The 113,850-nt window shown below is 38.4% G+C and overlaps 4 protein-coding genes across 8 annotated transcripts; 2 read left to right on the top strand and 2 right to left on the bottom strand.

Moving 5' to 3' along the window:
- Positions 1 to 6,419: 6,419 nt before the first annotated feature.
- necab1 (N-terminal EF-hand calcium binding protein 1) lies at positions 6,420 to 44,384 on the bottom strand. Its single transcript, XM_053490118.1, has 13 exons — positions 44,226 to 44,384; positions 41,846 to 41,870; positions 40,110 to 40,218; positions 36,575 to 36,600; positions 36,371 to 36,468; positions 27,043 to 27,183; positions 18,699 to 18,816; positions 16,486 to 16,562; positions 15,145 to 15,198; positions 10,476 to 10,588; positions 7,671 to 7,748; positions 7,471 to 7,562; positions 6,420 to 7,367 (listed from the first exon to the last, which is right to left on the bottom strand). The coding sequence occupies exons 1-13, from the start codon at positions 44,310 to 44,312 to the stop codon at positions 7,339 to 7,341; spliced, it is 1,047 nt and encodes a 348-aa protein (XP_053346093.1). The 5' UTR covers positions 44,313 to 44,384; the 3' UTR covers positions 6,420 to 7,338.
- A 7,764-nt stretch (positions 44,385 to 52,148) lies between these two features.
- tmem64 (transmembrane protein 64) lies at positions 52,149 to 74,641 on the top strand. Its single transcript, XM_053489637.1, has 3 exons — positions 52,149 to 53,365; positions 70,968 to 71,123; positions 72,636 to 74,641. The coding sequence occupies exons 1-3, from the start codon at positions 52,655 to 52,657 to the stop codon at positions 72,819 to 72,821; spliced, it is 1,053 nt and encodes a 350-aa protein (XP_053345612.1). The 5' UTR covers positions 52,149 to 52,654; the 3' UTR covers positions 72,822 to 74,641.
- Positions 74,642 to 83,289: 8,648 nt separating this feature from the next.
- On the bottom strand, positions 83,290 to 88,214 carry tdp2b (tyrosyl-DNA phosphodiesterase 2b). Its single transcript, XM_053490047.1, has 7 exons — positions 87,987 to 88,214; positions 87,444 to 87,598; positions 87,039 to 87,194; positions 86,158 to 86,249; positions 85,960 to 86,078; positions 85,710 to 85,880; positions 83,290 to 84,052 (listed from the first exon to the last, which is right to left on the bottom strand). Exons 1-7 carry the CDS (start codon positions 88,098 to 88,100, stop codon positions 83,777 to 83,779), a joined length of 1,083 nt encoding a protein of 360 aa, XP_053346022.1. The 5' UTR covers positions 88,101 to 88,214; the 3' UTR covers positions 83,290 to 83,776.
- A 1,402-nt stretch (positions 88,215 to 89,616) lies between these two features.
- bag6l (BCL2 associated athanogene 6, like) lies at positions 89,617 to 112,202 on the top strand. Of its 5 annotated transcripts, none has more exons than XM_053489789.1 (25): positions 89,617 to 89,636; positions 90,382 to 90,465; positions 92,467 to 92,584; positions 92,684 to 92,922; positions 93,915 to 93,986; positions 95,013 to 95,135; positions 95,259 to 95,407; positions 96,147 to 96,276; positions 96,384 to 96,587; positions 96,686 to 96,914; positions 97,138 to 97,197; positions 97,384 to 97,679; positions 103,429 to 103,504; positions 103,710 to 104,017; positions 104,999 to 105,281; positions 105,400 to 105,569; positions 106,694 to 106,747; positions 106,840 to 106,942; positions 107,318 to 107,442; positions 107,562 to 107,696; positions 107,784 to 107,846; positions 107,937 to 108,131; positions 108,214 to 108,321; positions 109,822 to 109,968; positions 111,100 to 112,202. In XM_053489789.1, the coding sequence occupies exons 2-25, from the start codon at positions 90,388 to 90,390 to the stop codon at positions 111,193 to 111,195; spliced, it is 3,561 nt and encodes a 1,186-aa protein (XP_053345764.1). In that variant the 5' UTR covers positions 89,617 to 89,636; positions 90,382 to 90,387; the 3' UTR covers positions 111,196 to 112,202. The 5 variants fall into 5 exon arrangements, with proteins under 5 accessions (XP_053345764.1, XP_053345761.1, XP_053345762.1 ...); XM_053489786.1 differs by having other exon boundaries at positions 97,135 to 97,197; XM_053489787.1 differs by lacking the exon at positions 89,617 to 89,636 and adding an exon at positions 90,013 to 90,130.
- The last annotated feature ends 1,648 nt before the right edge of the window (positions 112,203 to 113,850 follow it).

Raw genomic sequence — 113,850 nt, 5'->3', positions numbered from 1 at the left:
TAGTCCCAGCATCTATCCCAGCATTTCACTAGTGCTTGGATACCATCGAAATACAACCTTTTTTCAGGCATGATGTGAATGCCTGCTTGAGGTCTGAAACGCCGGCCTCCCAGGAACTCCTTTAATGGCCCAAACATTTGAAAATGGCTTGCAGCAAGGTCAGGTCTGTATGGGGGATGTGGGAACAATTCCCAGATAAGTTCCTCTAATATGGTGTTGGTGAATGACTGTGTGTACAGTTCTGACAGATAGATGCAGCTTTTATTTCGAAGTTAAAGCTACTGTATCTGTTGATTTCATGGATTAGGTGTTCCACTCACTGAACGTTCACGGGAATGACTGCAGTGTGCTCAGAGTCACCTCGGCCGGGATGGTCATTCACGAACAGATGGATTCCTTTAAAACATTTAAATGTTTTACTGCAGCTAAGAGTCTCATCACCATACTGTGCTTGAAGTCTTCTCACAATTCCCAGTTTAAACTGAAGGCCCTTCATAAATAAATAAAAGCAAGATGCTATTTTTTACATTTTCTTTTAGCCCTGCCCCATTTTTATTTATATTAATAAACTTCTTGTAAAAAAAAAAAAAGTAAAATAGAATGTGTCAAAAAAACTAAACATTAAATACATAACCCAATATTCTTACAGGTATGCATAAGTGAAGTAAAGTATACTTTACAAAATGCATATATAAGCAGTTCCAAATAAGAAAAAGTTTGATTAGGGCCATAGAATAGAATTTGCAAGGAATTGACCCCATGGGGAAAAGGGGGCCAAAATATGCATGTAAAAATTTTTGAACTTAGCTGATTCTTGTGATTGTCAGCTTTCATAATCAACTGTTAAATGTAACTTCTGGGAGTGTTGCATGAAGGATATCCTTCCTGAAATAAAAATGCAGCTGGTATTTTTAATGACTTCACACGGCAAATCCAGGACAAGCCAAGACTGAGGGTTAAAAGGTTTCAAGGCCACATCAAGCTTTAGATCAGTTAGAACGGAGACTAAGTTACGATTTACACTGAACACTTGATACATTTCTAAAATAAATAATTATTTTAATAATAATAATAAACTTGTTTCTTTACACTAGTCATAAATTAAGACCATAGTTAAAAACACAGTAGCAGTTAACATAGTTACACAGTTAGACATATTCAGAGATGGCAAGTAACAAAGTACAACTACTCATGTTTTTGTGATAAGTATTTTTTGTCCTTCTGTACTTGACTTTTTCCGTATTTTTCATGTTATGTTTTACGTCAGTACATTTTTACTAGAATTTTACTTTTACACCTACAGATTGTTTAGTCTTCACTTTCAAACCTCTCGAATGGGCGCACTTGTTAAGGTAAAAAGCGATCTTGCTAGCTAGCTAAGACCTTAGCAAAACAGTTTTGATTGTTTTTTTTACGCGTTTTTGGTTGTTTCGTGCCAATAATTATGTTGATTTAATATTATAATGTTTTGGTGCATCTTTTAAGGAGTATTCTGTATGTTTGCAGTACGCCCGTGTTTAATTGAGTAGAATCCTTGCATTTTACAGTTGAGCAATTGTAGCAATAGCTAGCTAAGCTAATAAAGTAGGCTTACAATGCTGCTCACCGTTTATTAGTTAAGGTCAATTTCTTTTTGCTATTAATCTCTACTAGAGTTGCACGTTCATGCTATGAACATCTTTAACTTCATTTCAATATTTTGAAATATTGTTTTAAATCAGTAACTCAGATGAATAGATACCCAGAAAAAAAAGTTTCTTTGTAGAGTACTTGTACTTTTCTACTTAAAGTACATTTTCAAGCACGTACTTAGTACTTTAACTTGAGTATAAAATTGAAGTAGTATATTTACTTGAGTACTTTGTGTTCGTCTGAGTAAGATGTGTCCTTTTAATTTGTATTATTAACAACAACAACATTTTTTCTGATGTGCTGATATAAGAGATCCAGCTGCTTTATTGTGGCAGCTAACATATCACAGCAAAGGGCTTAGTGGAAAAGTTGAGGAAGAAATGATTTACTGTAACACCACATCCATTGCATTAGGTTGTGTTACATGTAAATTACACATGAGGGTAAATAATGGCATGCCACTAGTCCAGATAGTGGATATGCTGTTACTGTACATCATGGATGCTGTGCTGTGCCTCACACCTTCACATGGTGGCAGTGTTGCCTCATCAAAGATCTCAAATAACTCCTTCTATAGAAGAATAAACTACTACTGAACAGATCTGAAGAGCTCTAAACATTGTGCGGCTTGATTTAACGGGTGCTTGCTAGGAATGACCCCCTTTCCATCTCTTTTGGTGTAAAGATTTTAAAGGCTAACCTGCACTGGATCTACAGTGGCTTGCAAAAGTATTCGGCCTTCTTGAACTTTTCCACATTTTGTCACATTACAGCCACAAACATGAATTAATTTTATTGGAATTCCACGTGAAAGACCAATACAAAGTGGTGTACACGTGTGAAGTGGAACAAAAATCATACATGATTCCAAACATTTTTTACAAATAAATAACTGAAAAGAGGGTGTGCGTAATTATTCAGCCCCCTGAGTCAATACTTTGTAGAACCAAGTTTTGCTGCAATTACAGCTGCCAGTCTTTTTGGGTATGTCTCTACCAGCTTTGCACATCTAGAGACTGAAATCCTTGCCCATTCTTCTTTGCAAAACAGCTCCAGCTCAGTCAGATTAGATGGACAGCGTTTGTGAACAGCAGTTCTCAGATCTTGCCACAGATTCTCAATTGGATTTAGATCTGGACTTTGACTGGCCATTCTAACACATGGATATGTTTTGTTTTAAACCATTCCATTGTTGCCCTGGCATTGTGTTTAGGGTCGTTGACCTGCTGGAAGGTGAACCTTCGCCCCAGTCTCAAGTCTTTTGCAGACTCCAAAAGGTTTCCTTCCAAAATTGCCCTGTATTTAGCTCCATCCATCTTTCTATCAACTCTGACCAGCTTCCCTGTCCCTGCTGAAGAGAAGCACCCCCAGAGCATGATGTTGCCACCACCATATTTGACAGTGGGGATGGTGTGTTCAGAGTGATGTGCAGTGTTAGTTTTTCGCCATACATAGCGTTTTGCATTTTGGCCAAAAAGTTCCATTTTGGTCTCATCTGACCAAAGCACCTTCTTCCACATGTTTGCTGTGTCCCCCACATGGCTTGTGGCAAACTGCAAACGGGACTTCTTATGGTTTTCTGTTAACAATGGCTTTCTTCTTGCCACTCTTCCATAAAGGCCAACTTTGTGCAGTGCACGACTAATAGTTGTCCCACCCCCCAGATTCCCCCACCTGAGCTGTAGATCGCTGCAGCTCGTCCAGACTCACCATGGGCCTCTTGGCTGCATTTCTGATCAGCGCTCTCCTTGTTCGGCCAGTGAGTTTGGGTGCACGGCCTTGTCTTGGTAGGTTTCCAGTTGTGCCATACTCCTTCCATTTCTGAATGATCGCTTGAACAGTGCTCCGTGGGATTTTTAAGATTTTCATGATTTTCTCATCATCAACATGAGCCCAGTGGAGAGAGTGGACAGCTTCCGATACCTCGGTGTTCACATCACGCAGGACCTGTCATGGTCCTGTCACATCAACACTGTGGTGAAATAGGCCCGACAGCGTCTCTACCACCTCAGACGCTTGAGAGACTTCAGACTGCCTTCTAAGGTGCTCAGGAATTTCTACTCCTGTACCACAGAGAGCATCCTGACAGGAAACATTACGACCTGGCTTGGAAACAGCACCATGCAGGACAGACGAGCTCTACAGAGGGTGGTGCGATCAGCTGTGCGCACCATTCACACAGAGCTCCCTGACCTGCATTCGATGTACAGCAAGCAGTGCTGGACCAAAGCCAGGAAGATCGTGAAGGAACTCAGCCATCCCAACAATGGACTGTTTTCTCTGTTGCAGTCTGGGAAGCGATTCCACTCCCTGAAGGCCAACACAGAGAGACTGAGGAGGAGCTTCTTCCCGCATGCGATACGGTCTCTCAATCACACCACCATACAGGACTAATAACATCTTTTAAACTCTCAACATTGACTGGACAATCATGGACACATTCATACACACTTGCACTACATATTTATACATCTGGACCATTGCACAAGACACTTTAATAAGTCACTTTTCATGCATATTTGCACAACCACTGTCATTTAAAAAAAATTATATATATATATATATATATATATATATATATATACTTTTTTCTTCTATATTTTATGATATATTTATTATGCTCTTATTTGCACAGTTTATTTTACTAGTTCAATTAATTTTTCTTCAGTATTTCTTTTTATATTTATATTTATTCCTTACGTATTTTAAGTTTTTGTTTTTTTAAGGTCGTATAAGCATTTCACTGCATATCGTACTGTGTATGACTGTGTACGTGACAAATAAAATTTGAATTTGAATCAGGCAATGTCTATGGGCAACTGACTGCACTCAGACCAAAGGGGGGCTGAATAATTACGCACACCCCACTTCGCAGTTATTTATTTGTAAAAAATGTTTGGAATCATGTATGATTTTCGTTCCCCTTCTCAAGTGTACTTTTGCAAGCCACTGTATTTCATTGGTTCTTATTTCAAGAACAGTTCTGGATCTTTTTTGTCCATACAAAGTTTTCATGTTCGATGCCAGTGTAAGATTCAATGAAGTCGAGGTGTGCCCTGGGTCTGAAAATTAAAAAGGGTCTTGGCAGAGTTCGGTAGGATTGGTCAAAATGGCTGCATGAGCAATTGTTCAAGTTTCTGTTTGGTCAAGGGGGTCTGGTGGAACAGTCACGATCAGTCAAACTGTTGGTGTGAGTCGGTGGGATTTCTCAAGCTTTTTGAAACAGAAGGTGAGGTGGTCTGCAGGAGTGGGTGGAATTGATTAAACTCTTTGTAGGATTGGCCAGGATTAGTCAAACTATCGGCATGACTGGTTAATGCTTATACCAAAGTACAGCGGATTGATCAAGTTTTTAGCAGGAAGTGGGATTAATTTAGACTTTAAAATATTGTTTAGATATTTCATCTATTATATTTTATAATAAAGTTATAACACAAGGTTCTTCTAGAGCAAGAGTTTACACATTTGTATTTTGTATGTATTTATACTGTACAATTTTAAAAGATTGATCAATGCTGATGAATTGGTATACAGCAGTATTTGACACAATTATGATACAACAAACATCATGACTGTATCTGTATCTTTATTCACAATGGACAAACTACATGAAATACAGCAACTGTAGAGAATCTTTATACAGAAAGTGCAGAGGGAAGAACTTGTGGTCGTCAGGGTTCGATCAGGTCACAAGTACTGCTACATAAGGAAGCACTTATGTAATAGTGCTGACACTTACACAGCCTAGCTACAACCGTACAGCACATTGCAGATCACTCTCACTGTAGCACTGAGTCACAGATTAATGAGGTGCTGATCAGTAAACGCCGGCACTCTGATCATTATACACAGATTAGCATGTTGACAGGCATGCTCTGTTTGAGAAATACCGCAAGTTTTAAAGCCCCTGGAGTTTCATTTTAGCTTAATCACGTTTTATTGCACAGATGAAACGGAATGATATAGAATAGCAACTAAATACAGAAAGTTAAATCTTTATAAAACTAGTGAACTGCTTACTTTATGATCCTAATGGAAGTGCTTTATTCAAATATGCTTATGGAAAAAAGAACTCATGGTATTTAACTGTAAAAGATAAATCAGAGGTGTGCTACTTATACCTAAAGTATTTAGACAAATTTGAATTTTGGTCTTTTCAGTTACACTAGGCCTAACATAGTTTTCCAATATTACTACTCACTCACTCAGTCATCGTCATTACCGCTTAATCCTGTATTCAGGGTCGCGGTTTTCATTTTAATAATAAATGTACATTGTTTCATTTATAGTTATTCCTTGTCTAGATACTTTACCCATCCACCCTTCTGTATGTCTATACCGTTTAGAGTCACAAGGGCCTGGAGCCTATCTCAGGGAGCTTAGTGCACGAGGCGGGGCACACCCTGGATGAAGTGCACACTCATCACAGGGCAAAATGCACACACTCACTCATTTATTCATACATTATGGGCAAATTGGAAAACCAGTCAGCCTACACCACATGTCTCCATGGTGCCTGGTTGGACTACAGAGTTTCCTAGGGTTCCTGTGGAGGCCTTTGGTGACCACTGTATTTATTTCCAATTTTTACAACTGTGGTAGGACCTCCAGTCAACATTCAAGCACACATAACTTTACATCGGGCAATTTGGAAACGCCAATTAGCCTAATCAACATGTCTTTGGACAACTGTGGGAGGAAACCAGAGTACCCAGAAAAAAACCACCAAGTACAGGGAGAACATGCAAACTTCATGCATGTAAAAAAAAAAAAAAAAAAAAGCCACAAGATAAAACAAACCTGTATATGAGATCACGACCGTGATTGACTTACTCTGTGATTGAGAGATAAGGGTGACGCCATTCCGCCCATTCAGGCAGCATAGGCACTTATTTTGTGCACTAATTGGGCTACGTATAATGATCTGCAGAAAAGGTCAGTGAAGACATACTTATGATTCCTTTTTATTTAGCAGCCCTTATCGTTTTTAATCACATTTCATTAGCTTCCAACTGCTATGGGGAGAAACAGTAGAAAACTGGATTAACCAATTGGGATCACGTGTTTTTCCAGTTCCTCTTTGAAAGCCATCAAGCTGATGAAGTACTGAAGGTGAACCACAGGGGAAGAAAAACAAGTATAGATCTGGTTTCTGTAAGGAAAGATCTTACCCTATTAAATGTCAGGTTAATTATTTTAGGTGAAGCTGTCATAAAGGTATTTTATTTAACAGTATTAACATGGCAGGATTAGTTTTGTGCCTTAAATACGTAAATGACATGTTCAAAATAGCACCACATCTACTGCTGTCTGACATCCACTCATAACACATAAGCGAATCGAATCACGTCTATCAATTTAATTGTATAAAAACTGCAGTGATTTAATTTCCACATTCATCTCTGTAATTAATTCCTGACTGCAGCAAGTAATGAATCGAACATAAATCTCGCACACACTTTTCCCACGTGTAAAAATACAGTGGATGGAGTACCATCGATTTTGGTGACTGGGCCTACGCTTGCCTTAGAAATCTACAGTAGGAACATACATAGTTTAATGCACTAAAGATGAGGGAGTATGAATATCCAATGATTTTTCACCACAGTTTTACAGGAAGTGTTAACACAACACTGCTCCATCAGAGGACAGAGACATAGTAATACAAACTCTGTTGCTGTTTGATGGTTGTTAATTATTGCGGTTTTAATTGTTGTTCAGGACCCACCACGATGCTGCGGAAGGATAGAACAGAAATAATCAGAACGATCAGACTTGTCAATTATACTGATATCATCTTGTTGTGTCGCAGCACAGTGCCAAGTGCGCTCACTATACCTGGTACCAGCATCGTCGTCGTTATCTCTGGCGTCTCCAAGAAATCCACATTGGACCTCTGGAACGTTTTGCTGTAGTTTGTCTGCAGATGACTAAACACAGAATAAGCGACACTAAAGCTCTGGAAAGTGATCACGTCTGTTTTCTGCTTAAACACTAAAAGTTCAATAAGGAGCTGGTTGGAGTAAATTAAGACTTACTTCTTCCACAAACTGGTGTGCTCCCAAAACTCATAGATTATGAAGCGAGACTCGTTAGCAATCCGCTGCACTGCAACACTGTCGACAAATAAACAATCATTAACTGTTTGTGTTGTGAATGATTATAGATTCCAGCCTTTTATTTGAAGCTCATGTAGATAATATTACCAGGATAGCATTCTTTCACCTCAGAAATATTGCCAAGATAAGAAATATATTGTCGCTAAACGATGCAGAAAAACTAGTTCATGCTTTTATCACCTCTAGGTTGGACTATTGTAATGCCTTACTGTCTGGTTGTTCAGCTAGATGCATAAACAAGCTTCAATTAGTCCAGAATGCAGCAGCAAGAGTCCTCACCAGAACCAGAAGATATGAGCACATCACCCCTATCTTACAATATCTTCACTGCATTGGCTCCCTGTGAAATTTCGCATTGATTTTAAAATGTTACTCTTGACATATAAAGCATTAAATGGTCTCGCGCCGCAGTACAGTACCTGAGCGAACTGCTAGTGTCTTACGATCCGCCACGCCTACTTCGATCAAAGGATGCAGGCTGCTTGTCAGTACCGCGTATTATGAAAACTACAGCTGGGGGCAGAGCTTTTTCTTACAAAACCCCCAAATTATGGAATAGTTTTCCAATTAGTGTTCGCGTGTCAAACACAGTCTCAGTGTTTAAGTCCAGGCTAAAAACCTATTTATTTAGCCAAGCATTTTTATAAATAGATTTGCCATAGGTAAAGGAGCAGATCTGGGGGACTCATGGACGTAGAGTATTATGGTGAACTGGTATGTTTGGATGCTGTCTTCCTCACTCTCATTGATCACTCAGGTTTGCTGACGGTGAGGTGATTGTTTGCTTTACATGTCAGGGAGCCCTCATGTTTGTGTTTCCATCTGGCTCTCCCTTTTAGTTATGCTGTCATAGTTAGTCCTGCCGTAGTCTCTGCTTGCACTCTACAGTTAATATACATTCACATTATACATTGTGTGACTGTGACCATACCTAACTGCCATCTCTCCTCTTCTTCTCTTTCTCCCCCTCTTTCTCTTTCCTCTCTCCTCCTGTCTCTCCCTTTCACTCTTTCTCTCTCTCTGTCGAGCTACACATGTCGTTCCTGAGCTGCCAGTGATCCAGACTCCCTCTGCCCTCCGGACCTGTCTGACCCATTCTGGTGCCCCGCTTCTGGCTGAAGATCTCGACACATGGATGCCCCGTGTGTCTCTCTGGGATGCTTCTGGTGTCTGGGGATGATTCTCTCTACCTAGAAGATGGTTCTGGCCTTGACTGGTGTTGGCAACTGTTTCTCTGGGGACTTGACAGTTCGATAGTTCAGGACTGGAACTTCCTACAAGTCTACCTGGGTCTTCAATAACTACCTGGACTCCATATTAACATCAATTAACATCAGCTGTTATAGCTGAACTGCCTGCCACCCTACACACTGTATAAATGCAGATCATTTACTGCTTTCTGTTTCACCCAAATGAGGATGGGTTCCCTGTTGAGTCTGGTTCCTCTCAAGGTTTCTTCCTATTACCATCTCAGGGTGTTTTTCCTTGCCACTGTCGCCCTCGGCTTGCTCACCAGGGACAAACTGACCATTTTGATTCATACACATTCACATTTCATACACAATTCTTTTGATTGTGTAAAGCTGCTTTGCGGCAATGATGGCTCTCATGCAGACCATCCCAGGAGATTAAGACTAAAATGTACCTCTGCTGCAAAGAGGTTCATTTAGAGTCACCAGCCTCAAAAATCACCAATTAACAAACAGCACTTAGATTAGAGCTGTAAGCAGACACATCTCAATATCAACTGTTCAAAAGAGATTATTTTGGACACCTTCAGAATTATTTTACAATGGAGAAAGAAATAAAAATCAGAAATAAAGACCATGAAATTAGAAAGTGTGACCGAACGTTTGACTGGAAGTATACCTTTATATAACTTTATTAAGGGGCAAACACCAAGCAGCCATAGCATTAGCACTGACTATCAATTATATACCACTGAAGTGGAGACAGGATCATAGGTACCCAAGGCTCACCCATGCCCGTGGGGACAAATTCAATCCTTCTGGTCTGATCTCACAGAAAATCCATCAGAACTCTCAGTGCACCACAGTCTGCGATACATTAGGCCCAGCTAGAAAAGAGTCCAAGGCTGCTGAACCGGCCCTCAAACTCCCAATCTAATTGCACACCAATGGGACAAACAAGTCTGACACACGTAGGTCCCACCCAATATCTTATAGCACCCAAAGGATCCACTGCCAACGTCCTGGTGCCAGGCAGCACAGCACACCCCCAGTGGTCTTATGGAGTCATGGCCCGAGGAACCCAACCTGCCCCAATGACAAAACCCAAGCCAATCCAAGTGGTTATAATGTTTTTAATGTTAAAGCTGATTAGTGTAAGACACAGTACATTTTAAAATGTATATTAAATTTTAATTGAGTAATTCTGAATTCTTTTGAGGTCACTGTATGTGGTAGGAAAACATCTCTATACTATCTATAAAATTCATTTTAAGCTTTGGAGCCCGATCTGGGACAAAAATAACAAGAAGAAACATACTTCTCTGTATTACTCTTAAATTATGTCAAAACATGGTAAAACTTTCAGATAAGAATACCTACAAAGCCCCATGAGGACAGGCAAACCACGTTTTAGAGTGCTGCACGTCTCTTTTATCTTGTCCCAGTTTTCTCACTATGCTGTAACTGCCACGTGAACTTTCATATTTTAAGCATTAAAATACGACACAGGGCGGAGATGGAGGTGTGTACTCACTGGAGGCTGCCTGTCTGGATGCTGGCACAATCAACGTACTGCCGCAGAGCCAAGCGGAACTCCTCCAGCTCATCGGGCATCACGGACAGCTGCCTCTGCACTATCAGAATGTGCTAAAAAGAGAACACACACATCTGTATACAAGAGCTGACATGTAATAAATGCAGTTCAGCACTGTATAACATGTTTAAATAGATTTTAAAGAATTAGGCATAACAAGGGCGGTACAGTGGTGTAGTGGTTAGCACTGTTGCATTGCACCTCCAAGGTCCAGGTTTGATTCCTGGCCAGGTTCGATTCCCGACTCTGTTTGTATGTTCTCCCCGTGCTAAAAATTATTCATTACAGTACATATATTATTTGCAATTTATTATGTGAAAAGTACTTAAACATATATTTTTCAGTCAATCCATCCAGGAATTATAAGTATATGTAGTCTTATTTGTTATAACATTTATTGAATACACTACATTGCCAAATGTATTTGCTCGCCTGCCTTCACATACATATGAACTTGAGTAACATCCCATTCTTAATCCATAGGGTTTAATATGATGTTGGGTCACCCATTGCAGCTATAACAGCTTATACTCATCTGGGAAGGCTTTCCACAAGGTTTAGGATTGTGTTTTTGTGAATCTTTGACCATTCTTCTAGAAGCGCATTTGTAAGGTCAGACATTGATGTTGGACAAGAAGGCCTGGCTCGCCGTCTCCGCTCTGATTCATCACAAAGGTTTTCTATCGCATTAAGGTGCAGGCCAGTCAAGTTCAAACACATCAAACTCACTAATCCATGTCTTTATGGACCTTGCTTTGTGCACTGGTGCGCAGTCGTGTTGGAACAAGAAGAAGCCGTCCCCAAACTGTTCTCACAAAGGTGGGAGCATAAAATTGTCCAAAATGTCTTGTTGTGCTGAAGCATTAAGTGTTCCTTTCACTGGAAGTAAGGGGCACTTCCTGAAAAACAACCCCACACCAGCATGACTGCGCACCAGTGCACAGGTTATATTGTTATTCTCTGTTATCATAATTTTGAAGCATGAATAAACCACTCATTGTAGTGTGTACGGTAACTGGAAACGTGTTATACAGTGCAAGAAGTAAGTGGAAGAAGTTTAAAACCACCAGGGCTCTTCCTAGAGCTGGCCAGCTATCCAAACTGAGCGATCGGGGGGAAAGGGCCTTAGTCAGGGAGGTGACCAAGAACCTTTTGGCAAACTCCAGGCGGGCTTCAATGTGCCTTTTACTAAGGAGTGGCTTCCGTCTGGCCACTCTACTTTGAAATTTGCAAAAATCTCAAGTAAACTTTTTTCATGTTGTCATTATGGAGTGTTGTGTGTAGAATTCTGAGAGAAAAATAATAATTTAATCCATTTTAGAATAAGGCTGTGACATAACAAAATGTGGAAAAAGTGATGCACTGTGAATACTCTCCGGATGCACTATATATATATAGACTCAGGAATGAAAAAGAAAACCATAAATGTCATGTTTAAATTGAACTGAAACAGTATCATTTTGTTTAATCCTAAGAGAATGACTTGTCAATAATACGCGTAGAGCTAAATAGTGAAGACGGCTAGACGTTTGGAAACAAAATGCGACTTGGACAAGTGTTGCCAGATCAATATTCATTTTCTGAGTTGATTTGATGGGAATAGATGACATCCATTGATGGATATTGAACTTACAGGACCTGGAGGGATGAAACAGACATACAGTGTAGTGACAGCAGACAGGATAAAGAATGAGCACAACCAGCAAGAAGGATGAAGGTCACATATCATCCTTACATACTCAAATTAAAAATAAAAGATTCTTTCATACCGTGCGACATCTAATACCATAACATTCTATGGGAAAAAAAGGGGGGTCATATATGCCGAAGTATGGTATGGTATTAGATGTTGCAAAATAGAAGGAGAAATAAGGCAGGTTTTATTAGACAAACACGTTAATCAATACTCTAGTTATGAACCTAGACCTATGGAGTTACACTCCTCTTAATTGCACTCATTAGAATATAAAAGCAGGTAGTCCGTAAAGGCAAAAAAAAAAAAAAAAAAAACAAGGTCTTTGATATATCTAATGTGTTTTGTCCTTTAATCATCATCATTTGTGTTGTGTGTACCACTAATACTAATTAACCTATAATCAAAATACACTACTCAGGTCTTCAAAAACACATCAATGTTTAAAACATCATGACTGCTGATCTTATATACGATTTTCTTTCTCTTACAGTGTGGAATGCACTCTGCATACTGTTAATAAGGCACCTGTGAGCTTCAGATAGCCAATTAAAGGGAGAAAGGCAGAAAAAGCAACAGTGATGTGCACAGTGCTCAGCAGTGTGTATATATAGCACACATTTACAGAAGGGTGACAAATTAAATGGGAAAACGTGTGGCTCTTTTGATGTCGGGTGTCATTTTGCTGCCAGGTTTGGCTCCTTTGGTCCCCGTCTTCTGACTGATCACCTTTATCCCATGATGAAACCTTTCTCTTCTGTTGGAAGTGATCTCTTTTTCTATGATCACATCCCTATCCAGAGAGTATAGAGTCTTAGTAATGGCTGGTGTTGCATAGAGAGTTCTGTCACTTTCTGATAGGCAGATCAGAACTTGAATAACCCAAACAGAAAATGATAGTCGTCTCCCAGGGGTCTCACCTCACCGTGAGCTCTGGAGTGGTGCCATCTTTCATAAAATCTCCTCTAGTTGCAACCCTGACCATATGCACTGCCCTTTACTAAAGCCATTTCGCAATCCTTGTCAGGTTCTATAATCATTATATGTTCACCTATGGCAGCTCTTACACCATAATAAATAAAAATGTTTGGTTTTTTTTTTTACATGAAATCACTCCTGACATTTTTAAAGAATAAAATACAAACATGTCAAACAGTTCTCATACACCCACAGGTATGTAGATCAATAAGACATTCCGTGCACTTGTAACACCAAAATACACACTATTCTGTCTTACAGATGGAAATCTTAAAAAATAAACAAGATCTCGTAGATTTTTTTTTATTATTCATTACCCGCGGATGCTTCGTCATACGGAGACATTTTAGTCATCCTGATGTTTATTCAATAGCCAGAAGGCATTGCTATTTTTCTGGGTGCTGAAACACCCACACAAACACAATATGAGGTGTGTGATTTCTAAAAAAAAAATTCCATCAGACATACTGTGTATGCACGTAGACGCACAGAGAGGGAAAACATTCACAGGTTACAACACAGTCTGTTTTAATCACTGACGATTTATGACACGAGGCAATTAAGCCTTGCTTGGAGAATAGCATTTTATGAAGCATAAAGGATTGATCTGTTTATCCTCACGTAAGCACACACACTTACACACAATTATTTATTTGGTGAGTTTTCTTCCTCTTAATGGGTTTGCTAAATATACAATGTCATCAATGTCTAAACATGAAAGTAATTTGGTTGTAAAAAATAAAAAAGATACTCATATAAATCTTAATTTCTCCTGCGAGAAAAAAAAACTTTTAAAATAGATGTGATGGCATATTAAATGGGCTTGTGTTATTTTTATTTTATATTTTTATAATCCAAGCCTGAAACATTTAGTTAGCATTTAGTATATACAGAGTCAGGCAAAAAAATGTATAGACACTTCAGAAAAAGAAAAATAGTATTATGTAAATTATGAATAGAATATTAATAATATCATATTATTGTCATAATATTATCAGATATATTAATTTACTGTATAATGATTAGCAGTAAATACGTGTATAAGGCTGACTCTCTATATATAAATTATGTGGAAAACTCAGAATGTTTTGAAAGATGAGCAAAATTTAAAAAAATAAATTTTAACTTAATAAACGAGCTAGGTCTCGATATACAAGTACTGTAGTACGCATTTTACTGCCTAGCGTCACGTAATCACAACTGAGCCAAAGTTTTTCTCTCTGGCACACGCGTCTCTCATGCTCAGTCTCAGTGCGTGTGCTTAACTCGTATAGTCAACATCCGTGTGTTTGTGTACTGTTTGTTATAATTTTTATATTGTGACCACGTGTGCTTGCACATAAAGTAAAAGCAAGTGTCTTTAGAGAGGTGTGCATGCACATACTGTACACACGTGCATGCAAACACACACAAACTAACAGAAACACTGCTCTGTGCAGGTTAATTTGTTTTATTTTTACTTTACATTTTGTATAAATTACTTATTGACAGCAAAGCTATAGCTACAGGCTGCTGCCGTGCTTCCTTACACCTCTACATGCCTGGCTAACTGTTTCTGTGTATACGTGCCAGAGCAAAAGCATATTTAGTGTGATGTTTGTAGATAAACACCATGATCACATTCTCACACATTCTGCTGCTCAGCACATATCTTCACAGGGGGGCCAAGTACTGCTCAGGCCTATTTTTATTGCTCTCTCTTATACACACATACAGACAGAGAGAGATATAATAGTCTCTCAATGCTGCCATATGAGACTGGGACAAAATAGTTTCTGAACAGTAGAAATGACAAATGAAAGCGGAAAAGCAACAGAGAAAGAGAGATGAAAAACAGAAAAACTTGAGAGCTGCTCAGTTTCCTAGACAACAGCATGGAGAGACTGTAGTAGTGGTTGTGATTACTGAGGGAGCAGAGAGAAGCTGTAAATGAGGTACCGATTTGGTGGAGCTTTCTGAGACCTCCTCTTCTACCGGCTCCAGACGAAGCTCCTAACCCGAGAAAAAAATAGATAAGTGCAATTACCGCAACCATCAAACCTTCACTCAGTGATTTACAGTGATCTGCCTGGTGGGAAAAAAATGAAAAGGGTCAAATTAAAAAGCAAATTGGTGAGAGGATGAAGATGAAGAGGAAGACAGTGGAGAAAGAAGACAAGGAGAAAGAGGATATAGGAAACGAAGAGAGACTAGGGACAAAGACAGACAATGAAAAAGAATTAGAGTGAGGAAAAGCATGAAAGAGACATAGGGGGACAACAACAGAGTGAAGGAGAAAAAGGATGAAAGAAAACCAAAGAAAAAGCATGAAAAGTTGACCAAAGAAAGGAAAAAAGAGGATGGGAAAGATAAAGAGAGATAATTAAGTATGATGGACAGAGAGATTAGAAAGAAAGAAAGAAAGAAAGAAAGAAAGAAAGAAAGAAAGAAAGAAAGAAAGAAAGAAAGAAAGAAAGAAAGAAAGAAAGAAAGAAAGAAAGAAAGAAAGAAAGAAAGAAAGAAAGAAAGAAAGAAAGAAAGAAAGAAAGAAAGAAAGAAAGAAAGAAAGAAAGAAAGAAAGAAAGAAAGAAAGAAAGAAAGAAAGAAAGAAAGAAAGAAAGAAAGAAAGAAAGAAAGAAAGAAGTGAGGGGATAAAATAAGTGAAAAAATAAATAATCAACCATAAAATGAAAGAAAGAGAGTGACAGAGAAAGAGACAGAGGAAAGGGAAGACAATAATGGAGGATGGAAAAAGAACAGACTAAGAAAAATACGGACAATGAAAGGGAAATGGAGAATAGAGAAGTACAAGAAAGAAAAAATATATATATAAATAAAAGGGGAGAATTAGAGATTAGGAACAGAAAGAAAGAAAGAAAATAATGAAGGAAATCATAGAAGAGAGGATGAAGGAAGAAGGAAAGTAAGGGGACATACGGTAGTAAGAAAGAGCAAACGCAACAAGTGAGAAGGAGGAAGAAATGGAAAGGTGGAAGGATGGAGAGAGATGATGAAGTAACGGAGGGAAAAAGCCATAGACAACCAAAATGAAACAGCAGGGAACAAAAGGTGTGAAAAAGAGTCTGAGGGAAAAGACTCAATAAAAGTGGGAGAGAGGGGGAAAAAAGGCAGAAAGACAATGAGGCAACAGGAGGAAAAACTATTAAAAGAAAAAAATGAATGAAGAAGAAGAGACCTTAATTATGTTGTTTATGGAATGAAGCATCAGCCAGTGCGTAATTACGCAGCCAATAAATCGACTCAAACTGCAGCCAGATTAGCTCACGCCTAAACTGTTACCTTCTTCTCGAGCCGATCGATCAGCTTCTGCAGTCTGTTTATCTGGGTCATCCACTGACTGTCCTCCTCATACAAACCTGGACAAAAAAGATTCACAAACAAACTTAAAAAAAAAAACCTGTACTTGCAATACAGAACAGATTTTAAGTGTCAGGGCATATCTTGTCTAGGACTTAGTGTTCTCTAAAACTTTTCATGATCTCATAAAAAATTAAAGACATGAACCAATACAGCACCCCGTCTGGTGTGAGGGATACTAACTTAAATAAGAATTAAAACACTACACGGATTCTTTTCAGCACATCTCAATTTGCTTTATTCAACTCATAACACAATTTGCCAATGCTAACACATTTTAGTTAATGAATTACATTACATTTAATTACATTTTATTTTTGTGCAGCAGAGACTGTGTTTGTCTTTTTGTCCCTTCTGACTTGCCGTAGTTTTGCCTTTATTTCTAGAAGTTTCTTCAGGTCAGTTCAGAAGAAATCAGTTTAGCTGTCGTTTTCTTTCTCTTACCTTTTGTGAGTGCCTAAATAACATATCTGTGAATAAAAGTGATATTTGTTATATTTATTCATGATGTATGTTCATGTTGAAGCTGTTTTTTTTTTTGTTGTTGTTGTTTTTTTGTGAAATGTAAAATCAGTACAATGTTAGTTATGTTTGCACATTGCTAATTGCTAGTGAAAATGCATTCAGTTTATATTTTAGTCTCAACTGTTTAATTTTATGTAATTTGTGAATGTATTCATTTTGACTTAAAGAGGTACAGTTTTGTGTTTCAGTTTTACAGCATATTTCTTCAGTAAAAAAAAAAGTTGGAGAGAAAAAAAGGCATAAAGACAATGAGGCAACAGGAGGAAAAAATTTTTTTAAAAATAAAAAAATGAATGAAGATAGAGAGAAATGAGGAATTTATATTTTATATTAAGAGGAAGATAACGCTAAAAATGACAAAAAGAAAGAAAAAGTGTAAAGTGAAGTGCAAAGGGAAGAGATGCACATAGTTCACAGACCTTAATTATGTTGTTTATGGAGTGAAGCATCAGCCAGTGTGTTTTAGTAACAAATCTGTACAATGCAAATTGCTAGTGAAAATGCATTCAGTTTATATTTTTAGTTTCAACTATTTTATTTTATGTATTTTCCAAATGTATTTCTTTTGATAAATAAGGGTACAATTTTGTGTTTCAGTTTTACAGCATATTTCTTCAGTAAAGATTCTAATCTGAGAGACTTGATTGCCGGGTATTTATTGAAGGGACTTGTGAGCCAACTGTCAAGCTAAGATCTGCCTACTTCACTCCCTAGCGAGGACAGATTAATTTTATTGTAGAAAACCAGCACCAAATACAATTAATATCTTTGTTTTAGTTTATTGTGTATTTATTTATTTCAATTTATCTGCATAAAAACAGTAGGAATGTTGAATCACTAGAAACTACCCAATAACAAAAAACTACCCAATCCTGTCAACAGATCATAAGAAATAATTTATGGCTGATTGGGAAATAGTGATACCATAATATACCATAGCATTAATGAGGTACCTAAGACATTATTGTGGGACACCCGAGACCTTTACAGAGTACTGGAGTAGGCACTATGACACTTGTGCATATACTATGATAAAATGTCTTAAAGACTCCAAGGGTGCCATAAAAAAAGCATGACCTTAAAGCAGTCCTGCGGTGATATTTTTCCTATAGTCGAAAACTTATATCCCTCTTATTGTTACCATCACAGAAATCTTGAACAAATGATAAATAAATGTTTCCAGTGTTTTTTGTCTGGTTTGTGTGGCAAAAATAATCCATGTGTAAGATGCTATTATAAAAATAATAACATAAAACAACAGCAGAGCTTCAATACAAATATGTAACTTAGTTGCAGCCAAAACTACCATCAAAGTTGCAGTTGTAGAAAATTAATCAACACATTCTAACCGTTAATTTAGTGAATTTTATGTACTAGTACAATAAATGAAAGTCATACAATGTATATGCTGGGTTGCTGGGTTTTATTCAGCCTTAGTCACTTTTTATTAAAGCATCTGCCTAGTAAATATCTTTTTCACAGGTATTATATCAGTCAGCTTGTAAAAAGGTGCAACGGTCTATTAGATTAAAAAAAGAGTCTCCATATGAATTCCCGCTCGCTCCGAGCAGTGCATCTCTGCTGCGAGCGCAAGCTAAGAATACACACACCTGAATTGACGAGGCTAAGAAGTGGGTTGTTTGGAGACAAGCTGTTATTCCGTTGAAGTCTTCGATTGGATCGCCTTCCTGACCACTGAATCGACAGCACCTCGGGCTTCAGGGGTGCCTGCCTATAAATGACACCGCAAAAGCACACACACAATGTCGAAAGGTCACAGACATCCAGCTTTATCAAATAAAGCCCAGGGATAAAGCTCCTTTAAAAACAATGTTTATGTCAATGAATGATTGATTCTGACCAATAAAAATAAGGATTAAATGAAAAAAAATTCATATAAAGATGTTTAGATCTTGGGGGTATTTGAACATCCATGCATAAATACTGTACTAAATAAAATGCAAGGAATATATGCAAGGAATAAATCAAAACACTGTGTACTGTTATGAGAGAATGATGTAACACAGCAAAATTCACAGCTGCATTTTTTTTATCAAATAATGACATAGCAGACATTTATAGTTGTTAGTCTTTAGTCGAGGGGTCGCCACAGCGGACCATCTGGTTTACACACAACTTGGCACAGGGTTTACACTCCGGATGCCCTTCCTGAAACGCTCCCATTTTATCCAGGCTTGGGACTGGTGGCTGGGAATCTAACCCAGGTCTTCCACATTGCAGGTGAGAAACCACTACCACTGAGCCATCAGTGCCAAAGACGGAAATGCAGCCTTTCATGGCATTACGTCTATGGTATTAAGTAAGATTTATACCTGTTCCTAAGACTTTTTTGTCAGACTTAAGCCTTTTATAAACGATAAATGAAAAATTCCTTTAAAAAAAAACCATATCAAGGATCATCAATTGAAGTTGTTTTTTTTTTTTCACTTTTGTGACAGAACCAGACTCTCTCGCTCTCTCTCTCTCTCTCATTCTCTATACTGCTTATCTTGGGTAGCAGGACGCCTGGAGCCTATCCCAGGGGCACTAGGCAGGATACACTTTTGACAGGGTGCCAGACACACAGTATGTGCAATTTGGAAATGCCAGTTCATTTACTCTGCATGTCTTTAAACTATGGGAGGAAACCAGAGAACCTAGAGGAAACCCACCAAGCACAATAAGAAAATTCAAACTCCACATACACATACCCAATGGAGGTGTGAGGCAATAGTGCTAATCACTACGCCATCGTGCCACCAGATCATAACTCATATATTACTAATATTGTTTATGCACATTCCATTTGCATTAAAGTCAAACCTAATGCAAACACTACATTTATACAGAGCAGTTAGTTCTTGTGTATCTTGTGCTTCACTAAATAATGTATAAGTTGCCTTTTTCTTATACAGACATTATTCTAACACAGATTTCCTTTATTGTCTTATACCTAGCCCATGGCAAAGAATTGACACCAGCAGTTTGTTTTACAGCTAATTAAGCTCATTGTCATTCGCATATCTGTCACTCAGTCATCACATAGCTTTTCACCATCACTGTGCTCTCACGCTGCCACTTCCATGCCATAAGTGTTCCAAATCTCTATTTCTGGTTGGCATCAGACACGTAACAAAAACTGATTTTTAAAAATGTTGATATGAAGATTTTTTCATTGTATTCCAAAAAGCGTTTTGGGACACGTAAACAGTAAAATACAAAAATAAAGCACATTGTTGTTGTCAGTCTTTCAGCTGCTTCCTTCAATGGGTCACCACAGCGGACGTTCCGGTCCAACAGCAACAGCTTGGTACAGGTTTTGCGCCAGATGCCTAATCCTGACACAACCCTCTCATTTTATCCGGACCAACATTGGTCCAGTGGCTAAGATTCAAACCCGGGCCTTCCGTATGGCAGTTGAGAAGCTTACCACTGAGACACCAATGCCAAAAGCAAAGAATGTTAAAACCTGAAAATCCATAATGTCACCCTAAAATCCGACAATAGACAACGTCTTGCAGTTTATATGATATAGACTGTAGATGTGAAAGGACCAGCCTAGAGACCGAGACATTTTCTTGTACCTATTGTACCCAAAGAACCCATGCTAAATAAGACCGCAGGGAGCGAGCAGGAGTGTACCCTACATCTGTAGTAAACCCAAGGGCCCTAATTAAATATTTTGTCCTGAATGAGATAATACACTCTAAGCCAATGCAACTAAGCAAGAGAAGATGTGATGATCATTTAGACCACATAATATAATGTGTATAACTTGAGGCCTTTTTGAAGCTGCCTGATGTTTCCTGACACGTTGTGGGTTCTTATTAACCTCCTGGGTCACTGCGTCCTCATACTGTATGGAGACAATTACTTCATAAGCACTGTTATCATCATTATTTAACACTTTATTGCATCATTTAATGGTAGCAAAAGCGCTGTACATTAATTAGTACAAACATGTGGGTTTCCTGTTCAAAAAAATTGCTTAGATTTTTATACTTATCAGGTCCTAGGGTACTAATCCCAAATACTGTAAAAAAAAAAAAAAAAAGCTCAGGTCTTACGAGGTTAAAATGATATGAACTGTGGCACCTGAACGGTGCAAAAGAAAAGCATTTATACTGTAGTCAGGAGATACCTCTATCATCTGTATCCAAGATGAATCCAAGAAAGCAGAGTTTAGGAAATTTAAAGTTTAAATAAATAAATAAATAAAATTTGTCGGCACAGTGGCTTAGTGGTTAGCACTGTCGCCTTGCACCTTCAGGTCCTGGGTTCAATCCCTGCATCAGGTCTGCGTACATGAAGTTTGCATGTTCTCCCCATGCTTGGTGGGTTTCTTCAGGGTTCTCCGGTTTCCTCCCACAGTCCAAAGATATGCAAATTAGGTTCATTGTTGTTTTCAGATTGCCCATAGTGTGTGTGGAAACAGAAATAAATACAGTGGTTCCCATTGGCCTCAACGGTCCCTAGTTGGACTACAAAGGTTTCTGGATGGATGGATAAATAAATGGAAATAAAATAATTTAATCTAGTTGTATATTAGTTTCCTACAACAGAATGCCCTGTCCTGTTTTATTCCTTACTTATTTGTTCTTCAATTATAATATAAACCCAGCACAAGCGGTTAAGCTCTGTCCCTAGCATCACTTTTCCTTACAGCCATGAAGGTCTATAGTTTATTTTTCAATTAACAAAATAATAAATACACTTCTTGTTAACCATAAAACACATCTAAGAGTCACAGGAAAATGTTTCAACAACACAATATCAAGTTAAAAGCACACACTATTTAATAAAATAAAAAAAAGCTTACATGATGTGAGAATACGGGAATTAGACTGTATAAGAACTGACATAATTAATATGACTTTAATCATTAAAATAAGTCTATCCCAACAAAATACCACCACCAGTGCCAATTTTAAAATCCAGCAGAGCCTGAATAATTTCTCAGTGATGCATAGATAGCATCTATTTCGGTTATTTCTTATTAGTGTGTATTTTAGCACACCGCATTACACAAACCAACAGAGGAGAGCAGGTGTCAGGATTACGGCTCAGCTGTGTCCTCATTATGCTTGAAGAAGACACTGTTACACAATGAGGGGTCCTGAGGGGAGAACATCCCACATGGTTCAACATGTCTCATTTCAGAACCATAATCATCAGCGTGAGTAGTCAGGGTTCATGATGCTGTATAGAGGTGAAGTCGACTCGGTGTGAGCCAAAAATCACCCTAGCAAAAACAGTGAGGTGTTTACAGGGCTGGAAGTTTATGGTTAGAAATAGAAGGACTGTGCCAAGGCGAATGTGTTAAAGGTGCATGTTTACTTAAAGAAGAAGAGAAAGAAGCTGCCATAAAGTTCATATTTATGTTAACATTTTTGGATTGTCTAAAAAATAACTTCAGACTCTATCCAAAACAAATCTGTTGGCATATTTATGAATATTTATACACTCGCATATTTATACACCCATAGAACACGTCTTTATGCTAAAAATTTTATCCAGGGATAAAGCTCCTTTAAAAACAATGTCCACTATTCATGTATATATGTGTGTGTGTTGGTGTGTGTGTTGGTCAGATGAAAGCCGTGGAATGAGCGTACACTAAAAGAGTCTCTGTCCTGCAGCTCCCCTCCCGCGTTTCATCCTGCGGCTTTCAGGCACTGCTCAGAAATCCAGACTGAACACTTCAGACAGAATAGAAAATCAGTAAAGCTTTTTTTTTTTCTCTATTTGTAATAGCTATCGACCGTTTGAAACAAACCCGATCATCAAAACACAGGACGTGGTGGATATAACCAGCAGTGTTTTGTTACTGGAGGCGTTTTGGAAGAGTACGAAACACTGTATTAGAAATAAAACAAGACCAATTTTAGTCAAGCCTTTCAAATAAAGTTAAAGCCCCCCATGCTGTCTTGTTTGCCGTAGAGGCTGGAGTGATTTCTTTCTATCCCAGAATAAAGATATACAGATCATGTGGTGGAAAATATGTGTAAAGTGATTTCACTTGGTGAAACCTCATGTCCATTGAGGATCATTAATTTCAGCCTGTTTCACTGACACATCTATAACATATCATCAGGCCTGACTGAAGTGTAATATCACTCTCACTGATCGTCTATACTGTACCACTTAATCCTGTATACAGGGTCATGGGGGCCTGGAGCCTATCCCAGGTGACTGAGAGCACGAGGTGGGGAACATTGGGTGATGGATATATCCGGTTGGTGGGTTTCCTCCAGGTACTCCGGTTTTATTCCACAGTTCAAAGACATGCAGGTTAGCCTAATTGGCAACCTGACCCCTTACGTAACTGCCACAGAAACAACGGATATATTTCCATCACCCAATCTGCTGGATGGCACATGGACGGGCCAAAATTCCAAAAACAAGATGGATTCATTTTTTAATTCGTGATTTTTTTTGCATGCCTTTGGACGAAAGACAAATGCAAGCATTGCCTAGAAAATCAAAGTACAAATGACAAGAAGAGATGAACAGCAGAACCGTGGGCTGTGGTGTGGCTAAGCTGGCTAAACACAAGGACAGCTTTTCAGAATGCTATTCAGAAGAGAGGAATGGCAGGACTGGTGTTGCCTGGATCTGTCTTTATGTGAGTGTGTTTCTGTGTGTGAGTATAATAGTTTCATGCCTATGATGCTAAACTGGTTACTGACAGGTAGTAGTTTTCCTCCCACTTGACCCTAATCATAGCCAGCTGTTAGTGTGTATATGTAAGATTTGTGTAGCAATACGGAGTGATTCGCGGAAGTTTGATTTAAATGCAACATTTGGTCAGCGATGACTGAAGCAATCCTTATGAATCAGATCCACTCATTTAAGTGCATTTATCAGCGCTAAACTCAGAGGATATACGTACAGACATGCTGTATTAGATCATGTGGCAAAAATGGCAGAAGAATCCATTAACTGTCGCTGATTGTGCGCTGAGAAAAATCCATTCAAGAGTAAAGAGGAGAGGCAGATAAGAGAGAAACTGATTAGAGAGTCTGTGAATGTGCTCACAAAAGTGAGAGAAGCACAGCAGTTCAACCTCATTACTGCCCTCTGTGTCCTCTGAATGTTAACATGAGAGGCAATGAACAAAAAAAAAAAAAAAATCTAAACCTATATTTATTCCCAACAACTATCAATGATGAACAGGCAAGTGTGATACTTATTTTGCTGATGAAGTGACTGTTTTGCATGGACGATTTGTACTGAACGTTCATGCTAAGATGAGACAAATAATGACTGAAGGGTATATCAGACGCTATAAAGGTAGTAGAGATGTTCTCTTTTTCTCATTATATTTAAATTCCACCCATATAGACCATCCTTACCCATGTAGTTGTGTAGGTGTTGGAGAAAACTGTCTCGTTTTTTAGCAGTTCTCTCTAAAATTAGCTATTCCCCCAAGCAGCTGCAGCTTCCTCATGACTCACAAGAGATGTGAATTTTACCTCAGCGTCAGAACACATTATAGTAAGCTAATAAAACCTTATAATCAGCCATCCCACTCATCTCACCAGGGGGGATTGCAGTACATGTTCTGTACATATGATATACAGTGTGAAGAGTGGAAAATATCTCTAAATGAATCTAGACGTCTATTATAAGCTATTGAATGGATCGTCAAAATCTGATATGCACTAGAAAATCTTCTTCTTTGTCTTTCGGCTGTTCCCTTTCAGGGGTCGCCACAGCGAATCATCTGCCTCCATCTAACTCTATCCTCTGCATCCTCTTCTCTCACACCAACTAACTTCATGTCCTCTCTCATTACATCCATAAATCTCCTCTTTGGTCTTCCTCTAGACCTCCTGCCTGGCAGTTCCAACCTCAGCATCCTTCTACCGATATATTCACAATCTCTCCTCTGAACATGTCCAAACCACCTCAATCTGGCCTCCTCACATCAAAAGAGGTATCACATCAAGGAGTTTTTCCCTTTTTTTACTCATGGCACAGCCATATTCTGGGACACAAATTGTGAAAAAGTGGTTCTGGAAGCATGAGGAATCGTTTTCACACATTAATTAACCACCACATTGTTAGGTAGGGTAAGTCTTTTCAGACTTGTAATGCCCATGAAATCTATAAAATCACTTTAATGCATTTTGCTTTTGTTGATTTCATGCACACTGACAAAATATTGTTTGACCCAAAGATTTAAAGATTTTTCAATTGTTATTAACAGCTACCGGTAAATTCTGCTACAAGGTAAATGACAAACTTACATGGATACACTCATTGTAATACATTATACTTTGAGTTCAGGGCAGTGGTGGCTTAGTGTGTCAAGGCTCTGAATTACTGATCAGAAGGTCAGCGGTTCGAGCCCCAGCTCCGACGGGTTGGGCCCTTGAGCAAGGCCCTAAACCCTGTCTGCTCCAGGGGCGCCATAAAATGGCTGACCCTGCGCACTGACCCATGCCTACTAAGAAGAAGCTGGGATATGCAAAGAATAAAGAATTTTAAAATAAAATAAAGAATGCATTGCCTTTTAACATGAATAGTTACAAGAATTGAATAATATGTGAATAAGTGTAAATTGTTAGCATACTTATATATTAGTTTGGGTATGTATACATTGCTTGAGGATTACTAAAATAATATATTGTGGGTACTCTTACTTAGGTACAAAAAAATACAATTTTACTCAGTACATTTAAAATTTCATCATTAAAAAAACTCAATGCTCTTTCTCCTTCTCTCATCCAGCCAATGACCTTGGCACCATGCATCAGTATAATGCGCTCACACACATTCTATTAACATAACCAATGTAGAAAAAAAAAAAACTGTCAAAATCATGCAAAGTTATCATCTGTGACCTTCTCATGCTCCACAATGTGGTTAATGCTAGCCATGTGTGTATGAATATGGATTAGCTACCAGGCTGCAGTGTAGAACTTAAGAATGAGTGACTTTGACCCTACAATGAGGCATTTAAAAAAGAAGGTTGATGTATGTTTCGCCAATTTGTTTATTTTACCCGGATATATTCAACCGAGCTACTGTAGCCTTTTCTATTTTACTAATGCCAGCTTAGACGAGTACTGGTTCAAATTGGCAGCACGGGGCTTAGTGTTTAGCACTGTCGCCTTGCACCTCTAGGGTCTGGGGTTGATCCTCGCCTCAGGGTGTGTATGCATGGAGTTTGCATGTTCTCCCCTGTACTTGGTGGGTTTCTCTCCCGGGAACTCCAATTTCCTCCCACACTTCAAAGACATGCAGATTAGACTAATTGGGGTTTCCAAATTGCCCGTAGTGTGTGATTGTTGACTGGAAGTCCCACCACGGTCATAAAATAGATGGATGGATGATTCCAATTATGATAAATTGTCTATGCAGCTAATGGTGAATTCTTCCTGATGGTAAACAGTGTTTATATTATATGTACTGTAAGTCACGCAGATGCACAGCAAATGCTAAGTAACAATAGTTTCAAATAAACATCAAGTTGATCAGTTAAAAAAAATTTTACTTTTTACTGCTTAACATTTGTACATTTTGAGCTGAATACTTCCACTTTTACCTGTGCAAACATTATTTCATTATTTCTTTCTGTTTTTTCTCATATAGGTGTAATTCAATCACAGCCAAATATGTGTTAGAAATGAAGAAATGGTAATAGAAAAATCTTGTCCAATCCTGCTCAAGCTGAAGATGTACAGTATAAGGCTTTATTTGTGCCTTATTTTTTTTTTTAAAAAGTGATAATTGAAACGGTGGCGTGACGCTCAACTTCAAAGTCGATTATTTTTCAGTAGCACTCTAAGGTGTGTTGTCATGTTCTACATCACATCACCAACAACAACCCCCAAAGGTAAATGACTTTTCAACAGCTAGCCATCTGTCATGCGTTGCTTCTTTAACTTCTGTAAATTAGCTTGTTACACCACCCCTAATGCCGTAGTTGCTGTATGAATGTAACACCTGCCTTTCCTGCCGTGTCTGTTCAGCTGTGGTCTCCATGGCACACTCCAGTGAGCTCTGAAGAGACTGCAGCTGGCTCGTTGTCTCCTTCAGCAGAAAGCGAGTCACAAACTGCTCCAGGTGTGTGGCCTCCTGGTAATCCTGCATGTCAGAGGAGGGAAGTTCATATAGTTTGTGACTCCAATGTTCTGTCGATTACAAAATGGAAGGCAAGGGGGTTGAAAAAACCTATACGATGATTTATTACTTATGTCAAATTCATTTTTTTAAGTTTACTTTCTTACGACAATTAGGCACTGTTAACCACTCAACAACTGTGCCATCTATACCAGGTGTGGCTCATTTTCTTTACAGAATTGATAAAATACAAATTCTTTGTCTATTATATAATAAAAAATAAAAAAAACTAAAATTAAATCATATTTTTCAAGAAAATGGAAATGTTTGGAATTATGTCAGCTTTAATTATTATAGCTGTACCTTCATTACCAAGTTCAAAAATTACACCAGAGCTATGGAACAACAACAATAAAATATCCAACCAGACACCACTCTACATACCAGACTCAACTCCGCTCACTTTCTAAAACAGGGATGAAGTGACTTTCTCTATTTTTACTTTAATGCTAAATATATATTTAGAGCATTGAACACTGCTCTGCAGAATAAAACTTCAGAAAATGCATTATAACCAGAATGCATCTAGTCGGAATTAGCACAGACACCACCTGGTGCCAAGGCTCAGAGCCCCATGTGGATATTTTAATCAGGTATCTGATTGTGGAGGGGGAGGCTGTGTGCTCACCAAGGTCAGGCTTCAGGTCTTTCAATTAATAGATATGCCAGATCAAGACTGTGTCAAGAAGTGAACGCTTGAAAAACAATGAGCTGTCTCTTAATCAGTTTTCATTGGGATTTGTCTCATGCTCAATATGCTTCAAAGGCAGGCTCTAAGGCTTTGTGTTATATGCAGGTTGGGTTATCTTGAGAAGCACTTGTGTATTAACATCTGCCAAAAATACATACATTAGAATAAACACGTAAATTGAATGTGAAATTATCGCTATCTTTTCTGGGAAAATTTGAAATCGTATCACATTTTTTGAGAGGAGATGCTGGATTTTCTCTCAGGGGGCCTAATTTGACTGCACCTGACAGCCATGCGAACAGGCTTTTGTTTGGGTTCCATTCATTCGGTGCGAACTAGCTGGACTACAGGTGCTGATTTTGGAACGTTACATTGACATACAAATGTCAATTCAGCAGATTTAGTAAGTGGAATGAAATGTTGCCTTCATTTGAGTGGCAGCCGGTAGTTAAAGAAGAATGCTACTTAAACATGTAATTATTTAACATAATAATTATTGGTTTTAATAATGAAATAAAGTCATTCAGTCACAATATTCTGCTGTATTTCCTAATATAATTTATTTATAATTTGTGTTTGTGTACGCGTGTACACTTATGTACAGTGTAAATTTTTTGAAAAGCGTGTGATTTGAGGCTGAGCTCTAATTAGATTTTTTCAAATTATCCTTGTGGTGCAGCACTGTGCGCAACCAACCCTCCCACTTTTGTTCTTAGCAAATCAATATTGTTTTTTTAAATATTTAGGCTCATGTGATTGGACCATTCTCAACGAGTCTTATTAACGGTCAGCAGATGGTTGAATATATCAACCAGAACCAGGGCAGAATGTATCGAATAGAGATTGACGTGAAAACCAGATAAATATGAGAGAAAACTCTGTAATTTCTTTGCTAAAATATCCCTTCGCAAGACAATCAGATGAAGAGAGAATAAAAGTTAAAGAGCTTGGACCAGATAGACCTGATCTTCTAATTCAGCAGCAGTCAAGTGATCGTGGCCGAGCTTACACTCAGTGCTCTTCCAGCACTTCGTATGGCTATTTACAGGCGATTATTAATTATTGATGATTTTAATTTTGTTTGCACCCCCCCCCCCAAAAGAAATTTGCACCAGCCACCACTGTTTGAGTCAATTAATCAATGAGCAGACTTTGCTAAAGAGTAAAGGAAGTGTTTGTTGCAAACTTTGACTCTGAACAATGTAAAAATATTTTTTGGAGCGGAGATTTAAGAAACAAAATCAGTATACACAAACATAAAAACAGAGTTTGGTCCCAAACAATCACATTCTGTCGGTAATAGAACTCTTGTATAAAAGCAATATTTCACTTGTTTTTGTGGGGTTGTTAAAGGATATCCCCACACTACTGTACATCCCTAATAATTCTAGGTAATATTATTTGGGATTAGTCCTATATGAATATGAAAGACAGTATAAACAGTATGAACTTTATGAAATAATAAATTGTGATAAATTGAAGGTGATGGGGCGAGGCTGCAGGGGGTAATGGCGACCCAACCTTCCAAATCAAACGCACCAAAAAAGTAAAAGTGTGTAACAAAAGCAACATAAAAAGATTTATGACAAATCAAAAGAGAAAAGTTACAACTAAAACATACTGTATCACTGTAAATTTAATATATTCTGCTAGTTTTTACCAATTTAATTCAATTAGAATGATTAAAAAAGTTTGATATCATTGTTTATACCAAAGCCTAAGGGAATAAAAATTATTATAAAATGTTTTCATAAATAACGATAACACAAAAAAGTCACACAGGTAGCGCAGGTGAATTTGAATCATAATTTAGGTATGTTTTTAATTCGTTTGACATCTGTCATTGTTGAAGATTATGTAAAATTGTAAAAGTACAAAACATTTTTGTGTATGTTAAAACATTTTACAATTTGTCCAAAACAAAAGTGTTATTTTTATTATCACTTTCACACATTCCCACCTGACTTATAGAATGAACTTTATACATAATGCTGATGTTACTATGTACATGCTGTATATGATAAACCTAAAACTGAAAGACATATCTAAATTTTCCAAGAAACTATCAGTAAAATGGCACCCAAATGTTTCCTAATATTAATGTTAATGTATGACACTGGCAGCATGTAATCAAATTTTCATTCTACTTTTTTTTTCAAATACCAGAGACAATTGAGACAGTCGTTCGCCCTCCTGCATGTTTTGAGAGGAGAGATCAAAGCAGAATAAATGGGATTTGTAAAGACACAGACAGAGAGATGACCTTTAAGAGGCCAGCTGTGAGTCCCGGCAGCCCAGACCTCTATCACCTGCAGACATTTTTGTCAACAGAACGCATCATTCCTCCCATAGCTCTGGGTTAGACCAGAGTCTTCCACAAAGCAGCTTTGACTCAAAATGCATTGTTGTAAATCATTATGTATGTTATATTTAGCTTTGCTTGGACTTTAAGGTTAGCTCTGGGAATTAATGACACCCTTTGTAAAAATGCAGAATAAATACTACACACAGTAAATTTTGTTAAAAATGGTAATTCTCTTAAAGATATAGCATTTATAATAGATTATTTGGGAGTGAACCCTATTTCACACCAATAGTTCATATGCTCTTGAGAACACTGTTTGGAAATGCAAATAAGCCTAATTTGCATGTTTTTGGACTGTGGGAGGAAACCAGGAGTGCCCAGAGAAAACCCACCAAACCTGGAGATAACATACAAACTCCCTGCACACATACCTGAGGCTGGAATCGAACCCGGACCCTTGAGGTGGAAGAAGACAGTGCTAATCACCAAGCAACCATGCTGCCTTCAAATCAAAACAAATATTGACAGTTGTCTGCAAGATTATCATCGACACCCTACACAGGGAGGAGCTGGCTGTTCACAGAATGCTGTATTGAAGCTGTATTCATAGAAAGTTGACTGGAAGGGAAAAGGGTGTTAGGATAACATCCCCAAGCAAAAGGCATGTCTACAACCTTACTAAGATTATCAAGCAACACCAATTTAAGAACTTGAGAAAGCTTCACAAGGAGTGATGTGAGGCTGGAGTCAGTGCATCAAGAGCCACCACACACACATGTCTTCAAGAAATAGACTACAGATATTGCATTCCTAGTATCAAACCACTCCTCATGTCAGAAGCATCTTATGTAGAATAAGAATGATAAGTAAATGTTTCATTTCATTTGGAAATCAAGACACCAGAGTCTGGAGGAAGAGGCGGGAAGGCACAGAATCCAAGTTGCTTGATGAAATACAGTGTGAAGTTTCCACAGTCTTTTCCAAAGTTAAAATCTTGTCATCATGCTAAACGAGCCAAGTATTGAGTGCATAAATGAACATGATTTTATGAAGTTATACATTTCTGTATTGCAAATCCTTTTCTGATTGATCTTAGGAAAAATTCTGAAAAAACATTTTGATATACTAGCCTTTTTTGTGTTTTTTTTTATCTTCCCCATGATTGTGGTTGCCTGTACCGAACTAGACTAGAAGTGTGCCGAACTTGTACTGTATGAAATGTATTTTTTTCATGAGCTGTAAACTATAATCATTGAATTTAAAGCAAATGGATACTGATGGAGAAGTACAGAGAAGGTAATAGAAAGTTGCATTTTGGTTTTGTAGATCTCAAGAAAGCGTACAACAGGGTGACGAAAGAGGAGCTGTGGTGTTGTATGAGGAAGTCTGGAGTGGCAGAGAAGTATGTTAGACTGGTGCAGGACATGTATGAGAGCTGTAAGATAGCGGTGACATGTGCTGTAGGTGTGACAGAAGAGTTCAAGGTGGAGGTGGGTCTGCATCAAGGATCGGCTCTGAGCCCCTTCTTGTTTGCTCTGGTGATGGACAGGATAACAGATTAGGTTAGACAGGAGTCTCCATGGACTATGATTTTTGCAGATGACAGTGTGCTTTGTAGCGAGAGCAGGGAACAGGTGGAGGAAAATCTAGTAAAGTGAAGGTACACTCTGGAAAGCAGAGGAATAAAGTTTAGCCACAACAAGACAGAATACATGTGTGTGAATGAGAAGTGTGGGAACGGTGAGGCTGCAGGGAGCAGAGGTAAAGAAGTTGCAGGATTTTAAGTACTTAGGGTCAACGGTCCAGAGAAATAAAGATGGGTGAATGGAGAATGGAAAATGGAGGAATGTGTCAGGTGTGTTGTGCGATAAAAGAGTATCAGCGAGAATGAAAGAAAACTTTTTTAAGACAGTGGTGAGACTAGCGATGCTCTATGGCTTAGAGACAGTGGCAGTGAAGAAAAGACAGGAGGCAAAGTTGGAGGTAGCAGAGATGAAGATGTTGAGGTTCTCTTTGGAAGTGATAAGGATGGATAGGATCAAGAATGAGTCCAACCCATGAAGAAGGACAACCTTTGTTAGATGTTAAAGTCAGAGAGGCCAGATTGAGGTGGTTTGGACATGTTCAGAGGAGAGATTGTGAATATATCAGTAGAAGGATGCTAAGGTTGGAACTGCCAGGCAGGAGGTCTAGAGGAAGACCAAAGAGGAGATTTATGGATGCAGTGAGAGAGGACATGAAGGTAGTTGGTGTGAGAGAAGAGGATCCAGAGGATAGGGTTAGATGGAGGCAAATGATTCGCTGTGGCGACCCCTGAAAGGACACAGCCGTAAAACAAACAAAAAAAAGTTGGAAATATTTAAATTTATATTTAATGAATCTACAGTACAACATATAAAAGTTAAAAAATTTTATTTCATAATTAATTGCAAAATGCATTCCTCAAGTATTCTTGATCACTGCTGCTTATTATTTTACACCACTGGAGCAGTACATTTCAGTCAGGGTTTTGTGTACTCTTTCCATCTGTGGTTGTATTTTTATATTGCTCCATGGTGTACACTTCACAGTCAAGCCATTGAAGCAATCCTCATCACAGCTCAAACTGTGATAGTTAGCTCCAGCTAACATTGATTAGCTGAATGTCTGAATCATCTCCTGCAATTTTCCTATTGTATCTCTGCCCAGAGCGCCTCACCTACTGAGTCATGATTCAATCAACACAACATCATAATGATCTCCTGTAATAACTTAAGATTACTGGCAGCAACATTTTCCCATGACCTGCTGATACATTGGCACAAATTGCATAAAAAAACTGTTTCAGCTCATAACGCGCGCTATGACACATTCAACGGACAGTGAAGATTACACCATTGTTCATATTCCTCACAGCTGTGCTTCTTCCTAAGAGGTTTTATCAATTGAGCAATGATCATGCCAGTGTTTCCCAAGTGTTCTCCACCATGCCTAATTTCTGCATCTGTGTAGATAATCTAATTCTAAATATTGCAGTCGTTTAAAATCATTCTTTTCAATAAACTCACCTAGGATAGAAGAAAATGATGAGTGTTTTTTTTTTTCTCCCCCACTCTTTTTTTCTCTCTAAACTAGATTTTCACACTATGACACTAAAATCTATCTCCAGGTTCATTGTGAACAAAACACTTTAATATCTTGCATTTGTCATGAACATTTGCTGTTCACTCACTGCTTTTCCAACTAATCTCTCATGATTAATCTTCACACTTTAGTGTTGAAGTGTTACACTCGGATTCTGAGCCATGTGTCCTTAGCCTTTTCTTGGCTATTACTGTACTTATCATCATTGTCTGTACCGCTTTATCCTGTATACAGGGTCGCAGGGGGCCTGGTCTATTATTACAAGCATATTTTTTGTACATAAAGACTTTTCGACCCATGCTATGACCTTAGTACAGCAGTAAACAGATTATGCATTTATATATTCGATTGCCTAAGAAATGCAATTTATACTGTAGATCATCTTCATACAATATTTCATCATTCAGAAATGTCTTAACCCCTTCAAATCTGGAGACTCGTTAGCAGTTCCAGAATGATACAGTAGTTCTAAATGAGTTACAATGATTTTCCGTTAATAAATGTATAATATTTTAATAATTGATGTAAAACACTTGGGTTTTAACTAAAATGCCAGTTTTACTAATTGGTACGGGGGGGAAAATCTTTCCCTTCGACACTATTTACAGCATTTAGGATCGCTTTCATTTATCCTCTCTGCAAGTTTAAAAAGTTTCAAGTCTAAAAGTTTTTTATTATTGCTTCCTGAAATTCAGATTTTTTTTTTTTGTCTAATTAAATGTGGCCTTAGGAAAGTATTGCAATATAATATTATATGTTTATATGCAGTAATATGTATATTGTTATTTGTCAAAACATTAGCATTACGGAATTAAAAAATGTGTCTAATATAGTGAAAATGAAAAAAATGTTAATTAAACTTCTTAGATGCAGCAGGTTGTAACAGGTAGGGATAAAGCTATAAAGTTAAAGCTGGTAAGCGAAAGCATTTTTTACCATATTATACATACTGTAAATATCAGTGGATAAATAATTATTACATTTCATAACCAGAAATAATCCCTGTGTTTGGTTATTTTGCTTTAACAGAATGCCTTTTGATGTTTCCTTAATTACTTAATATGCTGTCAACATCATACTTCTTCTAATGTACTATTTCATGCACTAACAGTTATTTATCCAACTCTAGTTATTTTGTGTCCACTAAAGAGATTCAGTTTAACTTTAGTTTGACTTCTGAAAAAAAGAAGCCTTAACTATTTAAAGAATGCTTGAGGAAACAATGGTCAAGGCTCTGCCAAACCGAATGTTATAAATACTGCACAACGTCAGGTCTGGAGGGCCTGAGGTAGTGTTTTGCAAATCTCTTTATCTTAACACAGCCATAATTAAACATAGCTAAGTGACATTAAGGTGATTAGAGTGTACACTTCATATCTGAGTGGTGCTGTAACAGCTAGACTGGCCTTTCATCCTGCAGCCTTGGATAAGAACAGTTTCAGTATTGATGATGAATAGAAGAACATCATCAGGCATGCAAATAAGCACATGAATGCATCAAAGGAGATTGTGTTATATAGTATTAAGAAGCAGGTTTACTGATCTCACAGATGTTTGCAATGAACTGCTGACCCAGGTGTCCTATTATGGACGTTCTAATAATGTCTTTGATGTTACAAAAATGCATAACCTGTAATACTAAGCAATTTCAAAGTGAGCTTAAAAAATTAAGACATTGAGAATTTATTTTTACTAAACTGCAAACTGGTCAATTAGGATCACCAATTACTGGCAGGGTGCATTGCATAATTATAGAATTATGTGCCCCGGGTTTTTTATTACTGCATCTCTAAATGTCAATGACTGAATATTACAGAAATATTAAATATGTCAGACTATTAAACGTTTAGCAAATTTCAAGTCAATATCCAGCACTTATTATAATGCACTTATATTTATTATTTGTACTTATTGCAAAATGCACTTTATCATTTTTATTATTTTAATTAGATTTCAAACCATATTAGATTTGTGTGTAAAGTTAGTGTAAAAATCACAGTTTCCACCATCTGAGAGTTTCTGTGTATATATACTGTGTATATATAAGGCTTAATTTTGCTTCATCCACAGTTTTGTATTATATTTAATGTGATAATCTCTCCTGGAGCTATAGCATGAACTGCCATGGGGAAAAAATCCCTCAGCTACATTAGCCGCAGGAAGATAAAACAAATTGAATAAAAAATTTAAAAAAAAACATAAATGTACCATTCATTGAGTCAGTGAAGTTCATTATAAGGATGGAGGGATTGAGAATAGTTGTTTATTTTAGACATGAGGTTGTTTATTCCATTCAATTTTTCAGTTTATATTAACCAGATTGCTGGGACAATTTTAATTTATATGTTAATACTGTTGTAGTTTTGTGACAGATGTTAAATCTAAGGAATACAAAAAACCTTCAACTAGCTCTGTATAAATAGCTTTTAGATAAATCATCATTTAAATACACCGATCAGCCATAATATTATGACCACCCATCTAATATTGAGTACAGATATTTTATCTGTAGCTACTGTAAGATGTGCCAAATTGTGACGGATAGACGAGTGGGTCAGAGCAACTCCAGTACTGGAGATCGTGTGAGATGATCCCAGTCTGTAGTGGTCAGGACCTAACAAATGTAATCCAAGGGAGGAAAACCGGTGAACTGGTGACAGGGTCATGGATAGTAAAGGCTCAGTGATGCACATGGGGAGCGAAGTCTAGCCCTTGTACTTTGATATAAAAGCTACTGTCTAATTGCTGAAAAGGTTAATGCTGGTTATTATAGAAAGATCATTCCTGTTTTGGCAGAAAGGGAGACAGGTGGTCATAATGTTATGGCTGATCGGTGTATATCCTTACTATATACAGTATTTTTGAAAATTACAATATGCAAAATATAAAAAATAGGATGTTATTTGAATTTAACAAAGCTATAAATAATGACAATATTTTTTTTTTTAAATACTCAACTCAACAGGAAGATTTTCAATCTATCTTACAGTAATTTCACTGATCTTCAAGGGAAGTCACGGATAATCACTCACCTTTTTGGTTTTGTCCATCGCCTTTAGTATTGAAATGTTCAAGTCTTCCAAGGCACCAAGGACATTTTCATATTCTCCAAGATGCTGAGAGAAATATTCTACGAATAAAATTGAATATGATTTATAAAAAATCTTTCAAATAGCTGTTTTTTGGTTTTATTATTAAAAATACTATTTTTTTTATTCAAATAGAGCTTTTCTTACCGCACAGCTCTTCTGTGTCCACATTGCTAAAAAAAAAAAAAAACATCATAATATGAAATAACGACACAGACAAAACAATTTACACTAGACTACCCTGGAGCTGTGAGTTAACAATGCCTGCTGCCTTGACATCTTCAATTAGTTTTTACAACATTATATAAAATGAAATAAGAAGAGAATGGTACAATGAGTTGTGCCGCCGTCTCCAGATTCGATCCTGAGTTTGAGGTTGAGTCAAGTTATTTTCTTTTCTTCATTTTATTCTATATGGACTTGTATCCATTGCAACAAATGTAGTTTTTCTATACATAGTAGGTGGGGAAAATCATCAGGGACCGGCTACAATATTATCACGATACCTCCTGTAGGTGCTAATTCAATCTGTATTGTAATTCTGTTAATATCAGGATTTTATACATTTATTTTATAAATTTTCTTTTGTTCGTTTGTTTTAGATTATGTAACAATTCTACACAAACATATATGAATATGAATATACACTGAATGGTTTAAGTGAATAGTTTAGAGTGCACCATCTGTATTATTATCAGGATTATAAAGGGAAAAATTTTTTAAAAACATATCCAAATTTTTAAATAATTTAAAATATATATATTTTGGGATCAGTGTGGTGCATACATGAATTGCCAGACTAAAGTGGAACAAAACTGGATAAATTTTTTCCCATCTTTACTACATGAAGTGCAAATATTATAACAGTGTGGAATGAGTGCAGAATAAAGAATATACAGAACAGAATAATAAATACTGACACTTTCAAAGCTCGTTCTACCTTTTTGATGCAGGTTTCATCTGTGTTCTCTAAATTTCCTTAAATCTTCAAAAAAAAAAAAAAAACAGGCCAGTGGGTGGATAGACTAGATGACGGATTTTTAAAAATAAGAATTCCAATTTATTTCTATCATAAAAAAATATATAATGTTTGTTTGTTTGTTTGTTTGTTCATTTCTTCTTGTCCATGACTTTTTAAAGAAGAATTCAAAGTTTTCCATCATTTCACATAAGCTCTTCCCAAATCAGCTCTAGCATGTTATTTTTGATATTTATTTATTCATTAAAAAAAATAAATCCATAAATCTAACACACAACCACTCATTTAAATTATTACTTTTTTCTCTACATCAAAGCATCTCTGTGCACCGTTTATGATGAGACACTTCGCCATCCAATCCCTGCTACAAAGTGCCTGCGAATCAGGCCGGGAGTCGCTGCTATGGAAACCATGATGACTTAAATGATGCAAAATTCAATCACATGGGGTTGTAAGCCAGATCAAAATATATTAACATGCACAAGCAGAGTGGATGATCTAATTTAAACGTCATTTAAAATTCTGATATGTGTGTACGATGTGGACGCGTGTGACCAGAATTAAATCGTCCTGATCAGTATTCATTTCCCAGAATTCTGCACTGCAGCTAAAAGAAATATACTGTAGTGCCGAGAGGTAATAATAAAATAAGTTGTTTTATATCTCAAAGCAAAAGGCTGAAAATTGCACCTTTCTTGGTGAAGACAGCCTTATTTAAAGAAAATGGAAATATTTCATAGCTGAGATTCAAACCCACACATACTGTACAGACACACAGACATTATCAGTGATGATGACGTGACCCTGTCTGGCTGGCTGATAGATCTCAGGGCAAGTCCATGCTGTTTCAGGGCAGACAATGACCTTATACACCATGTAGGTTACTTAGAGAAAAGTCTGTTCATGACGTTTGCTTGCACACAGAAGACTGAAAATTTTAATTTAAAACAGGAATTTTTGGAATCAGTGCATGAAAGTCTTAACCATGTGACGGAGGCAACCAGGTTGTAACTTAAATATTGTAATACTTAACAAAAACTATAAGAAAAATTGTAAAATTAGTAAAAGTCATGATGCTTTTTATCACAGGTTTGTGGTATTACCTGATATGCTGTCGCCTTTTTCACCAGACTGACGGTGTACCTGACCAAAGAGTTCCAGTGTTGCCAGGTGAAACTTTTAATGGCCCAAGGCCCTGATTGTGCATTAAAATATTTTATATGCTTATGTCCTATTAGCATTCTATATTCGTTAATGTGTGCTCTGAAAGTTTTTTTTTTGTTTGTTTTTTCATGAATTCCCACAGTGCAGTACATTTTCCATAGTGACAAAATGGCATGTGACAAAATCCACCTGTTTTGTCATTTGTTTATTACCGAGTTGTTTGCACTCTTAATGTATGCCATCCCATGTGGTTATGTCTATAATGCAAAGCCTTGTTTGATTAATAGGAATTGTGGGATTGTATTTCCGGTATTTCCCTATTTATGATTGATTTTATTATTCCCACTAGACAGTAATTTTAATGTTGACTGCTTATGCTTCAGCCTGCATGTTGCATTATAAAAATTATGCACCGAAAGAAGGACACACTAACTTTACTAACTCTGACATTAATTAAATGCATATTTTTAGCAACAACTTAAAAATTGTTTTTTTAGATTGAGAGCAATATATGAATTTTTTTTTAGATTGAGAGCGATATATTTTAAAAAAATTTATTTTTTAATAAAATCTTACAAATTGCTTTGATTTATTTTAATTATCTTCATATGTACACCACTGTTCAAACGTTTGGGGTCACTTGCTTGGGGTCAATTTCTTTGTTTTTGTTTAGTGATTTATTTTCTACATTCATATACAACAATACTGGGGATTTCAAAACTATAAAATAACACATATGGAATTAGGTAATTACATAACAACAACAAAAACAACAGTTAGTTGTTATTTTAAGACACAGAGGTCAGCCTTTCTGTAATAGTTCTTGCAAGAACAGTATTGTCAAGTGCATTTGCAAAATCCGTCAAGCACCATAATGAAAGGCCATCCCAGGCCTCATGAAGGCCGTCCCAGGAGGGCGAGACCAAAACCTACCTCTGCTACAGACGAGAAGTTCATTTAGAGTTATCAGCCTGAAAAACGACCAATTAACAGCACCTCAGATTAGAGGCGTTATGAAGTCTTTACAGAGCAGAAGTAGCAGAAACATCTCACCATTAACTGTTCAAAGGAGATTAATGCATTTTTTGGACGCCTTCAGCATTCCTTTACAATGTAGAAAGAAATAAAAATCAGGAACCATCATGGAGTTAGAAAGTGACCCCAAACTTTTGAACGGTAGTGTAAATGTCATTCATTTAACCATGTTTTAAAAGAAATCGCAGTTACTGTAAACATTACCCTGGTCTGTCATGTTTATGTAATATTGTGTGTCTGTTTTAATCAAAAGGTGAAATTAATTGTAAATGATTAAGGACGCAGGCACAAAAAGCATAAAATTCTGTTTATGTGCTAAAGGAATATCAGTAGGTGTCACCGTCTATGCACCTCTAGTAACACTTTTCTAGCACAGACGTACGTTGAGCACTAATTCAGAATGTTTCGCTTTCTGTCCAAATACTGTACATACTGGATATGCAGTGATATATACGTATACATATACATGAAGCAGGATCGTTGGCCAGGTTGGTCATTACTTACTCTGTATTATGAGTATCAATCTTATGGAAGAGATCCTTCAATTCATCCCCTGACAAAACTCCATCTGAGAAATAAGCCTTAAATTCTTCAAAAGAGAGCTTCCCGTCATCTAAAACAGTAAACAAGATGTTTAATCATCTGCACTGATCAACTGTATGTTTTATTTTCAGTAATTGCATTGTACACACAGAGATGATTCCCTGTTATGCATCAGCGTGCGGTTCTGCGCCCTTAGGTATGTCTGCACATGCAGTGAGTCATACTAGCATGCACTTAAAATAGAAAAGCAACAAAATCACACAGGCTACATCTACAACAGTTATTAAAAAAAAAAACAATGGGTAAAAAAAATCAGGAGAGGAATAACGAAGAGCAAGATTCAAGGTCATTCACATGTCATCAGCACCTAAGTGTTAATTAATACAAATTCACGTTTTTTTGCATGTATATGCAATTATTAACATATTAATTAGCTGCTTTTAATAGTACATCATTTTATGGTAATAAATTATTGACGTTGCTGTAACCCCAGTTTCCTGCAAGTGACCTCTTTTATGATATACACTTATGTGAAAAAGTCTTGAGCCCTCCCACACATTCTTAATATTTTGCTTTCTGTAGTGTAGTGTAGTCTTGAGCAATAGTTCTCCAGGCCTCCTAAAGAATTTTTTTTATTGTTGTCATTTTCAATCCAGTCCCCGTACCTGAGCAGTTTCCGAGGAATGTTTTTTTTTGTTTGTTTCTTAAGACACGCGGTGACCTATGAATCATTCAAGCTTAAAAAAGCATCTATTTTAAGGCATGAGCCAGCAAGAAACAGGCGCAGATGATGACAGATGATGATCAGGCCGGTGATTAGTATACTGTTGATGCTGAATGCTGAGTGGCTGAAACAGATGAGAGGGGAAATGAGGTTGCTGCCGAGGTTGTTACATAAACAACTAATTTTTTTATTTCCTGTCAAAGTAAAATGTGTTTCCATTTCTTGTATTTAATCAGCATCATTTAAATTTGATTTAAGTATGTCAGATTAAATTAATTTGCATGATATAGATTAAATGTAATTTAATTTCATTAAAATATATGTAATTACGTTTCATGAAATGGGGGTGTCTTAAGATTTTTTAAACAAAAAAAATTTTTTTTTTTACAAATCTGTAGATGATATGCATCTCTAGTTCAAAAGAAAAAAAACGAAAGACACTGCAGGAGATTTTCTATTATCACCTCTCTATCACCTTGCTTTTCCTATATTGATTCCTAGCCTTAGTTATTTTCTATAATAACATCTTAAAATGGTTATATTGGATCTTCTTTACAAAATTTCCAAATGAACATCTCCTCACAAAAACACTTCATAATATCCATGCTTCTGTTTCACCAGATTAAATTTGCACAACATGAGGAAAAATCGGAATTTCCCTTCTTTTTCCAGACGATCAGCACCAGTCATGGATCGCAAAAATGTTTAAGCGATTACTGAGATTGTTTGTAGGAACACAATGATATTTATTTAGTGGCAAATTCTCCATCTGAAATATTGACTGATATTTAATGTGGTGTGGACGGTCCAGTGTGTTTCCATGACAACCGGGCAAGAGCATTCAAAGGGACAGTGCTAATTGGAGGCATGCGACATATACACGGAGATGCCAGTTCGTTGGCTAAGTGATGGGAGTATGTAATACACTGATGAGCATAAAGAGTCCATGAAAGACTGAAAAGGAAAGTCTTACCATTTTTATCTGCTCTTCTCAAGATCTGAAAAAGAAAGAATGTCCTGTAAGAGAGAAAGACTTTGGAATTGCATTAATTCCATAAAAAGACACTGCTAGACCCATTACATCAAAGCCTCATTGGGTTAAAAGAAGTTTAAGTGATTAGAGACAGGGGACTATATGTGATGCTTGCTTCGTTCCAGGATGCTCCTGGGGTTCGGTGTCTGAAGTTAATAAGCGAGAGTAGGATGAGCGCAGATTTAGAAGAAAATGTAATCCCAAAGCTCAGTAAGACTCCATTAATTAGAGTTTTACTTCTCAGCAAGTGTACTCAAAGTCTTAATATTTATATCATGGTCGGCCTGCCAAGAGTGTGCTACATTTAGCTTCCTCCAGAGAAGAGCAATGCTAAAAATCTAAATATATATACGATACTTTACTACAACAACAACCACTGAAATTAATAACCTAATTTAATTTAACCTACATTTCCAAGGTAATGTTTTAAACCAGTATGGCATCCATATTTTTCATGAAAAGGTTCTGGCCATGTTCTGAGACGTTAGTGGATCCTTTGGGTGCTGTAGTTTACAAGATGTTCCTTGATGGATCGGATTTGTTTGTCTGGAGCATTCCATTAGTTTTTGTTCTGATTGAGATCTAGGAAATTTAGAAACTGGATCAAAACCCCTGAACTCTTTGCCTGCTAAGTCTCATACATGCGACAGGCTATGGTGCACTAAGTGTTCTGATGACTTTCTATCTTGGCCAGGTTTAACGTTTTCAGAAATTTGTGTTACATTGGCTTTTCTGTGGGATCAGACAGTTAGGTAAGCCTTAGGTGCCCACAAGCAAGTCACCAGTATACTAGTGAATAATCGATAATTAGTAGTATTCAATTCACCTGCCTGTGATGTTAATGTTATGGATGATCAATGTATAAACTTTACTTTAATAGTCTAATTAAATATACATACATATATATATTTTTTGATCTATGGTGGTTAAATGATATTAGATTAAACACTTTCTTTACAAGAGATGACATTTACATACACTTACAAGTTATTGTGTAACCAAGAAAACATTTTGTGCTGTCATATTTAAAAATAATACTAATGATTTTTCTGTATCAAATTTAACATAAACCCAATAATAATAAAAACAAATGGCATTTTCTTAAATTATATTAGTAAATATGATGATTTAGGTTATTGCCCACTGTACTTAATTCTAGGTGTACATTTTGTTCATCTATTTTAACTCCCAGAAGAAGAGACAAGTGGATAACAAATAGGTGTATGCATTGGTGGAATTGTTCAGTTAGGAAATGGAAAATGAGAAAGTGCTTGGAATTCTGAATTTGGATGCAGAAATTAATTAGAAAATTAAGAATTCTGAATTTATGGTTAAATTTCTTTTAAATTCAGGTCATATAAAAGATTTTTGGACTTAAGCATAGAAAAAAATATTTATTTATTAATGTTCAGTGTGTAATTTCATGTCTTTACACTCAAGTAAGTGTAGATTATAAGATAAGAGAATAGATATAAGAGAATTAATCTAATGATGTAATGATATAAGGAACTCCTGACAATAACACAAGAACAAGCTTTATAGAGGTATATGACATGGTGTGATTGTAGGAGGAGTTTACAATCTTCTTCAGAAAAGCTGTTTCAGATAATGGTTGTACCAAAACAATGGAATAAACATGTTTTGTTCTGTTTTTGATTTTTTTTTTTTTTTGGCACATAACAAATTTAATGCAATTCAACTACAAATCTAAAAAAAAAAAAAAAAGGTTAATGTGACCTAAATAGTTGTCATCAGCATGGAAAATCCTGTTAAAACAATTATACCCCCCCAAAAAATTCTCAATTGTCAATAAAAATCTCAAAGCTCTGTCCAGCTCCATGATCTAATAAAAGTGAAAAAAGAGAATAGCAAAATCTCACATAAGGTGTTACTGGTTATTTGCATGAGCATATTATTACCATATGTGTAAAAATATTCAACTGGCATGAAACAAACTGAAAACACACTTGCATTCTTAATCAGAGATTCGACTGAAAAATTTGTCCTATTTTCCAGATAAAAAATAATAGATAGATAGATAGATAGATAGATAGATAGATAGATAGATAGATAGATAGATAGATAGATAGATAGATAGATATTGATTGCATTATTATTTTCTTATATATATAAAAAGTGCATAAAAACAGTCTATGGAAAATGTGCAATTATGAAATTATGCAGAAAAAATATATATAGTACTGTTGTTGTTTTTTTTCTTAAATAATATAAAAGGTCATCTTTTAACCCTAACCATAAAGAAAGCTATGATTTCTCTTTATAATCTATATAAATATAAAGAATGCATAGGCTTACTTACGTCTAAAAATATCGACATTCCCTTCTTTAACTCCACTGGAGTGCCAGTTTCATCCGAAAGTGACTGTACTTCTTCGGAGCAATCCATGTTCAGTGATTATTAATCAGAATAACCGAGCCTGATGAGCACTGCTCCTCTCTGAACACACTCTTTCACGCGGACGCGCACAGACCGACTGGCTGCGATGGGAATCGCGCGCGCGCGCGACAGCAGCAGGTGACGCTGTGCGCGTCCTCGATGCGACCCAAAGCGCGCGCCCCTCAGCACAGTTTCTAACAAGTTCAGCTCCCAGGAGGAGAAGGAGGTTATATGGTTACATTTTTACATGGTAATGAAAAGGAAAGTCGGATAACTGCTCGATATTTATCTTATCAAGGGCAAATATTAGAATGGTAAGGAGCATTATTAAACAAAAATAAAGTTCTTCAGACAAATGAAAAATATGGGTTACTGTAAAGTAGCCCATACATCACTAAGATGCAGTGGTGGTTTATGGGGAACAGACCTATAATATGTATCAGCCACACAAAGTGATATCAAAAAGTTTTGACGGTCTGGACCCTGGGGACCAATGAGCATGCACTTGAAGGACCTGTCTCGCCTTTTTCAGTCTTGAAGATGATGGGCTTTTCCACTGTGAAAAGGGTTTTAGGGTCGTACCCATATACACAAGTTTCGTCACCTGTAATCATCCTGGACATGAGGGACTACAGGCTGACGAAGGTCTTGACAGACTTCGAAGCGATGTTCCTTCTGCTCCTGGGTCAGCATCCTGAGGACAAACTTGGCAGTGACAGTGTGAATGTTCTAATTACACGTTAGGATTTCCTGGACTGTTCCGTATGACACACTGCCAGTGGCAGAAATGTTGTTGATGATCGTTGGAGAAATTGTTCTCCAACGATCATTACACACAAATTGCATCCCACTCAAAACATTTCTATTTACCTCTGTAGCAGATTTGCCCAGTTTTACCAGAAATTTCATGTCCGCGCTTTCATTCATGTTCTTGCTAAACTTGCTGTCTGTGATGTGGTAATGCACATGGTCAGAGCAGCACCAGTTGTACAGCTCCTGATGTACGCAGGGTAATGCCTTTTGGCACACTGACTTAAAAAAGTTGGATGAAAGTTGGTGCTCCCTGTAACTGTGTCTTGTTCTGCCATCTGTTGCAAAACTAGTCTGGGAACTTTTTTGGTTCCACCTCGCATAAACTCTTTTCTATTATATTACTATATATTTCTTTAGGTATACCTGCTCAACTGCTTGTTAACGGAAATATCTGATCAGCCAATGACATGGCAGCAACTCAATTCATTTAGGCATGTAGACATGATCAAGACTATTTGATCAAACCAAGTATCAGAATGGGGTAGTAATGTGATTTAAGTGACTTTGAATGTGGCATGGTTGTTATCGCCGAACAGACTGGTCTAAGTATTTCTAAAACTGTTGCTATACTGGTATTTTCACTGCCAGTGAGTGACACTTCTCTGGGTGAAAATGCCTTGTTGATGCCAACAGAAGATTAGGAAAACAGTACTAAACTGCCACTTTTTGACATACAGTATGTACAGTAAGCTGAAGTAAAAAGTTTAACCTTTCTAGAGGGTGGACATTAGTGGTGCAGGCTTTTTTTCTGCCCCACTTAGCTTCACTTAAGTTATTATAGAGCTCTTACAGTTATGTGATTCAGAATTACAACATTCAATGAATTGCTCAGGAAATTAACCCCCTCAGATTTTACTCAGCACATGACGAGAGACCAAATAACAGTGTATGGTAAGGAGCATTACTCACTGGATATGACCAGTCCCTACAAGCAGGAACTGTTTTTTATAACAATGATAGTGCACTGCCAGATTTACTGTACAATATGGTGATATTTAGATTTCATGTTAAATTATCATTTAATTATCAGGGAAAATTAAAACATTTTAAAATATCAGTGCAGTTTACATTCTGTTATTAAATATGTCAGTCTCTGACCTATTTTTTTCCCCTACTTATAAATCTGCCATCTGTGCTGTCTGGCTGACTGACAAGTGACTGAGGTCACTGTGCATGTGGTCACACCAATAGAAATGCGATTAGAAAACTAGATAGGAAAAAATTCTAGCTAATTTTGGCTTTAAGGAAACAGCAATCTAACAGTAAATATATAGCAAATACTAAGTGAACATGAACATCTTAAGGCCACTGATGAAAATATTACAACAGCCCTCCCACATTGTAAGACCTGCATATACTCTTAATTACCAAATGTAATACAAGCACAGGATGTATATTAAATATTTATTGTGTTAAATGTATCAAATCTTTATTTAATAATTCTATACTACCTGAGATAAAATGGTCAATGCACAAGCATCAGTAATCACAGGTGTATGTTTGACCAGGATTAGCCCTCGCCTCACTGCTGATAGCTGATAACCACAATTTTTTTCTTTTTGTTATTAGGAAGCTGAGAATCTCTCTCTCTCTCTCTCTCTCTCTCTCTCTCTCTCTCTCTCTTGGCCTTATTTGTTGTGGCATCCCATAATACACATCAACTGTCCATCATCATAAATTTTTAAGTTTTTTGAACTGCAGACAAATTATCCTTTAAGATGGCAGCTATTTTTGTTCTGGATAAGAAGATGCAAGAGATCAAATGCATCTAGTCATAAAAAATATAACAGCAAGAAGTCTGTTAAAAAATACAGACATTTTCATAAGCCATAAAAGGTCACTTTTGTGACATCAATAAGGGTTTAAAGGTTTGCAGTATTTCAAATTGTTTCAAGGCCAGTGTAAGTCATTTAATTTCAGAGATACCAACCTGTAAGATCAGGGGTTTTAAGAACATAGATCAAACTGCATGCCACAATAACTCTATGATTCAAGATTCAAATAAGATTCAAATAACTTTATTAATCCCAGAGGGAAATTGCTTTAAGTTAAAAAAAACAAAAAAACAGCAGCCTTATGGCATGGACCGACACTAATAGAATGATAATTTTTGATAGATTATGTAATATTCATGATGCATACATCTATATGATTTAATAATGCTGTATTGTGTTAATGAGATTCAACACAGGATCACATGTGTGTTGAATTGATTCCTTTGGTTTTTAGAACTATATATTTAGACCAAAATATTGACCTTAGACCTTGAAAATATTTAGACCAAAAAAAGGGGAAAATAATATGTATTTTATATATAAAATATCTGTGGATGATATGTTGATAATTTCCTCATTTAGTTCAATTGTAGCCTAAATAACAAATGCCTCAAAAGCAGAGTACATGAAATAAAAATTGTACAGTGGCGCCACTGTGTGGTGAAACAAAGTAAAGTAATAAATTAATAAAATAGTCATTTAAAAAGTACTTTTTTAAACTAACAAGTAATCTACATTTAAGGCAGTCTGACATAAATTCAATATGTAAAAAAAAAGGTTTGCCTGAAAATTGTTGCTTGTAAACCTAAACAGGTCCAAATTTCAACATTAAAGTTCACAGATGTTTTAGAAGAAAAAATTTTTTTTTCTGATTTTCTGATTTTCATGCCTAAAAAAAAAAAATAAGCAAAGTTTGTATGTTTGATACCTGAATAAACTGATTTTAAAAACTGATTTAGGGACAGCGCAACAAGACACTTTAATATCAAAATTATTTTTGAAGTAAAATCCCTTGCAGTAGATCTGATATTAGAAAATGCCTTCTTTGGGAAGACCTCATTTTTAAGCTGGCGAATTTTACCAGCTTATTGTGCCACATGTGAACGGCCTCTAGGACAGTCAACATACACCGCAGCCCAGTGTGAGTAGAAGGTATTGAGTAATTGAAATTTTATTTGTCACATACACCTGTCATACACAGTATGATATGAAGTGAAATGCTTGTACGACCGCCCATGACCTAAAAATTTAAAAAAGAAAATTGAGTATTCAAATAAAGAATATATAATATAAAAAACATATACAAACAGAAAAAATATAGAAAACTTTTAGCTGTAAAATTTACACTATGTACAAGTAATAAAAAAAAAAAAATACTGTACAGTATTGAGCAGAACATTGTGCATATTGTGCATTAATGTGCAATGTGCCGGGTGGCGTATGAGTAGTGGCAGACCAGAGTGTTATGTCCTGTGTGGTGTTATGATTGAAAGTCCAAATAGCCTGCAGGAAGAAGTTTCTCCTCTGTCTCTCTGTGTTGGCCTTCAGGGAGCGGAAATGTTCTCCTGACCGCAACAGAGAGAACAGTCCACTGTTGGGGCGGCTGAGGTCCTTCACCATCTTCCTGGCCAACTGCTTGTTGTAGCTCGGTGCAGATGATGCGCTCAGCTGAACGCACCACCCACTGTAGAGCTCGTCTGTCATGCATTCCTGATTTTTGTTCCTTTATATAGGCCTAGTGTAAAGTAATACAAAATATGCAATATTCTCCTTTGAGCAGTTGATATTGAGATGTATCTGCTACTTATGATCTGTAAAGTCTTCATAACAGCTCTAATCCGAGGTGCTGTTTGTTAATTGGTGATTTCTGATTTATATATATATAAAAAACATTGCTCGGAGATGCAAGGACCCTCTACTTTTAGTCTGAAAATTTTACAAATAATATGATGGGTTTTTTTTCAGAATTTTTTTAAGTTCACAGCATGTATATAATGACCCATAGACATACACAGTTACTTATTTCGAGTCTTTCATATTCATAGGAGCTATAAATACTCTCAAATTTTAAATTGGTAACGCTTAATAGATTTACCTCCTGACACGAATAAAAATGTGCTCCCTCTACATCCGTCAGTCTTCATCAAGTGCCACGCTTCCATTATTAAGTCCTCCTCACCTCCTCAGTCTGGTTCAATTCAGCTCTCACTCAGGAATCAGCAGAGCAGATAATCGCCTCCAACCTTCCCACTCTCCAGAACATGTAAGACAAAATATAGTTGATAAATTCTCATGATTCTCAGCACAGCAGTGACTTTTAGCAGGGACACCAGTATAAGTGCTAGGTTGAAAACTATTTTAACACCCACAAATGTTGTGCCAGTAACAGTGCTGAGGTGAGAAACTCTGATGAAAAGATAATGCAAATTATGCATACTGAAAACCACGATAGTGTTTCTAGTATAGAATACACACTACCCAATACTGCTGTTGTAATACACTTGTACCAGTGTAACACATACTTCTTTATTAATATCAGTCATGATGACTGCTGTGACATCAACTCTATGCCATCATAGTGTGTGTGAAGGGACCTTTTGTTCTTCTAAGGATTTTTCCCCAGCATCCAGGGCTCTTTGGGGGTCTTAACATGCTCAAGAAATCATGAAAATCTGCACACAGTTTGAAATTTACTGTCATTAGGACGCCTAAACGGCTGGGCCCCAGGCTTGGCACAGGGTTGTCAGACAAGATTTTGCTCCATATCTTATACACACTTACACATATACGTATGTAAAACCCAGTACACATTTTATATCTCATTGAGCTGAACAACTTTCGCTGTGCATGTCATGGGCTATACTCAACAGGAAGGCAGTTATTTTGGGTTGTGTGTAAAACGCACCCAACGAATTTTGATATACTCCTCCTAGGGGATTTATAGGACCACCACCAAACTAGGCCAATATGATCCCAACACATTGAGCTAATAACTTCCTGAGTGATGTCATATTGAATGACATCACATTAAGTGACATCATCATGTAAGCCTTTTTTTCCAGCATCCGTGCCTTTTTTAAGGGTCTTAACATAAAATTTCCTATTCTAAAATGATGTCATAATGGTATTGGTACTGTCTGTCCCCTTTAAATGCATGTGCCCACTCTGCCCCTGTCTTTCTGGTGCGCCCAGGCAGCGATGGCACAGGTGCTTGGGTGTGATCATCGCTGCTCGCAACTATATTTATCCTTGTAGACACATTTGGTAGTAAATAAAAATTGCTGTCCTGACATTGAGACGACATTTGGCTGGCCCCCACAATGAAGGCTGTTACAGTTACTAAGGTTAAGGTTTATGCAAGATGTAGTAAGCATGGAATAAATGAACTCTTTTAATTATCGTCATGGAAGGTGCTACAAAGGATAGTAACACAAGCATGTGAATAATGTAAAAAAGCTAATTTCTTATTTCTCTTATCTTATTGAGAAACAAATATCCCCACAAGGTTAGAAATATTTGACTGTTTTGACCTTGAGAGGACATTTGGCTGGTCCACACAGTGTAAACTGAGACATGCTAAATGTTTTCCTTTGGGTACTGAGTAAGATTAATTTGCTCCATAAATTAATGTCAGTAGAGGATCCTCAGAAGGATAGTAAAACAAGCATGATTGGATGCTTGTTGGGGTGGGGGGGTAGTGGGCATGTTGTGAGAACCAAATGTCCCCACAAGGATAGGAATCTCTGACCGTTTTGACCTTGAAAACACATAAGCCGATTTGTATTCAAATTAGGGGAAAAAACAGCTTTAATTAAAAATCCCAAGCAAGCCAAAGGTTTTTTTTACTGACATCCAGGTTGAGGTTACATTTAACTGTAGGTGTAGCAATAATGATGAGAATGAATAATGATAATGATGTGGAAGGTCCGGGTTCAATTCCCATCCAGTGCCCGAACCCCAGTGATTCCAAGTCCAGATAAAATAGGAGGGTTATGTCAGGAAAGGCACCCAGCGTAAAGCCTGTGCCAAGTTTTGTGTGGATCGCATGATCCATCGTGGCGTTCCCTTGGCAGGAGCGGCCGAAACATTAACAACGTAGACAAAGGTAAGTAAGACAAACACTGAACATGCCTTTTCATCTTGCCAATGAGAGATCATCACAAGGATATGTAAGGTAGGTGTGTGTGTGTGTGTGTGTGTGTGTGTGTGTGTGTGAGAGAGAGAGAGAGAGAGAGAGAGAGAGAGAGAGAGTCAGAGAGAGAGGGGGGGGGACAAACAAATGTCCCTACAATGATAGGAATTTCTCGCTTGTGTTTTGACATTGTGGGGACACAGTGCCAGTGGGAGATCCTCACAAGGATAGTTTTGCAGCTTAAAGTTTTATATTCTTATTTCATGTTCTTTATTTGTGTACACTTTTTTAGGTCATGGGTGGTCATACAAGCATTTCACTGCTTATCATACTGTAAATGACAAATGAAATTTTGAATTTAATACTTAGGTTTGAGAGAGAGCGAGAGAGAGAGAGAGAGAGAGAGAGAGAGAAATGTCTCTACAATAATGGGAATATCTGGCATTTTGTTGTGTGTGTGTGTGTGTGTGTGTGTGTGTGAGAGAGAGAGAGAGAGAGAGAGAGAGAGAGAGAGAGAGAGAGAGAGATCCCTACAATGATGGGAATATCTGACATTGTGTTTTGACATCATGGGGACATTTTGACATTGTGGGGACATCTTGCCAATGGGAGATCCTCAAAAAGATAGTAAGAGAGAGAGAGAGAGAGTGTGTGTGTGTGTGTGTGTGTGTGTGTGTGTGTGTTTGAGAGAGAGAGAGAGAGAGAGAGAGATGTCTCTACAATAATGGGAATATCTGGCATTCTGTTTTGACATTGTGGGGACACCTTGCCAGTGGGAGATCCTCACAAGGTGTGTGTGTGTGGGTGTGTTTGTGTGTGTGTGTGTGTGAGAGAGAGAGAGAGAGAGAGAGAGAGAGAGAGAGATTCCTACAATGATGGGAATATCTGGCATTGCGTTTTGACATCATGGGGACATTTTGACATTGTGGGGACATCTTGCCAACGGGAGATCCTCACAAAGATAGTGTGTGTGTGTGTGTGTGTGTTTGAGAGAGAGAGAGAGAGAGAGAGAGAGAGATGTTCTCGCGATATTATAAGATGACACGTGATTGGAGACGGAGAGAACCCGTGGTCGTGTTGCGTGGCATTCTGGGAAACAAACAACAGTTGTGCGTTAGCAGCAGCAGCAGCAGTAACAGCGGCGCGCGCTGTGATTAAGTGCGGTTCAGGGTGCAAGAACTAATGGAACTGTTCGTTCGGTCGGCGCATACCGCGCAGCGTGTTTACTTATTTATTGGCACCCTGACGGCGGCGGAGTGAAGTTGTGCGGCTCAGACGCAGTGATGGATCACCATCACCACCACCACGGCGGCAGGAGGACTTTGTACCCGTGATCGTTTTTCTTCTTCTTCTTCTTCTTTTTTTTTTTTTTTGGATTTGTACTAAAAGTTGGACGATTACTCTGTCTAACTGCTTTGTTTGGTTGTATCGGATGTCGGTGTGTTTTTAATGCCGACATGGTGGAGGCAGAAGGGGAGCGCGGTACGGGAGGCGGGGTGTCACGTTAACGTTCGCGTTATGGCGTTTATTAGGAGTAAAAACGCGGATTATTGTTATTATTATTTAGTGCTGGGTGTTGTAATTGAATTCTGAGGGGTTTTTTTAATCCACGCTGAAGCCTGACTGCGGTCATGTGGAGTCTGGCCACGGCAGCGCTGCAGCTGCTGCTGAAATCCGTGAAGCATGCTGCGGGTAAAGGACACATGCAGCTGACCCGGTGGCTGCAGCGGCCGCAGGACTCGGTGGACTGCGAGAAGATGGAGCTGCTGATCTGCAGGGCGGACACGGAGGCGGCGGCTGGTGCGGGGGGAAGCACTGGAGATCCCGCGGCGCCCTTCTTCTTCTTCTCCTCCTCCTCCTCTTCGACGGACCTGAGGAATCCGTGCTGCGTCGCGACCTGTTGCTTTAAGAGCGCGCTCGTGGCGCTCGTGCTGACCGCCGCCTGCTTCTTCTCGGTCACGCTCGTGCGCCGCTACCTGAAGGACGCGCTGCTCTGGGTGGAGAGCCTGGACGGGCTGATGGGCGCGATGCTGTTCATCGTGTGCCTCATCACCGTGTCGTTCCCCTGCGGCTGGGGCTACATGGTGCTCAACGTGGCCGCGGGTTACCTGTACGGCTTCGTGCCCGGGGTGGGCCTGGTGATGGTGGGCGTGCTGATCGGGACCTCGGTGGCGCACGTGGCGTGCCGGCGCCTGCTCTCCGGTTGGGTGCTGAGCCGCGTGGGGAACAACGAGCAGCTCGGGGCCGTCATCCGGGTGGTGCAGGGGGGCAGCGGGCTCAAGGTGGTGGCGCTGGCCAGGCTCACACCCATCCCGTTCGGGCTCCAGAACGCTGTGTTTTCGGTGAGTGATGTGCACATCATATATATATATACACACACACACACACACACATCAGCTATAACATTATGACCAAGGCAAGTTTTTTTGTATAGCACATTTTATACACAATGGTAATTCAAAGTGCTTTACATAATAGAAGAAAATTATTATAAAAAGAGATACAAAATAATAGCACTAAAACTTTTTAACTTCCTAAAATGAGATTTAGAAACAGTTACCAATATAAGAAACATAAAATACAGCACAGTCAGTCCGGACGTAGCCAGTGCTCATCCAATAAATGCACAGCTAAACAGAAGTTCTAAGTCTAGATATAAATGTGACTAATGTTTTAGATCTCTTCTGGAAGCTGGGTCCAACTGCAGGCAGCATAATGGCTAAAAGCTGACTCCCCTTGTTTTGTGTGAACCCTTAGTGTTTCTAACTGACTCGATCCTAACGATCTGAGTGGTCTGTTAGGTTTATATTCAGTGAGCATATCTGCAATGTATTTAAGTCCTAGGACATTAAGTGTTAAAACGCACTGAAACCTGACCGCAAGTGAGAGTACTTTAAAATCTATCCTAAATGTTACAGGAAGCCAGTGTAAGGACCTGAGAACTGGTGTGATGTGCTCAGATTTTCTGGTTCTAGTTAGAATCCTGGCAGCAGCATTCTGGATGAGCTGCAGCTGTCTAATGGTCTTCTTGGGAAGGCCGGTGAGGAGACCATTACAATAATCCCTACACGTGTAATAAAGGCATAGACAAGTTTCTCCAAGTCTTGAATGAAAAAAAAAAACATTTAATTCTTGCGATGTTTTTAAGATAATAGTATGCTGATTTAGTTACTGTTTTGACATGGCTACTGAAACTAAGGTCTGTCTCCATAATTAAATGTCCCCAACTTTCTATCTTAACCAGCATAAAGCTTTTCTTCACAAGCTCTTCTATTAGTTTGGACTACATGTGGGCCCACGTGCATCAATGATCCTTGGCCAGCCATGACCCTGTCTGTCAGTTCACTGGTTTTCCTTCTTTGGATCACTTTTGGCATGTCCTGACCACTGCAGCCAACAAATATCACACAACACCCTCAGATTTGGAGTTGCTTTAACCCAGTCCTCTAGACATCACAATCTGGCCCTTGTTAAAGTCACTCAAATCTTTATGTTTGCCTTTTTTTCTGCTTCCAACACCTCAACTTTAGGAGAAAAAAAAAGTTTGCTTGCTGCCTAATATATCCCACCCACATCCAGCCTGCATTGTTATAAGTTCCCTGTGAGAAGGGACGAATCAGAACGGCTAGACGACTGGGTCAGAGCAACTCCAAAATTACATCTTTTGTGTGATTTTCCTGGTCTGCAGTGGTCAGGACGTACCAAAATCAATCCAAGGAAGGAAAAACGAGTGAACTGGCGACAGGGTGACCAAGGTTTACTGATGCACGAAGGCTGGCCCAAAAAGAGCTACTGTAGCTCAAAATTTCAATAAAAATGTTTTGGAGCACATAGGACATTACAGTTTTGGTGGCACAAGACGCCATATCTGTATTATTATATAATATACTTAATATAAGGTGGGTGTTTGTATTGCTATATAAACAAAATTCAGTTTGTTTGTTTGTATGGGAGGGCGGGCGGTGTTTGTACAAGAAATCAGTAGGCAGCGTCATCATCAACTTTTATGTCAGAGCGTGAGCCTGTCACGAACGTTCCCCACCTTCTACCCAACAGTAGGCAGCATCATTAACAGTTGGGTGCCTGTATAGCAGGTGGCCGGTGTAGCGGTGTGGTGTAACAGTAGACAGCATCATCCTCACGTTTTTAATGTCATAGTGTAAGGTAATTATTATTATCTGCTGAAACACCATTCTCAGGTAATGGTAGCACGAAAGCGTCAGGATCTGCACGAGGGCGGGGATACCCTTTAGCAAAAAATTACAGTTTACACTAATCTACTGACAATAAAACACTGAAACATATTTTTTAGTGCTTACACAGTGAGAACTGGCAGTGGATCAGTAAATAAAACAAACCAAAGGGCAGCAGTTCAATAAGCTTGGCCCTTGAGCAGTGCCCTGAACATTATCCACTCCAGGGCTACTGTATCACAGCTGACCCTGTATTTGACCCCATATTACACACACACACACACTGTGCTCTAATATATAATGTGACTAAATAAAGGCGGCTCTTTCTTCTACAGTTGTTTATGTGGCTGATGCTTACAGTCGAACTGTAAGTGTGTAAAGTTCCCAGCCTTCCTGTGGGACCCAACCATAGGCTGGGCTGGGGTTTGAAACCATGACCTTCTGGTGTATAACTTAAAGCCTTCATCATTGAGCTACCATAACTACCTAAAAATGCTTTAAAATAAAAAGGCAGTAAAATTGTGATACATCCTGAAATGTTTTAATACTCTTATATGACAGGCAAGTTGTCAACCAGAACTGGTTGACAGCTTGCCTGTCATATAGGGGAATTAAAACATTATTGTAATTTTATAATATGCAATAGAGCTGGGAAAAATGTATTCAGTGATGTGATGTGTTTTTTTTTTTTTTTTTTTAAGCCTCACTGACTCATCTGACTCATAAAAAAAAATTCAATATATATATATTTTGGTAAAATGTTGCAATTCCTCTGTAATCCCTCTCTTAATTATTTACATGACAATAAACAGCATTCTGTTTGGTAGGAACGAATTATAAATATTAATATGTAATTTGTATTTGTAAGGAATAAAAACCAACAGGGCTTGCTGTTATATATATATTTTTTTTCCCTAAAAATGCCTTATTTTAATATATTAAACCATGACAAATGGTGATTTACAACTATTTACTGTTGGGAATCACCAGGGACCACGCAATACAATATTATCACGATACCTAGGTGCTGATTAAATTTGTATCACGATTTTATCAGTATTATGATTCTACATTATAATTTTTCTTCAGATTTCGTTACAATTCTAAAGAAACCTCACAAATAATTTGCCCCTACAAAATGGGATGCGGTGTTGCCGCCAATGTGTAAATAGGGTAGAGCGCCACCTGTAGCATCATTGAGGAACACCACCATTTCACCACCTTAAATCTATTTATTTAAAAATAACTTGATTTTGGATTCAATTTACCTGAATTATTTTTTTTTCTTCTCTATCTCTAACATTTAATGTTAAGTTAGTTACTTTTATCCCTTATATTATAACAGCTACAAACAGTCGTCCTGTCACTTTTGTTTTGTTTCTCTCTCTTGAATTTAATAACTAAAAAAAAAAGTGCAAAGTTGTCTATCCTCAAGGATTTAGTAAAAAACTTAACACACAGCGCTGACACTGGAGACTCCTTCCATAGATGTTAAATAAACCATATACAGAAAACCATATATAAACTTGTTATATAATTATACAATAATTATAAGGAAGCTTATAATTATATTATATAATTACTCCTATTAATAATAGGTAAAATGAGTTGTACAAGGAGATGTTTTGCTGTCTAAAGTTATTGTACATACTTTACAATAACAAAATTATACATTATTAAAGTGTTATTAAGTATCGCCGAGCATTAATCACATTCGAAACCCTCGTCTGTGATTTTAAACCTCCGTTTCAAGTGCAAAACTTCGCTCTGAATTTACATTTTGTTTACATTTCATGCTATATTTGCAACTCATTAGTTACGCTGCCAGAGCAGTCAAATACAGCTGGAGTGTTTTGAACTGCTCTCAGAACCTTAGGAAGGGGGGAAAAAAGGGGAACAAACGAGAAGTGAAATTTCGTATTGAGTCGCGTTTGTGCAATTCATTAAATAGCAACTTCACCATCGCGTCTACATTCAGTGCCTGTTTTCCCATGGTCCGATCTCAGTTCGATCTCACTTCCATGAGTTTCCTCGTCTGCCATATTGAATAGTGATTTCCAACCAAATGTATTCATCCTGCTGGTCGACATTTGTAATGCTAATTACCTTGACATATCAGTGCAGTGGGAAGACCTGTATTGAACCAGTTGGGTGAAATTCCCACAATATTCTCCAGCATTGGTCTACCACTGGAATGTGGTTGTGTGTGTGTGTGTGTAACCTCGGCATACTCACGTCATTAAAGTCTAATCATAGCAACGTCAGTCAGCGATTTTGGATAACCACTGGTTTGTGGTTGTGTGTAAGTGAGCATATCAACATTGCTGAAGTAATGTTGTAGCACCCTCATTCCGTGGCTTTGGATGAGCATTGGTATTTGATTGTGTGTGTGTAAGTCAGAACAACGTCGCCATACCAACCTGACTGAACTGACATTGCAGCATTATTGCTTTGTAACTTTCTAGGAACGTTGTTATCTCCAACCTTCTGCATTTTCTTGTATCTTGTACCTTTCTGTTCGCTGAAAACAATCTCGTCTTTCTCCGCATACTGCTGCGGTGTGTCGGTGTAGTACCCCATGACAAGCTGCTACAGGAAGCATATTTTTCTGACATAAAACTGAATTATGAGTGTGCACGTATGTAGTGGACCTGTAAAAAACATGATATTTAAGCACAATGCAAAAAAAACAAAAAAAACATTAAAAAAAATAGTGTTTGTGTTGACCAACACTGTAGACTCTCGGGTCAAGTCCCAAACCACAAACAATTGTACTAATTGCACTACTTCTTCCTCAGCGCTGTTACATTTTCCATTCTGATTGGTGTTGATTTAAGTGTTTGTTAAAGCAGCGCTGACAGTTGGCACTACTTCATATTGACATAAATCACAGCTTTATACTGATGCTCCATTAGAAAATACGTGATCCGTCATACCGGCCACTAGGTGAAATGTATTACATTTTCAATTTTGGTTGATAAGTACGTAATCTTCCTGATCCCTTACAGTACTGATCCTTCAGCAGGTTTTAATCCTAAACATTGTCGTAAAGCACTTTGATGAACTCTACCCAAGCTGGATTCCCCACTTCTGCTAGAAAAGCATGCATTTTTCCATATAGACCCACTTTTGTTTTCTTTTTTTTTGATGTAGTGGGGAAATCCTGGTGTCACAATAAGGCTTCCCTCACTATTGACATGTCCCAAAATACTTATTTTAATAATAAAATAGGATTTTAAAGGTTTTCGAAACACTTTTCACAAATACTCGCACCGGCCATATCTCAGGAACCGGACATGATTACAGTAACAAACTTTGCATCAACATGGAACTTATAGTATTGTACTGGGTATCTGACTCAAAAATCACCCACAATGCAACTTTTAATACCTGACTTGATATCATTTCTATAGTAACAGCTCATTCATAAGGGACGTGAATCAGAGGCTACTATTATTATTATTATTATTGTTGTTGTTGAGGCTTTTTGTACTTTTCCAATTTCTTTGGAACAACCTGGCCTTTATTTTCTTTCTTGACGGTATAATGCCAAGAATGTCTGTTTGCCGTTGTTGTATTGTAAGTGGTAACTTGTTTCATAGATGCTTTTGAATGTAACAATAAACGGATAAATAGGACATCGTGTCATTATTTATTTATAATTAAGAAATAGCTGTAGACGTAAAGTATTTTATTATTTCTCTTTAACATTGTGTATTTCTTGCACATGATGTCATCGTGAGGTATTGTTTTTTCCACGTGTGGCCTAGGTTTTTGAATGTTGCTGTCCGAGCTTTGGGTGTGGTCAATATTACTATAGCATGCTGAAGGATGTTTTCTTTGGCTGAAATTTTTTACCAAAAAACATCACCGACCATAGTGTCAGCAGTTAGGGCTCTGTGCATCTAATCATGAAGGTTATGAGCTCAAATCCCAATCCTGACCATCTGGCCTTGGGCGCACCTTATTTAAAAATGTCTGCCGAGTAAGGCAAATGTGTCACATTCTAAGGTATCTGAAGAAACAAGTCATTGATTTTTATTTTTATTGATTTATTTTTTTTAAAGGATTTAGCTTGAGGAGAACGAAAAAGAAAAACACAAGCAGCCAACTGCTTACTATAGAAGAATAATTTTTTTTTCCTCCCCTGAATGATGTCACTGGATGTCGAACAGGTTATTTAATGCTTCCCAAACCAGTCTTTAGGCATCCCTGCCCCAGCCACACCTGAATAAGGAAATTAGTACAGTATTCTTTTTGTCTTGGTTTAGGTGTATAAGGCTGATGTCAGATGATCAAAGACTGGTTTAAAAAACTCTTCTCTAAGACACACCACCCAGTTTAATCACCAATCAGCCGATTAATTGGATCAGGCACAAGGACGACAGTAACATGTTCAGTATGGGATGATGATGATGATTATAATAATGATAATTGTGGACCTTCCTGTAATTGTAAATTTTATAGGAACTATTCCATAGGAGATCAGCTCCTCTATCTATTTAAATAAACACTGTTGGTCTGTAAGAGATTTTCATGAACATATTCAACTCATCCTATTCAGATCTTATGAAGCGAGACGAGATTGTACTAGAACGCTGTCGGTGGTAGTAATTTCACTCCCTGGTGTGATGTGTATCCTGCGTTATTAATTTTTGATTAACCGACACATGAGACACGAGAAGTAGCAGGTAGGCTTAGGAAGGTCATAACTGTGCAGAGACGTGCGCTCACACGTTAGCTGCTCGGATGCGCAGAACCTGATACGAGGACCGATCCGTAAAGAAAGCTGTGATATAGCAGTCATAAGTAGGTAGTAATGGTAGAGACTGAACATATTGACATAAGGTGTGAGGAATGTTTCAAGGGTACCGAGTATCATCGTGATGTTTGCACATGTTGTTCAAATGTTTATTTTCTTTTTGGGAAATCAGGCAGGCGAACAGGCATGATGCACAAAGCAGTTCTGTAGTGTTATCTCTATAAAATCATTACAGGTGATTTCTAAAACATCAATTTATTGACTTCGTAAATCCATATTGTTGGATTGTCTTTGTGTTTTGTTTTCTTCATCGGTCGGATCTGATTGGCGTCGAGTAAACAGCAGCTTCGACTGTACTTCAGGCTCAAAATGATAAAGTACATTTATGTTAAAGTAATGTTTTATTTGTACAGCGGGTGAGAAGATAAAAATGTCTTACTCTAAAATTCTAAATGTCGTCTACGTTTTGCTCAATACAAGTTTTCACCAGGAAAGTCTTCAGGACAGAGGACTTTTTTTCTTTTCGGTAACAAGATAAGTTGTGTTAATGTTTAACTTTAAAAAGGGAGAGATGTAAGAGAACATTTAGACATTTACATTTAGCAGACGCTCTTATCCAGAGCGACTTACATTTTTACCTCATTATACATCTGAGCAGTTGAAGGTTAAGGGCCTTGCTCAAGGGCCCAACAGTGGCAATTTGGTGGTTGTGGGGTTTGAACCTGGGATCTTCCAAACCGTAGTCCAATGCCATTAAATTATTTTATTTAGGTGTACTCAGTAACCCTTTATAGGGCTTTAATTGAAATACTTGGAAAAATGAGTGAATTGAATAAAAAATTCTTCGTTCTTTCTTCCAAAGACATTTTTTTTTTTTTTTTTTTTTTATAAAAGTTGTCATTTTTATTAGTATTTTTTAGATTTTTATTTAAATTTATTTTAGCGCGAACCACATTCAGTAACTTCCTGTGACGTTTTTTTTGTCCAAAAAGTCTGGAACTACCAGACACGCCAGTCACAGGCCAAACACCAAACAGACTTTGTTTTATATATACTGTAGATAATCCGGGTTCCAGGTAGATAATAATAGTATAGATATAAGTAAATATAAATATACAAATATACAAATCCAAGGGAAGTTACTGAATGTGGTTTGCATTTTTTTTTTTATAAAAATCTAAAAAATATTAATAAAAATGACAACTTTTATTTAAACAGAAGAAAGAACGCGAGCGGGTGTGTATATGTGCGTGCGCACGTATGTATATGTGTGTGTGTTTGTTTGTGTGTTTGTGTGTGTGTGTGTGTGTGTGTGTGTATATGTATATGTATATATATATATATGTATATATATATATATATATAATGTGTATATATATGTGTGTGTGTGTGTGTGTAATATATAAAGCAAACACACATGTAAAGTTATTTCAACACAATGTGCAAAAATGCAAATATATAAACCAAATTAACAAATCCCCCAGACGTACCACATGTGGTTCTTCATTCGATTAGGGGGTAACATACAGTATCTTCAGCTGTAAATACATTGAAACACATCAGGACATTCAGTTAGAGGAAAATCTTCACCTTCCCAGTGGTGAGTGTTTCTGCTCTGTGCCGGGCTGTGCGTCATTCCTTACTGTCAGAAAGCCTTGTGCCTTGTACTGTGGTACATACAGATTGTACAGAATGTACACTTGAAAGGTTGAAGGACTATTTTGAATTCCTGTGGTTGGTGACATACGTATATATGTTCATGGGAAATTATATAGAATATTCATACGGAGTGAAAGTTTAAATTGTTTAGTACTAATAATGGAAAATAAAGTTAAAAAAAAAAGGTCAGACTACATGTACGGGTGTGTTAAACAAGTCATATAAGTTTAATATTCCATTTTTTGTTCACTTCTGGTTCGATCTTTCCCACACGGGTGCCGACGTTTAGCTGTAACACTAATGCTATGGTGATATGGGAGACGTTTGAATATGACACTCTTTGCTAAAAAAGCAGTCAGACCACAAACAAACATTAAAAGACATTGGACATCACACATTCGCTTCAGATACCGGTTACTTTTACTTTCTTGCACTTTGCCCTGGCTTTATCTATGTGAACCTCGTCCTGACACACCAGGGTATGTGAGTGCTTTTTTTTTCCCCCTTTCTGCCTGCTAGGATTTTCTTGTTAGCCATGCTGTAATAGGCAGAGCCGTCCAAAGGTCAAAAAAGGAGATAAGTTAAAAAAAAAAAAAAAAAAAAGCACAAAAAAATTGTATGCAGAAACTGTCAGAAAAGAGCTTTAAGGCCTGAAGGTTTTTTTTTAAATATATATCTTATGGTTATGTAATCTATTTTAACATTATAGTAGTTGAAGAGCAGGTGTTTCAGGTTTTTAAGTAAACAGACTGAAACGTGCTAAGCCTGTGGTATTAACATGCACTGAATCTTCGGTTGAAAATCTAATAGTGCGCACTTTAGTGTAAACGTCAGTTAGGGTTTATTCTAAAGAAACAGAAAGCATAATAGGAATGTCCAATTATTGCTTATATAAAAAGTGCTTATATACAAAATACTAATAATCAATATATACTGTAATCTTTCACTGAAAGGTGATTCATTATAGTATAGTTGTAGTCTATTATAGTAGATTCTGTTAAATAACACCGTGGTCAAATCTTTTACTGAGACAGGCTGCAAAGTGCCTAAGGATACAATTTTTAAAGATGTGGTTGTTTATGTAACGACCGCGGCAGCAACCTCGTCCAGTATACTAATTACCGACCCAATAATCTGACATCATCTGCACCGATAAGTTCTAGAGAGAACTATTCCTCAAGACTATGTTAAAAAAAAAAAAGTCTCTTTGGGAGCAGCAGAATATGAAGAAATAAGGGTTGGGACGAGACTTCTGCACAGCACTGTATATTGCATTATTCTTCTCCACCTCTGTAATTACACTCATGAGGGTGAATCCAGTGAAAATCTGTTCCCTAAGTGCCGTTTGATGAAGAAAGTGGTTTTACAATAAAGTCTTTTGAAACCAGTGCAAAGCTTGGCTGATTATTCGAGAGGAAAGCAGCAGTCAAATGCTTCTCATGAGCGCGATGGCATCTTATCAGCCTTTAGAAAGAGAAAATATTCTACATAAAATACAGTGCTGTGAAGTTTTTTTTTGCATATTTGTCACAATTAAGTGATTCTGATTATCAAACAAATTTTGTTGTTATACAAAAAATAACCAGAGTAAATATAAAAAAGAAACAGTTTTTAAATGATGATTTTTATTTATTAAGGGAAGGGGCAAATACTTTTGCATTCTTTTCATATACAGTACTGTGCAAAAGTCTTAGGCACCATATTATATGCTGTACCGATTTTGTTATATATGTTTATCATGTCTGCAAAATTATGTAAAAAAATCATTCAGTATTTTCATCTTCTTCTTCTTTGTCTTTCGGCTGTTCCCTTTCAGGGGTCGCCACAGCGAATCATCTGCCTCCATCTAACCCTATCCTCTGCATCCTCTTCTCTCACACCAACTAACTTCATGTCCTCTCTCACTGCACCCATAAATCTCCTCTTTGGTCGTCCTCTAGACCTCCTGCCTGGCAGTTCCAACCTCAGCATCCTTCTACCGATATATTCACCATCTCTCCTCTGAACATGTCCAAACCACCTCAATCTGGCCTCTCTGACTTTATCTCCAAAACATCTGACGTGGGTTGTCCCTCTGATGAACTCACTGTTGATCCTATTCATTCTTGTCACTTCCAAGGAGAACCTCAACATCTTCAGCTCTGCTACCTCCAACTCTGCCTCCTGTCTTTTCTTCAGCGCCACTGTCTCTAAGCCGTAGAGCATCGCTGGTCTCACCACTGTCCTATACACCTTTCCTTTCATTTTCGCTGATACTCTTTTATCGCACAACACACCTGACACTTTTCTCCACCCATTCCAACCTGCCTGTACCCGCCTCTTCACCTCCTTTCCACACTCCCCGTTGCTCTGGACCGTTGACCCCAAGTACTTAAAATCCTGCACCTTCTTTACCTCTGCTCCCTGTAGCCTCACCGATCCTCCTGGGTCACTCTCATTCACACACATGTATTCCGTCTTGCTGCGGCTAACCTTCATTCCTCTGCTTTCCAGAGCATACCTCCACCTCTCCAAATTTTCCTCCACCTGTTGCCTGCTCTCGCTACAGAGCACAATGTCATCTGCAAACATCATAGTCCATGGGGACTCCTGTCTTACCTCATCTGTCATCCTGTCCATCACCAGAGCAAACAAAAAGGGGCTTAGAGCCGATCCTTGATGCAGACGCACCTCCACCTTAAACTCTTCTGTCACACCTACAGCACATCTTACCACTGTCTTACAGCTCTCATACATGTCCTGCACCACTCTAACATACTTCTCTGCCACTCCAGACTTCCTCATACAATACCACAGCTCCTCTCTTGGCACCCTGTCATACGCTTTCTCTAAATCTAAAAAGACACAATGCAACTCCCTGTTACCTTCTCTGTACTTCTCCGCCAGCATCCTCAAAGCAAATACTGCATCTGATGTACTCTTTCTAGGCATAAAACCATATTGCTGCTCACAAATGCTCACCTCTGCCCTTAACCTAGCTTCCACTACTCTTTCCCACAGCTTCATTGTATGGCTCATTAGCTTTATACCTCTATAATTGCCACAGCTTTGCACATCTCCCTTGTTCTTAAAAATTGGCACCAATACACTTCTCCTCCATTCCTCTGGAATCCTCTCACTCTCCAAGATCTTGTTAAACAAACTTGTCAAAAACTCTACTGCCACCTCTCCTAAGCACTTCCATACCTCCACAGGTATGTCATCAGGACCAACAGCCTTTCCACTCTTCATCCTCTTCAACGCCCTTCTCACCTCACTTCTACCAACATTTCCTACTTCCTGTTCCACAACAGTCACCTCTTCTACTCTTTGTTCTCTTTCGTTTTCCTCATTCATCAACTCCTTAAAGTACTCCTTCCATCTTCCCATCACCCTTCTGGCATCTGTCAGTACATTTCCATCTCTATCTTATCTTTAATCACTCTAACCTGCTGCACATCCTTCCCATCTCTATCTCTCTGCCTTGCCAACCTGTACAGATCCCCCTCTCCCTCCTTACTGTCTAGCCTAGCATACAAGTCTTCATATGCTCTTTGTTTGGCCTTTGCCACCTCTACCTTCACCTTACTCTGCATCTCCCTGTACTCCTGTCTACTCTCTTCAGTCCTCTCAGTGTCCCACTTCTTCTTAGCTAGCCTCTTTCCCTGTATACACTCCTGGACTTCCTCATTCCACCACCAAGTCTCCTTGTCCACTTTCCCCTTACCTGATGCTACACCCAGTACCCTCCTACCTGTCTCCCTGATCACATTGCCTGTAGTTGTCCAGTCAACTGAAAGCACCTCCTGACCACCCATAGCCTGTCTCAACTCCGCCCTAAAGACTTCAAAACATTCTTCCTTTCTCAGCTTCCACCACTTTGTCCTCTGCTCTGCCTTTGTCCTCTTCGCCTTCCTCACCACCAGGGTTATTTTACACACCACCATTCTGTGTTGTCTGGCTACACTCTCCCCTACCAACACTTTGCAGTCACTGATCTCTTTCAGGTTACAACGTCGACACAAGATGTAGTCGACCTGAGTGCTTCTGCCTCCACTCTTATATGTCACCCTATGTTCCTGCCTCTTCTGGAAGAAAATATTTACTACTGCCATTTCCATCCTCTTTGCAAAGTCCACCACCATCTGTCCTTCTACATTCCTGTCCCGAAGACCAAACCTGCCCATCACATTTTCATCACCTCTGTTCCCTTCCCCAACATGTCCATTGAAGTCTGCACCAATCACCACTCTTTCACCTCTGGGGATGCTCTGCATCACTTCATCTAACTCACTCCAGAATTTCTCCTTCTCTTTTAACTCACATCCTACCTGTGGGGCATAACCACTAACAACATTGAACATCACCCCTTCAATTTCCAGCTTCAGACTCATCACCCTATCTGATACTCTCTTCACCTCTAGAACATTCCTTACAAACTCCTCTTTCAGGATAACTCCTACTCCATTTCTTTTCCTATCCACACCATGGTAAAACAATTTGAACCCTGATCCTAAGCTTCTAGCCTTGCTACCTTTCCACCTGGTCTCCTGTACACACAGTATATCCACCTTCCTTCTCTGCATCATATCAACTAACTCTCTTCCCTTCCCTGTTATGGTCCCAACATTCAAAGTCCCTACTATCACTCCTAAACTCTTGCCTTTCCTCTTCTCTCTCTGCTTACGAACACGCCTTCCTCCTCTCCTTCTTCGACGAACAGTAGCCCAATTTCCACCAGCACCCTGTAGGTCAACAGCACCAGTGGCGGTCGTTGTTAACCCGGGCCACGACCGATCCGGTATGGGAATTATATTCTTGATTCGCATCATTGATTTGGCAAATGTTTTACGTCGGATGCCCTTCCTGACACAACCCTCTGCATTTATCCAGACTTGGGACTGGCACAAGAAGACAATGGATTGCATTATTCAGTATTTTCATATATAACTTAAAAATCTAATTCTCCAGCATGCTCAGTAAAACCTACCAGTTGGTTTCTATATAAATACAGAAACATACAAATATGTGTCTAAAACTCCTGATTTTAAGCAATTAATTTTCACTCAAAATATTGACTGTTTATTTTCTTACTCTTTATTGCTCTTTATAGAAGTTTATTTTATGCAGAAATGTTTTCAAAAGCATCTTTTGCTTATGCCATATTTTTGTATGTGCCCAAGACTTTTGCACAGCACTATAACTTGCCAATCCCAGGAGCGTACATTAGGTTTGTTGTTTCCATCTGAAAACTGGTCTGTCTTGTACTATACTTTATTTTTTATTATTATTTTTTTTTCCTTTACAGCCATGCATATGTAATAGTTTTTATTTTATAATTTTTTAAGTTATATATGGAAATACTAAATGGATTTTGTACATAATTATGCAGACACGATAAATATACAGTATATAACAAAATTGGTAAAGCATGTAATATGGTGCCTAAGACTTTTTTCACAGTACTCCATGTCATTATAAAATCAGTATACAATACAAAAATAAAAACACTCTTTTACATCACTGTTGGTTCAAACTTTACCTGCTGAATCAATAAATAATGAAATAATTTGTCGATTAAGTTTTTTGAGGAAGCATTTCATAAAAAAAATTTTTTTTTTGGTGAAAAGCGAACATTGCGGAGCTGATACCCATAATCCTGTGTGTGTCTCGTTTGTTAAGCCGTTTGCTATTGTTAACAAGGGCTGTGCACCTTGAAATACAATGATGTGCTTAGTAACACACACATGGTCATCCAGCCCTAGTCTACGCTGCGCCATAAAAACAATTACGTCACGCTTTTAAATTCAGCTGGCAGCCCCACCCTGCTTCAGATCTACCTGCATGCACATGTTTAGCGCCAAAAACCTTAACTAAAACACTGCATGATGTTCGACAATATGTTTAAAATACTTTATACCTTAGAATTTTTTTTTCCCTCTCTTCAACTTTAATTGTACTCATGAGATTTTAAGGTTTTTACATTTTTTAAGGTGTGACATTAAGACGTTGAGGTTGGCTGTAATGCTGAGCTGTGTGTAACGATATCCTCTTCAGACTCGCTTCAATACTTTATTAGCGCAAGTGGCTTTTGTTAGATGACCCCTCAGAGGGGTAAACGGGGTCGTGTCAGCATGACTGTAGACTTCAGAAGCAAAGCTTACCCACAAGGCACTGGGATCTGACCCCGCTTTCTTTTAAAGACAGCAAAAAATGTTCATGGAATAGAAGAAATAAAATTCTGAGCTCTCTTTAAATGAAAAAAGTGCATAAATCAGCATAATCTAACTAGTCCAAAATTATCCTTAATATTTACAATACTGTAAGTCGAATACGAGTTCCATTCCGAGAGCTTGTTTGTAAGTCCAGTTTGTTCGTAAGTCCAACAAACATTGTCTAGGTGCTAGGATACTAACACAATTGGCTTTAAACTGAATATTATAGTAGAGTGTTCTTTAGATGGTTGAACGAGCAATGTCTGCCATCTTTTCACCTTGCTCCATTCTCTCAATTATTTTCATTCTCCATCGTTATTGCCTATCAAGTCTTAGCAGCACCAGCTCCATCGCCGCTGCTTTAACACTTGCTTCCAGACATCCTGGGATACACGCTGTGACCATGTGATATAACATCCTGGACATGTAATCTAACTTCAGCGATTGAACATCTGTGAATGTATGTTTGTATCTTTTAAAAGTTCATAACTCGAATGTTCATATGTAGGGGAACCTACTGTATTAGCCTCTTCTTTTCATTCCTAAACTTGTTGTTACTCAGTTGTTAGTTACAGGCTTCTGGTTTTTAAGGTAGTCATGATTAGATAAAAAATTGCCATTGTGGTTATCCTATTAATTATTTAACTATAAGAAATTCAACTATTACCATTTAGTGTTCAAACTTATTTACATAAACTTTAAAAAAAATAAAGACACTAAAAGTAGTCTCATTAAACAAATTATATGTACGTTCTCATGTTTTTCCGGTTCCTAAAATCCCTCTTTCACAACATGATGGCCGCGACGTTTGCTAAGTAAATATGTATCTTTGATGTTTTCTTATTCACCACAATTCACCACCACAAGTGGTTTAAGTTTATCACTAATATTATAATTCTAATATAATATTATGGTTAATCACCAAATTAGCTTTACCTGTTCCATAGATCATGTTTAGTAGAATTCAGGAAAAAATCCTCATGAATTACTGACTGTGCATACATTACCTGAGTTAAATTGCAATTTTTTTGCGATAAGATAATTGCACAGGTTTGTATTATGTTCGTATTTAAATAAAAGTATGCGTTCAAATCTGCCATTGACTATAAATATAATTGTGGGTTGAGATTTCTACCATTATGACATAATAAAACAAACAATAACTAGACTTACCAGTTATGCTTCTTGTATCTCAAACAATATTAGTTTTTTATAAAAACTGCATGTTACTTACTTGATCCATACAAGACAGTTGGGTTTAATTTATTAAAGGTCCCATATGTAACTATTTCATGAGCCAGTTAGCACAGGTATCAGGGCTAAGTGAATTAGCTACCACTGAGCCGCACCTCTATAGACATCAAAGTGAGCCTTGGTCAAATAGGGAAAAAAAAGGACAATGCATACACACTCACACACACAATGTGATGAGAACTCTCAGGAATTGGGACTAAACCACTTCAAGGATTGAAAAAAAGGATTCACTTTACTAGGGAGCATGAAGATCAAAAAGGTCATTAGATCTGATGAGCTCAGATTGACTCATTTCAGAGGTAAGAAGTGAAGCGCATGAAGCGATGCACCCATCATGTGTAGTGTCCAGTGTACAAGCCTTTGGAGACAGTGTTATAATCTGGGGTGGCTTCAGCCGCTCAGGTCTAGATTCAGCAATGTTATGTGGCAATAAAATGAAATAAGTAATCTGACGACCTGAATGTACTGAATGACCGGGTTATCACATCGATGGAGTTTTTCTTCTCCGTGGATTGGACCTGTTCCAGGACCTAGATTGTACAACAGGGGTTCTGGGAGCATGGGGAATCATTCTCACACCTGAACTGGATACCACACTGTGTGCTGTAATCAAAGCTGAACAAATAAAATGAAATTGATTCTGATGTCTAATTAACGATATAATGTCAGAAAGAGCTTCAACATTTTTCTCCTTGTGTTTGCTCGAGATACTGAGTCATGACTGGAATCTCACAAAGGCGTCTAGAGAACGTTTTTGGCGCACTTATTACTTATTGACCTCGAAGGCCCTTGAACGGAATGCAATAACAACCTTGCGTATGGTGACACATCTGGTCGGCTCTTACCGGAGTTTTGTTGCGCCTGCTCCTCCTCGCTAAGCACTTTGTGCCGATGTCTACATTTCAGCATGTCGTGCGTTTTCTGCCGAAACGCAATACGCTGCATTATGCGGGTAACCCAAACCCGATGTACGCTGCATACGTGGCCGTAAAAAGGGACTTCGGTGTGAGATTTCTACGGTTGTCATAATGTCTTGTGTCTATTTGAGGCTCCAAGGTTTTTTTTTTGTTTTGTTTTGTTTTTTTTACAAGCTCTATTGTAAGTATTCAGCTTTCCATAGGCGTTAACTGACGACATCGGTAAATAAATAGGGATTATCAGGGAGATGAAAATGATAGGGTGCGCCGTAATTGGAGATTTGTGTCAATACAAATACGGAGCAAAAGTTCTAGAGTTTGCATTACGTCTCTAAAACAGCATTGCACCTGTTTTCTGAATTGCTTTTTAGCTTTACAGATGTTTGTTTTTCGTTTCCTTTGTTGAGCTCCATCAGCATTAATAGTATATAAAGAAAGACAACAGCGACACACCTAGCCTTTTGTTTTCCAATTTGAGCCAACAATTTTTCTATAATCGACTTACCAAAGTCTTTATTCTGATTGATTAACTGTCATTTTTTAAATCTGTAATCGTTGGCAAGTTGCTGTGCTGGAAAAGGTATAGCGGCACAGGGGCCTAGCACCTCTGGGGTCGAGAATGTCGGTACCTTAACACCACTGTGTTGTTCCTGTTCTAATACAACAGCGTCAGGGGTAACTCAGGGGTTGAGGCATGGTTCGGAAGGTGTCAGGTTCAAATCCCTTGAGCACCAAGTTGCCACTGTTGGGCCCTTGAGCAAGGCCCTTAACCCTCAACTGCTCAGATGTATAATGAGATTAAATAATAATAATTAAGTCACTCTGGATAAAGTTGTATGCCTAAATGTAAATACTATGTTCTTATGCATTTATAAGCAGGCATTATTTAAGTCCTCAGGCAGTCGATGTAGTGCATAAACAGTGTTTAAAATGTTGAGCGTGTCTGTTTTTCTTTCTGCATTTAGATCACAGACGTGTCCTTGCCAGACTACCTGGTGGCTTCATCAGCTGGCCTGCTGCCCACTCAGCTCCTCAACTCCTACCTGGGCACCACGCTGCGCACCATAGAGGACGTTATAGCCGAGCAGAGCATCAGCGGATACTTTCTGTTCAGTCTACAAGTAAGGAAATTGCACTTCTTGCATCTCACAATCGTACAAATAGTCCGGAGTGCACTGAGTAATACAGAGAGGATTAAAGGGGACGGTTTGGACTTGTCACAGGGGTTTACACTGTGTGAGGATTAGCTGGGCTGTTTTGATTGAGTTTTTTTTGCATCATTCAGGTCATAATCTCCTGCGATGTGTCTGAGAATTATAAGACAGTACAAGTCTAGTAAGCTTGACTTCCTACCACCAGACATGTCTGATGTAGATAACCGTCTTTAGTCATGGGACAATGATGAGGAGAAAAATTAGACCACACTTCCACCATCCAGGAAGTCTCTGGGCAGAATTCTAAGCATATTTTTTTGTACAAATAAGTGTATTTTGCAATTTCTCAAGTGTCCCCATAAGAGGATTGGATCAGGATAGACAATGTAGTTGGGGGGAAATGTTGTGTCCCTCATATGAGGTCATTTATATATCATTTATAAGGTACAGGGATTGGACTGCTAAGGTCTGCGGTAAAGTCATTTCCCATGATGAATCCCCTTTTTCGATTGTTCGGGGCATCTGGAGAAGACAAGGTAAGCGATACCATCACTGTGTCATGCCAAGACTAGAGCATCCTGAGACCATTCATGCTTGGGGTTGCTTCTCGGGTAAGGGAGTGGGCTCAGTCACAATTTTGCCAAAGAACACAGTCATGGATAGAAAATGGTACAAAAATATCCTCAGAGACAACTATCCAAGTGAGAAACAATGCCTTTTCAAGCATGATGGAGCACCTTGCCACAAGGCAAAAGTGATAACTAAGTGGTCGGGGAGCAAAACATCGAAATTCATGTTTCCTGGGTCCATAGCCAAGAAACTCCCCTGACCTTAATCTCGTTAAGAACTTGTGGTCAGTCCTCAAGAGCCAAACCCCAAGCCTTAATTATGCAAGAATTGGCTGCCATCAGTCCAGATGTGGCCTGAAAGTTGATTGATGGCATGTAGACGTTTTTCATCTTTTGCTTCCAAAGAGCCAGACTTTTTTTGTATTTTCTAGGCAGACTTGAGGAATAATTCTCCAGTTTAGTTCCTGTACCTGAGTTTTTTGTTGTTGTTAAGCCACACAATGACCTATGAATCGTTTAGGTATTAAATAAAACATCTAATTTAAGGCATAAACCAGTGAGAAACAGGTGCAGATGGTGACAGATGATCAGGCCGGTGATTAGTATGTTAGTGATGCTGAATGCTGAGTGGTTGAAACAGACGAGAGGGGAAATGAGGTCGCTGCTGAGGTTGTTACATAAACAATAAAATTTTATCTTTATGTGTTTTTTTGTTTTTTTTTTACTATATTGCATTTGTTCCCATTGCTTTAATTTAGTCTACATAATTGAATTTAATTTAAGATCAAACGGCAGGGCTAGAACCATTACTCTGCTCATAATTGATTGATATTTTGACCACTAACTAAACGACAAAAAAATCAGCGATATTCTACTTAAACGGACATTTCCATGTCTTTATCTTCCTCAGATCTTTATCAGCATAGGGCTGATGTTTTACGTGGTGCACCGAGCGCAGGTGGAGCTGAACGCCGCCATCGCCGCATGCCAAATGGAGATGAAGACTTCGCATATGAACGGCAGCACGTCGAACCACGGCAGCTCCACATACTGCAGCAAGCGGGCCTCGGCGTGCGGAGGGATCAACATCGTCTGACGCTCGCCGGCAAGCGGTTCGATGTGCGTGCATCAACACGCCCTTTTTTCAGTGGCGCGGTCCTGATGGAAGGCGATCAGGGCTAAAGGTGGCGTCCCAGGCCGGAGAAACGCCCGTTCAGGTTTAATCGGAGCGCTGGGTTTGGAAATTCTCTCCGGAGTGTCCCAGGAGGCCAGTATTTTGTACTGCGAGAAGAATAGAGCCTAATAGTGGATTTCTTTATTTTATTTTTTTTCTTGTTTCGAAATGATTATTTTTTTATAGAGTATGGATTTTAATTAGAGTTTTTATATCTCAAGAGCAGGTGTTGAGCATGCGGTTTTAGAGAGAACACTACAGTGTCGTGCAGTAAAGAGACAGCTGTCGGAGTAAATGCTATATTGTAATATGCTTTTAGTAATGCATTTTACGTTTGCTTTTGGTAAATTTCCAAATCATAATGTTTATTATTATTATTATTATTATTATAACTATTATTACAGAAGACATACCACCTGGCTGGAGAACGGTTGCTTTTATGCCGAACCAGGATCACATTTGCAGTCCTTTACTTCTTCTAAGAACAGATGGAAAGGAAGGCATATTTCCCAGCAGGGTGTGTTTAACAGCGTCCTGCCACGATCCGTCAAGTGCGGCATGATGAAACTGAACAGTGGGATTTTATCCGCGTTCAGTCCCTTCGTTATGTTGCTTGGACAGACATGATGAGCCTTTCTTTTTTTTTTTTTTTTTTCTTTTTTTTTGGATCCTATTTCACCAAATGTGTTACAGGGCTGCTGGAAACCTGTTTTTAATCAAAAAAAAATTTCGCCTTTTTTAATTCGGTACCGATTTCCATCGCATTATTATTAAACGTGTGCAATATTTTTTGTTAGGCTGTCACTGTTAAACCTTCAGGTAAAACCGAAACAAATGTAGGGAATATTCATTTTTTTCGCACATTTTATTTTGAAGAATGAATTAATTATTATTGTTAGTATTATTATTAACGTTCCTATAATGGACTCATGGGGTTAAATAGAAATAGAAATGCAAGAACTATTTGTTGGAGGCACTTTAAACCTAACCCTTCGTTCCGACACAGCTGTCCATACATTCTCAGCCACGATTTCGCCAACAAGCAACGTTTCTTCAGACTTTGAGACGTTTCCGCAGTTCCTTTAGTTTGAATACACTTAGTTCCTATTTAGCGTCGCAAAAATTACACCCATGGCTTCATTTTTTTTATTCTTTCATTCATACATGACCGTATTATTAAATGTATTTAGAGATGTTGCAAAGTAAATAGGAGTTTGGAGGGAAAGAGCGGAGATCTGTGGTGGCTCTATAACCAGTACATTCGTCACGTATACGTTACTGCGCAGTGACATTCTGTATTCTTGTTGGGTCAGAGCGCAGGGTCGGCCATTATACGCCACCGGGTTAAGGGCCTCTCTCAAGGGCGGCAACCTGGCACTCGAACCGCCGACCTTCTGATCAGTATCTCTGAACTTAAACACTCATGATATAAGTCTTTCATCGTATGCACGCTTCTCACCAAGACCACCACTAAACTTTAAAACTGTCTATAGTTTGTTCAGCCATGGCAGCAGGCTTGCACCTTATGAATGCATTAAAGTAAAATAATAATAATAATAATGCCTATAATAATCCTAATTTCAATAAAAACACTAGCCTTTAAAACGTTTATGCAAGAGAGGAGTACTGTGCATAAGTCTTGAGTGCCAGTTTTTTCATATGTTGCTATCAGAGAATCAGATTGTCATGTATTTTTAATCTAGTCATAAGGAAATACTTCAAATCCCTGTACCTGAGTATTTTCAGATAAATGTTTTTTTTTGTTTGTTTTTTTTGCTTATTAAGCCACCTATGAACCATTCAAGCATTAATAAAAAATGTAAGGCATGAAACAGGTGCAGATGATGACAGATGTTCAGGTCGGTGATTAGTATACTGGTGATGCTGAATATGCTGTGTGGTTGGAACAGATGAGAGGGGAAATGAGGTCGCTGCTGAGGATGTTACGTAAACATTACATTTTTAGATTTTTGACAATTTGCAACCTGTCGAAACCTGAACTAAGAAAACGTTCATTCCCAATTATTTTATTAATCTACATCATTTAGTTTAATATAAAGAAATGAGGAGAGCTCGAGACTTTTTGCACAGTACAGATATCTGAGCAAGTCCAGGATTTGATTGTCCAGAAGCCTGACGTAACTTATTATTTTCCTAATATAGTAGGAAATAGTTTAATGGAACACACATTGTGTTTTGGTATTTATTTCTCTCAATACCTTCATTTACAGTTTTTCACTGGTTCGGAAGATTATTCCCCTTCTACTGAATAGCACGAAGTTATGAGATGCATCACTTTATAATAATTCACATTATGTATATATGTAAACATATTTTGCATAAAATCTTTAGGGAGTATGTTTAAATTCTAACACCCTTCATGGTGGCAAAATCCCCTTATTCCAGGAACCCAGGATATGCATTTGTACACCCCTGAAATAAAATGTTTTTTTGTTGTTGTTGTTTTTTTTTTAACCTAATATTATCATTAGCTTATTATATCAGGGTTGTTTTGTTTGTTTGTTTGTTTGTTTGTTTGTTTGTTTGTTCTAACCCTAATTTTTTGACTTTTTCATATTCACATACTGTCAGCCAGAAATTATCTTTTGATTTTGTGTCTTTTTGAGTCTTTTTTTTTTTTATGCTTCTAACCTGACAATCGACAGCTGTGTGTGAGCGGTTATTCCCTTTCAACCCCATGCCACATTACTTTGACTCACATTTTGTCCACATTTCTGACATTCTAATTCCAGTGCTGTTGCTGCTGCTTAGACCTGCTTAGGGTCTGAGTGAAATAAAAGTTAATAAGGGCTCGAAACCATACACGTCAAGTTCTACAGACTCTAATACAACTTAAATGGCCAAGGTGAAAACTGACAGGCCTACGAACTTTTATAACCGTTTCTTACGTCAGTTTTCACAATTGCATGTTGTATGACATGACACAGAAAAGCGGACGTCACCTCGCTGATATTTCTGCTCGGATAAGTCCGAAACAGGACTGTCCCCTCTGTTTGTTATATTCAGCAATAACTGGATGTTCTTGAGTTAAGTAGAGAAATGCAACATTCCTGGTCTTGTGCAATGATGTCAGCCTGCCTTTGTACCTCTTGCTGCCTATTAAAGGACATGACACTAGCCTGTGGCATGATCATACAGTTCACCACATCATGGGGGGAAAATATATTTAAAAAAAATAAGATGCAAAAAGAAAATAAATGACAAACTATTTAATGGGAAAATTGATTTTAAATGTTTTTTTGTTGTTGTCGTCGTTCTTATTATTTAACACTCTTGTGCAACAGAGGAACTCTATTCTGACATGGGTGGAGAAATGACATGGTTTTTGGCGAGGCTTTATCTGAGATTGCACCCACAGCTAAAGCACATCAGAAGTCCAGTGCACATGTGATTTCAGATAAATACAAATCAGGGACTGTTATGAAACCTGTTGGCAAGGCGGCTTAGTGGTTAGCACTGTCACCTTGCACCTCCAAGGTCCGGGTTTTGATTCCCAGCCAGGTTTGATTCCCGTCTCTAGGTACTCCTGTTTCCTCCCACAGTCTAAAGACAGGCAGATTAGGCTGATTGGCGCTCCCCAAAATTGACCACAGTGTGTGAATGAGTGTCCCTGTGATGGATTGGCACCCCAGCTTTAATACACTTCTAGATGTATATACACTTAGACTCTACATTCTACCGAAAGAAACCTAGTTAGTGGAATCTGGCAAATCCAGTTTAGTTACTGATTGATAAGCTGAGTAATTGCATGAAGAGATTTCAAAAGTTTACAGCACAGTGGTTGACAAAAATGTTCATGAAAAAAATGAAATTGAAATGAGGTTTTAATGACATTCTCAAGTTTTTACACTAAGGACAAGAGTCATTCATTTTATGCAGTGAAATTGCTTTAGAACAATTAATATTTAGCATGACGTTCTTCATTTGCACGTGCTGGATCCGACTGGGCATAGAGTCAAAAAGACGTCTAGAGGTACTCTGATGTCACTCTCTTTATCCATGCTTGATTTATTGCTTCTTGAAGATCATGTACAGAAGATGGTTTCTTGACTCCTCCTGCCTGTTTCACCCTTTCCCACAGTTTTCTATTGGGTTAAAGTCTGGAGATGACCCACGCCATGGCTACAGAAGCTGAATACCATTGTCACATAACCAGTTTGCACTAGATTTTCAGTTAATTAGCACAAATCTGCCAGATCTAGAACTATAATACATGGCATACATTGTCTTAATACTTTTGGCCACCACTGTATATGTGCTCACTTTATGTCCAAATTGGATTTATGCATGACTTATCAAATAGTCGGATAATAAATGACCTACACAGGGAATAAACTAGAACTTGCATTATAAAATAACAGTAATGCATCATTTTGATAATGCATAAATTAATTTATATTTTAAAGTGCAAACTACAATTAAGCAATATGTATAATTGAAAGGTCTGTATACAGACCCATATGGTGCCTTTCAAGTAATATTGAGTTGTAAACTTAAAATGCGATATGCATAGTGAATCAGGATTAGGAGGATCAGGATTTAGATCTAAAACAGTCTGTAATATTTTATTATTTTTGTTGTGACCAGTTTAATAGCTCGACTTATTGGTGGATTTTAAGATGTGTTTATGAACCTGGTGGCTTTCTAAATGGCAAAGGTTGAAAGAAGACCATTAAATGAAATCATACTACTTAATACTTTAGACATTAACAGCTTTATTTTTTAATCTAAGTAAAAAGTGTACCCAGGACAATACTATAAACAAGAATTTTATTATGCGTAATTCGTCAATTAATGTAATTGATAAGTCAATTACTTCGTTCAAAAGCTAATTTAATGTGTTTTTTGGAACCAAGCCATCTTCTTCAACTACCAAGACTTTTTTTAAGATGAATAATTTTCAAAATGTGAACCTGCAAAGCAGAATTAAGTCAGCACTGCTTGACAGTGTCGTTTGACAATGTCAAGCCACTGCCAGCTAAATGGCTCTTGTTTGAGTTGTTTATTCCAATGTACTTTCAATTAAAGAAAGTCAACCTTTAATGAAGTAAAGCTGTTATGCTCTAATTCTTTCTTACTGATAAGGCACTGGATTCAGGATGTGTACAGTTATAGAAGAAATACTACAAAATAAATGAACCAATAATGTTCCAAACTATTTGTTTTCATCGTTAAGACCTGGCGGAGTGGTGTCAATGCCTTAACCGCCTGGATTGTGATTCTTATCGCTGGCCTTAGCCTTGTACTGTTCCTTGAATTTCATGGACCATTTACATCACAAGGTTTGGGGAACAAGGTTTCACGAGCACGAGGCATGATTTCATGATTAGATAGAGTTTAAATTTTTAACCCATTTAAAACCAGTTGAGTTAGCTATACTGTGTAACTGATCTTTAGTCTGCTCCAATTTTGCTCCAGTTCTGGTTTAATGGAAAATGCTGTTGGAGTCTCTTAATCCTGAACACTTTAATAAGATGAAATACTGTAATATTGGAACTAACTAACCGCAACTGGTGGAGCTGGCGACCGACAGTAAGTGACAGAGATTTAGTGTAATTAATTAAGGTTAAAGTGGTTTTAAATTCTTACTGGTACTATGCAGTTGAGGAGATCAAATGGTAGTTGAGGCGAATAAACCCTGAGAAACTTATGGGATTTCCTTTATCACTCACTCACTCATCGTATATACCGCTTTATCCTGTATTCAGGGTATATTCACAAGGATCTGAAGCCAATCTCAGAAGGCTTAGGGCACATGGCGGGGTACACCGTGGACAGGGTGCCAATCCATCACAGGGCACACACACTACAGGCAATTTGGGAACGCCAATTCGCCCAAGCCACATGTCTTTGGACTGTGGGAGGAAACCAGAGCACCCAGAGGAAACCCACCAAGCACGGGGAGAACATGCAAACTCCATGCACACCGAGACGGGAATCGAACCTGGACCCTGGAGGTGCAAGGCGACACCACCGTGCCGCCATAGTTCCTTTATATTGACACTTATTCTGCTTATCCTGAATCCCAAATAGCAATTAATTATATATATATATATATATATATATATATATATATATATATATATATAGCTGCACTATCAGATATACATTACTCTAAAAAGGTAAGGAGGATAAGGGATAAGGATTTATTTTCTGTCACATGCACAATCATACAAGTACAATATGCAGCGAAAATATTTTGCGACCACAGAGTCGCGACGTCAGCCACTAGGGCGCCAGGTAAGTCTAGGGTGTACAATCCTTCGTTCCACACACCAAGTAGTGCCCTTGATCAGGGGTTATAGAGGGGTTTGGGATTCATCCTTGTGTTAGAAGCTAAGTTGTAACGACGCGTAGTAATGGGTTGTTTATGCACGATTCGTTATTTTTGAATGAATCTTTAACATGACTCAGAAGAACGAGTAGTCTCGGAGAGTGTTTCGTTCATTTTCTACTGGGCACGCATGCGCAGATCATCGCGAAACCTCCGTTTTCTCCGAAACAGAATTGAGCGAATCTTTCTGAATGACTCTTCTACTCCGAGTCGTTCGTTCTTTTGTCACGTGACTCCCATACGCTATGTAATGCAGGACACAGGACACAGAAATAAACGATTCCCAACGAATCTTCAAGTCCTGAGTCGTTCGTTCCTTTGTCACGTGACTCCCATGGCGGTTGAATAGATTTAAAATAACGAACGGTAGTTAGATATGATAGTGAGCTTCTCATTCTGTTTATTATAATATGTTCTTAGCTGCGCTGTAATATTTTTATTACTGGAACTTTAGCCAAAATGTGTGTATGTGAATGTGTTTGGGGTCTTTATTGAAAATGCCACATGTTATTTTACTTCTGATCAAAAGAACGAAATTAACTAAATGACTCAAAAGAGGATTCGTTTATTTTGATGACGAGATTAAAAGAACCGACTCACTAAAACGATTCAAACTTCACATCACTAACGACGCGGGTCTCACGAGGGGTACAACCGTGCATGAATACTCTGCACTGTTCAGAACGGGCAGATCCACAGGCGGAGTTCTAACCAGGCGGGGGCGGGGCCAGGTAGACACGTGGTTGCCAGGCAACGCCTCCGTAAGTCAATCAGCGTGAACGCGCCTCAGCTGGCGGCGTGTTTATTTAAGGGTCCTGATGACTCGGCACTTCGTGCGATCATTTAGGTAGCACCGGTAAGGTATCAGGGCTAAAGACAAAGACAAAGACAAGCACAGGCAAACAAAGTCGAGAGACAAAGACACAGCCTCTGCCTCCAAAAGAGAGTATACTTATTTAACTCAGGTTAAGTATAAAAGTACAAAAAAGACACAAACCCCCTTCTCTCTTTTTTAAATAAATCATCGGTAAGGGCGAAGCCCCAAGAGGATATAATTATTATTTTTTATTTTTTCATTTTAAGTTTTCAGAGTTCTGTCCATTCTCGCGTAGATGGCGAAACTCTGTTTATTTTGGGTTTTCAGTTTTCCTTTTAAGTTTCTTAATTCCACGCCATTTCCAAACGGGAAGGTCTTCCTGTGCGTGTCATAAACACACTCACAACCCCCTGTGAAGCCCCTGCATTGGGGCTCTTATAAACATCAAAACACCTTGTGGTGGGAACAACAGAATAAAACTCAAAGGTCATTTGGAACGGTTTAGAAGATATAGTGCTGGTTAAGGTGCCAAAAGTTATCAGAAGTAAAAGAATGAAAGTGCTTCCCTGACTGTTTTTGAATGTGGGTTTTGGCAGGCAGTTGTCAGCAAACAAATTTTAGCAGCAAAAAAACAGTGGTTAACACCAGCACATGATGACATGAGGTGCCAATCCATTGCAAACCACAATTTAGAAACGCCAATTTGCTTATTCTGTATGCCTCTGGATTGTGGGAGGAAACCGGAGTACCAGGAGGAATCCCACCAAACACAGAAAGAACATGCAAACTCAAGTTCAAACATAAAGAAATGTATAAAATATAATTATTATAGATGCACTATATAACCTACAATTGTGTTCATGGCACATACATTGGTACATATTTGTTTATTAATCCAAAGTAATAATTTTTTTGTAATTTAATTCCAGCAGTTTGAATTTTAAAGAACACTGGAGTGTAATGCATGCCACTACGTAAATATATATAAATATATATACAGCCACCCACAGGAGGAATGTTTAACTTCAGTGGAAAAGTCTTATTTGATTAGATCAGATTAAAGACGATATCCAGCATTTTCGACCTGCGTGTAGTCAAATACAAGTTCACCAACACTAAAATATTATAAAATATGTTATCTAATCATTTCTAAATATTTAGCTGTATGCTAAGCTAAGCTAAGCAATCTATTTGATTCAGTCAACATTATTTTAAATGTGTATTTGTCTTATATTTACCCTTAAAGAAGCATGATATATGTATAAACATTTGCATGGCTGAATGTTTAAACAAGGATTAAAATATGTATTTAGTTAAAAAAAAAAAAAAAAAAAAACCTGTATGCCATGAATTAATCATCTCTCTCTCTCTCTCTCTCTCTGTCTATATATATATCGCTTATCCTGTAAAGGATCTTGGCAGACCTGGAGCCTGTTCCAGGACACACGGGACACGAGGCAGGCTACACCCTGGATGAGGTGCCAATCCATCACAGGGCACATATTCACACACACACACACTCACTTAGACACCAGTTAGCCTAACCTGCATGTCATTGGTGAACACTATGCCACCAAGCCACCCGCCATGAATATGTACATATATTTAAAGTTCTTAAGATTTTTTTTGATTCGCTGGCCTTCATTACTTAAAGTAATGATAGACTGTCTTTTTTCTTTACTTAACTGAGTGTTTCTTGCCATAATACGGATTTTTTTATTTAATATTAATGAACATTTCCTGGAAGCTGTCTGTAGTCATGTGACCATGGCTCACTATAATACTCAAATCGGTAAAAAATGCAGAGTTCGAAAGAAACGACACAAGCGAACTAATAAATTCTGCAAAGAAGTGGCTTAAATTATTACTTATTAACCAAGTGTTATTAATCATTATTTTATTAATCTTATTAATCAATTAATAGTGTTTATAGTACAGCTGTTGATTGCTTTTCATATTCCTTGCACAAATTTGCATCAATTTATCTTTGGCAAAACTTATGTTAAAGCTTTACAGTACCAAATGCATTTTGTGTTTTATCTTTAAGCGTCAAAATATTCAACAACATAACTCGAAATCTTTAGTTCAGGGATTTAAAAAATAAAAAAGGCCCTTATATATAATTGGATTGTTTGGGGTGAACAAATCAGTGTGATGGTGCCTAAGAAACAACCACCAAGTTAATCTTGGTGTTAATCAAGTTAATCATTAATATCCTATAACATTACATCGCAATACTGTATGTTTTATTCCTCTAATACATTAAAATGCCAATGAGTATGAATCATTTCAAATTAAAAACACAAGTTATTTCCCTATTATGGCTTGCATTATATCAGCTATGAATCAGTCATTTCCTCACCAGCCTCACTCTGTCTGGAAAGACAAAAACCCACCCCCACAGACTGCTGCATTTCTTTACCAAGAAACCTAAAAAGCCATTGCTGGAAATCTTACAGCTTTACCTCCGACTCCCACAAAAGCTCTGACCCTTCCATAAATATCCAGAGAACTCCACTATATACACTGTTACACAAAGCTTTTGATTCCGTTCATGCTGAAGCATCCACTATACAAGTCCCTATGTACTGTAATGAGCTACTGCAGAACAGAAAGAGCACATTCATACGAGGGTGTTCAAGTCAGAGCAAGACTTTTCTCATGAATAAATTGATATTTACAGAATTACAGACTTAGCTGCGATAAAATATGTGAACAGTGCAAACATTTTAAAGGAGGCTGTACGTCCGTGAATGACGAGCCAGATGCAAGATCTTTAAAAATCAATGGACAACTTGTCTCCGACTTGTGAGACGCATTTGTCTGTGGGAACTGTACAACCAATCATTCCCAAACACCACAGGAACTCGCCTGAGAGTTATCGCATACATCCCCCATACAGTCCTGATTTCCACATTTTTGGGTCATCAAGAAAGTTTTTGAGAGGCCACTGTTTTAGACCTAAACCAGGCAGCCCACTTATGGCTCTGGCGTACTGAGATATCTTTCTATTCTGAGGAAACCCATGCACTAGTGAAATGCTTTAGGGTAGCAGGCAATCAAGTGTCTCGGTTTAACTCGAACACCACTCTCATAACACTAGGTATTCACAGTTAATTACTACCTGCTGTCCAATCAGATGGAAAAAAAAATTACCAGCGCCGTAGTGTTAAGACAGACAGCTATTTGTACGTATATGTTCAGTAAGGTAAAACATATTGATTAAGTTTAGTTTATTAAGTGATATTACGCAATATACAGTATATTTACACAAGGATAAAAACAACAACATGAAAATAGTAAACAGGAACATTCATAACATTACACACTAAAGATCTAGCTTTTTATTTTTGTTGTCAATCAGTCCTATAGTTGGGTTTAGATCAGTAAATAAGTGCAGTTAATAAGAATTAGGGAAACAGAGGTGGAGTAATGGCTAAACCGGAGAGAGTGCACATTTTGACCCCAAAATCTGGGTCTTTTTTTCCCCCTCTCAAGCTAAGGTCCAAAACCACTCTGACTTTTTAAAGAATGTTGCAAAACAGGTTAAAAATAAATAAATCAAGCAGTCAGGTTGTGATAAAACACCTATGCACTGTACTCTGACCTCTGCTTATAACACTGAACACTTGTTTAAAATCACTCAAGCATGTTTAGACTCCTTCCAAGACTGTGAACAGATAAAGCTAACACACTACTCCGAACTTAACAGGTAAAACTGCAGTAGATTCCCCAGTGATCGCTGGTGTAGCTGCCACAGTCCAGCTTCTCCATCCCGACCAGCGCCATATGATCGGGACTCCACTTGGCGCCCGTTTTGGCAGGTCTCAGGTAGATACGGTCGAAGCGACACCTGCTGATATACGGCACTGCTTTGTTGCTGTTCATCTTAGTGTCCCATGTGTATCTGCAGTGCTCCTGTTTGCCGAGCGCTTCCCACACGTCGATCACGCCTGGAGGCAGACCACCCACTTGTACTACCTACACACACACACACACACACACACACACACACACACACACACACACACAGGTAGCTAGATATATAGCAATTGTTAGACATTACTCTACTGTAAAAAAAACAATGTGAAACACATATTCAATATTCTGATACTTAATATTTAGATATCAAATAGTACTGTATGTAAGAAATATAAAAAAATGTTATAGGAAAATTATCAACAGAAAACAGCTGTGATGACAAAACACACAAAAAAAATGACTTAGGTTTGTGTAAAATCACATTTTCTAGCAGCTATTCTTCAAACCGCTGTGTATACGGTAAAATTCAGAATGCATAACGCAAGAATAAATTAGTTACGAATTGAAAAATGGTTGATGTTGGAAGTAGAAAAGGAAAATAAATGAAAAAGTCTTGATCAACCTTAGACTGAAGTTTAAGAAACAATACGTAACAGTAAATTCATAAAATGTTAAAAATACAAACTTTGCAATATAAACTTGTAATAAACACTAAAAACTTAAAAGATGTGCATAAAAGCAGCGTGGAATGATTTTGCAAAGACTTATTCTGAATTGTTAAGTATTTATGAAATAAAAGGGGATTGGGTACTTTTCTTTTTTTTTTTAAAGAATTAGCTAAGCTATGACAAGCTTATTAGATTCTTTAGAGAAGACACCTTAGATGAAAGGCTTAAAAGACACAACTTCAGTTGGTCTTATCAGCGCTATCCTTCTCCCCAGTCAGTGCTGTGTAGATGTGAACATGTTGCATCAGTTCATTTGTACCTGTGATTTGTAGGAAAGAAGAGCACCTTGCAGTAATTGTTTTTTTTTCGATCTGAGGGTGTACCTGGTGCCGTAACAATTTACACAAGAGCATAAACAGAAGCATTTGGATATCTGCAAACAAAACCTGGCTCGATACTCTAAGGAAGGTGAAATCTTCTTAAAGAGAATCACAACTGGTGATGGACACGGATTCAACACTACGAGCCTAAGAGTAAACGACAGAGTATGGAACGTAAACATCCTCAATCACAGACAGAGAAAAAGTTAAAAGTCAACCATTAGCTGGAAAATTGATGCTTATAGTTTTCTCGAATTCTCAAGCGCCAGTATCATAGCTCAGCCTAAAACATTTCTTAAAGAACTTTGTAAGGCGAGCTCCAAAGATATGTAGCTTCTAACATAAAGAGTCCCAAATAAAAAAAAGAAGAAAAAAAAACACCCTGAATGATTATACCAATTCCATTTTAACGCTATGTGAGATTTAACATACAGAAAGTTAACGTAACTGATATTTAAAAGTAAAATATTTGAAAATATCAAGAAAAAACTAAAATTAGCAATGATTTCCTAGACTGTCCACCACTTCCATAATTTATTCTTCTCACCATTTGGCTACAAAGTACCAGTAGAAATTGCTGATGGAAGTGTTGGCATTGCAAAATAACTAGTTAAATAAAAAAGAAAATCCTAATCTGTTGATGATTGATGCCGTTAATGGAACTGCTATATGAAAACAATATCACACTTGAGCCCAAAGCCATGCTGATAACCAGCACGACATCACTCCCTCTCATGTGATATTGCTTAGTGACACATGGACTTATAAATAAACTCACATTAGACCAAAAGACAGACAGACAACGACCCGCCCTGCTAATGTAATCACCTCAGAGTCTCTAAGATTGGTGTCCCCTCCGAATATAACCGTCCTGTTATCTGGCTCATCTGCTATGTTCTGCAACACCACCTTCAGCTGTTTCTTCCTCTCGGCTGCCTGGTCTTTACAGCTCTCCAAATGGGAGGTCATCAAGCACAGCTCCTGACCAAAAAAACTGACCTGTGGGTTACAGAAGAGAGTTTATGCATTTCGTATTCTCTCAAATGTTGCCATGTAAACACCGTGGTCGGTCACTCACTTCGGCACACAACAGATTTCTCATCATCTGTGTTGTTGGGTAAGGAATCATTTGACTGTTTTGCAGCTTGACTCGTGATTTCTTCAGCATCAGGCCGACAAAGTATCCTTCTTCATTTCCTTTAATGTGAATAAAATAAAGGATTAAAAAAAAATACATGAAATGTCTCATGTTAGGGATCTCTACTGTGTCAGTTACCTTCAATGATCTGGTAGCTGACGGCCCGCTTCTTCAGATACTGAACATACTGAGGGATGAGTTCTTGTAGGAAAACCACGTCAGGTGTGTATCTAAGATAAATGGTATAAAATTAATCTACACACTTTAGGAAATGATCTTAAAGAAAAACTCTACCCTAAAACACTGTGTTATCTGTAGAAGTAAAGAAGTTTAAAGTTTAAAAGTGTCAGATAATCAATAATCAGATTAGTTGGCAAAGAATTTAATTATCGATTCGGTCATGGCGTCATCTCGCCTGATTCTCTCGATGTGAACACTCTGGCATTGCTGCATGTGTGCGCTCTCCCTCTCTCTCTCACACGCGCTGTTGCTCCCTATTTTTTCAGGTCGAAGCAACACACGAACTCATACTTTAATTACCTCACTCTCAGGCCCTTCACCATTTCGACTTAACTCATATAATTACCATCTGCCAAGACGTTTTATTTCAATTCATTTAATAGCCGCTACTTTGCTTTTCTTTGATTTTTAAGTTTGTTTCATCAGGATAGTTCAAAGGCATGCATCCTTTTAATCGATTAACAGTTTAAATAACTGATAGATTAATGAATAATCAAACTAGTCGTTTGTTGCAGCCCTAGTAAGGCGATACTGATTATCTTCATCAGTGGTTCTCAGTTTTTTAAATTAAGTGAGAGCTAAGTCTCACCAGCACCATTATAAGCAGTCAATCTGAAAAGGTTACTTTGGGAAAAGGCTCTAAAAAGATGTCATACTGATTACGAACAATGATGTTCAAGTCTCTCAAGATGAATCGTTTTTTTCTGTAACAGGTTATAATGTACTCACGAGAGCTATGCTTTTAGCAGCAAGCTTAAGATTCAGTAAGGAGCACTCACAGCGCCAGATAAGAGCACAGGCCTCTGGCTCGTTCAGCGATATTCATCGTGTCCAAGCCGTCCACGTTCCAGGAGATGAGCGAGAGCTTGTCAACTTCGTCCTCCGAAGTGCGCGTGGAATTGGAACAAGCAGGCTCGTCCTCGGTCAAGTCGATACTAGAATTTCAACAGAGATGAGTTAGTGTCTATTTAAAAGAAAAAAGATTATAAATAAATTTAAAAAAAGACACACAAAGAACACGATCTGAAGTGTGCTATTCTTATCCGGTGTTTACAGTCAGCAACAATTTAGCAGTTACAGGAATCAGGAAAAAACATATTAGGAAAATTTTGATTATTAATTTTCATGCATTTGAGGCTGGACTTTTCCTTTAACTATCTTAAATCTAAAAAATAGGCGTGTACCAATCTGCTGGTTTGGTGTTCATCTTCCTTTTAGACTCTGGAGCATCTCTGTCTGTCTCCTTTCTCTTATTCGAAGGTCTATCTTTTCCCTCCTCCGTGTCCTCGACATCAAAAACCGACTCCATATCCGCTTCGAAGAAAGAATTCAAGGCTCTCTAAAAATAATTATTATAATAAATGAAACATCCAGGACACTTAATCAATGCTCGCTTTCTAGTATACTGCTTGATGAAGTCAAATAATGGTTTAAACTATGCTACATAAAAACATTGTTTGTTGTAGGATTACACAGACCAAGTAATAGAATTTTTAAATATAATTTACTTGTAAGAAGCACAGGGTTTGTGTAATAAATGTCTGAAATTAGGGAAACCAGACTTCAAGCTTTTTCCTGTAGTTACAAGTGAAAACACAAGGCTTAATCTCAAATGCCTTCCTTTTAATAGATGAGTGCACTGAGTAGTGTGCAGGAGACCATGACTGTAGGACACTAAAGAAGGGATGACATGGCCATTTAGAGTTTAACTCTAAATTAATCCTAACCTTCAAGTCCCAGTCGTTTTCAGACAGGTAACACTGCGCCACGGCGCTGTCCGTCCCAGTGACGGTTCCAAACTGCTCACAGAGCCGGGACCGAGTCTCCACTAACCCGTCCATCACACCGGTGTATCTGTATGTGAGATGCCGTAGAGCTTGTTGTCATCTAATCACCGAGTAAACTGCAGGTCGTGGCGCGCGCTAGTTCAACTCTGTGTCAACGGAATAACATTCCGGGTAGAACCATGTGCTGTTCGGAAAAACGTTCCGCCAACAACAACAAAAAACAGTCCCAGGTTATTTTTAAACGAAAAAAATATATACGTCACAATAAATGCATTATCATTTTAATAACAAAATGTTATTAAATAACGATTTAAATAATTATTTCATTAAAACAATTCCTACCCAAAATATATGCATCATAATTAGAAATAATAAACTGTAAGCATATACAATATACATGCATATATACAAATGTGGAAAAGAATAAGAGAAGACTGAAAAATAATCAGTTTCTTATGTGCATGTATTGGTTAGATGAACAGTTTCGTTTCATTTTTTGTGAACTGCTGACAATATTTTTTCCTAAATTCAAAATATAACTGACAACACATCAAAATAACCCAAAATCATGCAGTATTCACAGAGTTTTAATAATTAGTATAGAACAAAATGCAAATAATTTGTAAACAAATTGTCTTAATGCTTTGGCTAAATAACATTAAGAAATCAATATTTGGTGGATCAACCCCAGCTTGCAGTTACAGCTTTAATGCATAACACATTGCTCTTGGGTAACTTTATACCACTCTTTTTGCCAAAAAGCAAACAGATCTTTGCTTGATAGTTCGTGACCATCCATCTTCCTCTTGATGACATGGAGTAAATTGCAGTGCTCTCTTTTTTAAAATAAATATATATTTATATTAATATAAACATAGGCTTAATGTTTAACACTGTAGCCTTGTACCTTCAGGTTCACTGTCCCTGGTTGGACTACAGAGGTTCCTAGATGAATGAAGGGATAGATATAATTACAGAAGGGCCCGAATAATACATACGTATAAAACACAGAAAAAGAAAAACTTGTATAAATAGATAAATCTTTTTTTTATTAAAATATTTATACAAATTTCTCTTTTTACTATCTTAATATCCACATCCTGTGTATTTGTATCTTGGCTCCTGTAAAATTTCAGTTACCGTTTGGGTATAATAAGTACTCTATCTATCTATCTATCTATCTAGCTGACTGTCAGTCAGTTCTTTGTCCTTTTTGTACTTTGCTTGCATTTCTTTCTTTTAAACATGATGTCAGAAATTTTATACCATTTTCAACCACAAATATTATAAGGAGCCTTTGTCGTCACATGACTAAGTAAATTACTAAGAAAATTGTATATTATAAAAAGACTTCCAGTTGTTGTTGTTTTTTTATATTTTAATTCACACACACACACACACACACACACACACATTTATTTACACACCATGGGGAATTTGGGAATGGCAATTAGCCTAATTTGCTTGTCTTTGGACTGTGGGAGGAAACTGAAGTACTGTACCAGGAGGAAACCCACCAAGTACAGGGGAGAACATGCAAACTTCACGCACACAGACCCGAATGTGGGACTTGAACCCTCGACCCCGGAGGTGCAAGGCAACCTGAGTGCTCAATAAATATTTTAATTATTCTATCATTAGAATAGTTGCACTTTGTAAAAATATATAAAAAATAATAATAAATTAAAGTTTTTTTTTTAATAAAATTATAAGAAAACGATCCTATGTACTGTACAATATAGCACAATACATTTTGTTTATAAATAATATTTTTAACTGTTGTTATTATTATTATTATTATTATTAGATCTTTATAGATTCATGGCAACGATTAAGCAAATCCTACGGCTAAACTACAAATAGCTCAGTTTTATATAACTAGTCTACTCTTAAAGTGCATTTAACTGGTTATAACGGGCGTCCCTATGTAGGGAGCGAGGATACATTTGGGACTGGGCCGTAGAGGCTAGCGTACTGCGGAACTGTTTGTGGGATTAGCTAGCTTTAGCGAGCTAGCAGGTATCACAACACTGGCGTTAGGAGGCTAAAGTTGTCATTTTATTCTAATAACAGAAGAAAATAAGGTATTTTCTCCGTATGGAAATAGTGTTTTGGTGTTTTGCTTTTATATTTACGGTGAAATAGATATATAAAACCCGCTTGTGTTAGCTGAGCGTGCTAGTTAGCAAGCTCACAATGGATGCCGGTTGGGAGCTACTTAGCTATGCTAGAGTTCTGTGTCTGTCTGGGTTAGATAGTATCAACTGAGTGTGGCGTATACACTTAATGTAGAGAGCAGTGCTAAAGATTGGATTGTGTGTGTATTTGTGTGTAGGGGTCCATGGAGGAGTCTGGAGAGATCACTGTGACTGTAAAGACTCTGGACTCTCAGAGCAGGAGCTACACAGTCAGAGGAGAGGTGAGTTAACACTGTACTAATACAAATCATGAAATGATCATTAATGCATTGTTTATTCTAAAGTTCTCTAATTCTCTCATGTGTATACAGTAGATTTTACACACTGTTTATGATGAACTAATTAGTCATAATGCATTGAAATCACCAGTCACCACCCAGTCCATCTCCTGGCCATGCTAAAAATAGCTCAGATTGTTTGTTGTTTGTTGAGGTTAGAGATGTTCAGATACCATTTTCCCCCTCCTGATACCGATTCCGATACCGAGTACTGATCCGATACCTGGGTGTGTATCTGTATATACAGCTGTAGAGACTACTAGCGCCTGTATTAATTGACAGAATTATTTTATGCTGTGCTTTAGATTTATCCCTTAATAAAACATGAACAAGTACATTAAAATTTTATTTGTCTCATACACAGTACAATATGCAGTAAAATGCTTACACGACCGCCTGTGACCTCAAAGTTTTTTTTAACAAGAAATAATAACGAGAAATAGAAAAGAGGCAATAAATAAATATCTTAACTATAAGAAAGTTGAACAAAATATACAAGTTTTTAAAATATATAAGAAATATAAATCTATCTGTACAGACAAAAATGAATTTAAATGCAAATAATATGTGGAATGAATGAAAAATTTCTAAAGTGTGCAATTGAGCATTGTTTGTGCAAATGTGCAATATGTGTGCAAGTGTGTACATATAGTGAACTAAAGTGTTTTTATTATCTGACATACATTTAACAGTATTACTTATTTTTGAAAAAGAAAGTGAACTTCAACATCTAAAAAGGAATTTCAAATGCAGCCACAATTCTAACACTGGGTTATATTTAGGAAAATGTTATCGGATCGGTCTGTGGACTCAAATACTCGCCGATACCGATGCCAGATTTTTTTGTGGTATCGGCAGCATTTCCGATACTAGAATCGGAACAACCCTAGTTAAGATTTCTTTCTAAAACCACAAACAACACCTAGAGGTGCTACTACTCCACAACAAAATGTTCTCACTCTTTAACATCTAGTCAACAGTGTAATCTGGATTTGGAGAAGATCATACATCAGGAAGATTAGAGGAAGATGCATTTTGATGTGAATGCTGTTTGCAATGATTTTTTTTTTGTTTTTGTCATAACCTTTTATTAAAAATTTAATTATAAAGGCAAATAAACAAATGCACTGCTTCATTTTTTTTTTGGGGGGGGAGAGGGGGCGGAAGAACAAGATAAAAGATGAGCAAATCACAGGATAAATACATGAACAAAAAATAAGGATTATACACAGTTAGTGTTTGCACACAATGGCTTCAATTGAATCTCTTTTTCAATTCTTTAACAAAATCTATAGAAGCAGTCCAAGCATCAATTATTCGAGGTGTTGCTTTGTGAAATCTGTCTGTGGCACGTTCCAAGATTAAAAAATAAATAAATAAAAATGGGTATGCCAGACAGATGGCAAGCTTCAAACCAACTTTTTAAAAGAGTTTTTTTTGGCAGCGGTCAATGCTGCCATTAATGTTTACTAAAAGTGATGTTAGAGCAATCTACTAACACAATTAAAACCTGAGCACTAATTAATATTCACCTTAAAAGTATGTAAAGAAAGTTTACCACATGACGCCAAAAACTCAAGATGAGTGGGCATTCCCAAAACACATGTATGTAATTCCCAATAGAGGAAAGAGGACAGTTTCAGCAAACGTTAACGTTTGACCTAAACTCTGCATGGTCTTATGTAGACACTTAGTGTGGTAACTAATGAAGTGGAAATATTATTGCAAATATTCTTCCAATCAAGCTTGGTACCAAAACCACTATGTTTTATAGACCAGACTGAAAGAGAACCTAAGACCAGGATCTGTTATGAGTAATGAACAAAAAAAAACGATAAAAGCCTAAACCCTTGATGGAGATTTCTGTAGATATTTAAGCAGGGGATGGTTTTCTAATTAAGCTGTTTGCAATATTTAATATTTTGACAATATCTCTTCTCTCAGTGGACGGTGCAAGAGTTTAAGGAGCACATTGCCTCATCGGTAGAAATTCCGGTGGATAAACAGAGGCTAATCTACCAGGGCAGGGTGCTGCAGGACGACCGGACGCTGACTGAATACAGTGAGCCTCTCTAATAATTTGGCAACACTTTACCTAGCCACAGATTGAATCTCGTAGTTTTTTTTTTTCCTCCATGTTAACTCTCTTGCTCTTTTTAAGATGTCGACGGGAAAGTCATTCATCTCGTCGAGCGGGCTCCTCCACAAACAACTCCGATTGGAGGTGGAGGAGATGCCGTGTCTGGCTCATCCGGAGGAAGCGGAGAGGGATCGTCCAGCTCCGCTCACTCCTCTACCTCGACCTCCCAAGGAGCGCCGCATGACCGCAATGGTAACAGCTACGTCATGCTGGGCACCTTTAACCTCCCAGTGAACATCCTGGACCCTCAGCAGATTCAGGTAACTAGATTTGTACTCTCAGACACCTTCAGATGAATCAGATAGAGAGTGATGGTGTGAACTTTACCGAAAAGATGCCAAACTTTATCTTTAAGTCTTGTTCAGCAAAATGACAAAAAACAAGGTCAAAAATGCTTCGTAAGAAGCATTTCAAGGTCCTGGAGTGGCCTAGCCAGTCTCCAGATCTCAAGTTGGAGGTCCGTGTTCCCAGCGACAGCCCCAAAACGTCACTGCCCTAGAGGAGATCTGCATGGAGGAATGGGCCAAAATACCAGCAACAGTGTGTGAAAACCTTGTGAAGACTTAGAGAAAACGCTTGACCTCTGTCATTGCCAACAAAGGGTATATAACAGAGTATTGAGATGAAATGTTGTTATTGAACAAATACTTATTTTCCACCATAATTTGAAAATAAATTCTGTAAAAATCCTACAATGTGATTTTCCTGGATTTTTTTATTTTATTTTGTCCCTCATAGTTGAGGTATACCTATGATGAAAATTACACGCCTCTTATCTTTTTAAGTGGGAGAACTTGCACAATTGGTGGCTGACCAAATACTGTTTTGCCCCGCTATGTGTGTGCGGGCAGGGGGGGGGACCCAAAAACTAGAAACATATGAGTTAATTCCTGTACAGAATCTATGATAATCCGCATGGGCGACTGAACGAATCATTCCATGAGACAAAACTTGTTTTTTCTGAGTCAATCGGGATGAAGAACGACCCCTCATTAGTGCTAATGCTGATTTAACCACATGGAAATGAATGTGTAACCTTAGAAATGACTCGGTTAATAACACATTGGGTAATTAACATACACAGTCTGAGATGAATCAAATCTCCAGAATGAAGATGGCACATGCATGGTGATGTTAACATCAACTTAGATCGTGCATTTGAATCTTTGTACATAAAGAACAACAGATTATGTTGTACCCCATAAAAAAATGAAGCAACATAAATAACGATTCTGTATCTGTCGTCATTTAGATGTCTGTGCAGCAGATGATGGCTGGTGTTGGGGATGGAGGGCGAAATGCCAGAGTCAACACAAGCACCGGGGTAAGAACAAACCAAACTTTTGCTAACACCTGCTCATTCTCTGTGATGTATCCAGAATACCATCATACCAACATGTTTACTGCTTCTCATCTCACTACCTCAACTTATTACCTCATTACCACAGAGTATTGGATTGTGTCATGTTTTTGTCAGGTTGTGGCTCTAGTTTGCACATTTGCGCATGAACTTTGTCGTTTTCTTGTTCTCAGGTAGTTTTATATTTGTTAATTTGCAGTGGGTTTTTTTTGGTCTCAGATAGGTAATTATGTGTCTTAGTTGGCTAGTTAGTTTTTAATGTATGTTGTTAGACATAACTGTACTGTATATTGTTGAAATGACAATAAAAGCTGACTTGACCATTAGGGGGGAAAAAATACACCGCCTGTCTAAAATCACTTTCATGTGCTTCCTTTCTTACCCTGACACACACATCACTCTGGAATAGGCTCAATCTGGACATCGCTCCAAAGTCCAATCTTTCTGCTCCCTAGCAAATTTAAACTTTTTTTTTTTCTGATTTGTTTCACTAACAAATGGTCTTCTTATGTCTACGCTGCTGTTTAGTCCAAATTATGTGAGTTTTTATCACATTTTGTTTTTATTGTTGATTTTTTTACCATGGTTTCATCAAGCGTTGCGTTTAATTGATCTCCATTCATAACTTTTATTACAGTTACATTTCTGTCACACAGTTGATGGTTAAGGACAGCACATTTGTTAGACAGATCCCAATTCCAATCATTTTAAATCTCTTGTGCTTAATGCAGCACAATTATTTGACCCTTCTAAAACGAAGACCTTTTTTAGGGAAGGGCAGTCATTGTATTTATGCCCTGCTTTTCTTTTTAATGCACACTATGTGATTCAAGCTGTTATGTTTCATTTGAAGTTTTAATATAATATAAAATTTATTAGTCTTTATCTAACGATTTGTTATTTGACTTGAAGCATGGCTTGTACAGTAGCCTTGACACTGTTTTAGCAGGTTTCCAATTAGAAACATGTTTCATCTCAAATGTTTCTTAGAGTAATGGATCTGTGGACGTGCATATTAACCTGGACCAATCAGCCCAGAGTGAACCAAGGATAAGGCTCCAGTTGGCAGAAAACCTGTTACGAGAGACTCAGACTTTAATTCGTAGGCTGGAGGTGCGTGCTCTTCCTGACATTAACAGCAAATAGCAATATTTAAAAACTTTTTTTTTACAGTATATCGACTATCCTCTTGGGTAAATGTAGTCTTTGTATATTATTATGATTATTTCGTTAAAGGGTCAGGTGAGTGAAGGATCCACTCAGCAGGAGCCTGCAGCTTCCTCTTCTTCAGGACAACCAATGGACACCTCCCCGCCTCCACCTCCACCTCCTGCCTCTTCCTCTGCCTCCACGCAGACAGAAGACCCTCCTCACTCTGGACCAAAGTAAGACCTCTTGCCCTGTTAGACGCAGAGATTTCTCTGCCTTCGACCGGCACGGGAGATTCATAATCTGCAATGAGTGAAAAGAATAATTTTACATAGAAGGGCAGGCGGTATGATAATGTCTCCAGTGTACTAAGGAAAACTGTTTTACCTTGATGGTAAAAAAGCACTAGTGATACGCTGGGATAAGTGCATTAGTGTAGCACGGGATTATGAGGAGAAATAAAGGAAGTTTTTACTCCCATAACTGTATTATTCTATACAATCTATAGTCCCAGTTTGACTTGAATGTGATTATGAGAAAGTCCCCAATACTGGGAAGGTACAACAGCTGGTTAGTTGCATTCTGTTAATAAGTTTTTAAGAAACATGATTATATGACCTTGTCGCTGTATTGCACCAGTTTTAGATGTGTATTGACAGAGAGTAGGAGTAATTCTTAAAAAAAAAAAAAAGACTGATGCTTAATTTTTCTTTGCACTGATTTAATCCTTTGCATAGTTTTTTTTAGCTAACACAAAACATAACCCCAAAGTACACATAGTTGAGATTCTTTTTTAAGATAATTTTTGGCTTACACATGCAGTACTGTAGCTATAAATTAGCCTGGAAAAAAGTTCTGAAGTATTCTTTTAAACCATAATCTTTACTTTATTTATTTATTTTTTATCTTAAAGTGTTTGCACTGTAAAATAAAGCTGCTGTTTCCTCAACCTTTTGCCCTTGTCTGTCTAATCAGTCACCCGAGCCCTTTAGAGCTGATGGAGGTGCTCTCAGAAGTGCGACGGGTAGAGGAAAGGCTCCGCCCCTTCATGGAGAGAACTCGCTCCATCCTAGGAGCAGCCAGCTCTGCCGATTACAACAACAACGTACGTGCTGAGTTTCTTTAAAATCTCATAGTACACCGTGAGCTTTTCACGAATGATCATCGTCAAATGTATAAACATGTTTATTTTTGTGTGTGTGTGTATCACAGACTCAAGAGCGCGATGAAGACCAGCGCACCTTAAACGTGGTTGGCGAATCCCTTCGACTCCTAGGCAATACCTTGGTTGCTCTGAGTGATCTTCGTTGCAACCTGGCCGCGCAGCCTCCCCGTCACCTTCACGTGGTCCGGCCCATAACCCACTACACGTCGCCTGTTCTGCTGCAGAGCGGTCTGTCTCATATACCGATACCGGTGAGCCGCCTTCCCTCTTGAAACATTAAGTTAAAAGTTTTTTTTTTTTTTTTTTTTTTTTTACTGTAGTAGTTTTCCTGACGTCTCTTTTTCATCAGATGAACATTGGAACCACCGTTACAATGACCTCTAATGGCAGACAGACTGGTGAAGGTCAGCCTCAGCCGTCTCAACCGTCCGGTCAAGCAGAGGAGCAGGCGCAGGCACCGGCACCATCATCTCACCCCAACGGAGCCAGCCAGGGGACTGGTCAGGGGACGCCACGTGTGATCAGAATCACCCACCAGACCATGGAGCCTGTCGTGATGATGCAGATGAACCTTGATGGTACCTACATTCGATAAAACTGTATTTTCCCTACATTTTGTTGTGTGGTTCTTTTCGAATCACACAACCTTAGCCGTCCATTCCTGGTCTGAAACTCAACTAAATTAAGATGGTATACGGATGATGCACATCCTCATAGAAGGGGAATGCTCTCAGACCTGGATTGGGAGGCGTTAGTGTTGACCAAACGCTAGCCACTGATCTGTGCATTTCTGTGCAACAGATTCAGGCAGCGGAGCTCAGGCCCCAGGCCAACAGAATCCCAACGCTGCTGGACAGACCGGTCAGTGTCCACTGCTCGTCTTAGTCAACACTGAATACCGACATTAATTCAGCCATTTTAAGGGGTCTTAGAGTTTGTCATGGCCTACTTCCAACAAGCATCTCTATTTTGGATGTTCTACACTTTCTAGTATCTGTAATTAATATTATTTTTTTTTTAATCTTTTCTTCCCCCTTTCCTCTAAAGGCTCCGCCCCACCCATGCACATTCCTGGCTTGCCTCCAGAGTTTATGCAGGCCATCGTGCATCAGATCTCTCAGCAGGCAGCTGCAATGGCCACCGCAGCCGGCCACCACGGACATCCACCAGGCACTCCCGCGACAAACGGAGACGCGCCAACTGTTCCTCCACCCCCACAGGCTAGGGTCGTCATCACCAGACCCGCATTTACCCCACGGATTCCTCAGCCCGCCGGCACCAGGGCGGCTACCATCAACCTGAGGGCATCAGTGCCACCCACCACCGGCCACCAGCCCGCACAGGTGTGGAGTTTTCACTTTTACATCATTTTTGTTTCAACAATATTTTAATTGATTTTATAACAGGGATATTACAGGGTAGACATGTAATGTTAAAAACCTCCTTATAAATCCCTATAACACCCACCCCACCCCTCCCTAGCTCCAAGCCAGCTTTACGAGTACAAGGAAAGGCTAGACGCCAGGCACAACAAAGGAGAGAAACTAAAAAAAGAAAAAAGAACCTGGAGCTGGAAGTCTTTTAGTTTTGTGTACAACAACAAAAAGGGAAAAGAGAACAAACAAACAAACGATTAAATAGAAAAGGAATCAAACTATAAATGTATATGAAAAAAGCGAAGGAAGGGCCCCCACACCTGTTGGAATTTTAAGTCTGGATAATGGATTGAGTAGTGGATCTTCTCCAGGGACAGACAAGACATAATATCTCTGAGCCACTGGGCGTGAGTGGGTGAAGTGGCACCCTTCCATTTGAATAAAAGAGAACGCCTGGCCAGGAGTGTCGCAAAAGATAACAAACGCTGTTTAGCTGGAGTTAAACGCTTGTCTTCCTCTCCAGTGACACCAAAGAGAGCGATCAGAGGGTCTGGTTCAAGGTTACATTTCAATATGTACGACAAGGTTTTAAAAACATCCCTCCAGAATTTTTCCAAATTCGGGCATGTCCAGTACATATGAATAAGAGACGCCTCTCCACTTTTACATTTCTCACAACAAGGATCAATGTCTGGGTAAAAACGGGAAAGTTTAAGTTTGGAGAAATGAGCCCTGTGTACAACCTTAAACTGTAATAAAGAGTGGCGAGCACATTAGGAAGTTGAATTGACAAGTTTAAGAATTGAATTCCAAGTATCATCTGACAGCGAGAGATTTAAATCTTTCTCCCAAGCAGTTTTAATTTTACTTAAAGGGGTGTGACTCAAACCCATCAATCCACCATAAATAGTGGATATTAGGCCTTTACGCAGCGGGGACAAACATAGGAGATTATCTATAATATTTGCAGCAGGAGCTTCAGGGAAGTTCGGTATTAAAGAGCGAATGAAGTGTCTTACTTGCAGGTATCTGAAAAAGTTTGAATTGGGTTGGTTAAACCTTTCAGAAAGCTGCTCAAACGATGCAAACTTATGGTCAACAAACAGATCTTTGCAAAGCTTGATACCCTTATTGTACCATTCCTGAAACACTGAGTCATGTAAGGAGGGTTGGAAGAGATAGTTAGAGACAATAGGACTGGAAAGAGAAAAGCCCAGAAGACCGCAGTGCTTTCTGAACTGAGCCCATACTCTCAAGGTATGCCTAACAACTGAGTTATTGATTAATTTTATTGAGGGGATGGGGAGTGCAGATCCAAGGAGTGCAGAGACAGAGAGATTTTTGACAGACTTTATCTCCATTTCCACCCAGGCAGGCCGATTAGGTTGGTTATGAAAATATGCCCAAAAGATGACAGATCGAATGTTTGCTGCCCAGTAGTAAAAGCGAAAATTAGGCAGAGCCATGCCACCATCTCTTTTAGATCTTTGAAGTAGGGACTTATTTAATCGTGGATGTTTACCTTTCCAAAGGTAAGAGGATATAATTGAGTCTAAAGCACCAAAGTAAGATTTGGGAATGAAAACAGGTACAGACTGAAAGAGATATAAAAATTTAGGAAGAATACTCATTTTAATGGCATTAATGCGGCCCACCAGGGACATGGACAGTGGTGACCATTTTTCCAAGTCCTTTTTAGTTTGGGTTAACAACCTAGTAAAATTTTCTTTAAAAAGGTGTTTATGTTTCCTTGTGATTGTAATACCGAGATAGGTAAACTGATTTTTCACTATCTTGAATGGAAAATTGTACATACCAGTTGTTACTGCTGTATTATTAAGCAGAAAAAGTTCACTTTTGCGCAAATTCAATTTATACCCTGAAAAGTAGCTAAATTCACTAAGCAATGACAGCACAGGTGGAAGGGAGGAGATTGGATTTGATATAAAAAGTAGAAGATCATCTGCATAAAGGGAAACTTTATGTTCTTCTCCCTGCCTCCAAATCCCAGATATATCCCTACAACTGCGGAATGCAATTGCTAGTGGCTCAATGGCAAGGTTAAAGAGCAATGGGCTAAGAGGACACCCCTGACGAGTTCCCCGCTGAAGGCTAAATGGATGAGACTGCTGAGCATTTGTCAGAACTGAGGCAGTAGGGTTTGAATATAATAATTTAACCCAAGTAATAAAACTTGGACCAAAATTAAATTTTTCTAAAGCCCTAAATAAATACTCCCATTCCACACGATCAAAAGCCTTTTCAGCATCTAAAGAAAGGACACACTCAGGGATCCCCTCTGATGGTGTGTACAGGACATCCATAAGACGTCGAATGTTAGAGAAAGAAAAGCGATTTTTGACGAAACCGGTCTGGTCCTCAGATATAATAGAGGGTAAAACAATCTCTAATCTTCGAGCCAAGACTTTAGCAAGGATTTTAACATCCACGTTGAGAAGAGAGATTGGTCTATATGAAGAGCACTCTGTTGGGTCTTTATCTCTCTTTGCTATAAGAGTGATGCGAGCCTCATTAAATGACGCAGGCATCTTACCTTGCTTAAAAGATTCAGAAAGAACCAAAGCTAGTTGTGGTGCAAGGTATGAGGAGAAAGATTTAAAAAACTCTACAGGGAAGCCATCAGGACCCGGGGACTTACCAGATTGCAATGATGAGATAGCGGAACTAATCTCCTCTTGTGATATGGGCTCTTCTAATCTTAATCTAAAATCAGGGGACAGTGTTGGGATATCTAGTTGATTCAAGAAATTCTCAAGTGAATTACAGTCCTTTGGAAACTCAGAAGTATATAATCGAAAATAAAAATTCTTGAATGCATCATTAATTTTAGAATGGTCGGTAGTAATGGTACCATCCTCCATCTGAATTTTTGTAATGTGTTGTTGTGCTCTAAAACCTCTTAACTGATTAGCTAAAAGTTTCCCAGATTTATCACCATGAATGTAAAATTGGCTCCTACTCTTTAATAATTGGCATTCGATTACATGCGTCGAGATGAGTTCAAAATTAGTTTGCAATTCTATGCGTTTTTTATACAGATCAGGGTTTTTAAATAGAGCATACTGCTGATCGATTTCTTTAATTTGGTTGGTCAAATCTTTTCGTTCTTTATATGCCTTCCTTTTCATATTAGCAGTATATGAAATTATCTGTCCCCTGAGGTAGGCTTTTAGAACATCCCAAACAGTTAAACATGACACTTCAGGTGTTTCATTTGTGTTCAAGAAAAAAACTATCTGGTCTTCCATAAATTTTTTAAAATCATTCTCTATCAATAATAAGGAATTAAAGCGCCAATGTTTATTAATTTGAGGAAGTTTGGGGAGCTTTATAGACATAACAACTGGTGCATGATCCGATATCACAATGCTCTGATAAGCGCAGGAGCTAACCATGGGGATCAGTTGATTATCTAAAAAGAAATAATCAATTCTGGAGAAAGTATTATGAACATGTGAGAAAAAGGAGTATTCTCTCTTTTTTGGATTAAGGAAGCGCCATATGTCAGAGATACCAAAACTGCAAAGATAGGACTGAAGTAGCATGGCGGATTTACTCAGAGGTATAGGATTGGGAGATGACCTGTCAAGTGATGGATCTAAACAGCAGTTAAAGTCTCCCCCTAATATGAGAGAGTATGAGCTCAGATCTGGTAGAACAGAGAAGAAATGTTCAAAGAAGGAAACGTCATCGTAATTAGGGGCATATAAATTAGCCAACACTACATTAGTATTAAATAACTTCCCTGAAACAATGATATAACGACCATGTATATCTGCAATAATATTATGCTGCTCAAAAGAAATGTTTGGATTAATGAGAATTGAGACACCCCTAGCTTTGGCCTGAAAGGTCGAGTGGTAGTGCTGCCCTCCCCAACGCGACATAAGACGAGAATTATCGGAACTGCGAATGTGAGTTTCTTGTAAAAATGCGATGGCGGTGTTAAGTTGTTTAAGGTGTGAGAGCACCTTCCTTCTTTTGACCGGATGGTTTAAACCCTTAACATTCCAGCTCACAAAGTTTAAAGAACTATTCATTCTCCCTGAGAGGAGATGCAGGTAGATAAACATAAATAATAATGAAATGCCCAGCGTCAGTCTTAAAACAGAAGTGTAAAACACAGAGCAACCTATCAAAGATACACCGTGTATACTGAACTAACACAATACTGGCTTTGGAGAACCCCCACCCCTGCCCCACACACCCCTCCCCCACACACCCCACTACCCCCAAACAAACAAAGATAGCTGCTAGGAAACAAAGCAGCAAGCTCTTCCATCCTTCCATTCTCCACCTAACCAATCTTCCTGTTGCTAACCACACCATCTTCTGCTCCGACACAGTTCACAAAAACTAAGAATTAAATATATAAATAAAACATTTCCCCACTCCAATAATGAAATCTCTCAATAAGAGAAAAACACAAAACAACCCCCTCCCCCCACGTCACATTGTAACTCTAAAAAAAAATAAACAGACATGTAAATTACACGTGACTAGAAATAGAGAAAATAATAATAGAAAACTAACAACAACTACACGTGTTTAACACAATACTCTTACCAGGAAAAAATGTAAAAATGGCTGGATTTAAAGTTAAAAAGGGTACTTTCCTGAGAATTGTAGTATTAAAAAATAAAACTATAATGCACTACGTAGTTTTCGGCAGACTGTCTATGTGTTTCTGCGCCTTTTCTACCGAGCGAAGCCACTTCTTCTGTCCGGTAGAGAGAGTGATCCGGAGCCGTGCTGGATACAGGAGAGAAGGCCGGAGTCCACGGTTGTATAGCTCAGTCATAACGCCTCTATACTCGGCTCGCTGGCTTAAAACTTCGGGAGCGTAGTCTTCCACGATACGAACCTGCTGACCGCGGTATTCCAGCTTCCCTCTCCGCCGAGCCTCCCGAACCAGAAGGTCTTTAACCTGGTACCGGTGCACACGGAGAATGACGGGCCGAGGTCGCTGACCTGAAGCGGGTTTGGATGCAGGTATGCGGTGGGCTCTGTCAATCTCAGGCGGGGAAGGGAGCGTTTCACTCCCAAACACCTCGCACAAAAACTTCGAGAAAAACTCGGTAGGGAGTCCACTCTCAGTACCCTCCGGAAGACCCAGGACACGCAGGTTCTGTCTCCTGCTCCGGCCTTCTAGGTCTACGACTTTGGCCGTTAACTTAGTGTTGTTTTCCCGAAGTCCGGAGCAGATGTTCTCCAACTCGCTCACACGCTGGCTCAGGTCATCTGTAGCGAGTTCTAACGAAGGTAAGCGCTGTCCATGGTCCTCTACTTGGGATTGAATTTGGTCCAGTTTACTTTCCAGTAAACTAAACGAAGATTTAAATTCAGCCACTAACGCTTCACGTTGTTTATCTAACAGCGCAGAGATGGCCTCGACTGTTAGAGCGGTCACAGTGTCGTCTTTTTTCCCGGCCTTAACACTCCTTGTAGCCATTTTAAATGTGAAAAGTATGTAACCGTGGGGAAGAGTACAAAGTTATTGTATCCTAAAGATTTAGTTTAGCATTTAGAAACGGATAAGGGAGTGAAGGAATGTAAAATTGTCGGAGCACCTAACTTACACGTCTACTCCATGTGGCTGCTAACCGGAAGTCCCTTTTACATCATTTTTATATCACTTTTACATGATTTGTATTGTAACACCAATAAAAATACTAATCATAACCCTTCTCACTAGGGCACTATGGGTAATTCTCCTCTCTCTCAGATGGTGAGTGGTTTGGTCGGGCAGCTGCTAATGCCGATGCACACAGGTGAGAAACACTACTTTAATTTAAATGCAGCACACAAATGCAAAATCTTTAATTATTCTCAAAAGCCATGGAATATTACAAGCAGCACACAACCTGAGTGTGAAATCACAACCTAAAAGGAGTCTTTCACACAATTTCCTAAGGGGCAGATATTTTTGGTAATCTCCCTTTTGCTAAAACGCTTGCTCTGATGTTTTCTTCTTAGGTGATCAAGCATCCACTGGTTCTTCATCGCATTCGTTCTCCTTCTCTTCCTCTTCCTCATCCTCCAACTCAGCTGCCCCTTCTTTATCCGCTAATACTTCTACACACACCTCTTCTACCACTACAAGCACAGCCCCCACAAGCCAGTCACAGAACGAGGGTTCAGAGGGGAACCTGCCACACTTGCTGGGCTCTCTATTGGGCGGAGCTGCCGGAGTAAGCGGGAGCGTCTCCGGAGGCTCTCCTTCCGTTACCGTGACGATGCCTGGTGTTCCCGCCTTCATCCAGGGCATGTCTGAGTTTATTCAGGTCAGTGACGGTTTAAATACATCCTGTGGAATCAGGATGTAAAGACATCCGTCAGAATACTTGCGAGTAAATTAGCGAACATGATAATACTGTACAGGTAGTCCCCGATTTACAAACATTCGAGTTACGAATTTCTGCAAAAATGAGCGGACCGCAGTTCTACGAACATTCTTGGAAGTAGCTCAAATGTTTTGTACAACAAATAGACACTGCAGTGTAACAGATCCCAATATTTACAATTATATACAATATTTTCAGTGAAATGTATAAAATGTATATTGTATGTGTGCGGGAGAAATAATTCAATGAATCAGTCCGGGAGCACGATGAAAGAAAATGGTTGTCCTGTAAATCTGTCCTGATGGTGAATCCACATTCCTGCGTGTGCATAAAAGTTGTCCTGCACAATAACTCCCCTCCTCCTCTTCTCCTTTCTCACCTTCACAGGTAACGTGCAGGTTAATTTGTTTTATTTTTACTTTACTTTTAATAATTTTTATATTTTTGGGTTGTGCAACAAATAATCTGAGTTTCCATTATTTCTTATGGGGAAATTTTTTCTGAGAAAAATGGTGTCCCCTTGAGATTCTTCTTGAGATTCTTCTTGCGATTTAAAGGTGCAGAGGAAACATTTCACTGTGAAATTCATTTCCTTAGGTGCGGTTATGGTTTTTGGGAAAGGGGAAAGAGATTTAGTCCAGTGGGTCGGTATGATTTATATTTGTGTCAAAGGCGTATAAGGCTCAGTTTGTCCCGACTTGAGAACAAATTGAACTTACAAGCATGCTCCCGGAATGGAACTCGTTCAGTATTAGGGGACTACCGGTATATAATTTTTTTTTTTTTTTTTTTTTTTCCCATTACAACTTTGAGAGTTATCACATTTATTTTTTTTTAGATAAAGAACACTTCTGTCCAGTTGTTGTTTAAAAAACTTTCTAGACATACACAGAACGCTCATTCTTTCTGTTTTTCTTCCAGTCCAACGAGCCTGTGTTTCCTCCTCCCCCAAGCCAACAGCCTCCCCCTGCTTCCTCTGCTCCATCCGCCCCATCAGCGACTCCTCCGAACCCTCCTCATCCGCCTAGCGGAGGAGGGGAAACGCTGAGCCCGGAGCTGTTCACGGGCATCGTGCAGGGTGTGCTGTCCACCATGATGGGGTCTCTGGGGGCCGGTCAGGGTAACAGCGAGAGTATCGCCCAGTTCATTCAGAGACTTTCACAAACAAGCAACCTGTTCACTCCTGGAGCTGGAGATGCTGTTGGTGAGTGAGTGAGTGGTAGTAAAGTTTAGACAAACTATTATTTATCTCTTTGGTTCCAAGAAAGGTAAAAGCGCTTGAAGTAGTTTTGTTTTTTAATTATTCTCCATTTTTGTGGCAGGTTTCTTTGGAGACCTGCTGTCTCTGGTGTGCCAGAATTTCTCCATGGTGGATATGGTGGTGTTGCTGCATGGCAACCCTCAGCCTCTGAGTCGTATCCAGCCCGAACTCGCGACCTTCTTCAATGAGCACTATCTCAATGGACGAGAGCCTACTGATGCCAATATTGCTGTAAGACACAATATTGTTAAAGGCCTCTTCACAAAGCCATCAGAAATAAAATAAAAAAAGATTAAGCAGAATAAAGACAGAGTACACATTACCTTTACTGTCTTTAGTGGGCTAGTTGTAGGCGATGATTACCTACAGTAACGCTCAGCTGTAATGTAGCGGTAGGCAGTGTAAGTAAAGACATGTAGAGAGTAAATCAGGGACTTTGCTTTGCGTTACGTCAAAGTTAACAAAGGACCTTTTTCTGTTCCCTCTTACACCACAGCATTTTTTCCCTAAAATGAGCAGATTATTTTTTTTTTATTTGACAGTACTTTTTGTTTACTAATTTGTAGTTAAGGTTAATATTGTGTCACGCCTACGTGAAGTAATCACTACAACACCTATACATCTTTTCTTTCTATTACAAAATTCTTCTTGTTTTTTACGGCGGTTGGCCTCCAGTAAGTTGTATTCCCGCCACTCCTTAATTCTTTTCTTCTTCTTTTTCATCATATTACAAATAAATAAGTCTTGTCAAGCACAATAGAAACAAATATCTTTGGACAAATATTTAGAATTCAACTTGTTATTCTGATCAACAATTCTCTTTAAATTCACCGAACACTTTAATGACGATATTGGTGTTCAAGTCAAACCGGAACTATCAGTTGAGCAGAATAACTGTTATGAGAGTAAAAAAAATCCCCTGAACACTAACTAATGCACTTTTCTTAGTGCTTGAATATCAAGTTTTTTTTTTCGGTACATGATCAGACTGCCTGGTTCACGTCTAAAACGCTGGCCTCCAAGGAACTCCTTTGGCAATAACTTCCAGCTGAGTCCCTGTAAAGTGATTGTGTGTACAGCTCCAACAGACTCTTTAAACTCTTTTAAACTTTAAAGCATTTACAACATTAAAAATTTTTTTACTGTGGCTAAGAGTCTCATCACTGTATCAATGTCAATTGTTTCCTTTTTTTCTTTTTTTTTTTGCCTTCATTCATGAGAAATTTCATCACAAGTCCCGGTTTAACTTGAACACCCATGTAATTTCCATTATTATATGGACCATTCTGACCTTAATGCCTCGATCATTTCGTTCCTAAAGTGTCTAAAAGTTATGCTTTATGATTTCTTCTCAGGCCGCTGCTGAAGATCTCATCAACGGGCTGGAGGAGTATATTGCTGAGAGTTTTGTAAGTTTGTATCTGTAAATGTTTCATACACACGCAGTCATTTCTTCACCTCAACAGCCGGCTGATGTTTTCTTTCCTGTAATGCGTTTCAGTCCACAGTCACAGCGCGAGACGGAGTGGACATCATCCAGACAAACATGTCCTTCCTCAGACAGCAGTTCACCCGCATGGCAACGCACATACTGCGCTGTACAGGTACCCCCGAAAGGGATTTCACTGCCCATGGCGTGAACTAAATCTTTTCATCATGTTCTAAATAGAAGAATGGAAGAATGGCTGAAAATTCCTATAAACACCTTGTGAAAAGTTTTCCCATAAAAGTTGAAGCTGTTATAGCTGCAAAGGGGGCGGGGCCGACATCATATTATTAAACCCCTATAGATTAAGAATTGGATGTTACTCAAGTTCATATGCATGTGAAGGCAGGCGAGCGAACACTTTTAGCAGTATAGTGTAACTTGTTGTTTTTACAAGTCATAAATAAACAAAATGAACTAATTGCACCTTTTAGTAGAGTAAATTATATTGTAAACTCTTTTTGTATATTGTAAAAATTATTTTACTTCCCAGGCAACATGTTTGGTCCACGTTTGCTGTATCTCTGCACTCAGAGTTTGTTCGAGTGCCTGGCTCTCAACCTGTACTGTTTAAGAGGAGAGCAGAGGGCGCTCACAGCCGTCATCAACCATCGCATCGTTAGTCCACACTTAATCCTCTGATCTTTATGGAAATGATTCATCATCAACAAGAATACTTAGCAAGCATTAGTTTGGCTTGGCTTATAAATATATATTTAATTTTTGTGTGTACACAGAGAAGGATGTCTGCAGAAGTAAATCCCAGTCTAGTGAACTGGCTGACCAGTATGATGTCCATGAGACTGCATGTGATCCTGGACCACAACCCGGTTACAGAGGACCAAATCCAGCACTATGTCCTCTTCACACAGGTCAGGTTCTGATAAACACTGTACATGCTTTAGGACTCTGAAGAACGTATATGATCCTGAAAAGTACTTTTCTCCGTCCTCCTTCAGCCTGAGGCTAACGCGAGAGTGGAGTCGAATACGGAGGCAGTCCAGGAGAGTCAGAAGGTGGAGGTGAGAGCATGTGATGTACCACAGATGTTTTAATATAACGGGATCGAAGTGTAATGAGAGTCCTAATGACCGCGCCGTGTCGTGTTACAGATGTCTCCAGCACCTGCCACCACCGCTGAGGAGGCCATGGCATCTTCAGGAGAGAGCACCGACTCCAGAGCTCGAGATCTCGCCGCTCTACACAGGCCACGCCCAGCGAACACACGGGAGTCTGCTGGAACGGCAGCTAACGAGAGGGAGGAGTCAGGAGCGGAGGCGGAGCCTTGGGCAGCAGCCGTGCCACCTGTACGACCTAATTCGTTTTTCATTTTTATTATAAGTAAGAAAGATTTCATAAGTGAAAAGTGTGTGTGTGTGTGTGTTACAGGAGTGGGTGCCCATCATCAGGCATGACATGCTTTCTCAAAGGAAAATAAAAGCTCAGCCTCCACTGTCTGATGCTTACCTTCAGGGAATGCCGGCCAAAAGGAGGAAGGTAGGCTCTTGTCTGATATGTACATACTGTATACGAGGGTAAGTCAAAAATGATCCGCACTCCAGGGCCTCTATTCACAAAGCTTCTTGAGCTTAAAGTGAGAAAATTCTACAAAAATTCGGAGACATTTTCTTAGAATTATTTTCCTAAATTTAGGACTAAATCTTAGTAAAGATAAAAATGATTCACGAAACATCTTGGACCTAAAAAACAGCTCCTTAGGAAAAAAACATTAAGAGTAGAGAGGAAGACAAAGGAGAGAGGACAAAATGGCAGAAAGAAGAAATATTCTCCAAACACTGAGCGTAAAGCTAAAAGTAAACACTGCTCTAAACAACCTCCGTCCAAACTGGTCTTCTCGTTCTTTTACTTTATTCCATCTCTCTTGGATTGTTGGCTACATACCATCCAAATATGCAACCTAAACAGACTGTCTGGGCCTCCAAGTGCAGTGGTTAAGTGCTCACCCTATCATCTGAAGATCGCGAGTTCGATTCCCGGGTGATGCTGTAACCTCTCGTAGCGGGAGGTCTAGAGAGAGCTGATTGGCCGAGCTCTCTGAGTGGAGGGATGAGAGGTACTTTGTGCTCCCACATTAATCACGGCTCTACAGCCAATCAGGGGCATCTGTGAGCTCACGCAAGCGGAAGGAGCGGATAGCGCTGTCCTTTGAGTGTGTTACCCCTAACGTGCGTGAGCCAGCAGTTCAAAAAGATGCGGTCGGCTGGCGTCATGTGGATTGGAGTTAACACGTGATAGTCTTCGGCCCTCTCGACTGAGTGGTGGTAGTAGCTTAATGTGGGAGCCCCCTAGTGACAGGGAGGAATTGGACACGACTTTTTAGGGAGAAAATCGGGGGGGGGGGGAAAAATTATAAATAAATAAAAAAGACTTTCCTGCCATCATGTAAATTGGAAAAGGTTGAGCCATTTTGCTCCCATCAATTTAAGTAATAAAATCAGTTTGGTAAATAAATGTAAGAACTTAAAAATAATAACTACTGTGTGAAAATCGGTTGCTTCAAAAGCAGACACATTACATAATACATAATGTTTTGAAATCTTGTTGCTTTTTTTAATTCGCTTTGTCCATCTGTCTACAAGCTTTCATATCCCTCATAAAAAATGTTTTAGGCCTAACCGTGAGCCAAGAATGCGCGGCTGTACAAGTAAAGGTCTGATGGAGCGAGATCCGAAGTTAAGACTCATCGATAAGCGTCTCACTGTAACAAACTGTTGAATTTTTTTTCCTAATGATGTTCAAATACTTTTGGCCCTTAAGAATCCCAGAAAATCGTAAGCATTAATGAATTTTCCAGTTGACTTTTGAATTTTTTCACTGTTGAGACAGTGCAGCCAGTAGAAGTTTTAATATAACCTGAATGTGGATCATTTTTGACTGAAGTTGAGAGATCAATCATGAGAAATTAAGTATGATTTGTTTTATTACAGAAGGAGATGATGTTTAATACTTGTACTAATGTGTGTCGTGTCTGATAAGACTGCTCAGGGTGAGGGCCCGCACCTTTCCCTCTCGGAGGCCGTCACCATCGCCGCTCGCGCAGTAGGAGCGCGGCCCGTCACCACTCCGGACAACCTGCAGGGGGAGCTGGACACACCAGAGCTGCAGGACGCTTACACACAACGGGTGACCAAAAAAAAATATATATATACACATGAGGCTAACTAGTTTGCCTGGCTGCATATGTTTAGTGGGAGAAGTGGAGACGTCAAGGACGCGTAGACTGGATATTTGTAACTGTTAACCACTACTGTACTAAACGTACTCGTCTGCTTAAGTTATTAGATAGATTATATTAGGCATTGAAGGAGGTGTTCACGACTAAAGGATGCCTGCTGTATATTTTATGGTGAAGTAGCACATTCTCTATTCCTGCAGCCAAACAATCAATCGAGAATTTACTCTGTAATCTGATCCTAGGTAGGTAATTTTAACTGGGTAAATAAATTTGACCTTTGTTTTTCTGGTTATGATGCAAAGCATCTCCAAGGCAATATAGAACAGACTTTTAGATTGCAAACTATCGCAATGTAAAATCGTACAGTATCGCTAAAATTAAAATTCAGCGCATTTTCATTAGTCATTATTTGATATTATTGTAAGCACTGGTGGCTCAGTGGTTGGTTTCTCGGCTGCCATGCACAAGGCCTAGGGTTTGATTCCCAGCCCCAACACCCAAACCCCAGCTTCTGTATGCAGTGCCAGTCTTAAGCCTAGATAAACTGTGTGGGTTGTGTCAGGAAGGGCATCCGGTGTAAAACCTGCGCCAAATCCTGTATCGTGATACGAATGTTCCCATGTGAAGTATTGTAAATGCAGATAATTAACTGTTCACACATTGGCGATGCAAATAAACCACAAAAGAATTTTGTGAAACTCACTTCACTTGGCTTTTCACAAACAAGTTTTAAACGGCTCGCAGATGTACACACAACTTACCCGTGTGCGGTTCGGTTCTTTAGTTCGTATGTCGACGCAAATTCCTTGCAAAATTTTTTATTCTAAAGTCGAAAGTGGGAGCATCCGTTAGCCGAGGTTCTGCTGTAGATAGTATTATTGTATCATCTTGTTTGTACTTAAAACCTACGTAACAGATTACTGGGGATCCAAAAAAAAAAAAAAAGAGAGAGATACTTTGACATGGCTGGTGTTCTTATTAATACATTTAACTTTTATATCATAATCGTTCTACTTTAAATTTCTGTAGTCTTATTTATATCCTGAATACTTCTGTTTGTTTCTTTTTATCTCTCTCAGATCAAAACCGACCTGCGGAAAAGACTTGACGAAGACCCGGACTACAATTCTCAGCGTTTCCCGAACACGCACAAGGCTTTCTCTGAAGACTCCTAATCTCGCCATTGAATTTGTGCACATTTTATCACGAGTTTCAGATCATTTAGTCACTAGACGCTCTGTTTTAATTCAGTCAGTAGAGGAGCTGGATTCTTCTGCGAAAGAGGCCGACGCTCTCAATCCTCTTCACTTCCTCGCGGTGTGCAATAGCCATTGAGGGCTGTTTGTTGTTGGAGCACATCTCAGTGGACTCTATGTCTCGCAGTCATGTTGTCTCTCTGAATAGATGTCCAACTTTACTGCAACAAAACGTTTTGATTGGACGATCACAAGTTAAGACATTTTAAGCCTGGCAACATTTAAGTGCGACGACTAAGATTTCAGCTTTACACACACACAACAGTGTGCACTGCATCGAAACACACTCATAAGACAAGGGCTTCACAGAGACGAAAGCCGAGTCTCATACACGTAGAAACGCCCAGAGCGAGCGCGCAAGTGAACTTGTAGCATCAGAATTTCTGTAAGTATATTGTTGTATTTAACAGTTGTTTTAATAGTTTCTGGTTTGCAGTCATTTTCAACATAAACCCCTTTAGGCTGTGATTAATTAACCCGTTCAATCTAGTGATAGCAGATTAGGCATGTGTAATTTCCTCTCTGCTTTATTTCTTCTCTGGCAAATCAACGTCCTAAATTTTATCCTATCTATGAGATATGTACACATCGTGATCGTGATTTAAATCCAAAAACCCATTTTAATCTACTCATAACAGAATCAGTGTTAATCGCACCTTTTTCCATCATCTCCGAGTCATGAAGTAATAAAATCAAAAAATCTGTTTTATTTTACTATTTAGTGTCGAATTCAATTTGCCAGGTTCTTTAAAAAAAAAAAAAAAAAAGAAACAAAAGTGCAGAGAAAGCAGATTTTTTTTTTTTGGATTATGACAAAGGATAAGATGTTTAAATTCTGCCTGTACACTTTATTATCCACATGTTTCCATTCCAGAGTTTGGGTTACTTACAGCAAATAAATATCAACATCACAGCATCAGACCGAGGATTCAGTGTTTTTTTTGTGGGGTTGTGTTTAAATTGCACACAACAGATCATTAGGCCGATGTTTTAAAGTGTACAAAGTAGGATGTAGAACATTTTATTACAGGAGGAAAAAAAAAAAACTTGGCTCTGAACATAACACTGACGCAAATAAATTCACATTCATACAGAAGACAATCCAACACTCACCCTACCAGTGTTATGGATTGATCTGGGCTGAACTACTCAATATAGCCAAAAGTATATGGACACCTGTGACTTCACAACGTATGTGGCTCTTTCCCCAAACTAGAAGTTAGATGGGAATCATAAGGGACCTCCTAATACAATGTTCTCACGCTACCTCTATTGCGATTCTATAAGCATTATGATTTTATAAATACCCCGATTCTATACACAGTCATTAAAAAAAAAATATTTAACACTTCAGGAAAAGAAAGACTTTAAATATAATTTTAATATTAAAATATTTATAAAAGGTAACTTGTAGTATTCCCATAATCTCTGAAAAACTACTAAGTTTATTTATAATATATTTTTGGCTGACTCTGTATATGTATTTGTAGGATTTTATTACAATTCTAAACAAACTTAAATAATTTGCATGTAACACACAGAGTGCTGTGCTGCCTGCCAATGTGTGAACAGTGCCATCTGTAGGACTGTAAAGGAACTGCACCGCTTTTAACAACTTAAACGCAAACTGTATAAAGTAAAAAAATATATATTTTTAAAATCGATTATGGCGATACAAGAATCACAATACATGACTGAATCACTCACACAATCTCTAAGCATTAGGTTTCCCTTACTAATCCTCTTGTAGCTGCATAAACACTAAAATCTAGTGTCACAAATAAAATTGAATTGAATTGAATTGAATAGTGGAGATCTGTCCCAGAAGAGTGGAACTCAATATAACTGCAGAGATGGAATAAACCTGAAATGGGATGTTCACCAAGGACGTGGCGGTCAGGTGTCCACATACTTTTGGGCACAAAACTAATCCGAATGATCTAAATCGGTCGATGCAGTGAGACTCGTTTTGAATTGTTTACGATGTGGAAAACAGATACAGTATAAGGCCATGGCTGTGTTTCATTCAGAATCATGAACGCTCCCTTCCTGTCCTTCGCGGAGGCAGACATGTGTTTCACTAAGAGAGCAGATTACAAGCATGACCAAAGTGCAGAAAAAGCGGTTGTGTAATTATTTCTTTCTTTTTTAAGAGCGTCATTTTTACTACACTGTCTACATTGCTGTTTTGTCGTATGTGCACTCTGCAGGCATCACCACAGGACTGCTAGAGTGATATCTAGTCAACATGAAGCAAATAGCCGTGTCAATATATGAAACGTGGTACAGTGTCACTAAACACTACAACGGCATTGATGAAGGAATAAAACATATCACATGCTGTTATAGGAAACTAATCAACGACAAGGTTAACTGATAATTCGAGATTATGTTACATGCTATTAACAGCAAGTGTTTTATTCCTTTTTATACCACAGCAGAGTGAGTTAATGAAGATATCATGAATTTATTATAGAGTCGAATCTTGTCTTTTATCCATTTTAAGTTGCAATTAATGACATGCAACATTTGCCATCACTTTAGTTTCAGAGAGACGTCGCAAAAACCGCGGTC

Source organism: Clarias gariepinus, chromosome 28 (assembly GCF_024256425.1).
Source record: "Clarias gariepinus isolate MV-2021 ecotype Netherlands chromosome 28, CGAR_prim_01v2, whole genome shotgun sequence".
NCBI classification, from domain to species: Eukaryota; Metazoa; Chordata; class Actinopteri; order Siluriformes; family Clariidae; genus Clarias; species Clarias gariepinus.
This window is presented reverse-complemented; position numbering and strand designations above follow the sequence as displayed.

What these genes read in the sequence shown, in the direction of transcription:
- tmem64 (XM_053489637.1), top strand. Translation starts at nt 52,655, where the DNA reads ATGTGGAGTCTGGCCACGGCAGCGCTGCAGCTGCTGCTGAAATCCGTG. An exon ending in TCCAGAACGCTGTGTTTTCG is followed by an intron (nt 53,366 to 70,967) that starts GTGAGTGATGTG and finishes TTCTGCATTTAG; the next exon opens with ATCACAGACGTGTCCTTGCC. An exon ending in ACTTTCTGTTCAGTCTACAA is followed by an intron (nt 71,124 to 72,635) that starts GTAAGGAAATTG and finishes TATCTTCCTCAG; the next exon opens with ATCTTTATCAGCATAGGGCT.
- bag6l (XM_053489786.1), top strand. Translation starts at nt 90,388, where the DNA reads ATGGAGGAGTCTGGAGAGATCACTGTGACTGTAAAGACTCTGGACTCT. An exon ending in GGGCAGCAGCCGTGCCACCT is followed by an intron (nt 108,132 to 108,213) that starts GTACGACCTAAT and finishes TGTGTGTTACAG; the next exon opens with GAGTGGGTGCCCATCATCAG. An exon ending in TGCCGGCCAAAAGGAGGAAG is followed by an intron (nt 108,322 to 109,821) that starts GTAGGCTCTTGT and finishes GTGTCTGATAAG; the next exon opens with ACTGCTCAGGGTGAGGGCCC.
- tdp2b (XM_053490047.1), bottom strand. Translation starts at nt 88,100, where the DNA reads ATGGACGGGTTAGTGGAGACTCGGTCCCGGCTCTGTGAGCAGTTTGGA. An exon ending in AAAACGACTGGGACTTGAAG is followed by an intron (nt 87,599 to 87,986) that starts GTTAGGATTAAT and finishes AATTATTTTTAG; the next exon opens with AGAGCCTTGAATTCTTTCTT. An exon ending in GAAATCTGTTGTGTGCCGAA is followed by an intron (nt 85,881 to 85,959) that starts GTGAGTGACCGA and finishes TGTAACCCACAG; the next exon opens with GTCAGTTTTTTTGGTCAGGA.
- necab1 (XM_053490118.1), bottom strand. Translation starts at nt 44,312, where the DNA reads ATGGATTGCTCCGAAGAAGTACAGTCACTTTCGGATGAAACTGGCACT. An exon ending in CGATGGACAAAACCAAAAAG is followed by an intron (nt 27,184 to 36,370) that starts GTGAGTGATTAT and finishes TCTGACATGCAG; the next exon opens with GATTACCAGGAGGCCACACA. An exon ending in GACGACGATGCTGGTACCAG is followed by an intron (nt 7,368 to 7,470) that starts GTATAGTGAGCG and finishes ATCCTTCCGCAG; the next exon opens with CATCGTGGTGGGTCCTGAAC.